This window comes from Carya illinoinensis, chromosome 12, assembly GCF_018687715.1.
Source record: "Carya illinoinensis cultivar Pawnee chromosome 12, C.illinoinensisPawnee_v1, whole genome shotgun sequence".
In the NCBI taxonomy this organism is placed as follows: Eukaryota; Viridiplantae; Streptophyta; class Magnoliopsida; order Fagales; family Juglandaceae; genus Carya; species Carya illinoinensis.
The window spans coordinates 23,043,949-23,188,127 of record NC_056763.1 but is presented as its reverse complement, the minus strand read 5'-3'; the positions used below and the strand labels follow the sequence as shown (position 1 = coordinate 23,188,127).

The 144,179-nt window shown below is 36.8% G+C and overlaps 3 protein-coding genes, 2 long non-coding RNA genes and 1 pseudogene across 8 annotated transcripts; 4 read left to right on the top strand and 2 right to left on the bottom strand.

The window, feature by feature from the left end:
• Window positions 1-16,797: 16,797 nt before the first annotated feature.
• On the top strand, window positions 16,798-18,119 carry LOC122290519 (FCS-Like Zinc finger 2-like). Its single transcript, XM_043098280.1, has 2 exons — window positions 16,798-17,330; window positions 17,647-18,119. The coding sequence occupies exons 1-2, from the start codon at window positions 17,023-17,025 to the stop codon at window positions 17,831-17,833; spliced, it is 495 nt and encodes a 164-aa protein (XP_042954214.1). The 5' UTR covers window positions 16,798-17,022; the 3' UTR covers window positions 17,834-18,119.
• A 2,254-nt stretch (window positions 18,120-20,373) lies between these two features.
• Window positions 20,374-24,529, top strand: LOC122289198 (cation/H(+) antiporter 2-like). 3 transcript variants are annotated; one of them, XM_043096169.1, is made up of 5 exons: window positions 20,374-20,706; window positions 20,877-21,202; window positions 21,349-22,338; window positions 22,619-23,592; window positions 24,127-24,529. In XM_043096169.1, exons 2-5 carry the CDS (start codon window positions 21,050-21,052, stop codon window positions 24,410-24,412), a joined length of 2,403 nt encoding a protein of 800 aa, XP_042952103.1. In that variant the 5' UTR covers window positions 20,374-20,706; window positions 20,877-21,049; the 3' UTR covers window positions 24,413-24,529. The 3 variants fall into 3 exon arrangements, with proteins under 3 accessions (XP_042952103.1, XP_042952104.1, XP_042952102.1); XM_043096170.1 differs by having other exon boundaries at window positions 20,867-21,202; XM_043096168.1 differs by having other exon boundaries at window positions 20,374-21,202.
• An 8,152-nt stretch (window positions 24,530-32,681) lies between these two features.
• Window positions 32,682-130,650, top strand: LOC122290372. Of its 2 annotated transcripts, none has more exons than XM_043098017.1 (64): window positions 32,682-33,010; window positions 35,517-35,620; window positions 45,949-46,083; window positions 46,161-46,211; window positions 47,499-47,593; window positions 47,663-47,780; window positions 48,169-48,270; window positions 48,368-48,556; window positions 48,662-48,822; window positions 51,788-51,958; window positions 54,251-54,343; window positions 54,448-54,772; window positions 55,002-55,106; window positions 55,186-55,281; window positions 55,934-56,001; window positions 56,521-56,641; window positions 56,727-56,933; window positions 57,041-57,244; window positions 57,332-57,441; window positions 58,323-58,419; window positions 58,537-58,635; window positions 62,477-62,641; window positions 62,727-62,801; window positions 62,911-63,396; window positions 63,474-63,818; window positions 63,917-64,048; window positions 79,056-79,169; window positions 79,368-79,552; window positions 79,675-79,783; window positions 80,646-80,789; window positions 80,926-81,216; window positions 87,589-88,227; window positions 88,334-88,522; window positions 89,801-89,904; window positions 91,358-91,647; window positions 91,747-91,831; window positions 92,062-92,394; window positions 92,981-93,343; window positions 93,428-93,917; window positions 95,269-95,432; window positions 105,683-105,845; window positions 105,991-106,260; window positions 106,852-107,049; window positions 107,766-107,808; window positions 112,011-112,135; window positions 112,309-112,821; window positions 113,690-114,463; window positions 114,558-114,631; window positions 114,765-115,113; window positions 115,205-115,303; window positions 115,434-115,589; window positions 120,148-120,329; window positions 120,442-120,924; window positions 121,848-122,025; window positions 122,128-122,264; window positions 123,900-124,026; window positions 125,333-125,554; window positions 125,628-125,987; window positions 126,369-126,527; window positions 126,614-126,889; window positions 126,963-127,178; window positions 127,296-127,348; window positions 128,712-128,820; window positions 129,784-130,650. In XM_043098017.1, exons 1-64 carry the CDS (start codon window positions 32,914-32,916, stop codon window positions 130,129-130,131), a joined length of 13,065 nt encoding a protein of 4,354 aa, XP_042953951.1. In that variant the 5' UTR covers window positions 32,682-32,913; the 3' UTR covers window positions 130,132-130,650. The 2 variants fall into 2 exon arrangements, with proteins under 2 accessions (XP_042953951.1, XP_042953950.1); XM_043098016.1 differs by having other exon boundaries at window positions 47,663-47,852.
• Window positions 75,884-76,551, bottom strand: LOC122290374. Its single transcript, XR_006236366.1, has 2 exons — window positions 76,380-76,551; window positions 75,884-76,104 (listed from the first exon to the last, which is right to left on the bottom strand). It is a non-coding gene; the product is annotated as an uncharacterized LOC122290374 (long non-coding RNA).
• Window positions 130,431-138,919, top strand: LOC122289350 (annotated as a pseudogene).
• Window positions 136,421-138,215, bottom strand: LOC122290019. Its single transcript, XR_006236283.1, has 2 exons — window positions 136,739-138,215; window positions 136,421-136,607 (listed from the first exon to the last, which is right to left on the bottom strand). It is a non-coding gene; the product is annotated as an uncharacterized LOC122290019 (long non-coding RNA).
• Window positions 138,920-144,179: the final 5,260 nt, after the last annotated feature.

Below are 144,179 nucleotides of genomic sequence, written 5' to 3'. Positions count from 1 at the left end.
TCATAAAGAATGCAGTTCCTAATACATAATATAAACAGATCATCAATTGCTGTGTTAATTAACTTAATTTACTGAGCTTTGTTGCTTACAAACTTTATACGCCAACACATCACTTGTTGTCGGACTCATTAAGATTATTAAAAAAATTAAAATACCGATATTTTTTCATCGTTGCCTTCTAAGCTCTATCCACTATTGCCTTCATTCTTCAATGGACATGCTTGGAATCGCACATACCATTTCTAAAACTGTATCATTTTTCAGCCTTTTGGTCTCATTTTTGGGTCTTTAATATTACTTTATGCGTGGAATATACGCAAGTTCCTTGGTTAATACAAATAACTTGACCAAATGGGCTAGACTTACCAATTTAATATGGTAATAATTTGACATAAATAAACAAGAATATAAATGGGCCATTATCTGGCCTTGGATTTTCAAATAAGAGTGATTCTAATTCATTCGTCACACCAAACCTCATCATTCCAAACCCAACCCCCCCTTCTCTGTGTTTTCTTTTTAAATGTTTCTGCTGTGGACTGACTGGCACAAGCAAACGTCCTGAACCTGATGATTATTACTCTTCTGAGCTGCAGCGCCCATTAAAATGAAGAAGGGACCATGGCTAAAACATGAAAAGCATCTCAGTCCTAACAAATCTGGCATCAGAAGTAGCTGTGGGGACCCTACACACTGATGTATAACATATCTACGTTTCCGAATATTGATTATTTTGACCCATCATACTTTTTTTTTGGGAGGATGAAACTGTTCAATGACAGTTATCCTATTAATTCTAGTAGGTAAAGCTTGTGGCGAACAGTACTGTGAAGTGTGTAGGAAGCAGCCCTGCAAATTTCACATGTTTAATAAAGGTCCTTTATTTTTATTTTTTTCTATTCTTTTCCCTTGGGGTGAGGGCCCTCTGCAGTTGGTTTCCTTTTACCAGTTAACAGTAGTTGCTGATCCCATAATTTGGTGAGTGTAAACAATGAAACATCATCAAGGTGTGTAGGGTCACTATTTTATCCTTGTAAGGCCATTTTGATGTGAATACCAATGAACCAATTTTATGGTGCTACTTCATTAAAAAATGCTAACCTTTTTGAGTTTCTCTTTTGGTTTAAATTTCAAGTTTTACACAATACTGTTCGTATAAAATAAAGTTGTAAAAATGGTTGTGTATGTATTATAACTCTTTTGACGTAGTCTTGGGATCGATGTATAAGACTAATGCAACAAGAAGAACTTACTACTTTGGTTATGTTTGCACCAGATTAGGTTATGCTTAGAAGTTATGATGGACAGTTCTTGATGACTGGCCTTGTTTACATCTATATGTTTTGGTTAGTTTGATGGATTGGATTCAGCTCACTGTCTCATGACACCACATACATCTGGTTTCTCTATAATGACAGAATTTGTGTAAATTTCCAAGTGATAGAACTTAATTCATGATGATTTATTTACAAGTGTATATGCAAAAAGTGAAGCTTCTCTTCTTTAGAATCATCATTCTTCTTCTCCTTCTTCTTCATAATCATAATTTTGATGCATACAAAATGGTCCTTGTAATTCAAGGTTGTGGTAAACGGTAAGTCGTGAGATTCCCTTGCTTTGTCCTTCTCCCATGTATTTCCAGCTTCAGCAACCAAGACATATAGCAAGAAGCATTAATGTCTGGAAAGTGAAGTGGAAAAGGAAGTCAACACTGGGGGGAACAACAAGAAATGAGCAAGATTTACTCATGCACAGCCAGATATTCATCAGTAGTAGCTCCCTGTCATTTCAAAGTAAATGAATATGTTCTTCCTTGTTAAGACACAAGGTGATGGAATTGTAGTAACGATCCTAAAACATCTTCAGAGGCCATAAATACACAAGATTTACTATAAATATGATTTTACTTTGCTCGAAATCGGGGTAAAATTGCAGATTTAAAAACCATTTTATAGGGAAATTATTTGTATTCATAGTGTTGCAGAAGTGAATAATGATTTTATGATAGTTATGGCACATTTACAAAAGGCATTGTGCATAAAGAGAAGGGCCCAGTTTTGATACAATGATGTATAAATCCATGGCAGAATGACAACCCAAGATTCGTAAAATCAAACTGGAGCATGGAGGAGAAACTATTCATCACTTTCAAGCTGAACTGTAGTACAGTACAGCGTCTTGTTTCTTCTGCATTATTTCTGTTAGGTGGGGAACTCTGCCCACTTTCTTCTTTTTCTCCATGAACATTGCTAACCAAATTGGGGTATCGAGGTAAAACTTGCATGCATCATAAATTGGCCGGTGGTTCGGGTATTAGATGTACTCTTTATGGGGACACCATCCGAAGAACTCCAAACAAATTTTCATCAAAATGATGACGACTATGATGTATTTGCAGGCAAGAGATGATTTCTCGAGAGTTTTTGGGGGTCTGTTCTTACTCGATTTTCTCGCAGTTTACACGTCTTTTTACTTGTTTATTCTTTTACTGAAGGAAAGAAATAAGTGAGTGTATCAATTATGAAAAAAAGGAGAAACATATACAACACATGGGTACAATAATTCAATTGTGTTCTTGGCGTGTGTATATGTTGTATCTTGCTCAAAAGCTCAGTCCCACCCGACAATCATGCCCTTTCAAATCAAATAACTTCTCGATATAATGAGTAATACTATTCTTAATCTTTAATTAAATTATTTTAACTCGTAATGACTGATATGACATATTTTAAGTAGTTTTATAAGTTAATCAGTTAAAATATGACATATCAACTAACCCAACTGAGGATGATAGAATTCAAATAACTAGGATGACTTAAAGAGATTTTTTCTTCTTTCGCAAAATTTGAAATTAAGAACAACCTTAAACAACCCTTCAAGTTTTCAACATTATATTTCCTTCTCTTTTCCCTTTGTCTTTCTTCTTGTTGGGATTCTAACCAAAGTTTTAAAAATTGTCCGTTCCAGTCAATTTTTTGTTTTGAAATAGTAACCAGTAGGCCTGCACAGAAGCCCGGCCCGCCCATATTTTGGGCCGACCCGAACCGACCCGCATAGAAAGCCCAACAAATGCGGATCGACCCAACCTAAAATTTATGGGTCGAGTCGAACCCGTTATTCACTCCGCTTTCGATACTTCTATTTGCAGAGTTCCAAAACCCAATCTCGTGTCCTTTCCCGCACAACGTCTTCTTCTTCTACCAAAATCCCTTACCCACTTTGTATTATGACCTGGTGGTGATAGGAATCGTGGCTCTGCTTCTAGCCATATACAAAATCCCCATCATCAGATGGTGCACGCACAACTGCAGCCAGAGACGACTGCCAAGATCGAGCCAGCTAACAGAGATCTCTACAATTGAGATCTGCGAAAACCCAACCAGGTACTTGCTGTGCAGAATTCTCCAAAACCCTAAGAATACCCGATCGAAATCATAGCTTCTCCATCTGAAAAATTCAAGCCTTGAACATCCAGAAATACACAAGAGTGGAATTCAAAAGAAATCTCAAATACATGTATAAAAGAAGGAAAATGGAAAAAAAACAGAAAAAATCTTGATCTTGCAGAGAGATTTACGGTGTCTGAGGTGCGTTTGTCTACCCCCTGAAATCTCTCTTCTCAGCCTGGAAATTGCCGCTGCAATTTTCAAAGATGGTATACAAATAATAAGGTTATTTAGGTTTCGGTGCCCGTATCTTTAGGTGTTACTATCTTTTTTGCCATATTGTGCTCTGGTTGCAACATCCGTGCAAGTATCAGTATGTAAATCGTTGTTGCATGCAGATTTCATTATCTTCATTTACCTGTTTGGTTTGGCGGAGAATCGATTAAAATGCCTAAGACGAGAAACCCAGATGGAGGATTAAAATGCACAAAGTGAAAAACGAAACTAGTTCTTCTTAGTAGCTTCACCAGCAATGGCTTGCAAGCTCAGATCTTCAATCAAGCCATTAAAATCAGAGTAAGAGAAGCAGAAGCGAGAAACCAGAGATTTGTCAGATTTTGAGTTAGATTCAAATTTCGTCCAACATTAGTCGGATTGGAGAGTTGTGTGAAACCGACGTGTATCCAACCCGATTTTAACGAGTTCGACCCAACCGGGTTATATGGGTTGTGCGGCCCAGCGGATATTTTGCACAGGCCTAGTAACCAGTCAATGGATGTAGGTATTCCGTACTGGGTCAAATACCTGTCGTTTCAGTGTATTTCAGTCAATTTCGGCCAATTTTCAGTATATCAATATTAAAATATTTTGTTCTACCTTAACCAAAATGGCTACCGAAATGGAATTAAAAACTTTGATTCTGACTTGCTTCATTGGCCAAAAAAACTTGGGCCAAGAATGCTGCGATTGTTTAGGTTTTGAAGCGGAGATGTATGACTGAATCACTGATGGGCTGGCTGGCTTTTTAGAGCCCAAGATGTATAAGCTTATATCAATCTACTCATGTGATGGCCCAATGCTCAAGTTTGGGCACGGAACGTCTGTTGGGAGTATTCAGTAGAAGAGTTTTTGATTTGCAATAGTTCGACCCATAAACTCTTTTGTGCTTAGTTTGCTGATAAGAAAGCCGAAAGGGTACAAGGCCTATTGGAGCTTGTTAAATGGGTCGATTCGAAAGGGTACAAGGCCTATTGGATCTGGTTAAATGGGCCGAGTAAATACCAATGAAATAGTCACGGGCGAAATCCTATTGAGTAGCAATATTCTGGCTAGCTCATTAGTTTAAACTTCCTAATTCCGTACCTTTCTTGATATCACTATGTAATGTTATATGATTTTTTTTCCTTTTAAAAGTCTTTTTATTCATCATCTCTACATTACAAATTAGACATAATTTTTTATTTTATTCTTGTTAAATTAAAAGAATCTTTCTATTCATCATCCATATACCAAAAATTTGATAAGAAAAGAAATAAAAAATTAAAAAAAATTATATAATTTTTCTTTAAAAAAAATACAAATACACAAAAGTAGAAGAGAAAATCTAAAATTTCAGTATTTATTTTTCATATTTGTGAATGTATTTTAATTTTATATTTTATTTTTTTTAATTTTTTAATAAATTACGTGATATGATATGATAATATTACATGAAAAATAGTCAACCTATCTGAGAAGAAATTAATTGATTCAATAATTTTATTCAGCATTTTTATACACTATATATTATATTTTAAATTTTTTTATAATAAATATATGTTGTATAAATGATGAGTTGAACAACTTAATTAATTTAATAATAATAAAAATAAATTAAATTAAGTTAAATTAAAATATATATAAAATAATCGATACACCGGGGAACATGGCTGATGGCACATTGAAAGTGCAACAAGCGTATCATTTGACCGACTCCACGTGTCCACAATATATTATTTGTGTAAGAGAAACTTTGATATAATAACAAGATGAAAGTGCCTCGAGTCCCCAAAAAGGCATCTGTTTAAAAAATTATATGAGCCATAGTGTTTTTTAATAGAAATTCATTTAAAAAAATAGTAAAGATTCCCACGATCACAGTAGGATCGAGAAGGGTTTGCCGGCATGATGGGTGCATTCGAAACACACGTGCGAAGGTTCTGTTGGCTCGCTCATTTACTCATTCCTTTCATATTTTAACTTCTGTTATCTTTAATCCTATATATTTATTATATATATATTTATATATAATTAAATTAATCTGCACGAATGCAGTATACTGTTTGGCCATTTTTAGGTTATATAAATAAAATAAAAGTTGAAAATTAAATAATATCTAATGAATGAAATCACATTATTTTATTTTTATAACCATTTCTTATTTTCTTTTATTCTAATTAATTGCCGAACGCTATCCCTATCACTAGACAGAGGCCAATGTCCAAGACTTACCTAAAAGTATGGTGGCCATCATAGCAATGTAGCATTTATATTGATTTGAGTCTTGGGACTCTTCGTGGAAAAGGGAGGAGAAAAAAAGTAACGAAAACAAATCATATCTAAAATAAAGTAAATTGAAAATGAAAATTTGTGTTGAAAAAGAATCCCTACTGCAAGTTGAGGAGTAGCCCAGCTAATTAAACGACAACGACAATTCCGTGGGCGTTCCACTTTGCACAACATAAGAGTCAAAAAGCCTTTGGTTTTCTCATCTTAGGCCTTTTACCTCGTTAAAATCTAAAGCAATGGGAATCTTTTTTTGTTTGATTTGTGTAGATTTACTTCCCTAAAGGAAGAAATGTTAATGTGTCCTTTAATTCATATCACTTTGTTTTTTTCGTTTTCTTTCTTTTTTTATTGAATATCAAATGGTGTTTGAAAATAAATAAATAAAAGCTAAAAATTAAAATTTTAAATTTTTTTGTACCCTTTTATATTTATAATTTAAATTTTTTTAATAAGCCACATGATTTATGGTACAATATCAAAGAACAAAGTGATTGGTATAAATTAAATGATAAAATAATTGACGCAGACAATTACATTAATAAAATATATAAAAAATACGTAAAAATAATTTTATATAAAATTTTTGAAAATAATATTTTTAAAGAAAAAAACCCACTATAAGGTGTAAAAAGCGGATATATTTTGTTTTTAATTTTTTTAAAAAAAATTATTTAAATAAGTTTCAGGTGAAAAAGAAGAAGAAGCATAACTTATATACAAGAAAAACACCTTTCATAAACTCCAATAATAAAAAATTAAAAAAACTTTTAAATTATTTCTATCAAATACAAAATAGAGGAAAAAAAATGTTTGGTCTATATATATATATATATTTGAAAATGATTGACAAATGAGATCCTGCCAAATCCATTCAAATGTGTTTTTGTTTCAAATTTGTTATTTTCTTAAATGATAATTGATTTTTAAAACTTCATTTTCTTGTTATGATTGAATAATTATAGCATATTTAAAGAAAGAAGAGGAAAAAATGAAAAAAAAAAATATATATATATATATATAGATATAATATATGAAATTAGAATATTTGAAGGAATCAAAGGTAGAATTAGTATTTTCTATCATTTAAGTGAAAGGTATCCATCTTTATCGGTCCTTCGGGTGGGGGATTCGGATTTACTAACTTTTGTTAGCTTTAAAGAGTGATGATAATTACTGTGCCCATGAAACGACAGTCTCATGATTTTAATCAACGCTTTCTAAAGTATTGTCGTTTACTTAATTAGCTTTTTCTCACATGCATGCTTCTAAAGCATACGGTTCTCCGTAATTTGGGGCCACCATAATGGCCTGCCTAATGTTGTGCACTTTGATGCAAATGGTTTTAAACTTTAAATAAAGACAACTCACATGTTACACATTCCAAATTTAGATTCTTTTATGTTTATCATTTATTGATTGAATTGTATGGCTGATAGTTAAATATAGACGTACATATAAAACGACTCTTATAACATTTATTAAACATTTATAAATCAATCATTTATGAAATTTATTATTTTTTTAATTTCTCATAAAAATTTAAATATATCTCAATCTAATTTATATATTCAAACACGTCTCAATGTGATCTACAAAATAATACTATTTATGGATCAACTCAGATCATTTAAAATCATCTCAGCACTAAAACATGATCTAATATTTTCTAATAAATTTTAGAGATTTTTTTTTTTTTTATAAAGTATATAAGATCCTAATTATTATCACTCATGCGAGTAACTATATTATTAAAAGTTAATATATTTTTAAATCAATTTATATTGCACATCCACATTATTTAAATAGTAATATTTAATTTATAATATTTAAATTTTAAAATTGATTTTTAAACCAAATTATATCTAAATAATATATGGTGTAAATATATTAGAATAACAATAAGAATAATACTAATAAATCCCTTCATTTTGACCACTCATGCATTTAATTTTTTTTAATTTACTTATTGATTAAGAAATTGACTATTAATATATTAGTATTCTTTTTATTTATTAAAAATGTTTAAAATTTTTTTTAAAAATGCTTGAAATAAAAAGAAAAAAATATAATTTACACTATAAACATATTAAGTAGACAAATTGAGAGGACATAGTAGCACTACCCTAACAGTAATATGTCAAAGGAGAATATAAAAGGCTGGTGCTACTCCCACAAAGTGAGGCCACGAGAGAGTCAGGAAAAAAAAATCATCTTTTTATTTATTTATTTTTAAAATAATTTTATAAACTCATTAAATATTTTTCTAAAAAAATCACAAATTTATGAAAAATATCTTTAGTTAACTATTAAATAAAAATAAAAATTGTCCCCATGGGCGATCACCATATATGGTAGAAGCATTTCCCAAATATAAATATATACGTATGTCAGTCAGTTATACATTATTTTGGATTGGAATAACATTAGGGATGAGTTATCGCTTCCAGTTTTTTTTTAATATTTAAAAATATTAAAAAATAATATAAAAAACAAAATAAATATTTTCTAAAACTATCCTAGCGGTAGCCGCCGGCGGTTTGGTTAGAGAATAAGCTGTGGGCATTTGTATGATTTTGGTCCGTACGTGTGTCCAAGTTTTGTGGACGTGGTGCTGGGAATCTTGGACATACACGCACAAAGGAAAGGCACATTCTTAAATAATCAGAGAAGGGAAAAGCAGAAGGAATCTAGCACGAGGACCAAAGCGTGTTGTTTCCCGTTCAATGACATTCCCGGTGCTTTGGAAACAAACGTTGCATACTAATCCACGTGGCAGTCTATGCTGTTTGGTCATTCAGTGCCCAGAACATTTGTATGCGTATCAGAAAGCATCCTTTATTTATTTAATCTCGAATTAGGCTGCTCATCATCTCACATTAAATATTATATATATCTTAAATTTTTTATTTTATTTTATTTTATTTCTACGAAATTAATTCAATTATTTTATTTATTATTTAGACACCACAAGTTTATTATAAAAAAATTAAATAAAATAAAATATATGATGTGTTGAAAGCTAAGCAAATTTATTCTTTATTCTCCGACGAAAATACAATCAAATAGATTTACGCTAACAATAATAATCATTATTATTATCACTTTTTAGATTTAAATTATATATATATTGTTAAATATTAGTCTTTTTTGCTTATCACCTTTTTATATTTTAATGCTTATACATATATAGTTTTCTTGTCTTTTTAAGTTTTTTATTTTGTTTTTTTTTTCCAATTTCTAAAACTATTTAAAATGTTTTCTGTTTTTAAATTTTAAATCTTTTATACACATTAGGCAGACGTGGTATGTTTGTAGTTTTTGAGTGTCGGTTGTTGCATACTCAATTTTTTAAAAAAATAGATAAATTTGAAATTTATAGAAAAAATTATTTATTTAATTGGGCTTTCATATTTTTTCAAAAGAAGTACACAAATATTGTACACTTTAAACTGTATATCACATTACTCTTATTACTCTTATTAATTTTTTAATACTCATTGAATTATCATTGTTAACGTGTGTTTCGCATACCTTTAGGTCAGGTTCCAAACAACTTGGGTTTTTGGTTGGGAGCCTACAAATACAAAAAAAAAAAAACATTACAAGTTGGGAGCCGTGGTAATGGCTAATGAGTCTCTGATCCCAAAGTCAGTATCATCTTAATACTTAAATGTAAGAGAATAAGAAGTTGAGAGAACGTTCTTAATACCTGGAGATTTCCCTTTTATATCTGATCTCTGGGGTCAGTTACTCAAGCTCATGCCAGGGAGATATGTCCCATCAACACTTCATTTAGTCCGGCTCCTTTAATGCGACGTGGTCTTTAGGGTGGCGCAATTATTGTGGTGTGACTATCTATCCCATTTATATTGTGAATACACGTCATCAGACTCTTCTTTCTTCATCTGTTAGAGGATCAATGGCTACCTATGATTTACGCCCACCTATCTACTCAGAGTTATATGAGATTAAGCTTCGTAGAAGTGACATGTTCCCCCTTCATTTGCGTTATGGTGGATTTTCCATGCGTTTAACGCTGTAGGTTGACTTCTGCCCCACGGCTAAGCTTAGTCCTTTGAAGGGCCAATGGATTGCTCGGCTGACATGGACCCGCTTTATATTTGGGCCAACGCTTTGGGCCTCTGGCATGTAGGCAGAGAGACCCTTACAATCATTATTATTAATATGAAATTAATAAATGTTTGCTAATGAAACTTTGATTTCGGCTTGGTTTGGTTTCATGAACCTTTTAAATAATTTTATCTTAATATCCAAACATCATTTAAACATATACTTTTTTCAATTTCAAATTTTTAACTTTTTCATTTAATCATTATCAAATCAATACAATTTTCCTAAACTTCTAAACAAAATGTAAAAAATAATTTAACTTTTTCAAATGTCAAAACAAAAATAATATTAAAAAATAATATATAATCATCTTTTAATTTTATAATTTTTATTCAACTTTTTATTTCTTCTTTTTCAAAATATCATAAAAATCTCAACTTAAATAATTTTATTACTATTTACAATTATCTCAATACTATTCACAAAATTTTTATTTGTATAACTAAACGAAACTTAATATTTCCTAAAGTTACAACTATTGGACGGTTAAATTAAAATGTATAAAGAGGGATTTGATCTTTATGTGCAATGTTGCTTATAAGTCAGCGTGAAATATACTGTTTACACTATTAATATAATATGATTTGATTAATAAGAGAAACTTAAAATTAAATCCTCAATCAAATCATGTTATGCCAGTAACATAGAGCGTAAGTCTTCTAAATTGGCTTATAAATATAATTTTAATTTAAACAAATAGAAATTCTTTTTATATTCAACTCTTATTAAAAGAAATAATTTTTTATTATTTAATAATGATAAATATGTTACATCTTATATAATAAAAAGAAAATATGATGATAGTGTAGTGTATATAATTTTTCTTCTATTAAAATTATTGTGAAATTATTTTCATTTTTTTCTGAATTTAAATCTATAAATTTAAATAAAAGTTTTTAAAAATATTAATCATTTTTCTAGAACATTGCATGCATGACTCGAGGAATGGAGAGGCTTCGACTAATTTCTCACCGTTCCTTTTGGACCCTCTCTCGACGAAAGGAGTGGAAATTACTAATGTTTGGTCCTTGGCATTGCTATTATTGACTTCAAAGACTTTAAACTTGTCTTGGGGGTTGATAGTTAATACTCATTTATTATTTCCCTGTTTTGGAATTTGGAGTTTGAGGCGGAAAATCTTAAATTAAAAAAAAAAACAAAAATTTGGGAAAACAAAAAAAATAAATCAACTGGAATTTATAATGGTGAGATTTTCGTTCACGACTAATACTATTTATTATTTTAATTTTTATCCTTTTATAATATGATATTAAATTGTTATAAATTATTTATTATATTTTTCTTATAAATTGATTTATAATCTAATGTCACATTATGAGATGACGAGAAAATAAATGATGAATAATTTTTTTTTTATTTCGTTTACTTGCTGAATTCGTCAATCAAGTAGTTGTACCAAACAATCCATATAATTGCTATTTAAATTTCTTTGAAAATTCTTTGAATTTCCCCTCAGTTTGCCCTGCAAATCAGCTAGATTTGTAATCAATTTACTTGAACTTTAAGAATTGAAAGTGAAAGAACGCGATCTCTTCAAAACAGCTTGGTGTCCATATCGAAGACTTTCATTTTTAACAAAGTAGCGAGAAAAAAAAGGAAGAGAAAGGCCAAAAATTATTTAATTTTATTCCCACAAAGAAGGGGACCATGAAGAATTTGACATCAATGAAAACCGCGTCTCTTGTTGCAAGTTGATTCGTGTCACTCACAAGGAAGTGATAGCAACAACTCTGTTGGCTGAGTCCATTCCACTTGCAAAACCCCGTTAATCAAATAAAATTGATCTTTCAGTCGTTCTCTGATGTGATATAAAATGATTAAAAATTTACTTATTATTTACTTTAATTTTGTGCGTTATACAAAAATAGTCATTGAAATGATGATAAATATATTTTTTTAAATTCTTGTTATTGTCTTTATAATATTTTTTTAAAGATTTCATAAAAATAGTCTTATAGACTAATACGACTTAATATGTTACGCTATATTGTAAAATAAATTTCTCTAACACTTATCTTTTTTATTTATATTGAAAGATTTAGAGGGCCGGAGTTGAAAATAAGCCATTTAGATTGGGAGATTAGCCGATCAATTTAGTTTCACATCTAGAAGTATTTTTTTAATAAATAATATTAAATATAATTATAAATTATCCCGAATTTCACCTCTAGAACCATTGAAACAAAAAGTATTGCTGAGATTTTTATCACTGTTGCTATCAAATTATTTAACTTTGGACCAATTTCCATTATTTTTATCAGAATCCCACGACTTATATACTTTTTTTAATGTAGACTTTCATTAAATGATTAGGGGATTGCGTGTGAATCCCCGCAACAAAAATTATGCAAACAAAAGACAAACTTGCTTAACAAATTAGGATGCATTTTTCAAGCATCGATAATGAATGAAAATCCATTCTTTGATGTGTTCGCTTCAAAATATTATTATTTTTAAATATTTTAATTGAATCTTTGGATTTTTAAAGGGTCAGCAATGCATTTTAGATGGTGAAGATGACACTTCTATATATATATAATTCTTTGTTTTATTATATTAAATATTTTTTATTTTTTATTTATTATAATTATTAAGAGTATCTATGCCTCTTTTATTTATTATAAATTAAAATAAAAAACTTAATGATAGCTTAAAATCTAAACAAAATATCCAGAAAAATATATGGTTTGGAACAAAAGAAAAAAATTATTCATAACTAAAAAAAATTTATGACCATAGTTCAAATAAAAATTGGTTTATTCTTTTACATATAAAGATATCATTCAAAGATATCATTTATTTTAAGATATCATCTTTTACATTATATACTAATATGTTATTTATTATTTTTATTTTTTTATTTAAATATATATTGATAAGTAAATATCTATATTTAAATAAAAAATTATATATTAATATCTAATATAAAGATAAGAAGTAATATTTCTCTTACTTATATTCCCTATCTACGATGGCACTCGACGTTCACGCATCAACAGTATTATATAGAGTGACAACTCTTGCGGTAGAGGACATGGGATGTCGCTATTTTGATTACATCGGGTTATGGTCCAGGACATCACCTCTTTGATTTTTTCAGGTATTGTTTTTCAAAGTATGTATGGGTTGGTGAAAATTTGATTGATTGTTGTTTGGATTCTTATTAAAAAATGAAGCAACCCAAAAAGCCGGGAATCCACGGCCTTGTAGTCTCCTAATCACATCAACAGAATAATGCGGCATCTATTGACAAGGTCAAGCGGTGTTAACATAATTTCATATAATATATTATATTTATTTTAGATAAATAATATCTACAATTTTAAAATATGAAAGTCTCGTATATTTATTTTTTAAAAAATAAATAAATATAAAATCTATAAAAAAAATAGCTTTAGAAAAAAAAAAGGATAAAAAAGAGTGTATTAAATAGGAGGAAATAATTAAGGATTTTGGTGTTAATTACTAAGGTTATTCATACTAATATCCCATGAATTTCACGGTAAAAGTAAAATTAGATGACGACATCAACATGGCCTTGAAAATGACACAACAAAAAAATAAAGAAAGAAGAAAATGTAATGCGAGACAGAGTAGCGAAGAAAAGGAGATGGAATAATGATATCCGTGATGGTATTTTAATGGGTCATAATAAGTAAGGATGGGTAATAAAAAGAGTCAAGAGAAAAAGGTGAGCATTTCAATTACGTTGTGAAATCGGATGGATGGTAGCCTTAAATAAGGTTGGGTCAATTCAAACACACACGTCTATAATTCCAAAGGGCGGTGCTTCAACCTTCTTCAAGTCCATCGCGTCGAAGGCCCCCCCAACTGAATGGGTCAGATTTTATATATATATATATATATATATATGTTACTTTGAGCGGTACACCTGAGAAAGGTAGAAGCATTTTTCTAAATGAAAATAGTAGCAACTATTAACCGGACTAAATATTTAAAACTTATAACTTTTTAGTTAAATAATTTTAATATAATATTTTATATTTTTTAAAAAATAATGATATATATGGTTTTAAAGTATGTCAATTTCATACATTACTATGTCTGATAAAAAAATATAGGATCCACATTAGAATAAATTTTTTATGTGATTGTAAATTGATTTTTTTTTAAGAAGAAGTAAATGAAACTGACCCACTTTAATATCATTTATGTTAATAAAAATAACATTTATAAGTCTTAATCAAATATCATAATATCTTATTCACAACGGACGATGCCATAATATCTCCTTCCCTCTTTTTTTTTTTTCGAAAGCTTCTTCCCTAGTAATTGCGATTCAAATACGTACCATGCCTTCTGAGAAAGGGAAGAGAGCAGTAATACACGGTACGATTAGGCAGTCTTTTAAGTAATTTAGATTATTTATTAATAGTAATGAAAAAGTAGTGAATAAATTATAATAAAATATTAAATAATAATAATAAATAAGTAAATAATAATAAATAAAAGTTTAACTTTTTTATATTAAAATAAGTTTAATTTTTTAAATTAATATATATATGAAGAAAGTTAAGATTAGTATAAAAAAAATTAATTTAAGACAGATGAGTTAAACAAACACAATCTTAAAAGGAAAAAACTTGTGTGCCTCTCAATTCTTAACGCTCAAACGTACTTCTCGATAAATTTTTTTACTTAATAATTAAATAATTGATTTTGAATATATTAATATCATTTTTTATTTTTTAAAATATTAAAAATATATAATAAATAAACGAACCTTAAAATATAACGATCTACTAAGTTGGCCCCATCAAAAAAAAAGTTGGCCCCATTTTAAAAATTAATTTTTAGAAATTTATACATACCGGTTTTTAAAAAGTTGACTGAATCCGAGGGATGTTCCAGAAGAAACGGACGGATAGACGGTTCGCAAATCTCTAGGAGTAATGTAATCCAACCGTCAGAAATGGTCGATGGATTATAAATCAATTTTGGCCACGTGGAGGCCGTGGAATAGGCCTAGCTGGTGCGGTGGTACCTGGAGCTAAAGGACACGTGGAAAGAGCTGTGAGTAATCGCCAATCGGAGATGGAGGAGGGAGGGCAGCTGTACGTGGTTAAAATGGGCAGGTCGGTACAGAAGGGAACAAAAACCTAGGGAAAAGAGTTTTTATTTTTTAATGTTTTAATAAAAAGAAAACAATACCAGTTATGAAGGGGGGACCCACGACATCATAGTAGGGGATGGTGGATGGGACCACTAGGGATGGTCTAGTGGGACCCGAGGGTGGGGTTTTGGCGTGTTTGTGGGGGGAAAACGACAAAAGAATATGGGGTAAAGTTTATGGAGGGAGGGTGAGAGGTAGGGACTGGGAGTGTGGGACAAAAGATGGGGGAAATATAAAGAGCGAAAAGTGGAAACCACGCCTCTGGAGGAGAGAGGGCTGGATGCAACCCCGGGACTTTGGAATTCCACCTTGCATTTATGGCGCGTGCGCTACGATTTTTTTCACTTTATTTATTTATTTATGACTCCAATATATACCTCAAAAATAATTAATTAAAATATTTTTAATTTTTTTTAATTTAATAACTCAACCAATTAAATTAATAAAATATATAAAACTGAACATCAAGTTTTTGTAATTGTTCATAAGTGTTCGGACTTAAATCACGGTTAACGTGTGAATCTTTCATATTAACTGTATTAGAATATTAAGATTTTAATTTATTTTATAACTATTATGATAATTACAAGTCGTGTATTTTCACATCCGTTTATAACTAATGAAACTTATAGAAATATGTTACATATTTATCAAGAAAATGGTACAGTAAAAATAAATATCTTATTTGAAAAAAGATAATTTTTTTTAAATAGATGAGAAATAGATATATTAAAATTTATTTTTTAATGTTTTTTTATCTGTTCGAATTTTTAAATAATCTTAAATACTTGATAAACATTATAAAATTATTATTTTTAATCTATAATGACTTTGAAATAGTTTTGATCTAATCTTAAATTTATATGCTAAATTAGTAAACCCTTTTTTAATGAATAGACCTAAATTTGGGTTTGTTTATTTTCACTATACATCTTATTTCATATAATTATTATAATTTTTTTAAATTTTTATATAAAATTAAATAAATAATTTAAAATTTTCAAATTTTAAAATAATAATATATTAAAAAATATTTTAATAATATTTTATATAATTTTTAATTTTTATTTCTATTCATCTTATTTCATTTATTAGGTAAATACAAACTAATAATATATATACTTTTTAAAAGCAGTCTTTATTTTATTTTTCTATTTTTAATGAAAACTTAACAAGTCTTCGGCTAAAAAAAAAAAGTAACAAGTCTTTGACTTGACGAGCAAGTTGAGGCAGAAACTTAAGACCGTGGGTGGGCAGTGTGAACGTTACGTTAACGCGCACAGTACGAGCGTGTCGTGGTAGGCTTTAATTCCCTTTCCCCACACTGCCCCGACTAAAATCTTGACGTTACAACGTATAGCATCAGGCGAGTGAGATCATGTGAGGTTGGGCTCGCGAGTGGAGACCCGGCTTGCAACATCTTTGGGGCCCTTTCCAGAAGGAAATATCTTTTCTTTCACCCTCTTCTTAAGAAAATCACGGGACTGCCACTCCTTGAACCTTTCGTTACTTCTTATATGCCATTATTGTAAATAATGGAGAAAAATAGTGATAATTTGAGCAAGTTGGTGGGTACTTTGAGATGCAGGTAATTTGAGCCAATGGATTCACTTGCACGGATTCCTGAAACCTGCCGTTGTTTATTGCTCCCTCCCCTTCCGAGTCTTCTCCAACTTCTTTATATCTCGTCACATCCCATTTTCCTCTCCGTATCACTCTCTCTCGTGTCTCTGGTCTCTTTTTCTCTCTCTGCAATTTCTTCAACTCAGATACATTTGAGGACATAATACATTAGCTAGTCTCATGGACTCTGGTAGTTCTACGAGAAGGCCATGTTTCGTCGAGGGAGATGATGGGTTGGCCTCTTTGGCAGACATGGAAGTTGGCTTCTCTGGAACCCAGCACCACAGACAACCTTTCTTGTCTAGGTTGTGTCACAGTGCTCCTTGTAATGGTAATACGAGGAATAGTTTCAGAAGCGCTTCGGTTTTGTCTCCAAGATCTGGGAGGTTCTATGATGCAAGACTCGAAGAGCACCGGCCCCATTTCTTGGAAGCCTGTTTTCTCTGCAAGAAACCACTTGGGAATAACAAAGACATCTTCATGTACAGGTTAGCATCTTTTCTTTTGCACGTTTCTTAAAAAAGAACGTGCGTGCTTTATTGAAAATATTGTCTTAGCAGTCCATATTTGGTGGAAATGAGGCTGCCTCTCGGCAAATGTGAAAATTAAGAACGGAAATTCTCCCAATTTCTTACTCTTAACAGCCATGAAAAGCTGTCAAGTTCATAACTTTTTTAAATATATTCTCGTTTCGATGAGAGTTTGATGTTGTACTCTCTTTTAACCTTTAATGATTTTTTAAGAAATTTATCCCACAAATGATGTTCATCTGAATAATGGGAATTTTGGGTTAACTATATGCAGAGGGGACACACCATTCTGCAGTGAAGACTGCAGACAACAGCAAATAGAAATAGATGAAGCCAATGAGAATAACCAGAATCTCTCCTCTTCTGTGAATGCGTTGAGGAAAAAGCAGCATAGAGAATCCACCTCCCCAAACGAAACCCAGGACTACCCTTTCCGAACAAGCACTATAGCTGCCGCTTGAATATATCTATATATACATAAAAGAAATGAATAGAGAAACTATGTCTAAATGCTTTACAGGGAGAAAAAAAGGGGTTTTTGAGAGACGAAGAAGAAGCATTTTGAGGAATTTTGTTTATGTTGATACTGTGAATGTTACTGAGATGTCTCTTTGGGAGTTGCTATTTTTCTCTTTTGATGTATTTAAATATATCTAGTAAAGCAAAAGCATCAGCATTATGAATGAAGATGTTGTGAGAAAAAATATATACCAAACTTCTCCTCACTTGGTCGGGAGCCTCTCTTCAGTTTCGCTGTTGTTTGATTCTGTCCATTTTTCGGTTTTTGAGTTTGGTAATTTGGGTATGTCATTTGTTGAGGATTTAGATTTGTTGGATCGTTGCTACCCCCCATAACCATGTTTCATATGAGTTATTTACGTCGTATGAATAATTGGGAATTGATTAACAGGAGGTAGAAGATGACGGTCCTCTGTTTTTCTTTTTCTTAACCTCATTTGGTGCTTTTATGGAAAGCTCAGTTCTTATGGTGAAAAAGCGAGTAGGGAGAGTTTCTTGGTAGGTCGGAAAAAGAGGGCTTGGGGAATTTGGGGAAGTACTTTAAGGAAACACCCGTGAAAAAGAAAAGAAAAAGATCGAGGAAGCGTTCGAAAGAAGTGGAGGAAAGTTAAGTTTGACAAAGTATCATCGTCGCCTTCTTGAAACGAGCGATGAAATCATGAAGGAGGCGAGCGAGGGAGCGATGATTGTAATTTGTTTCTGAAATCGAACTAGTAAAATTAGCACAGCAGTTCTTGCGAAATAAAAAAGAATGTGAAAAACAGCTTCACCTCCAACGTGAGCGTGGAGCTTGAAAACCGAACCTGTATGTCATTCATGGTAGTTGCTACATATTTCTAAAGCTATAAATTATCTTATTATTACATTTTTTTAAAATTGTTAAATAAAATATAATAAATAAATTATTTTTTAAAAAAATTTTAAATTAAAAATAATATTAAAAAAATAATAGTTTACTTAAATTTTCATCTCATATCAATATACAATGGTATGTCATTATTTAATTAGATAAAAGTATTATGTCATTTATATTCTTAAAATACCTAATAATTTTTGTTCAGCAAGTCTAGTAACTGATTGCAGCAAAAAATATAATTTATAATTTAAGTAATAAATTTAAATATTAAAATTTATTTACTGTTTAATAATTTTGTTATATTTATTTAGAAATAAATTAAAAAATATTTTTTAAATTTTTTATTTTTTTAAAATAATTAATCATATTCTTTAGAAATTGCATAGATATTTTTGTTTATTGATAATATTTTTTAAAAATTTAAATAAAGGACTAAAAAGATATGTTTTTTTAAATGTATTTATTAATTTATTTAATGTTAAAATATATTTTAATTCGTAGCATTTAAATAATTTAATTTTTTAGTGTAGAACTTTTAAAAATATTTAAGTATTTATAAAACTCTTAGGTAAAAATTTTTATTTTAAACTTAAAATTCTCATATCATCATTATAATTTTTTTAAATTTTTATATAAAATATAATAAATAATTTAATTTTTTTAAATTTTAAAATAATAATAATATTATTTAAAATTTTCATCTCATTTATCAGACTTTGATTAGAGTGCCGGCCTCGTATGATGGTGGCTGCACAACATGGTAGAGATGCAGTGGATTTACCTTTGCTAGAATGTTCATCACACCAATCTCCCCAGAGAAATTGAGTGCCTTGAACAGTGAAAAAATATGTGTATTTCGTGTTTGTCTTTGTTTTCTGGCCCTTTTTGCGCAACTATCAAGTATCTCTCACCCAAAGAGAAGTGCTGCCACGTAGAAATATTTATAAAAATAAATTTATAAATTGGTAAGCTTTTATTAGAAATAATAGATGTATTTTATAATAAAGAAAATTTTATAATTTAACATATTATATAAAAAATTTAAAACACATTAATTTTAAAAATAATAGTGTAGTTTTAGTTTGTAGCTCTTTTCCCAACTCACCTATGGGCGGACGGATAAGGGTAGGGGCTCGTTCGAGTTACACAAAGTCGAAACAAAATATATATTCGACATTATCTAATCTCATTTTATTTTATATAATAATTATATTTTTTTAAAATTTTTATATAAATTATAATAATAAATTTATCTTTTTTAAAATTCAAAACAAAATTAATATTAAAAAATTATATTATAATAATATTTTATTTAATTTTTAACAAAATTTATGATCTAATTTGTACTACATAACCCTACGTAACCAATCGAGACGAAATTAGATTTTCTAAATACAGAATCACAGACTTGCGTTCAAAGTCAAAATAAAATAAGCAAAATCGAAAAGGAAAATGGAGGAACGAGAGAGATTGCCTGACGGAAAAGATGGATGTCGGCGGTTTCGGGTGGAAGAATTGCATCAATCGCAAGGCAAAATCCATACATGCATTGAATGATTTTTTTTTAATAAAAAATATTTTATATAAATAATCTTAAAAACATGACATTTGGAAAAATGAAAAAGAATTCCACTACATCTATTATTGGAAAAGAATTAATATTTTTCACAACTTTTTGTGGCCATTCTCTTGAGGAACACAACTCCACTTTCTGTTCTCTCCTTCAGCTTCATTCTCACAAACAAATAATTCGTTCATACACTCGACGTTCATGCTTTTGATCTCTTTTTCTTCCTCTCGATTGCGAATTAATCTATCAACGCTTAAGACTTGGAAAAGATCACGCACAGAGCAAATATTCATTTTTTTCTTCTTTTCTTTTCTTTCCATGCTTCTTCTCATCCCTTTCTTCCCGTAGCACCATACATCATCATATCAAGGAGCCGATGCGAATCTCAGGTGCCTAAATTCCCTCTGAACATCAGTTCCTTAATCCTCATACATTGATGATCAGTCTTTTCAATCCTACCATTACTGCGATTTGCAGATCTCTTTCTGTCTAGAATTGGTAATTTAGTAATAGGACACCTCAATAAATGTTTGTTGTTTATCATGCGAGGATGCCAAAGTTGATGACCAAGACGAGAAAAGGTGAAAAAAGACGTTGAATTTTTGCGGATCTCATTGATCCTTTAATGAACAGGGGGATCTAAATCATGACAATCCGAAATTGCATGTGAATTTACCCTCTTTCTTGTCTTCCTCGATCGATTCTTCGTTCCCTTCCAGACAGTTTAAGAAAATGGACGCTACCCACCGCATGGTTTGTCAAGAGGATTTCTTCAATCCTCTTACCTCAATGGCCATGCAAGTGTCTGGAATTCTTGTCATCTCCCACTTCTTCCACCTCGTGCTCAAGGCCTTTGGTCAACCTGGACCCATTGCTCAAATCTTTGTAAGCTAGCGTTTCATTATTCAAACACACAGAAACATATTCTAAATTTGCAGCAGTTTCTATTTGATTTGTTTTTTTAGGTTCCAAAACATGCATGTATATATGTCACAACTAACAGTACGTACCTTGGTTGTTTTTCATTGTAGGCTGGATTGGTGCTGGGTCCCTCAGGGCTATCAAATATTCCAAAAGTGAGAGAATTCTTTTTCCAAAGTATTTCTGCTGATTTCTATGAAATTTTTGGTCTATTTTGCCGTATCATATTCATGTTCCTAATCGGGCTAGAGACAGACATTCCTTACATAAGACGCAACTTACGTGCGGTGAGCGCTCTCACATACGGTGGTGTCGCATTCGGCTTCATCTCTGGACTGGGAGGCTCCTTCTTCCTTTCCCGTCAGTTAGAAGAGCGTGACTTCAAGTTCACTTTCGTTTTCATCATCATGTTAATCTTAGCCTACACAGCCTCTCCGGTTGTGATTCGTTTGGCGGCGGAGTTGAAGTTTGATACCTCGGACATTGGTCGGATGGCAATAGCTGGGTCACTCCTGATTGAAATGTCTTGCCTTCTAATTTTCAATTTCATTGTCGCTTTTAATTCAGGGAAAGTCCTGAAATATGGTTCCTATTGCCTTTTCCTCAGTTTCTCAGTCGTGATTATAAACAAGTACTTGGCTAATTGGTTCAACAAACGGAATCAGAACCAAAAGTACTTGAAAAATCCTGAGGTTTTTTTCATCTTTTCACTTCTTGTGGGGAGCTCAATGTTCTTTGAATGGGCTAATTATAATAGCCTAATGAATTGTTTTCTCATCGGCCTGTTGTTCCCCAAGGAAGGTAAAACAGCAAGGACTTTGGTGCACAAGCTTACCTATTCTGTTCACAACTTCATACTTCCTATTTACTTTGGCTACATTGGGTTCCGAGTTAATGCGAGTTTTCTGAATAGCTGGAATAATGTGCTTATTGTTGTTATCATGGTGTCGTTGAGCGTTGTCAGCAAGATTACTGGCACTCTTGCTGCTTGCCAGTACCTACAAATTCCACTGAAAGAGGCGTTTCTCCTTGGTTTTTTGCTGAACCTGAAAGGCCATGCTGATCTGCTGTTCATTGGCTCCTCTTCAAAGACCCTCATTGTAAGTTTTTCTTCATTTTTATACACGCCAGTGTAAAAAATGCACCCTTCTAGAGGTTGACATATCAGGTTGAAATTTTTTTAAAAATTTATGTTGAAAATAAGCTCTGTTTAATATATCTATGTGAAGGGGTGTGCCTGAAAAGCACCCTCTCTTATAAATCAGCTCATGTCATGTCAGATGTAAGGGGTCATGTTATATATACACAGCTTAATCATAATTTTTTAAAGTACCATGACAAGCAAAGTCTAATTTTGATATGATTTTGCTGCCATTTCAGTTGTGGAGTCCAAAAGCTTATAATCTTTTGCTGATATCAATAGTCGTCAACACAATAATCTCAGGCCCGATTGTAGCTTTCCTGCTGAGAAAAGACGAAAGATCGTTTGGAAATAAGCGGACGGCCCTTGAAATAATACAGAGTGCAGATGAAGAGCTTAGTTTGCTCGCATGTGTGTATGGACCTCGTCATATGCCAGCCATTCTTTCGCTCATATCAGCACTAAGCGGCTCTCAGAAAGCACCAACAAACCCTTATTTAATGCACCTAATAGAACTCGTACAAAAACGCAGGATCAATGTATCTTATCATGAACTTGAAGATCATGAACTTAGCGACGAGGAAGGCTATGGCGGAAATGATGTTCTGGGAATCCATGACGCCATGGATGCGTTTACAGCAGAGACAAGAATCTTAATCCACCTAAGTAAAGCCGTGTCATCCTTCACAAGTTTGTACGAGGATGTCTGTAACATCGCAGAGGACTTGCGGGTGTCGATTATTCTTCTCCCTTTCCACAAGCACCAAAGAATTGACGGGAAAATGGACAGTGGGAAAGAGGGTGTTCGGACAACAAACCAGAAGATTCTTCGCCATGCACCATGCTCTGTCGGCGTTATTGTTAGCCGAGGCATTGACGGGGTTCCTGGGTTTTCGCAACTGCTTGGGTCTGAAACTGTGCAGCATGTTGCGACTCTATTCTTTGGCGGTCCGGACGATCGTGAGGCTGTTGCATGGAGTAGACGCATCGCTGCTCATCCTCGGATAAACTTGACTGTCATTAGGTTCCTGCCAGCTTCCTCGTCATCAATATCATCACCAAGCGCATACAATTCCCAGAAGGATAATGCAACGGATGGGTCTAATGCAGCATCAGATGGGGTTGATGGAGTTTTAAGGGCGTTGTCAAGACTAGAGACCGGGAATGGCACTAATGAAGTTGACAATGTCTTCTTGTCCGACTTCTATGATAGGTACCATTGACCATTTAGTGTTACTTTGATCACGTTGTGGGTTTATTTGTGCAAAATGAGAAATGATAGTTGAAGTCATGAGTGTGCAAGTGTCTTATAATCATTTTAAAAAAAAATACATGATCAATATTAAAAAAAATAATTTTTTAATAGTAAATTCTACTTTTTTTTTTTTAAACGACTGTACGACACTTGCTCACTTTATGACTATATATAACATTACTTATTTCTGTATGGCCGCATCATAATACTATTCTTTATGTTGAATTTTTCATCCACGAACAATCGCATCGATTAGTTAATGTCATACATTATAAATAATTTGATAGGCCAATCATCTAGATAACAAATCGTTTAAAAGAGTGTAAGTACTATTTGAAAGTTTTTATGTCACATATTATCCACTATGATTTGATATTTAATATTCAAATGTTAAAATTTATATTCTAACTCAAATCATGCCATGGGATATAAAAATATTTTAATAGAAATATTTTTCCAATTATATGTGACTGATGAGTATATATTGATCAGAGACGTGTCATCGGGCCAAGTTGCATACGTGGAGCAGTATGTGAACAATGCAGCACAAACGGTGGCAGCTCTTAGAGACATTGGGGATTTGTACTCTTTGTTCATAGTAGGGAAAGGCGGGCGAGGACACTCACCACTGACAACCGGTATTTGTGATTGGGAGGAGTGTCCTGAGCTTGGCACTGTAGGAGATCTCTTGGCTTCTTCGGACTTCAACATTAATGGCTCAGTTTTGGTCATTCAACAGCATAGGCATGCACTCAAACAAGGATCTTATAGGTCATGATCATTAATTAGTACTTCTTCTACCTTTTAATTATGTACATTAATAAACAAATTTGTAATTACAATTTGCTCGAAGTACTTGGCTTGTCTATTACTATCACAAAGCATTGTTTTTTCATGTATGTGAGTATTCTCTCTGTCTTTCTCTCTTGCCCATGGCCTCCTCTCCTTCGTTGATGTCCATTTCCCTTAATTTTTTTATTTTTTATTTTTATTTGTGATTGTTCTTTATTGTTAACTCATCTTCTTCCTTTTTCCTTATATTTTGTTAACGTCGTGTTTCGTATACTTTTGGATTGGGTTCAAGCAACTCGGGTTTTCAATCTTCTACCTACACATTTGGAGAAAACACAAAGAGTTGGGGGCCTTGGTAGAGGTCGATGAGTCTCCAATAGTTAAATTAATATTTTCTTAGTAGTTTGTGCTAGCGTGCAAGGGAATCAGAGAGAGTTGTTCGTAACAAGGGATCAACTTTTATACTAGGTTTCTGAGGGCGGACAACCCATACCTTATCTCAGGGAGTATATGTCTTCCCAACTGTTCATTTAGTCAGAATCCTTTAATGCAGCGTGACTCCTGAGGTGACATAATTAATGCAACGTGGGTTCTTGATCTCTTTATCCTGTGAGTGTACATCATCGAGGTCCTCTATGCTCATTATTGGAAAATCAAGGGCTCTCTATACTTCTTGTCCACCTGCTTGTGCAGGCTCTAGAGTGGTGTCAGAAAGGGGTACTAGGACGATGAGTCCTTTCCATCTTTACCCTTAGGTTTTCATGCTTAGTTGTGGTCATGTGTCAGCTTCAACTTTTGAACTGGGCGGTGTTAGCAAATTGAAGGGCCATTTGGCCGGGCTGGGCATCCCTTATATGGGCTCACCCTTTGGGCTTTTAGGAAGGGGAAAATACCCTTACAGTTGTCCTATCAATTTCGTTTGATTAGAATTCTTTCTTGCCTTTATCTTCGTGCTGTCATTTTCCCTCAATCACAACCATTGGGCTCTTCTTTCCTTGAAATGGGCAGCCATTTACTCTCATGGCTCTTCCATGTGTTAGGTTCTGGGTTACCTTTACCTGATCTTTTCATCATTTAATGCGATTGTGCCACGGTTCCTCTCCTGACCTTATTGGCACATTTTCTGATTGTTGGATTTGTACTTGATTGCGTCCATTCTGTCCCTTTAGCGTTGTCAGGCAGCTTCCCCCCAAGTCTCATTGTAAAGTATGTGCAGCGAGATTTGCTTTAGGCCCACTGGTGTTGTGAGGCGCTTGTGTTCCCATGACTCTGAGATGCCAACCGTCGCCTGGGGTCTATTTAAACCCCCCTCAATCGTTGTTGAATGTTGGAGCCCACTTTATCTTCTTTTCATTTCTCAGAATGTTTTGGGTTTCCTTCTTTCCTCCTCAAACATTTCCCCGCGTGTGTTCTGCCTTCCTTTCTTCCATCTTTACATCCTCATGGCTAAAAAAAAAACTCTCTTCTGCCCCTAAGTTAGTCAAGCCCTATGGTCTCCCACGAACCCCTGGGGAGCAGGACGTACCTGAGGCCCGTATTGAAGCTTAGAGGCTCGAGGCTTATCGTGACAGTTGGTGGTGACTCCTAGCGAGTTGGAGTCGCTGAGGATGAAGTTCAAGGTGCCTGGTATTGTTGAGTTGAAGGTGCCGTCACCCATGGCTCTGTACCCCAGCATGTACTCCAGCAGCCTTATGCAGCCTTTCTGTCGTCTAGTCCAAGATGTGCCAGACTTCCTGAGTTTGACACCTACGCAACTCCATCCAAATGCATGGAAGATCCTGGTATCATGTGTGTTAGTTGGCAGAAAGCGTTGGAGGAGGTAGGTTTCGAACACCCCGATCTTAATGCCCGCGAGTTCCTCATGACCCATAACCTTCTGAAGCAAAGTGGGAACACTTCCAGCTTCCGCTCCATCCAGGAGCTAGCTCGTTCAGAGCCACAGTACATCAGGGTGAAAGGATGGAGCTGGCTCTTCTTTTTCATATCCAGTAGAGGGTGGGAGTTACTAGTTGGGCAGGTCAATCGGCTCAACTATTCTGTTCGAGCAATCTTGGGAGTCGTGAGGGACGATAAAAGCTTCAGGCCCACGGCGACTCCTGAGAAAGTCAGTCACATTGAGCTCATCTGGGCCTGGGTGAAGGCCCATCTAGATGACATTCTCTTCGAGGCAGTGCTAGACGACAACAGCCTTCGTCGGTATCTGCCTCCCCAGGCCAACTTGCACTTCGCTGCGATGCTATCCCGAAGCAGGCAACTATCCCTAAGGTCCATACTTGTTGACCTAGTTCGCAGGTTGAGGGAAAGGTGAAGAAGCGTAGGAGGGAGTCTCCGGCCAAAGCCGACTCTGATGAAATGCCCAACCCCCCCTTGGGGCAAACTTCCGTGAGGGTGCTCATTCAGTAGCCAAAGCCATCATCGCTGAAGAAGGCGGTGGTGTCCGTATCGCATCCTCAGGCTGCAACAACTTATTCTTCTCCGTGTTGGGAGGGCGGTGCTAACCCTCTTAGCAGGTTTAGGTTGACCCTCCCATGGTCAGTCTTGCACAGTCCGGGAGGACTGTCCCCATTACTTCGAAAGTTTCTTCTCAACCCTGCCGATTGACATGGGGATTGTGGACGTCTTGCCAGGAGAAGATCTATTCTCCTTAAGCTTTTATGCGGTTCTTTTGGATCACCCCCTCTAGAAGTTGTAGATAGTGCCATTGTCTCCCAAAATTGACCTCGAGAGGGTCCCCTCACCTTTATCTGAGGAGCGTCCTATTGAGGGCGGGGATTACCTTGACCGGGTATCTATCCTAGATTCTCCCATCCCTTATTCTCTTGAAGTTGAGGTTGTTTCGACCAAGCCTAGTTTGGAGGGTGAGGGAGGTGATGATGTTGTGCCCAGAAGGGAGATTGTGAAGGTTGTGTTTTGACGGATACACCCGAGATTGGGGTCACAATAGTGTTGGTGGATGTCAATCAAGCTTTGGCTGCCGCGACCTATGCCAGGGCTCTACTGGCCTTCACTTACACCATTCTGACCTTGGCTTCAATGAAGGCTGGAGCTAGAGTCAAAGTTGGTGAGGGCAGTGAGCCCCTGACCACTTTGGTGAGTACTAGTGCTTCATTTGCCTCTACTGACACCATCTGGACTTTGGTGTTGAAGCAGGGGTGAGAACAATGGGAGAAGCCGAGGCGGGTCTTTGTATGGATGCACCAAAGGCTGGCGTCACGACAGCATTTTTCACGGGCCCCCAAGTTGGAGAGATTCCCCGATTGTGTCATGGAAGGCAAGGGTGAAGGTCGGGGAGATCATTCCCTGGCGGAGCTCGTGATGGGTGCTCAGGCCTCGAGGGGTGATGGCATTGTGCTTGAGAACCCCCTCTCCCTAGAGGAGTGATGCTGCTCGTGGGAGAGGCCTACCCTGACTCTGTCCAAGAAATATCTTGAAAGTCTAGGGAGTTCTTCTGAGAGGTTAGTTATCAATTTGGTTACATTTCCTTTTTAAGTCTTCTTTGCATGTCTTCCTCTCATACCAACTTGAACTTTCATTGCAGAGTATAAAGTGGTTGGGGGCATTCACTAGGGACGACTGGGAGGGGCTAGAAGGCAAGAATCAAGCGCTTCAATCTTTGGCGTGGTTGACCATTCGCTGTGTCAAAAAAGAGAGGGAGAGAAATGAAGAGTTGGAGGAAACCCTTGTCAAAGTGTAGTTCAGTCAATGGTGGAGGTAGAAGAGGATACTCCACCTTCATTGACGCAAGGCCCAACTCAAGTTCGACTAAGCGAGGTCCCAGGAGGAGGCTGGTTCACAGCGAATTGAAGTGGCACTTTCCATTGAGGCGAGCGACAACCTTTAGGAGTTCTTTGACCACCAGCAAGAGGATCTGGAAAAGCTTCAAGTCGATAACTCACGATTGAGTAAATAGCATGACTCTGATGCTCGGTCATACAAGTGGATTGGGAGGAAGTTCGAGGTGGCCTCCAGAAGGATTCTCTCATCTTAAGGAGAAGTCTAAGTGAGTGAAGGCCTCGGAGCTCGAGGACACTCAGGGCGATCAGGTGATAGTTGCTCATGAGACGACCATCTGGGACTTGCGCTCTCGCCTCATCAGTGTCGAAGCCATCCTACCCCAACTGCGCCAGGCGTTGTCTCACGTCCGTCTGGTCTGTGATGATGCATGGAATTATGGCTACTTGGAGGGTTTGGAGAGAATGAGGGATTGCTCATTATCTAGCGACCTTGAAATGAGGTACCTTGATAGAGAAATAGTTGGTCCTGAGTGCATTCTCATACAACCCCGCTGGCTAAATATTTTCCTCCTTATACAAATATATTTTCTTGCTTTCCTTTGCTTGTACGTTGTGATAATACTAATGAAATTCTTCGTGCGTATTCCTCTCCTCATTTTGAGTTCATTTTCTTCTTCACTCTTCAACCTCTTTTTATTTTTTTCGTGCTCCGGGGAGTGTGTCGGGTAAGGGCTGAAGTCATTTGCAATATGAACAATCCGTGAGCAAAATTGACCATTCAACGTAGTCGTATAATCCCAATCTGATGGAGCTCTTAGGGAGTTAAGCCGTGTTGTGGAGAGACTGGGCCCATATTCCCTGGGGAGAGAGGCTCGGATGCATTAGGCTAATCCCTCATCTTTGGCCTTCCCGAGGGGAAACGAGTTGTCACACATCCGAGAAGTTTAACACATCCAAGAAGTTTAAATAAGTTAATACAACTAATCTTTGATCCCCGAGTGTCAAATTTGCAAAGCTGGGTTGCTTTGCTTGAGGTATAAGGCTGGTCCGCACTTCATTGTGATGAGGTGGGGTAAATTGTCGGATAGTCAAAATGTTGGACTCGATTTCCCAAGTGAGGAAGGTTGGGCCGCCTACCCACCTATTAACCCTCATAGGGAGGTAAGTGTCGGGCAATTTGGGATTGGACCCGCTCCTGTCCATTAACATCATAGAAAAGGTAGTTGTTGGGTCAGGCTGGTGCTGATTTCACTCTTCGTCGTGGTGGAGGTTGGGGTAAATTTTCAGATAGTCGAGGGGTTAGATCCACTCTCTGTTGCTGGAGGGAGAAGATGGCCTTAGGGAACATCTCGCCCTTTAGAGCCTTGTGGGGAGGTAATTATTGGGCAGTTTAGGACTGGACTCGCTCTCGTCTGTTGACGCTCATAAGAAAGGTTGTTAGACAGCTGAGGGCTATCCCGTACTCCATCTTAGGAGGAATAAAGCAGCACTTAGGCATCAGTCATCCCTTTGGTACCCCGCGTCTAGGTAAGTTTCGGACAGCTGAGTAGTCGGTCCACACTTCATCGTGATGGGGGCGGGGTAAGTTGTCGGGTAGCCGAAAGACTAGACCCGCTCTCCCATGTGATAAATTTGAGTTGCCTGCCCACTTACCTATTAACCCTCAAGGGGAGGTCAGTTTAAGACAGTTTGAGACTGGACTCACTTCTATTTGTTGACATTACATGGAAGGTAGTTGTTGATGAGACTTCGTCAATGAAGATTACGTCGGTAGAGATTACGTCAATAGAAATGAGGGGTCGAGACAGATATTTTTCCATAAATTAATATTGTCTTATTAGTATGACAAGTGATATTTTCATCCATCTAGATGTCAAGAAACTATCTTTTTGCACATAGAATATATATATATATATATTTATATATTAAAAGACATATTCAGTTCTCAATATCAATCATAGGATTATAACTAGTAAGTAAATATAAGATATATATAAAAAAGTAAGTTAATATGAGATCTACATTAAAAAAATTAATTTTTTAATAATCGACCTTACTCTTTTTTAAAATGAGTGCATGACGCTTGGATAACCCATAATTGCATCCAACATTGCCCAATATTATAACTCATAGTTTCATTACTATTCACAAAAGGGTTATGCTAGTCAGTCACCTAGCTTTTTCTGCTGGGCATGGTTACTAGTTTATTCTTTATTTTTTTAAAAAATATTTTTTAAACATTTTAAAAAAACACAAATTCAATAGTTTTAACTAGGGGTGACAATATATTACACGACTCGTTAACCCAACATGAATACGACACGATAATATCGTGTTAGAGTTTGGCCTTAACGGGTTTGAATCAAAATATGTTGACCCGTTAAGACACAATTGCTTAACGGGTCAACCCGTTTTGACACGTTAAAAAAGTTAAAGTTACAATTATACCCTTATAAATTGTTAGAATTTTAATTTCGATATTTTTATTATTTAGATTGTAATTTTAGAATTGTAATTAGTTTTATAATTTTCACAGATATTGTGATTTTAACATTTATATAAAATTTTACTAAATTTAATCAAATCAAACGGGTTAATTTCGGACATATTCAACCCATTTACATAAACAGTTTGAAACAAGTTATATTGTGTATTGTTAATCTATTTCGTAATATTTACTAATGGGTCAAAACGAGTTGACATGATACGATCCGTTATATTAATAGGTCGTGTTAGGATTTGAGATTTTGACACGATAAGTTTAACGGGTCAGGTTATGGATGATTTATATCGTATAATATATATGATTTGACATGACACTAATATGACCCATTAACACGATTTGAAACCCATAATTTTAACGTTTTTAAACATTAAAAAATAGATGCTAGCAGTAATTCTGAGTGGATTAACTAGCATTTTCTTTTACAAAATTATCAACTCATCTCATTTAATTTGTAATATATAAATTATTTCTTTTTGACTTAGGCCGCTTTTGGATGTTGAGCTGAGATGAAATGAGTTAAGTTCTTTATAAACAGTAGTGAATTGAGATGATGAAATGATTTATGTAGATCCCACATAAAATGAGTTTATATGTGTTTGGATGTTAAGATGAGTTTAAATTTGTTTATGAAAAATTGAAAAAAATTGTAGGTCACATGTATAATGAGGTGTTGAGTTAAAAAATATTGTGGATCTCACATATAAGAAGAATTTGAATTGAGATGATTTTAGTGATTTGAAAATTATGTATTTAAATGTTTGATTCAGTTTAAAATTATATTGAACTGAGTTGATCTCAATGCATTTTAATAATCAAACGAGACCTTAATTATTATTATTTTTTCTGAGAGATTATCTTTTACTTGTTGTTCAAGTTAATTCGATAAACAAATTAGAAAAATTAGTTACAAGCATAACTGCGTATTAATGTGTGTATTAATTTAATGTGATTGGTTAAAAAATATATTTGATTAAAAATAATATTACTTTAAATTTTGAATATAAAAAAATTAATATTAATATATAAATTAGTATATAATTTTATTTATATATATATAGCAAAACTGAAACAAATAATATTCCATTTGAAGATCCAACTCAAAAAGTTAATTTAATGCGGAAATAATTTGGAAAGAAAGAAGCGTAACTTGTGTTTAACGGGAGAACCCCACGTTAGCAGCACCGACTCAAGGAAACGGTACTTCCCCCGAATCTCTGACGGTTACGTTCAGGTCGGGAAATCGTATCTATTTCAAAACGCCTTTTGTCTTTTCTTCTTTGTTGCTACAATGCAAACAGCTCCGCTCCTTCACAAAAACTCGCCACGTAGTAACCGTCAAGGTTGACTGTTCTCTCACGCGCAGGTCATGTGATTTCTACTTGACGTGGCGGAAGTTTATTGCGTAGAGTGGCTACCGGAGAGTGTGCGTGCATACACCTGGCACGTATGCACGCACATACCCTTTAAAAAAGTAAATGAAAAAATTTAGTTACAAGCTACGTAAATTTATTTAGATTCTATTTGACCATTGAAATTTTTCAGATGAAAATTTTAAATTTTAAATTTTAAGATTAAATATTAAAATATTATATTTTAATATTATTATTATTTTAAAATTTAAAAAAAAGAAAAATATTAAATTATTTATTATATTTTATATAAAAATTTAAAAAAATTATAATGATAAGATGAAAATTTTATATTCGAGATAAAAATTCTTTGTGATCAAACAATGCCTTAATGGTCAGAAAAATAAAATTTAAAAATAATAATAATAATATAAATTTTAAATATGAAGCTAACAATATTAATAAATAAATTAATAGGAGTTTTATTACATATAAATATAGTTGCGTATTAATTTACATATCAATATTAATTTTTTCGTACTTAAATTTTAAATTAATATTATTTTTAATAAAATTTATTTTTTAATTAATTATATTAAATTGATAAGTATTAATATTAGATTTTTTTAATTAATAGATAAGTTTGCTTTTACTAGACAAAACTCAATCAATGTGCTTGGAGTGCTCTTTCTCTCACTAACGTGGTGCCGAAGTCTCTTGAGAAGTTGAGAGCTCTCTCTCTCTGCGTCGGTCTCTCTGTGTGACTGTGTGTGTGGTTGATGGAGAAGAATTCTTCGAACTTGCATGCTCTGGATCTCGATAATTGGAGTGATCTTTTAGTTTGTTTGAGCGTAATGAGAAACTGATCCGACGGTGAAAAAAGGTAGAGGAGGTAAAGATGTTGGAGGAACAGGTGGCCAATTTGTTGCAGAGGTACCTTGGGAATTACGTGAAGGGCCTCAACAAGGAGGCCCTCAAGATCAGCGTCTGGCAAGGTTTATTTCCTTCTCTGCCCCCCCTCCGCCCTCTCTCTTCCCTAGCTTTGATTGAGTTCTGTTTGTGGGTTGTTTTTTTAATTAAAGTTTTATGTGACGATTCTTCGGTTCTGTGTTGAAAGTTAGATGCTCAGAGATGGTTCCGATTAGGAATGTGAGGGCGATTCCAACTTTTATAGGGCTCGATATTGTTCTTTAGGTGATTGAACTGTCGAAAAGATTGAGAATTAGACAGAACATTGGTCGGTGGAGATGATGATTTGTGACAGTGCTTGAGCTGTATGGAATTGAATTGGTCATAGGAGTGGGAAGAGGTAATTAGCTAAAAAAGGATGATAATGAAAAAGGATGATAATGAAAAAGGAGCCACAAATAGGAGAGCCATAAACGAAATATGTGAATGTATAGTTGAGAATCTATGTACTTCATAAAAAATAAAGCTAAAATAGTAAGATGTCAGAGTAGAATCATAAGTTTTACAAACTTATTTTTGAAATTAGATTTTGTATTTATTTTGTATTTTTTTTGATAAGTAAGAAGAACTAATTACAAGCTAAGAGCTGTGAAAAACAATGTGAAAGTCATTAAAACCGATCCCATTCAATACAATAGCCGAAGTTCAAAGTAACAATGCATGAAATAAAAAATCTCTAAACCCCATTGAATGTTCCCTATTATCAAAACAACAACTATTCCTCTCATTCCAAGTACACCACATTGACATAAAGGCACCATCTTTTAAACAGCCGCAATTTGATGATTGCCCTGAATTCCTCTCCAACATAACAATAAATTGACCACCCTCCTAGGCACTACCAAGCCCATTAAAAAATTCATCCCATAAAGCCTTAACCACATCACAATGTAGAAGAAGGTGGTTCGCCGATTCTCCATTTCTTTACACATAAAGCACCAATCCATTATTAGAAAGCCACGCTTTCTAAGTTTATCGACAGTCGATATTTTTCCATGGGAAGCCAGCCAACCAAAGAAAGCAATCTTTAGAGGAACATTGTTTCTCCAAATGATCTTCCAAGGGAAAACAATAGAAGAATGGGTCGGCATAAACTTATAAAAGCCAAAAGGATCTGACTGAAAAATTCTTATTCCCCAAATGAATCCAAAGCAACCTATCCTCCCCTCCAGCCTTTAAATTCAATGCATATAACACAATGTAAAATTCAGAAATATCCCCCACCTCCCAATCTTGAACAGCTCTAATAAACCTCATAGACCATTGAGGAAAACTAGTAGAAATGTCCATATAATCAGCCACAGAAGCATTTTTATCCAACGCAATCCTATAAAGAGAAGGGAAAGCATTCTTCAAAGCAACATCACCACACCATATATCGTAACAAAATTTGATTCATGTTCCCCTTTCCACCTCTAATCTGAAATTACTGAAGAAATCTCCCTATCCATTCCGGATAAATTTCCAAACTCCCACACCATATGCCCCTCTTACTTCATTTATGTACCAACCTCCCCAAATACTCCCATATTTAACCTCAATAACATTCCTCCAAGGATCATCTCCTTCCCAATGATATTGCCACAACCATTTCCTTAATGGTGCTTTATTGAAGATTCTCAACTTTCTAACCCCAAAACCTCTACAAGATAAAGGGGTACAGATCTTATCTCACTTAATCAAATGGAATTTTTTCTACCCTTACTCTTTAGATAATTCTTAGTTTTTTCGACAGTTTGATTAGTTTGTTTGTTATGCCATTGCCTAGTGCTGATCGTACCAAAGTTGGAGTGCTTCGCCCTGAAATTTAAACTTTATAATACATATAAGACTAAACTGTCAGGCATAAAAATACAAATTAATTCTTGTAAAGTGTAATGTTAAAAAATGTCAGTAAACATGGAAGCATTGCTTCATTTCTTTCAGTCCTTTTCCTCTGGCACTCATGTATGGTTTGATGTAGGACAGAATTCAATTGCGTGTATACTAAAATCAATTCTTGCTAGGGACGCTTTATGGATACAGGCTTTATCTTTATATCACGGCTCATTTTCTAGATTCCATGGACTCTTGTTCTGGACTTTGCTGGCATCTGCTGTGCATATTTTATTTACTTTATTTATCAGGAAAAGTGATGCTGTGTTTTCTTTTTTAGGCGGAAGTGAGACTTGTTCTATTAAATTTATTTCATGCGAGGCAAAAAGTTTTGAATTTCTTTATTAAACTTTCACTTTCGCTCTCACAATTTACAATTTCTGTTCTTATTTTAAAACAAGGTTTGAGATAATTTTATGATCAACTTAAAATAGTCTAAGAGCGTATAATCATAACACCCCAACTTAAAATAGTCTAAGAGCGTATAATCATAACACCCCCCCGCCCAAACAACAACAATTTTCTAGCCACTTTCTCCTCCCACGCCCACTGATGAGTAGAGGCATTCTATTGTGCTGCTTAAAAGTTGTTTATCATATGTGATATTATTTCATAATGGAGTAATGATTCTTTCTTTGTTGCCTAAATGTAAAACAGGGAATGTGGAGCTAACAAATATGCAGTTGAAGCCTGAAGCACTCAATGAATTAAAGTTGCCTGTGAAGGTCAAGGCGGGATTTCTTGGATCTGTGAAACTTAAGGTTTGCAGGGTTCTAGTCTCAAGAGTTCAATGTATATTATACCTTAAAATATAATTCTGTTTTTTTATGATTGTCTTATCATAAAAATCTAGTTCCCTCATTTATTACGAATATTTTCTAAAATCCTTTGTGGTGGTGGAGTTGTTTTCTCTGAGGGGAACAACCTTGGAATTGGTAATTTTTGAATGACCTTTCCAATCAAGAAGAATAGTTTGCCTTCCCTTGAACTACTTTCAAATGCCTTGAATTCCTAAGTCGGTGGAGAACTCGAGAAGCCGGATGTCCAGATATGATATTAAAAATAAAAAGAAATATGTGTTGCTAGACTTTGAACCGAAGTCAGTTCAAAAGGATATGTTATTCTTTTTCTTTGCTTTTATTTTAGTGATTCCATATCAACTTATGTGATCTTAATTTTAGTCTTAGTCAAAGAACCCCTAGGGGTTGGCTCAAGTGGTAAAGGCCTTGGTCTTGGTGGTATGCTCCCTCCAGGTCTAAGGTTCAATTCCTCTTGGATGCAAACAATTTCTAGGGGCCATCGGACTCGGGTAACTTCCCCTTGAATTACCCGAGGAGCACTTGCGGGAAACTCCTTGTTAAGGGTTTGTGCACCTCTGGGATTAGTCAGGACTTTGTTCTTGGACACTTGATGCCAATAAAAAAAAAAAAAATTTTAGTCAAAGTTCAATCATTGCATTTTTCTTAAGTTGGATGATGCTGTTCACCTATTTGTTTGCCGAGTAATGCAATAGCTTTTTGATTGAATTGACTGCAGGCCTTTCATAAATGCAGTTATGTTCAATTTGGTCCGTTTCTTGCTTAATTAGGCTCTTTCTTCAAATAGTTTTTTCTTTGCCAAATTGCCCAAGGCCTATGCCTTTTTTAAACCAATATTCTCTGTTTATCAAGCTGCTATAAGTATTTGATGAAATCTTAATACCGTCGAAGGGAAATTCATGATTTGTTTTAAAAAAAAATCCCAACAATTGATAAGATCGTATAAATTTTATGGTATAATGCTGATACTTCTTTATGTGTATGAACCACTATATTTAATGGGCTTTTGGAAAACAGCCCCAAAGTTTTTGTGACAAATGCATTTAGTGTTGACCGATGACCAAGTCTCTTCAAAAGAAAGGAATACATTTATCCATGACCATTCTCAAATAGAGTGTTTTCTCCTGTATCATCCTAGATGCTATTGGAGTTAAGGATTTTCAATAAGGGGGTTCTACTGCATTGTAGATTCTTATCTAAGACTTGTATCATTCAACGATGCCATATGAATTGCTAGAAACATGTGAAGTGCATGGCTAACCCAACAGTGAGAGTTTCATAACTTGAGCAGGGTTACTACAGATAAAAAAAACTGCTAATAAACAAATAAGATGAGCAAGTTACCATGAAACAAAACATCTGTCATTTGTTTTCTAAATAGATGCTATTTGAAACTATACTATGGCCCCATTTGGATTGCAAGATGGTTTCATCTCATCTCATCTCAACATCCAAAAACCACAGATACAAACACGTTTTAATTTCAAATCTTTAATCTTTTCATCTAATAATTACTTAATCATTACAATTTTTCCAAACTTCAAAAAAAAAAAACACAAAAAATAATTCAACCTTTTCAAATCTGAAAACAAAAATATTATCAAAAAATTATATACTAGCAATATTTTAACTAACAACCCTCATCTCTCCTGGAAGGATCCAAATTGATCCGTACAACAAAAAACTTCTTTCCCTTTACAACCAAAACTTGGATGATGAAAGTTGCTATCTTTGCTTTCTGGTGATGTTTTGGTGTATGCAGTAGTGTTTTAGTGTTGATTTTAGGGAGTTATGGGTTTATTGAAGCTGGTGGTTATTGAATCCAAGGGGTTTGAGGTAGTGAGGGAGGGTGTCACACATTAAGGAGAAAGGACGGAAGGTGGAAGAAGTGGTTAGTTTGAGCTTAAGCACAACAAGGTGGTTTACCAAAGCCTTGGAGGATTGATTGAAGATTAGGAGGAAGGATTTCTATGCAGCACATAGGGAAGGGGATAGGGGCTATGTTGCATAGAGACGTACTAATTGAAGAGGATGTTTCATGGCGTTGATGGAGCATTTTTTGGTTGGGGGGTGGGTATCGGAACTTACTGTTCATCCCAGAGGATAGGGAAGGAAGGGGTTGGAGGAAGCTGGCTGAGGCCTTAAGGGATGTTGGTAATGTAGGGGGCTTTGTGTTACGGCCACTACGACGCGAAAGCCGTTGCGCGTTAGCAACGCGCATCCGTTTTCTTGCTTGTAGCCAACTATTGATTTCCCTAGAGGAAGAGAGACTCAATCCCAAGTAGCAAACCATTCTAGTGCTACGAGCTCTTTCTGCATAGAGCTGCCTGCAGGGTTGAGATGCGGTCTCTGCAAAGGTATCAGGTTCAAAAAAAATGGATGAAATAGCATACAGAAATGACTCGTGGGAAGCAGACAGAGACTTAGTTGATACAAACCTCTGAGTAGGAAAACGAAGAATGCAATGTAACGTTCAATTCAGGAAAGGATGGGGGGAGTACACCGGAGAACCGAAACTACGGCAAAAGCTCTGGCCAATAGTATTTTGACTCATATGTTTTTTTTTTTTTTATTTTTGAAATGGAAATCGCCTTTTCAGCGGACCATCTCTTCTTTTCTTGCCCCTTTTCTGAGCGCTTGTGGCTTTTGCTATGTGATAAATGCAACCTTCCATGGATTCAGAGAAGCTGGGTTGAGAGCGTGGGCTGGATGATACAGAACTCTAAAGGCAAGTCCCTCAAGAGCTTGATCTAGCAGTGGTGAGTGTCCAACAACAACCGTCATCTCGGTTGTACAGGGAAGTATTATTGCCAGAGGAGGTGACCGGGGACCTCATCACTCTGACATCTTAGCAAGCTCAAGAGGTGGAGTAGGCCTACAAAGTGTTGCTGTCGTTGCTGCAGGAGTCCAGGCACGGGTGGAAGGTGGCAGAGGCGATGTCGGTCCCTATTAGGAAACTGAGCTGTGAGCTTTGCATGAGATAAAGTTGCAAGTGTAGTAGTTGCAAGTTAATATCGATTTGATGATACGCCGTGCAGAGGAGAATAGAGGTGCGGGAGTGGGCTTGGGCATGGGAGCGGGTTGTGGCCCAAGTAGGAAGGCAATTGGCGGGCAACAGGCTAGTGGGCCACAGAAGGGGAAGGGGAAGAACATTTACCATGGGCTGGGCACGGGTAGAAGGCCATGTAAGGCTTGGCTGGAAAAAGGCCAGATCCTTAGGGCCCGAATCCCAGGCACACCTCAAACCTTCGAATCGGCTAAGATGAAGGAGCCCTATACTTCCATTTTGGGCTCGAGTCCTGGGCCGTGTTTGGCACAGATATGGACGATGGCGGCTTGCGGTGTCTCAGGGGGTGGTCCGGCAGTGGTGCTGCTAACGCCAGAGGTGGAGGTGGGGGAACTAGTAGACATAAAGGGCTTGATATCGGCTATGCTGAAGGAGTCTGTTTCTCCCATATTGGGCCTGAGTTTGGCACAAAAAGGGGCGACGGAGGCCTGCAGTGACTTAGGGGGTAGTCCGGCAGTGGTGCTATTAACGCCGGAGGTGGAGGAGGGGGAAATATTAGATGGGGAAGGTTTGGCGTTGTGTTTAGTTGATGGCGAAGGGTCAGGTGTTGCACCAGTAGGGGTGCCACTTTGTGAGCTTCCTCAGAACCCTTCAGCGAGTCCTGGGTCATCTTTGATTGTGTCGTTTGACTGGGCTCGGGCTAAGTTAAGGTTGTGGGGGCAAGTTTTCTCATATGGATTGTCATCTAAGGGAGCCCGTGAAGATTCCTTAGCTATGGTGGTTAATGGGAGTTCACCAGAAAAAGGGAAGTTAGAGGGGGAAGATAGTTTGATGTTGTTTGACCTGTGTAAATGCTCAACAAAGGGGGAGGAGGATGTAGAAGTGATCCAACCCAATCAGTATGGTTCCTCCTAGTGTTTCCTTTGATTGGCAATTGAAAAAGGCAGAGGAACTGCAGAGTGTTATGGGGATTTCATGTGTGGGTTATGAAGAGCAGTTTAAGGCTTTGATTATAGCCATTGAGGTGGGACAACATGGTGCAAGGTCTTAAAGAGATAGGGAACTGAGGAGATTGACATGGTCTATTAACTATGATGGAAAGGAGGGGAGTGCATGCTGTGGAAGAAATAATGGGAGGGTTGGAATAGTTGATAAATGAAGCCCAAAATCTTGAGTTGGAATGTTAGGGGCCTCAACGACATCACTAAACACCTTCGAATAAGAGCTTTATTAAGGCAATGGAAGGTGGACATTATTTGTTTGCAGGAAACAAAGTTGAAGCAGATTGATAGAAGAATTATTTGGAGCATTTGGAGTTGCCAATATGAAGGATGGACTTACTTACCTTCGAAAAGGGCTTCGGGTGGAACATTGGTTATGTGGGATAAGAGGGTGGTGGAGAACATAGATGAGTTTATGGGGGAATACTCGGTGGGGTGTCTTTTTACAAATTCAGATGACGGTTTCCTTTGGGCCTTTGCTGGGGTATATGGTCCTAATTTGGATAGTGAGAGGTGGATGCTTTGGGACGAACTAGCTGGGCTTTGCGCTTGGTGGGAGGTCCCATGGTGCATTGGAGGGAATTTTAATTAGAGGTGAGTGTGGTCCGGTCTGGTCCCTACACCCCGGGGGGAGGGGGTGATGGATTGAAATTTTCGGTCCATCATTTTCCTTGGACCTGACATCCCTAGGGACCAGATTGGACTGGTAACTATCAATCGGTCTGGTCGATTTAGTCCAACTTTTTTTTTTTTAAAAATTGATTAATAAAAAAATTTATTTAAAATACTAAATTAAAATTAAGTGACTTATTAAATGAAAATTATATAATAAATTTTACAATTATTAATATATACTAGTACTATATATTAAAGAATATAATAATACATTGATCTAAATATATATAGTTATAGACTTAGTACCAATAATATAACTAATAACTATACTAGTAATATTACTAATATACTATATGTTAGTGATAAATTATTAATACTATATTAAATAATACTCTATGTAGTTATAGTTATTTGATACTAATATAGTAAGTTAGCTATCCTAATACTATTATAAATTTATACATATACTATAACTCTTATAATATGTTAATATATACTAGTACTATATATTATAGTTATACATTAAAGAATATAATACTTATGTAATATTGGGATATATTAATAATTAATTATATGCAATTATTTATATAAATAATAATATATATATTTTTATTTTCATTCGGTTTGGTCTGGGATGAAAAACACTTGGACCGGGATTGGACCGAATGAATTCAGTCCTATAAAAATTGGACCGGTTTGGTCGGTTTCTCTGGTCCGGACTAGTCGAATCTCACCCCTAATTTTAACGTGACAAGATTTTCTAGCAAAATATCAGGGGGGAGGACAAAATCAAGTTATGGTGGAATTCTTGGATTTCATATTCGAGATGGGTCTTATGGACATACCATTAATGGGAGGGGAGTTTACTTGGTCCAATAATCATGCGTGGTCAAAATTGGACAGATTTCTCATTTCTCCTTAGTGGGAGCTACAATATTCAGACTTAAGCCAGAAAAGACTCCCGAGGTTATGTTCAGATCACTTTTCTGTAATGTTAGATGGTGGTGGTATTCAAGGGGGTAGAAGGCTGTTCTAGTTTGAGAATATGTGGTTAAAAACGGAGGGGTTTGTGGATTTGATTAGGCAATGGTGGAATTCATACTCTTTTGAGGCAACCCGAGCAATTTATTGGCTGGAAAGTTGAAAGCTTTGAAGAAGGATTTGAAGACATGGACTGAATAGGTATTTGGTGATGTAACCTTACAGAAGAAGAGCTTGTTTCAAAAGTTTCAAAGTTTGGAGGGCGTAGGGGATGAGAACAACTGTAAAGATCAAGTAGTTTCTGCATTAGAAAGATTGACTCTAATGGAGGAGATATTGTGGAGGCAAAAGTCAAGGGCTATGTGGCTTAGGGAGGGGGATAAATGCGCAAAGTTTTTCCTCCGTATGGCTAATGCACATGGGAGGTTTAATTCCATTGAGTTCATGAACATTGATGGAGAAACTTCTTTAGATCAGGTTGTGATAGAGGAACATGTGCCTGGCCATTTTCAACATTTGTTGTCGGAACTGTATGCATGGAGGCCTACTGTAGATGGCCTTGCTTTTGAGGCCATTTATCAAAATTGTAGGGCTTGGTTGGAGAGACCATTTGAAGAGGAAGATGTACACCAAGCAATCAGGAAAATGAACAAAGATAAAGCTCCAGGCCCGAATGGATTCATTATGGCTTTTTATCATACTTGTTGGGAGGTAGTGAGAGAGGATGTAATTCTGGTTTTTCAGGAATTTTTCACTCATGGCAATTTGAAAAAAGTCTAAATGCTACTTTTAGTGTTGTAGTCCCTAAAAAGGTTGGGGCAATGGAGGTACCTGATTTTAGACCGATCAGTCTTGTGGGCAGTGTGGATAAGTTGCTTTCAAAAGTTCTTACCAATAGGATAAGCACGGTCATGGAGAAGATCATCTCTAAATCTCAAATTGCCTTTGTGAAGGGGAGACAAATTTTAGACTCGGTTCTTATAGCTAATGAATGCCTAGATAGCATAATTATTTTGGGAGTCCCAGGTACTTTATGCCAACTTTATGTGAAGAAGGTATATGACCATGTGAACTGGGAATTCTTGATATATATGCTGAGTAGATGTGGTTTTAGGGAAAGATAAAGGAAGTAGAGAAGGCATTGTATGTCTACGTTGTGCTTCTTGGTATTGGTAAATGGTGACCCAGTGAGATTCTTTAATAGCTCGTGGGGACTGCGACTAGAAGATCCATCATCACTCCTCTTATTTGTTTTGGTAATGGAGGCCCTAAGTAGAATGGTGTCGGCGGCAGTAGGGGGAGGATTTATTTTAGGCTTCTCTGTGGGTGATACCCATGACTCTACCATTATTTCTCACCTTTTGTTTGCAGATGACACATTGTTATTTTGTGAGGCAGATGCAAGACATATCCAATCTTTGAAAGCTATCTTACTTTGTTTTGAAGTGGTTTCCGGGCTGAAGATTAATCTTGTTAAGACGGAGATGGTTGTGGTTGGTGAAGTAAGCAATATTAGAGGATTGGTTAATACTTTCGGTTGTGTGGTTTCTCTGTTGCCTTTGAAGTATTTTGGTCTTCCATCGGGGAGCTTTTTTCAAAGCTAAGTCAATTTGGGAGGGGGTGCTGGAAAAATTTGAGTGTTGGTTGGTTGGGTGGAAAAGGGTTTATTTATCAAAAGGGGGGCGGATCACATTGATCAAAAGTACTTTATCCAATCTTCCTAAATACTACTTATCCTTATTTTCCCTTCCCGTTAGCATTGTAGTGAGGGTGGAGAAACTCTAGCGAGATTTTTTATGGAGTGGCATAGGAGATGAGTTTATGTCTCATTTGGTGGGGTGGGATAAGGTATGTTCTACTTTGAGAGATGGTGGCTTGGGGGTCCGGAATGTGATTAATAAGGCTTTGTTGGGAAAATGGTTGTGGCATTATAATTATGAGAGGGAAGCCTTATGGAAAGGGGTGGTTGACATGAAGTATGGTAGTGAACAAGGGGTTGGTTTTCTAAAGAGGGTAGGGGGACATGGAGTGGGGCTATGGAAGTATATAAGGAAGGGGTGGGGCTCCTTTTTTAGTTATACTTTGTTGTGTTTGGGGGATGGTAGTAGGATTAGTTTTGGACGGATATGTGGGTGGGAGACACAGCTCTAAAAGATGCTTATTCTACAATTTTTAGTATTGCACAGGAAAAAGATGCTACGGTGGCTGATTTGAGGGTGTTCAATCAAGGCTCATAGGAGTGGAATCTTAGCCTTAATAGGGATGCACATGATTGTGACGTGAATGCTTTGGTGGAATTTTTTAACTCGTTGTATAAATACCTATTGTTGCTACAACTGAAGATACGGTATGGAGTTCTTCTAGAAAAGGGAAATTCTCGGTACGCTCTTTTTATGAAGTTATTACCATGCAACAAAGGCATAATTTCCTTTAAAAGAATGTTTGGAGAAGTGAAGCACCCACAAAGGCTGTATTATTTGTATGGACAACAGCTCTAGTGAAGATTCTGATCATTGATAATTTTAGAAGACGTGGCCTCATTATCTTGGACTGGTGCTGTTTATGCTGAAATAATGGTGAAATGGTGGACTATTTACTTTTACATTGTGAGTTTGCTCGTGAGATATGGAGCTACTTATTCAGCAGAATAAGAATAGCATGGGTGATGCTGGGTAGGGTGGTTGATCTTCTTGCAAGCTGGAGAGGGATCACTGGGTCACCACAGATCGTAGTGGTTTGGAAGATGGCTCCAATATGTATTTTTTGGTGTATTTGGAGTGAAAGAAATGGGAGACTTTTTGAGGACCATGAATGTTCCTTGGAAGAGTTTCGGAGTTTTTTTTGGAAGACCTTGTTCTTGTGGGCCACTGCTTTAGATTTTAATGGTATTAGCTTCCATGATTTCTTTGTATCTATTTCTAGCTCTTAAATAGGTGTATGCACATGTATACTTTCAGTGTACCTAGGCTATGCCCATCTTTATATCAATAAAATAACTTATTACCTGTAAAAAAAAATATTTTAACTTTTTAATATTTTTTGTTCTTTGACTTTTTCTATGTCCTTTTCCAAAATTCCATAAAACATTTTAACTTAAATCATTTCACTACTATTCACAAACTGTTTAACTACTATTCACAAATGTCTCATCTCATCTCAACATCCAAACGAGACCTATATGTCCAGGTCTAATATTGAAATAATTTCAAAGGTTTGCCAATTCTTTTGTGTCAATGCAGAATTTGAAATGCCTTAAGACTCTTTTGTAACTGGTCCCATTGACTTATTTTTTGTAGTTGGAAGATGAATTATACAAAACGGTTTTCTGAATATTTACTATTATGATATTAAAGGACTTCTATGCCTTTAACTCCCTTACAAGCACACAATCTGGAAAGTCTAACACCAGTAAGTTGAATGTGGAAACTTGCATTATGCTTGACAAATAGTGAACCTCTGGCCTCTTTAAACCTTTGGAAAGGGAGCCACCTTTGCTCCTGTTTCAAGTTTGTGGTGTTATGAACTTATTGATAAGCTGATGTTTGTATATATTTTGGTGGTGGTACAAGAAGTAGCTTGGATGTTTATTAACTTGCACAGAAGTTTTATTGCAAAAGCACACTAATATGCTGAATATATGCGTAAGATCAAAAGATATTTTTTCCTGTAGACCTTTGAGGTGTGGTGAAAAGATAGACTAATTGACTCTAAGAGTTGACATTTAGCTTGACTTTTAATGGTCACTGTTAGCTAGCTAAAGGAAAAACTGTAGGCATGGTTGTCTGATTTAATTTGATCCCTTTGGTTCCTAATATGTCATAATGGTTAGATATATGGAGGAGCTGGGTGTTTAGTATCTTTAGCCAACTCTTTACACCATCATTAGTGGTGGAAAGAGTTGGCTCAAGTGGTAAAGACCTTGGGCTTGGGGGTATGCTCCCCCTAGGTCTAAAGTTCAAATCCCCTTGAGTGCAAACAATTTCTATTCGTAGGATTGGGGGATTTTCCCATTGAAATACCCGATGTGCACTTATGGGAAACTCCTTGCCAAAGGCATGTGCACCTCCGGGATTAGTCGGGATGCTGTTCCGGATACCTAGTGCCAATTAAAAAAAAAAAAAAATATTGGGATTAGATATTGCAAGCAAGGAATCTTAGGTGGAGCTCGTAATAGTGATTTTGGGTTCATTTGTCCTTTGTGTTCCATTGCTTCTCTCCAGACAATTGGTTAACTAGGCTGATTGGCTAATTAAAAGGACACCTAGGGTTGTTTAAAAAACATTTTGTTTCTTGGGTGATGTTTTTCATTTGTTGGTGATTATTTGTCTCTCCCCTCTTAATTTCACCCTTGCATCATTAGTTTTGAAAAAACATGCAATTATTTGTCATAGAAGATTATACTTGAGGTGGCTTTTTGAGATCTCGGCCATGTTGAAATGCTCGATGTCATAGAATATTACGCTAGAGGTGGTTTAAGGGATGTTTACAACATAAATGCAATCTTAAAAAGTGATGCTTAGATGCGTATGGCCATTGGTAGGTTTGGAGCTTATGTTGAAGACTTAAGTTTCATGCTCTGTATGTTTTTCTATAGTGTAGCATATTATGTACTATTTATTTGCAGCAAATATATGTCTTTTAAGAGGGTTTTTGATGTTCCAATTAAGGTTCCTTGGAGCAGGCTTGGCCAAGATCCTGTTCTAGTTTACCTCGATCGAATTTTCTTATTAGCCGAACCAGAAACTCAAGTTGAAGGAAGTAGTGAGGATGCAGTCCAGGAAGCTAAGAAAAGACGAGTGCAGGTAGGGTACGGTTATGTGTTTACAGGTAGACACTGTTTTGCCAACAGATGTTTGAGACTAACTAATGCTTTCTCTAGGAAATGGAATTGAAGCTGTTGGAGAGATCACAGCGACTGAAGTCAGAAATGGTATGATTTAAGATGACTCTGTTGGTTATTTATTGGATAATTGCTTTCTAAACTTTTCTGAATGACCTTACGCACTTGCATGTAGTCATAATGCTGAGGTAAACGGTCAACTTGTGTGTCTTTGATTTAGTGAATATGATTTTTTTTTGAATTGAACTGGGTGATCATCTGCAAGATTCAGTATTACTTTAGATTATTTAAGCTAACCTTGATCTGAAAAAAGCAAAGCGTCATATATTTTGCTGTTTTTCTAACCTAGAAAAAATTATAATATATGATATTTATGCCATTTCATGTACCTGAATGCTGTTTCTGTTCTAGTTGAGTGTAGCAAAGAATAATCAATAATTATATTTCCTGGAGTCTATTTTCCCTTTCAAATATCTAAACTAAGCCTTTTTAGGCAATGTTAATAACCTCCTATCAGGATATATTATTGCCAATATTTATTGTTGTGTTTTTCAAGAAGAAACCTTTTTCTTGTTTAATGATTTTGGCACCATCATACAGGCAAAAAGTGTTCTGAAAATTTATGGGGGAAATTTGAGTTGTTTTCTAGAGCAAGATGATCAATCCTCCAATGAAGAATTCTATCCTGTAGTTTGAGCCTCTATTTAGCCCTGGCAGAGCTTAATGGATGGAAGCTAGCTGGTCCTGCTGTTTTTGTATTTCATAATCTATAGTATCCTATAATCTTTGGCTGGAGATTTCTAAACTGCTAAGAATGCATCTTAATTACCTTAATATCAGACAGCTGGACTAACAAGTATGTGTATGTGTACATAATAATTGCCTCGAGTCCAGTGTTTAGACCTCAAGAGATTTGCCCTCCCTGATATTTCTGTATTGCATTTCCTTTGCTTGCAATTTGTTACTAGTTTTTGCATGTGCATGGATGCATGTGTACATGAAGTAATTCATTTGCCTCTTTGAAGTTTTTTGGATTTGTTTCTATCATCAACCAGGATTGTGGTGCTTTGTATGGACACAAGTTATGTTTTTGCCATCAGCCCCAATATGTAGAATTGAATCGTGGATTGCTTTACCCATTCTTAACTCCTCCTTGTTGTCTTCCTGCTTCTTATTTGAGATCTTATCACTGTTGTACTACCATGTAAATGGTATAGTGCTCACCTAACCATGTGAGCTTTTTTTGTTATAACTGTTGTTGTTGTTATTTGCCTGGCACATTCTTCCTGGAACTCCCATGCACGTGCAGTCTGATTTAAACCTTCCTTTACTAAACTGACAAATGGGATATTCTTTTTGGTTTTTTTGTCCTCGAAGAATAAGTCCTGGTTGGGATCCCTGGTCAACACGATAATTGGAAATCTGAAGCTATCAATATCAAATATTCATATCAGATATGAAGATCTTGAGAGGTAAAAATAGACGTCAAATGTTGGTATATTCTATGGTCTTGTGTTGAACCCTATACTTCCAATTTGTAGCAATCCTGGTCACCAATTTGCTGCTGGCATAACCTTGGAGAAGCTCTCTGCGGTGACTGTTGATGATAATGAGGAGGAGACTTTTGTTACTGGGGGCTCACTAGACTGTGTCCAGAAGGTTATTACTTGTTTTTTATGCGTATTTCTGACTCCTTTTGTTACTGGGGGCTCACTAGACCGTGTCCAGAAGGTTATTACTTGTTTTTTATGCGTATTTTTGACTAAAGGGGGCTCACCCATATGTTCATGTACTTTGGGTACAAAGGCTTTGCTATCTTTCCATTGATATAAATGCTCTTCTAGTGTTTCTTAGCTGTAAGAAAGATTTTTATATTACTATGTTGATATAAATTCTTATTATAAGCTTCAGTCCCATGCTTGTCTTTATGTTTCAAGAATCTAAAGAGTTGGGTGATGCATGCATTCATTAATGATGAATCTCTTTTCTCCATACTTCTATTGTCTTTATTGTTGTTCTTACTGTTTCATTCCTTATCATTTTACAGTCTGTTGAACTTGACCAGCTCGCAGTTTATTTGGATTCTGACATTGTTCCATGGCATGTTGAAAAATCTTGGGAGAAATTGCTTCCTTCTGAGTGGCTTAAGGTATTGCTGTTAGTCTTTTTGATATAATATTATGTGTAGAGTTCTCTACTCAGTTTGGCAGCCCAGTCGTTCTTATATGGCTTACTATGAGATTCAGGTATTTAGATTTGGTACCAAGGATGGCAAACCAGCTGATAGTCTTACAAAGAAGCATAATTACATTCTGCAACCTGTTTCTGGGAAGGCAAAGTATACAAAGCTGCGACAAAATGAATTTGCTGATGGCAGTCAACCTCAGCAAAAAGCAGTAGTAAACTTGGATGATGTGACGCTCTGTCTATCGAAGGTTCAAGCTAATTTTTCCACTTCATCATGCTTTGTGGTGCCAGTGCTTGGTGTTAATAGTTATGTTTTTAACACCTTTGGATAAGTATGCTATCATTTTTTGCAGGACGGATACAGGCATATTTTAAAATTAGCTGATAACTTTGCTGCCTTTAATCAACGGTTGCAATATGCCCATTATCGTCCGAACATCAACGTGAAATCTGATCCTAGGTCTTGGTGGAAGTATGCTTACAAAGCTGTTTCTGACCAGATGAAGAAGGCGAGGTATCTAAACTAAGTAATTTGTTGTTTTATTGTTGTTACTTTTCTGTTTGTTTGTATATAGTTAGTCATGCAAGATGTTGCCACTGGATGGATAGAAATGACCCGATCTACTTGATGTGGTGCTGATGGAGGGAAATAAATGAGTGGAAACGTCTAGGGGTTGGCTCAAGTGGTAAAGGCCTTGGGCTTGGGGGTATGCTCTCCCCAAGTCTAAGGTTCAAATCCCCTTGGGTGCAAACAATCTCTAGGGGCCATCGGACTGGGAGATTTTCTTCTTGAATTACCCGAATTGCATTTGCGGGAAACTTTTTGCCAAGGACTTTGCACCCTCGGGATTAGTCGGGATGTTGTTCCTGGACATCCAGTGCCAATCAAAAAAAGAAATGAGTGGAATTTTGAAGACAAATCAAGGACGGTGGAAGAGCCCAAGGCTTTATTTTTTACTATTTACCATTGGATGGCAGCCCACCTTTATGTTCCCAATTTTAGTATTTCGGAGTTTTTTGATCTCTTTCCCCTCCCTCTTTGAGCATACTAGAAGTAAACCCCGTGTAATGTGATATGCCTATGCCTTTTTTTTTATAAATAATATCATCGTACTTATAAAAAAGAGAAATGGAGCTTTAAGTTGGTAATTTGTGCTGCATTAGAAAGTTATGACAGGTGAACCCCTAGGGGTTGGTTCAAGTAGTGAAGGCCTTGGGCTTGGGGGTATGCTCCCCCCAGGTCTAAGGTTCAAATCTCCTTGGGTGCAACTAATCTCTAGAGGCCGTCGGACTGGGGGATTTTCTCCCTGAATTACCGGAGGTGTACTTGTAGGAAACTCCTTGCCGAGGGCCTGTTCACCCTTGGGATTAGTCAGGATGTTGTTCTTAGACACTCGGTGCCAATAAAAAAGAAAAAAAAAAAAGAAAAAGAAAAAGAAAGTTATGATAGGTGGAATGGGTAACATTAAGAGGCTCCACATGTTGCATGTCTGTTCGAGATCAATTTTTAGGAAGCTCAATGACTGTGGTTAGGATTCCATTAATATGGCTTGATTCATAGATTCATGCAATTGTTTGGCTGAAAGCGCTGGGAAATTGCTGTCAATCCTCTGGATATCTCTTAACAAGAAAAGATGAATATAGGATACTGGGGTGATATGCTTATATGTTTAGAGGTTTAAGTTGTGGGTCCAAAGGGCCCTGCCTTGGAGAGGTTCCCCGACATAAAAAAAGCAAAAAAAAAAAAAAAAAAAAAAAAAGGTTTGGAGGTTTAAGTATCTGCCATGGTTGTTTTTTTTGTTTTGTTTTGTGCAGTTGATGTTTTTGTTCTTCTAGACAACCATAAGAAATTGGCACGCAATTCAGTGATTGGCTGAATATATCAGCATGTGGCTTTTCCATCACTTAACAAATATAGATGCCAGATTATTGTACTGTTTCTTAAAATTGTGGAGGTTTTACTTAAGAAAAAAATATCAATGCCTGTACTATTTCCTGAACTGGCATGAACTTATTAATGTGGTATCTGTTGGGGTACGGAATATGTGAAGTACCAGGATATTTGAACTTTAGGGGCTTTCAGACGAAAAGATTAAAATTTCAATCATGCTAAACCATAGGAATCTTCAGAATTCTGTGAATTTTTGTTGTGGGGTAGTTTCTAGCTGAGATGAAAACTTCATTCTTAGCATTTTGCTGTCATATTTGATATCTATATCATAGTGTTTTGAACAGTCTAACCTTAAGCATTAAGGTCTGGTACCTGTTGACATCTTTCTTGAATCAATTTAGCATTTCAGGATCATGTTGTATGTGAAGTTAAAAAGAAAAGAGTGAGGATTGGCTTTTGTTTGGATTTTTCTTTTTTGGGTTCAGGATTGGGTTAGGGGTGAGGATGGAGTGCTAAGGGTACGTTTGGGTAATTTGATGAGATGAGAAATTCTCAAAACTTCTCACTTCCTTCCTTCCCAAAGATCGCTGAAATACAAAACACTTTTGAGTTTCAAATTATCAACATTTTCATCTAATTATTACCTAATTATTACAACTTTTTTAAATTTCAAAACAAAATAGAAAAATCAAGACAACTTTTTCAAAATTCAAAACAAAAATAATGTTTAAAAATTATATTCAAACAATGTTTTGACTTTATAATATTTTTGTTCTACTCCTCTCTTATTTCCCAAAACCCAATAAAACATTTTAATTTAAATCATTTCACTATTATTCACACAATTTTATTACTATTTAGAGAATTCTAAGAGGCTGTTTGGATTGAGAAATACTCTCATATCATCTCATCTCATCATTACAATTTTTTCAAATTTCTACACAAAATATTATAAACAATTCAAGTTTTTCAAATCCCAAAAAAATAATAATATTAAAAAAATAATATTCTAACAAAATTTTATTCAACTTTCAACTTTCATTTAAAACTATTTCATCTCATTTCACCATCCAAACAACCTCTAAGATACTCTTAAGTGTCCAAATGAGCCCAAAAATGGACAGGGCCCAAAAAACTCTGTAGTGATATGAAACGACTTCATGAGCCTGGCTGGCCTGGCATGCTCTTGGAGGAATAAACTATGCTCGAAGCCTTTTCTATATAATATAATATTACACATTTATAGTTTTCTAACCTGTCTTCTTGGATGGTTTGATTAATGTCATTTGATGGAAGGAATGTAATTACATTAGCATGTGCTTCAAGGTCTCCATTACTGTGTTAAGCTTAATGGTGTTAGGCTGTTGAAATTACAGGTTTTAAGTTTGTTATACTAATTTCCATGTAAGTGACATAAGCTTGATCTGTTACTGTTACACAAGATGCGGTGTTGTTGGCTTGTGGGTCGTTTTCTCTTCTCTGTTTTGGGTGTTGGAGTCTAGCAATTTTTAGGTATTAACGTAGACATGTTTGGCTATTGAATATGGCTTTCTTTCAATATTTTCCAAGAAAATTATGTTTGCTGCAGTGGGAAATTGTCGTGGGAGCAGGTTCTGAGGTTGGCAAGCTTACGAAAGAAATATATCTCTTTATATGCTTCACTGCTTAAATCTGACCCCAGTCGGACTGTAGTTGATGACAACAAAGACATTGAGGAATTAGATCGTGGACTTGATATTGAACTCATACTTCAATGGAGGTATACTTTCTCGTCCTAATATATCAATTGTATTTTCTGACAGTTATTTGATATATAAATTGTCTATATATGTTGGAACAAATGTGACTATATAGTTATATTACTTAGTGGATCGTTTAGTATTCATGATAGCTAAGGACGGCACCATCCCCTGAACTTGTGTGTCTCCTAGGTCTTGCTTCTAGAATCTCCAGCATGGGTACTGTGATACTCAGCCATCAAAGCTGGAGACCTTTCTAATTATGAGAGGTCATCATATGTCGATCCCCACTTTTGTGTTCACATGGCAAGATATATGAATCTTCTATTGACAATGATTTTTTGTCTTCATTTCTACTATTGTTGTTATTATTCTTATTATTTTTAATTAACCTGTGGAGCAATATTTTAGATCTCATGACAGGAGTGAAGGAAGTAATAGATAACAAGAATTACACACACTGCATACTTTCTTAGTAATTGTACTTTTTTTTGGATAATTACTGCACAGGACCTTGGTGTTTGCCCTTATTACAAACTGATCCTTGCAATAGAAAATTTTAAAAGTTGATCCATGAGGTAATAATTGTGTATTTTATTACTTCTATGGCAATTCAGTTGCCACCTCAAAATCATTAGCGCCTGGCACGTTTAAAAACTGCAATTCAGCATTTAAAAAATTGTAAAACACCACATAATCACAAAAAAAATTTAAAAAGAAAACCAAATTAAAAACAAAAAATGTAGCAAAATATAACTACATATGGAAAAAGGGGTCACGGGAGGGAGATCCCCACTGTGGGACGCAGCCACCCACGAGGAGGGGCAGGGCCAGCTTGCTGTACCCACCCCGCGGGTGGTCCTCCTCCACAGTGAGGCGGTTGCTTACGGATCTCCGATTCACAGGGCCAGGACTCATCCTGTAGAATTCCATGAGATGGGGAATCCCCCCACGTTTTTCTAGTCATTTAAAACTTTTATTTGAGTTTTTTTCCTAATGTTTTTGTCTTTTTGTTCTTATGTGTTTTGTTTCCTTCTTACTTGACTTTTATATTTTTTTTAATTCTTATATCTTTTTTTTTCTAACTTTTGTTAATTTTTTCCTATTAAATTTCAGGGCAATAAGCTTTTTATTTTTTTTTTAAATTTTTGCAAATTTATATATATTTTTAAAATTTTAGGTTTTTTGTTTATATTTTGTTATTTTTTTTTTCTTTACATTTTGAAAAATATATTTTATGATTATGTGTTTGTGAGTTGTTTTCAGTTTTTCTAATTGTTGACTACGCATTTTGTTTCCTCACACTATTGGTACTAACACGAGAAGTGACTGACACACCGTCATTTAGTGTTGAAATTTAACAGTGTGGATAGGAGGACCAATTTGTTACAAGATTATTGCCCTAGGAATGAAGTTTTATTTTATTTTTTTTTAACTCTAGGGACTAATTTATAATTAGTGTAAGCCCTAGGCGCCTATACAAGACCTATCCAATTTTTGAGAACTAAGATATTTTTCACCAAGGTGCAAAAGGGCGCAACCCAATGTATACAAGAGGTATACTGGAGAAAGCACCTAGCTAGGGAGAAGTAAAATGAAAAAACATAAATTATAGATGACGGGGAAAGTTAGAACTATCATGAGCTAACATCCTGGCATAACTTTTTGGCATCTGAGCATGACATTCCTTCTAAATACACCGCATTCAGCTTAAAGGAACCTGCTACGAAACTTCCATGCTGCACTGACCAACATTCTTACTTCTCCGACAAGGCAAACAACTCTACCATTTGTTGTCGCATAACCCATGCTACCTGAAAAAGATATAAAACCCAGGCCCACATGGATCTAGCCACCTAGTAATGCACCCGAAGATGATCGGTGGTTTCCACATTGTTTTACCTATAAAAAGACAACGCCAATCTAGCACAAATTAAGAATGGGAAAAAAAAACCAACAGCAATCTAGTATCATGACTCCTCTCTGTCTTGAATTATCAATAGTTAATATCTTCTCTAATGCTGTTTAGCACACATGGCAAGCTCCTCTCAAAGAGCTTTCCAAAGAAAGAAGGGCATGCGGGATTTTAAAGGTTCTCCAGATGCATTTCTATCTTTTATTTTAATGACAATGCTAACATGCAATCCAAATATCCCACACTTGCACACACTTTCATATACATGTGCTTGTGAACGTAAAAGCAGGCATGCATACACACATTCTTGCTGAAGTGGCTATGTGCTACAATACTCAGATCTTATTTGCTAACCTCTTTTTTTCCAGTACTTTTACTGACTCCCTTTTCCATATAGGATGTTGGCGCACAAGTTTGTGGAGCAATCAATAGGATCAGAAGATGACTCAAAGAAACAGAAACCAAAGAAGTCTTGGTGGCCATTCGGATGGTGAGAAATTTTAGCTTGAAACTAATTTTCTTCATATGTTCCAAAGTCTTCATATCTGGCGATGTGAGTGTAGGGTGATCACTGAAATTCATGTGCTCTTCCAGGAACAACCAATCTTTGAAAGATGAAGATGAGTCATTTAAATTCAGTGAGGAAGACTGGGAACAGTTAAATAAAATTATAGGGTATAAGGAAGGTGAAGAAGGGCAGTCATTTATCATTAATAACAAGAAGGATGCGGTTCATACCTTCTTAGAGTTTCACATGAAACATAATGCTTCAAGGCTTCTTGATGAGGCCAAGAATTATCTTGCTGAATTATCATGTGAAGGCCTTGATTGCTCCATAAAGCTTTATCCCGAGACAAAAGCCTTTGACATGAAACTAGGATCATATCGATTGTCATCTCCAAATGGTCTTCTTGCTGAGGTTTGATTTTCCTTTCCCCTGTATGTTTCAGATTGCTCTACTTCTGTCACTTGTAAAACTAAAAAAAAAAAAAAAAAAAAAAAAAAAAAAAAAAGAAAAAAAAAAAAAAAAGAAAAAAGAAAAAAGAAGAGAAAACAAAGTAAAAAAGATTGCTCTACTTCTGTCACTTGTAGTTGACTAGTTGCGTCACAGTAGAGGTGTCACCTGACGTTTTCCCACCTGCTTGCAGAGTGCTACTACTTATGATTCATTAGTTGGTGTTTTCTGCTATAAGCCATTTGATAGTAAGGTGGACTGGAGCATGGTTGCTAAAGCTTCTCCCTGTTACATGACTGTATGCTCCCATTCTCATATTCTCTGATTCTTTTTTCATAAGTTTGTGTTCTTTTACTGATTACAATTGTTTTGGCCAGTATCTGAAGGAGTCCATTGATCAAATCATCAATTTTTTTGAAAGCAATACTGCTGTCAGTCAGACAATAGCATTGGAAACTGCAACTGCTGTTCAGGTCTTGTTCTATTCTTGCTGGTCCTTTGAAAGTATAGTTGGAGTTACATTGAAATACTGGCCAAGCTTGCTGGAATTGGCTATATTCATTGAGCAAATGCATGACTCGATCACCGTTGATTGTTTTTTTTTGGAATCAATTGGGAGAGGAACTAAAAGGGTGGGAATTAAGCAGCATTAGTCAATCTGGGAGAATGTAAACAATAGTTATAGAACCCACTACCTGCTTATCCAACCACCGTGGAGTGTTTTCGTTGGAAAGGAGTGCATATTAGAGAATTGGGAAGCTTATAATGTCAGTACTAGTGATTGACAGTGTTCTTGATACCTTGGAATGGTTCTGTTATTATTTTCATTTGGTGTGCTGAATGAATTGAACTAAGTTTCGATACATTATGAAGATGCAGAAATATTTCCATGATGGCCGTTGGATTAAACCAACCTGCCTGTTCCTTGTTTCAAATATTGGTCCAAAAGTGGTATATGCTTTAGGGGTGGTTTGCCATTATATTTTCGGCAGCACCACTTAGAATTGAGTTTGTCTAATCCCAATTACAGTTCAGAGGCTTATACTTATTCTGTTCCAGCAACTATGGTTTGCTTGCTTCAGTTTGACTTTGGTGTACTAAAGGTCTTTTTTCATTCTTTCTTAGATGACAATTGATGGGGTCAAGCGCACTGCTCAGCAGCAAGTAAACAGAGCACTGAAGGATCATGCCAGGTTGGGCACTTTGTTTTAATTTTTGGCATTGAATTTGTGTGAAAGACTTTTGTTATGAAATTCTTATTGGTGGTAGCATCCCCTTGGCACTTTTGGACCTAGATTTTGGAATGTTTTATCTTGTTATGGTCTGTTCTGTAGGAGAGTGTCTTGAGATGATAATCGAAGGCCTTCGTAACTAATTAAGTTATTTTTTCCGGTTGGAGATTTTAAAATTTAAGCGTGCAAGGGTTACACCTCTTACAGCTTTGCAAAGTTATATGTACATGTTGTTGAGTGGCAGTATGTTCCTTTTTCTGTCTCAACCCGCCGCCATCCATCCCCCCCCCCCCCCCCCCCCCCCCCCCCCCCCCCCAAAAAAAAAAAGAGGTGTTGGTTTGTAGTATTGTTGAACATTTATTATACAGACACCCAACTAATTTATAATGCATTTGTATTAAGGTTGGTGCAAACGGTTGGCAACTATTGGTAGATTTTATCTACATAACCCATTTAACATTTTATTTTATATGATTGCAGGTTTTTGTTGAACTTGGATATTGCGGCTCCCAAAATTACTATTCCTACTGATTTTCGTCCTGACAAGTCCCATGCAACAAAACTTCTGCTTGATTTGGGGAATTTGCTTATTCGGACACAGGTAAATGCATGGTATTGATTCCTAATTTTTTCAGTTTGGACTTGTGTAAACTGAAATTCATGTGGAGCTTATAAAATGTAAGCAGGATGAGTATGAAGTTGGATCACCTGAGGAGCTCGATATGTATCTGCAATTTGATTTGGTTTTGAGTGATATTTCTGCTTTCTTGGTTGATGGGGACTACCATTGGAGTGAAAATCCTTCCAACAAGTATGATCCTTCTGCCAGCACTAGTGGTGTTGGTTTCTTGCCCCTTATTGATAAGTGTGGGGTAATTTTGAGGCTTCAACAGGTAATACCCAACATCTTTCTTTAGTTTTGGCCCAGTATGGGTGTTCATTTTTATAATCTTGTCATGACAACTCGCGCTATTGAAACTTACTTTATTTTGATGTAAAGATTCGATTAGAAAACCCATCCTATCCCTCAACAAGACTTGCTGTACGGCTGCCATCATTGGGGTTTCACTTTTCTCCAGCTCGGTATCATCGACTGATGCAAGTGATGAAGATCTTTCAGGGGAGTGATGGTGAGGACTTAGATTTACTACTCCCTTGGAATCAAGCTGACTTTGAAGGGTGGTTGCCCCTTCTCACATGGAAGGTTTCTCTCTCCACCCTTTTGACCCAATACTTCTGTATATATGATGGTGTCTTCTGACATTGTTTCTCTTCTGTTTTGACATTTTAGGGTGTTGGAAACAGGGAAGCTGTATGGCAGCGGCGATACATCTGCTTGGTTGGGCCTTTCCTCTATGTACTTGAGAGCCCTTTCTCTAAATCTTATAAGCAGCGTATCAGGTCAGAAGCCAACTTCTCTGAATTGCATGGATAATTGGCATGACCAGATCTTAACGTTAATTGAGATTTCTGAAATATGGTTTTGAAAAGATGGAAATGTTTCTTCAAACAATGGAAATACTGGAGTGAAAGAAACTTTGTCCAATTAAAAAGCTCGTGACTCTTACAGAACTTTCTTGTAGGCTTAGAAATTTAATTTAACAACCTTGTTGTGACTTGGAGAAACAAGAGCAGGTGAGGCCAGAACAGCAATCAGTTGTATGTGCTTAATATTTTGGCCAGATCTCCAAGTCAAAAGCTTGTTATCCTTGACAGATTATTATATTATATTACAATAATTATTTATTTAAGCTTGGAAACATGAAACAAGGAGAGCTGGTGAAAAGATGAAATTTGTTGATAAAAATCGATAGAGCAGTTTCAGATATATCAGTTTGTTGAGCTAAGTTGGTCACCACGAAACAGACATGCATCACTGTTCTAAGTGCATGACATTTAAAGATAATTTTTATTTTTTGATAAGTATAAAGATAAAAATTGGAATATTATGATACAGTTTTTACACACAGATAGTGAAGTTGCATAGACATTGGCATTTTTGTTTCGGTAATCCTCTTTCTTTCCTACAAGCTGTCTTACTGTGTTTTTTGTTGTAATTCTTTTTGTCTGTCCACTTTTTTACCTGTTAACATTATGGGTACTCATAGGAATCCTAAGTTGCTTCTTTGGGAAGGTTATAGTCTTACAAAACTCATTGTTTCGTATTTCATGTATTTCAATTTGTCATTCGTAGTCAAATTGTATTAAAAATTTTCTGCATCTGCTTCCTTCCCATCTACATTTGTTTTAATAAATATATTGTATTGATATGCTTAATGTAGTTTACGAGGAAAGCAGATATATGAAGTTCCACCCGACTTTGTTGGTGGTGAAGAACATGTTTTGGCTCTTTGTAGTGCTGCACAACCAATTATCAAGGTTGTGTTTATGTCTTTATAAGTTACTACAGAGATAATTTAGCTACACCATACATTTGATTATGATAGAATCTCAAGGGTGGAATATCAGTTCATATCAACTTTCATTTTTATGTAGGTTGTGGAGGATGCAAATGCATTAATATTAAGATGCGATTCAGATGATTCAAGAAAAGTTTGGCACAGCCGTTTGCAGGGGGCTATTTATCGTGCATCGGTAGATCCATTATTTAGTTCAATTTACTTAATTTGATTTTCTATTTTGAATGTCATAATCATAATCGTTGTAGAAAGTTTCATGATATGAGTGGGTATGCTTCTTTTTGTTTAGGCTCGAGTTGTTCCTTAGGGTGGTAGGACTTTCCTTAGTTGCATTTTAATGATTTGAGTCTTTAGTTGATAGAAATTTGTTTTACAATTTGGTTGCTTTGCTTTGTGTAATTCTTGCTGGTGGAAGTTCTTCTTTACTTTGTCTCCTTATGAAAAGAATATATTTTTGATCAGTACTTCAAATCTCATTAAGAGCAAAAAGTAGCAACCCAAGTACTCAAGGTGTATATAATAGAAAGCATCCAATTAGAAAGGAGGAAAACCCACTGCTACTCTGAGCTGACATCCATACACGGCATTTTTAGCACTACGGAATTAAGCTCCTCGACAATCTTCTCACGTCCTTCAATTATTTTATATTTTGTTCCATCTATAAGCGCACCTTATTCAACATGATGGAATGAACCTCCAAGCTTCCAAGCTGCAGTGGCCCACATAATGGCTTCTCCAAATGGGTAGTAACTCCATGACCGTTGGGGCATCACCCAAGCAATGCCGAAATATTGAACGCCGAGGTCCATACTCTTTCCGATTCATGCAGATTCTTCCACTAACTGAAGAAGACATCTGGGCGAAATTGCTACAAATGAAATTGAGCACAATTTGCAAAGTTTGAGAAATGATAGGAAACATGCTCAATTTCATTTGATTGAATAGTTGACCGAACTACTTGTTTGAAGAAATCCTCCACTTCAATTGGTATTTTTTCACTAGAAGCGAATATGAGATAATGAATCTAGTCTTTCACTAAGATTTCGAATGGTTGTCCCAAATTCAAGTTATTTATGTTTTGCCTCTTCCTCAGAGAATGGTGTTCAAATAATTCCCAATCATGGCCTTGCAGATCAGATCATCAATATAATATCCCAAATTGTCCATTGTATGGATCCTCCCCAATGTAGCTATCGATACAAAGAATGCCACCTGCAATGGGGCTTTGTTCCTCCTGATGACTTCAAGGAAAAATAATATCTGCAGGCCATAATGCATGAAAAAATGTCTCGAACCCCCCTTTTAATTGGACAAATCCACCTTATCTTCTCATCCTGGTTGAGTACAATAGATTGAAGCCTTATGAAAAGGACTCACTCCACTTCCTAATCATTTGCAGATTGGATAAAGGTGATATTCCTTTGGCTAGTATCATTAGTGCATTGCCAAGTGTTTGCCACTGTTGTATCCTTATCACAAGAAATTTTTTATGACTTCAGGAGTATGGCCTTCAATGGGCTATTGCTGTACCAAATGTAGTACCAAAATCTGATCCTAGCCTTGTCTCCCACCTTATGTTATTCTATCAGCCAACCCCTTAGGGACCACTGTCTTCATTAGAGCTCCACTCTCCCTAGCAATGCATGACTGAATACCAATAAATCCCGAACACTAATCCCCCATCCAAAAATGAGTACAAGCTTAGATCAGCTGACTAGATGAAACATGAACTCCTCACCAAGTCCCCCAATAAGAAATTGCTCTGAAGCTTCTTAATTGTATGTGCCACACCAATTGGTATTGGATATAAAGATAGATTATAAGAAGGAAAGTTAGATAAAGTATTTTTTATCAGAGATAGCTTGCCTCCTTTTGATTGATAGATTCGATTCCACCCTCCCAAATGTTGCTACATGTTCTCAACAATGGCATCCCCTATGATTTTTGCCTTGATTGGCATCACCAAAGATAGTCCCATGTACCTCATGGGTAAAGTTATCATCCTGTAAAGTTATCATCCTGCATCTCATACTAGCCAATCCACCGATATCTTCAACGGCCATCACAGAAACTAGTTTTTTGGCAAAGTTAATCTTGAATCCCGATGTTGTTTCAAAGCATAATAATAGGCAACATCATTGGTGAAAAGGAGATGCAACGCAAACTGCTCTTCATAAGTTTATAGCTTCCCAAAAACCTGGTTAGAGTCCTCTCTCCACAGCCATGGCCAACATTCTGCTTAATGCATCCATGGAAACTACAAACAATTAGAGTGATAGTGGGCCCCCCTTTTTGGCCTGTAGAGTTGTAAAAGAAACTTTATGGAGAACCATTGATCAGGATAGAAAAGCACCGCATCTTTGGTTTCAGTTGGTGGGAAAAAAAGGAAAAAAGAAAAAAGGATGGAAAAACACTAAATAAATAAAATGTGCGATCCACCCGCACAATTTCTCACCAAAGCCACATCTCTTTAGCAAATACAACCAACAAATTAACATGTCATACACCTTCTCCAGATCTAGCTTACAAAGTACTTCTCAAATCTCTGATTGTAGTCTACTATTGTTGCACTTGTTGGCGATAAGAACCAGGTCTAGAATTTGTCTCCCCCTAATGAAAGCATTTTGAGTTCTAGAAATGACATTTTACAACTCCCTTTCATTTTATTAGCTAGAAATTTATAATTGTTCTTGTATACAACTTCGACTTAGTAGATAGGACGAAAACCCTTAATATCTGAGGCCCCTGATTTTTTAAGGTATAAGAGATATAAATGTGGCATTGAGACTTTTCAAATTTCCAACATGTCTGAAAGAACACCAATGAATACCCATTGAGTTGTTAATAAATAAAATTTAGATGTCTATAGTAGAAATCATACTGTTTTGTTAGGTTGATGGAGATCGTTTTTTTTTTTTTCTTTTGTATTAGTCTAGCATTGTGTTTGGATAAGTGCCAAAATATATGCCTTTACATCATGGTTTCCTTTTAATCGTTTTATACAACTACTAACTAGTATGTGCAGGCTTTATTTTTCATATCACTATATGCCATGGGATTTTCTGTTTATGTGGTATAAATATAATTTTGATCTTGAGAGAGCATCACAACCGAATGAAATTTGAACTTCAACTTACCGAGATCTTTTTTTAGCCTATCTTTGTGGAGGATACCTCTTTCAGTAAATTTTTTCAGATTCAATACAAATTCTATTGCTACGGTATGCCTATAGATTAGCAACATTGTTATGGTAACTATAATAATTTACCGGTACTACCACTAATCTACTATTTGAATTGTTACCAATGGTGTTGTTTGTAACAATAAATACTGACTAGTATTAGTAACTATTTATTTCTTGGCTCTTTGATTCATTTTTATGATCGGTGATCTTGTTCTTTGATTTATAAAATAGCTCAAGGGTTAATTTTCCTATATGACTGAAGAATTGGAGGGAAATTGGGGGAAGAATATAGGAAAGGGCTGTTAAAATTACTTAAATGATACAATTCAGTATCTCTCCAATTCAAGCTTTTGAGACAATTAGTGACTTAATATGTTATTGAAGCAGTAACTGTTAGTTTGAATTCTGACTTCATAGTATCTCAATTAAATGTTTCACATGTTCTGCCCACTTAGACTCGCACACAGGAGGAGTGATAAAATGGTAAATGACTAAATTCACCTATTCCCACTAGTCGAAGCTTTTGGGACATTTGTGCTTTAATAGTGGCATCCCCTTTGCAAAGTTTTAGAATGTGCTAATACCTTTTGGCAATCTTCCTTGCAACTTCTGAAGTGAAGGTCGAAAGAAAAAACCAAAAATGAGGTATCAAGTTTTAAAAAACCAAAAACCAAGGCTAATGCTGGTTGATGTACTTTAAACTCAGCGCTGTAGAACAAGGCAGTCCTGGTGCAAGATAAAGCTTTCTGCTCAAAGCCAGCTCCTGCCTTTGATCAGACATTGCCTTTAGCTGCAAAGAAATTAATATGGATTTTCTCACATTTCTCTGCAGGGTGCTGCTCCTATTACTGGTTTATCAGAAACTTCATCAGAGCCAGAGGATTCTGAAGCTGAACTTGGTGAAAACCGTGATGCGATTGATGTATTGAATACAGAGAGGCTATTTGTTGCAGGTGTTCTTGATGAACTAAAGGTTTCCTTCAGTTATAGTTATCAGGTAAGCCTAGGCTATTTATACTATGTGAAGTTGCCTTATGATGGAAGTTCTCATAGCCCTGAGAGATATGCTGCCTTTTCTTTAGCACGAACACAGCTACATGAATGTCCTCCTTGCTGAAGAGAGTAATCTATTTGAGTTTCGAGCAATTGGTGGTCAGGTAATGTAGAAGATACATAACTGTATATATTTAGTGCGCACACTTATTTTTTTGGATTTAGCGTACTTCTTGTTTTCACTCTTCTGAGGTTCTTCATTGTTACAAACAGGTTGAGCTGTCAATCATAGAGAATGATATGTTCATTGGCACTGTGCTGAAATCTTTGGAGGTTGAAGATTTAATTTGCTGCAACAAAGTGTCTTGTCCTTGTTTTCTGGCAAGGTCATTTATCGGGAGTACAGATGCAAATTCATCCTTCTATGATGTTGGGGATCAAAGTGCCGACAATTGTGTAACTCCAAGTGGAGACGATACATTCTATGAGACAGCGGAGAATTTGGTCGATTCTGTTGACAATCCACCATGGTCACCAAAAAATGAATCTGAGTGTTTAGGTTCCTCAAATTTACCCCGATCTGAGATTTTATCATTGAAGCCCCCTAGCTTTAACCGTATCTCTGGTCTACTGCCCACTGATGCTATTGGAACTAAGAGGCAGGACATCAAATTATCTGATACTTTGGATAGTTTTGTGAAAGCCCAAATAATTATTTATGACCGGAACTCTCCTGGATATAATAATATAGATAATCAGGTTGGGTTTTTGAGTGTGTAAATTTCTGCCTATGGTCCATTATTTGGTTATGAGTAGCTTATAAAATGAATTTTCAGGTCACGGTGACCCTGGCTACCCTGTCTTTTTTCTGTCGTCGGCCAACAGTTGTTGCCATCATGGAGTTTTCTAATGCTATTAACATCAAGGACGAAAGTTGTGAATCTTTCAGTGACAGTTCTTCTGCAGCCACTGGGAAACAGGAAGTCTCCAAAGATGTAATTGATGATAAATATTCAACTACAGTTGGGGACCCAGTAATTAAAGGTTTGCTAGGAAAAGGGAAATCCAGAATCATGTTCAATTTAAAATTACACATGGCACATGCTCAAATTGTGTTGATGAATGAAGATGAAACTAAGCTGTCCTGTCTGTTGCAAGATAATTTGCTGACGGATATTAAGGTTTGGCTGATCCTCCCAGCCTCAAGGCTTCAAAGTTTGTTTATCTTTTCTTAGTTGTGAATATTTCTCATTCTTATAACATATGTTTCTTGTTCTAGGTGTTCCCATCATCTTTGAGTATTAAAGCAGCCCTTGGAAATTTGAGAATAAGTGATGACAGTCTTCCTAGTAGCCATATGTATTTCTGGGTCTGTGACATGAGAAATCCTGGGGGCAGTTCATTTGTTGAGGTTCTCTCTCTCTCTCTCTCTCTCTCTCTCTCTCTCTCTCAACAAGAACAATTGTCTCTGAAAATTTTTGAGTTTATGAACTTATAAGTTAAATTTCTTTAAAAAACTTATCTTTCTTTCTTTTTGTTTTGACATAGGTCTTCACCAGTTTGTTCTTTTCCTGTGTTTCCTTCTCCAAAAGCCTTATGTTTTCTTTTTCTCCATTCTGAAATTTGGAAACTTGCTTTCTACTGATTTTGGTTCTTGAGTTGTTTTGAAGGTGAGTATGTTTGATGGTAGTGGATAGTTCTCATGATTGGTTCCTTTTACTGCCTTTTCAACTGGTGCCTAGTTAAGAGACTGGAGTATTGGAATTCCAAAATTTATCTTTGTTTTCAATAACAATATAGCAGTCCTGTCTGCCTTTATCTATAGGAGATTTGTGGGTTTGAAAGTTATTCTATTCAAGCATGCCTCATTGGGGAAATGGTTATGGCAGTATACAAATGAATGAGAGTTTGTGGCTGGTGGTGGTGGGTGCTAAATATGGTACTTACTGGTGTGGGTGTAGTAATGAAGTGAATGGGCAGCTTTGAGTTGGTATTTGGAAGACTATAAGGACTTTTTGGAAGGAATTTGCCAGCTTTACCAGTTTAAATATGGAAGAGGGTCCTAGGATTTGCTTTTGGCGCGATGTGTGGTGTGGAGATTGGACTATCAATGAAACTTTTCCCAAATAATTTAGCATTAACTGTTCTAAGGAAGCGTTTGTGGTGGATAATTTACATCTTTTTATAGGTTCTCAACAATGAAATGTATTCTTCATTAGGTTGGGGGCAAGACTTAGAAGTGGATCTTTTCAATTTCCTTCTTTGATAAACTATATTCTTTCAGGATGGGGAGAGATGAATAATAGAAGATTCAGTGGACGCTTCCAAAGTGATTGCTTTGAAGTTAGATATTTCTACCATGCTCTATATCCAATAATGTCAAAAAGTCTGAATACCTCTTTCCATTGGTTTCTTTCATTTATATAGAATAGAGTTACAACAGTGAGCTGGCATTTTCAGCATGATTTCAGCAGGTGATTGCTGCTGTTTACATTGTACACATTAAGTCAATGGTACAACCACCTATTTTACATGTTAAGTCAATGGTATAGCCACCTTATGTAACATCCCCCCTCAAATTGATGCTGGTGGATCAATAAGCATCAATTTGTCAACCAAGAACTGATGCCAGTGCCGAGAAAGAGCTTTAATGAATATGTCTGCAGTTTGGCGTTCAGTGGAAATGTGAAGGAGAGTAATTATATGTTTTTCAAAGGATTCACAAATGGAATGACAATCAACTTCGATATGTTTTGTACGCTGAGGGAAGACAGGATTAGCGGCGATGTTAATAGCATTGGTATTATCAGCATAAAGAGGAGTGGGATGCAGCTGAGGAAAACCAAGTTCACCCAATAACCCACGAAACCATGTGATCTCAGAGCATGCAGAAGACATAGCACGATACTCAGACTTGGTAGAGGACTTGGAAACTTTGTCTTGCTTCTTACTCTTCCAAGAAATGAGTGCATTGTCTAAGAACATGTACCAGGCAGTAACAGAGCGGTGAGTATCCGCACATCCGGCCCAATCAGCATCACTATACCCCACCAACTGTAAGGAGGATTCTTTAGGAAGGAACAACCCATGTGTAGTAGTCCCTTTCAGATATTAGATAATGCGACGGACAGCAGCTAAATGAAGATGTCAATGAGCTTGCATAAATTGACTGACTTGTTGCACGGCAAACGAAATGTCAGGATGGGTAATCGTCAAATAGTTCAAACTCCCAACAAGCTGCCGATGCAAAGATGGATTTGATAAAAGTTCCCCTTCTTCCTGACGAAGCTTAAGATTTATCTCCAAGGGAGTAAAAACAGAGTTACCCGATTGGAGACCACCCAATGAAATAACATCCTGCGCGTATTTGTGCTGGTGTAACAATGTACCAGTTGGAGTAAGCTGCACCTCAAGGCCAAGAAAGTACTGCAGGGGACCAAGATCTTTCATGTGAAAATAGGCATTGAGAGGCTGTTGTAATTGCTTAATTAACTCAGTATCGGAGCCAGTAATCACAATGTCATCAACATATACAAGAAGCAATACGATTCCTGCAGAAGTCTTGCGAAGAAAAAGAGAGGAATCAAACTGACTCTTAGTAAAATGAAAAGCAAGTAGGTTAGAGCGAAATTTGTCAAACTATGCACGCGGAGCCTGTTTCAGTCCATATAAGGATCGGCGTAGCCGACAAACCTCTGAGGAAAGTGTAGCAAACATGCCGGGAGGTGGGGACATATAGATTTCTTCCTTCAAATCCCCATGTAGAAAAGCATTCTTCACATCCATTTGCCGGAGAGACCAACCTTGCGATGCAGCAAGTGCCAAGATAGTTCGTACAGTAGTCATTTTGGAAACAGGTGCAAATGTCTCTTCATAATCAATACCATACTCTTGTCGGTTCCCAAGAACTAACAGATGGGCCTTATATCTGTCTAGTGAGCCATCAGCTTGAAACTTGACTGAGTATACCCATTTACAACTAATAGGTTTGACATTAGAGGGACAAATTACAATGTCTCAAGTGTGATTGTCTTGAAGAGCTTGGATTTCCTCTTGCATGGCTTGCTGCCAACATGCTTGGGTGGATGCCTGAGTATAAGAGTGAGGAACAGAAGTGTCGAGAGTGGCAGTAAGCAAGATGTGAGGAAAACCATACCTATTTGGTGAATGTGTTACCTGGGTGGAGTGCCGAGGTATAGGAACCGTAGAATCAGATGACAGATCAGTGTCTGGAATGGGCGTTGAAGAAGGAGAAAGACGATGATGATACACCATACCTAGTTGAAATCGCTTAATAGAGGAAGACACATCATCAAAAGCGAGAAGAAGAGTAACAGGAGGATCAGAAATAACCTGAGATTGAAAGAAATATTGATTTTTGAAGAAAATCACATTCCGTAAGATTCGGAATTTATTTGCATGAGCATCATAACAAACAAATCTTTTTTGAGTAGGACTATATCCCGTAAAGGCACATGTAATAGACTGTGCAGCAAGCTTGTGACGCTCAACAGGTGGCATATGAACAAAACAAACACACTCAAAGGTATGAAAGGATTGATACTTAGGAGATATGCCAAATAATCGAAAATAAGGAGAATCATAATATAGTGTGTCAGTAGGCAAACAATTGATCAAATAGACCTCAGTAGATAAAGCTTCTACCCAGAACTTTGAAGGTTTAGAAGAATCAATCAACAAAGTATGGACTACATCTAAGAGATGACGATTTTTATGCTCAGCGACTCCATTTTGTTGAGGAGTATAAGGACAAGAACGTTGAGAAATGATCCCCTTTTGTTGAAGAAAAGTTTGAAAAGGATGAGACATGTACTCCCCCCTTGTGTCAGAGCGTAAAGTTTTGATACAAGTGTTGAATTGTATCTCAACAAGAGCAACAAATTTTTGAAAGACAGAAAATACGTCAGCTTTAGAACGGAGAAAACATATCCAGGTGAATAGACTATAATCATCGATAAACGTCACAAAATAACGATATTGACCATGAGAAATAATAGGACTTACACCCCAAACGTCAGTATGCACAATCTCAAAACAACTAGAAGCACGACTACCATGCGTAGGAAAAGGTAAGGTTTTACTTTTACCAAGATGACAAGTAGCACAATCAAAAGATATAGGAGAAGAAGAAAATGAATCTTTATTGCCCAAAAAATCATGTTTCATAAAATGAGTCAAGACAATAGAATTAGGATGACCTAATTTCTTATCCAGATTTCATTAGTATTGGCAGTAGCCATACAAGCAAGAGATACAACAATAGGAATAGAAAACTGTAAGGGAATTAAACGTCCTATTTTAGGCCCCTTCACGATCACCGTCCCCGACACCTGATCCTACACAAGACAACCACCACGAGAAAAGTGATATCACAATTATTATCTACCAATTGTCCAACAGAAATCAAATTGGTAGATAATCCAGGAGAGACAAAAACATCGCAAAATGAAGAGCCCAAATTACCAACAACAGTAATAGGAAGAGTACCGCCATCAACGATCTGAATATTTTGCATGCCGCGATACTTACGAACATCATGTAGACCCATCGTATTACTAGTCATAAGATTAGAAGCGCCCGAATAAAAAATCCAAGAAGTTTAGTTAGTACCCGTACCTTGTAGGCCTAAGGCCGTAAAAGTAGACACAATCATCTGTTGGACCATTGCTGGTGTGAGAACAGATGAATTAGAGCTTACAGTAGGTGGCTTAGAAGAAGAAGAAAAGGACTGAACAATCCAAGAAGTTGAGTTAGTACCCGTACCTTGTAGGCCTAAGGCCGTAAAAGTAGGTACAATCATCTGTTGGACCATTGCTAGTGGGAGAATAGATGAATTAGAGCTTACAATAGGTGGCTCAGAAGAAGAAGAAGAGGACTGAACAGCAGCTTGAAAAACTTGGGATTGGCGATTCTGAGGCCGTACTCAATAGTCTTTAATGATATAAACTTTCTTAGGACAGTTACGAGCAATATGACCAAATTCCTTGCAAATGAAACATTGCAACTTGTTCCTCCCTCTTCCTTGTGCTACATAGGCTCCATTCATAGTCTTAGAAAAGACATTCTTAGAAGTTATACTCATCTGAGTGGATAACCGCTGTTCTTCACGTAACAAATCTCCCAAACAAATATCCAAAGAAGGAACCGGATTACAGTTCAATAAACCAGCTCGAACAGGCTCAAATTCAGGTCGAAACTTCATTAAAAACTGATCCCATTGACTCTCAAAATGAACTGCTGGAAGAGCCGCGAGTGCCGTAGGAGGAAACTTAGCATGAATAATGGCAGAATGTTCGCTTCAAAGGTTAATAAAATCAGAATAAAATTGCGCAATAGGTAAATTGCCTTGACTATAATTACTAATTTCTAACTCTAATTGGAACTTCCGAGCACTATGATCTTGGTGGTAAATATGGTGAAGATAATCCCACATAGCCTGAGCCGTAGTGAAACAGTGAAGATTGGTCACAAGGTGAGACTCAATCATCCCCAATAGCCATGAGATCACCTTAGTATCATTGACTTCCCATTGGGCAAAATTGTTTTTCATCAGTGGGAACCGTAGCAAAACTATCAATATGATTTGATAATTCTTTCTCTTTAAAAAATATCTTAAACTGAAATTCCCACGTAGAAAAATTCTTTCCAGTAAAGTGAACAATAGTATTTTCAAAAGACATGATCAAATAAGCAATAAATTCAACCCAAAAGTAAATCCCACTTGAAAACAAATTGCCCACAGCAACCCAAATATAAACCAAAATCAAATGGCCCTTGGCAAAACAAGAAGGATGAAGTCTCACGGCAAAAAAAAAAAACATTGCTTGAGACAACAGAAAATGCTGACACAGCCCGAAACCACAAAGCAAGCACTGGAAATAAACACACTGCCTAGAAACAGAGAGGAACTGAACCAGAGAGAAACTGAACAGCCACACAGAAGTGTTCGATCACCACACAACTACATACATAATCTGCTGACAGCTACCAACAACCACCAAGGTGACAATCCCACAAGTCGGAACCCCACAAGCACCGAGAAAACACTCACCACAACTCAGAAACTCACCAACGTGTGAGAACAGAGAAGAAAAAAAATATTGTCGCAACTCAGAAAATTAAGACCACAGAGACATGATAATCAGAACAGTAGCTCTGATACCATGTCAAAAGGTCTGAATATCTCTTTCCATTGATTTCTTTCATTTATATAGAATAGAGTTACAACAGTGAGCCGGCATTTTCAGCATGATTTCAGTAGTTGATTGCTGCTGTTTACATGGTACACATTAAGTATCTACACATTAAGTCAATGGTACAACTACCTATTTCTCTGCTATTACATCTAGAAATAGAAAGGCCTAAAAGTCCATTTACAGCCACCCACTTTACATGTTTAGTTAATGGTACAGCCACCTATTTTACATGTTAAGTCAATGGTACAACCACCTTATCTCAGCCACCCATTTTACACGTTAAGTCAATGGTACAACCACCTATTTTACATGTTAAGTCAATGCTACAACTACCTCATCTCTGTAACAAATAACGGGTCACTTATTTATAAATATATATATATATATATATATATATATATATATATATATATATATTTGGCCAGCTGCTCTTGGGGGTTCTCACTTTGGACAATTTACAGAAGAGCTATGTCTTGGTAGTTGATTGGTGTAGTATGTGCCGAAGTAGTGGAGAATCTGTTGAGCATCTTTTGCTTCACTATGGGTGGCAAATGCCTCGTGGATTCTACACTGTTTTTTTGAATTGGTTTGGATAATACCTAAGAGTGTAGAGGATCACCTTGTGTGTCAGGAAGAACTATTTGGTCTCCACTGTTGTGAAGATTTGTGGAAAGTGATTGGGCTAATGTGGTGTTTACTGGTGAGAGAATAATGATTGGAGTTTTGACGATTGTAAGGAATCTGCTGATTGTATTAAAGTTTTCCCCGCTTTTATCTTTGGGTGGACCCTCATATTTATGATACCTATAGTCGATAAACAAGAGAGAGAGAGAATACTGTGTTTTGATTTTATTAATGAATATCTAACTATACATATACATAGAGTAGTGACCATTATACCCTCATACCATACATTTAATTACAACTATGTATTCCAACACTCCCCTTCAAGCTGGGGCATATATATCATATAAACCTAGCTTGGAACAAATAAGCTATAGCCGACTATGACAAAGTGGTTTGGTAAACACATCTGCAAGTTGATCAGCAGACTTCACAAACGGTGTAGAGATGTCACCATTGAATATCTTATCTTGAATGAAGTGACAATCAATCTCAATGTGTTTAGTCCTCTCATGGAATACAAGATTAGACGCAATATGTAGTGCAGCTTGATTATCACAAAATAACTGAAGGGGGATAGGAGCTGGAAACCCAATCTCATGAAAAAAGTGTTGCAACCATGTCAGCTCACTAGCAGTGTGAGCCATTGCTTTGTATTCGGCCTCTGCACTAGATCGAGCTACTACTGTTTGCTTCTTACTCTTCCATGTAATCAAATTACCTCCTACAAAGGTACAGTATCCAATAGTTGATCTTCTATATGAAGGAGATCCTATCCAATCAGCATCTGAAAAAGCTTCAATTCTAAGATGCCCATTTGGTCTATACAACAACCCAAGGCTAGGAGCTCGCTTAAGATATCGAAGAATATGGATTATAGCATCCCAATGTGAGACCTTAGGCGTTTGTAGGAATTGGCTCAGTACACTTACTGCATAAGAAATATCAGGTCTAGTGATAGTCAGATAATTTAATTTTCCAACAAGTCTTTGATACCGACCTGGATCTTCAAACAACTCACCTTCCTCTTTCAAGAGTTTATGATTTGGATCCATAGGAGTGTCAATAGGCCGTGCACCCAACATGCCAGTTTCTTCCAAAAAATCAAGCACATTTTCTCTGAGATAGGTTGATACCCTTTTTAGATATATTAACTTCGATTCCAAGAAAGTATCTAAGTTTACCCAAGTCTTTTGTCTGAAACTGATCATGTAAAAATTGTTTCAGCCTGGCGATTCCAGTTGAATCACTCCCAGTAATTATAATATCATCTACATATACAATCAATAAGATATGACCTGCATCACTATGCATATGAAATACCGAGTGGTCTGTTTGGCATCTATGAAGACCAAATGCCAATACACTATCAGAGAATCTCCCAAACCATGCTTGAGGAGATTGTTTCAAACCATATAATGCATTTTTTAACTTGCAAACTGTACCTCGACACTCCCCTTGAGCAACAAAACCAGGTGGTTGCTCCATATACACTTCCTTATTTAAGTCATCATGTAGGAATGCATTATTAACATCCAACTGAAATAAGAGTTAATCCAAATTAGCAGCAAGAGAGATCAATACTCGAACAGATGAAATTGTGGCAACGGGAGAAAAGGTCTCGTCGTAATCAATGCCATAAATTTGAGTGTAGCCCTTAGCTACCAAACGAGCTTTCAGACGTTCCACAGCGCCAGTATGATGGAATTTGACTGTGTATACCCATCTACAGCCAACAGATTGTTTTCCCGGTGGCAGAGGAACAAGATCCCATGTCCCATTATGGTGAAGAGCATCCATTTCATTTTCTATGGCTGTCCTCCATCTCGGATCAGATAAAGCATCCTGAACTGTCTTAGGAACAAAAACTTTTGACAGTTGAGAAGTAAAAGATGAAAAAGATGGAGACAATGCATGACAGGAGACATATTGGCTAATTGGATGTTGAGTAACACAAGAACGAGTACCTTTTCGGAGAGCAATAGGTGGAGATTCTGAAGCATTGAGTAACTTAGGGTCTGAAGCACGGAGATTCTTTAGCATTGTCAGAAGCAAAACTTGAACTCTTTGTCCAAATTGAGTTTTAATTTCTTTTCGAAAGACTTTGAATATGGAAAGGAGTTCAGATCTTGCTTTCATCAGAAATAATCATGTGATACGAGAATAGTCATCAACAAATGTAACAAAATATTGAAACTTATTTGATACAATGTTGAATGGTCTCCATATATCAGAATGAACCAATGCAAAAGAAGAAGATGCTCGATTATCAACTCGATGTACAAAAGACACACGGTGGTGTTTACTTAGTTGACATGCTTCACAAGGAAAGGGAGACACATTTCCAAGATCCCTAACTTGACGTTTCAGAAGAGAAAGGGATGAGTGTCCAAGGCGGCAATGCCATTCAAAAGCGGAGGAGGAAGTGAGGGCTCGAGTGGGTGACTGCTCGACGTCGAGGTAATGCAGACCACCAGTTTCATGCCCCGTATCAATCTTCTTCCCTGTCTTGAGATCCTGAAAGATACATATAGAAGGAAAAAATGTCACAGAATATTGAAGATTTTGAGTAATTTTACTAATGGACAGCAAGCTAAAGGGAAAACTATGAGCATATAGAACAGATGACAGGGATATAGAATCAGTTAGCTTGGTGGATCCAATGCCTGTAACTTTAGCAAGAGAACCATTAGCAAGAGTAACACTCTTGGAAAATGACATAGTACCTAACTCAGATAAGGAATGAGACAAAGCAGTTAGATGTTCATTAGCTCCTGAATCAATGATCCATGGAGAAAAATAAGAGAATATGGATAAAAAACGAACAAATACATTCTGGAAAAATAGAAACCAGCTTAACAACCCAAATCTCGGATCTGTATGGGTCAAAAACAGTCTATACCGGTTAGAACAGCCAATGTTAGGGCCTGAACCGGCCTGTATCGGCCCTGTTTCGGTCTTTTTTGGCCTGTATCGGTCTGAACCGATTCTGTTTGGCCGGAACCGGATTGTATCGGGTCTAAACCGGCCTGTATCGGCCTATATTGGCCGGTACCGGATTCGGGCGTATCGGATTCAAGAATAAATCAAAAAACCCGAATAAGTTATTCCTAACCCGGAATAAGGAAAGCAGGATTACAGTATACCTGATGCCAAACAAGTGCTATTCCAGATAGGAATAGGTTCTTATTCCAGATTGGGGGCATGCACAACCACTAAGAAACATGCACCAGCCTGTAACAGAGCGTCGCATATCAGGACATCCCGCCCAATCAGCATCACTGTAAGCCACAAGATTAAGAGAAGTCTCAGTAGGAAAGAACAGGCCATGGCTAGGAGAGCCGCGAAGATAGTGAATAATACGACGAACAGCAGCAAAATGTAGATGACGGGGAGCCAGCATGAACTGACTAACCTGCTGGACAACAAATGAAATATCAGGCCGAGTAATAGTCAAATAGTTCAGGCTCCCCACTAATTGTCGATACAGAGTAGGATCAGAGAGGAGATCACCCTCGTCCCGACGATATTTTGTGTTTACTTCCAAAGGAGTATCCACAGAAGAAGTATCCTGGAGACTAGCCAAAGTAATCAGATCCTGAGTATATTTATGCTGATTCAAAAAAATGCCAGATAGATCAGTATGAACTTCCAACCCCAAGAAGTATGTAAGAGGACCAAGGTTCTTCATATGAAATGAGGCTTGAAGATGCTGTTGCAGTTGGATGATCAAGACAGAATCCGTCCCAGTAATAACAATATCATCAACATAAACCAGAAGAAGAACAATTCCAATCGATGTTTTGCAGAAAAATAAAGAAGAGTCATATTGACTCTGCTTAAAGGAAAATTGAAGCAAAGTGGAGCGGAATTTATCAAACCATGCACGAGGAGCTTGTTTCAACCCATATAACGAGCGTTTCAACTTACAGACATCTGAGGGAGAAGAAGAGGACAAACCAGGTGGAATGGTCATGTATATCTCTTCTTTAAGATCGCCATGAAGAAAGGCATTTTTGACATTCATTTGATGAAGAGACCAACCTTGAGAGGTAGCAACAGAAAGGACAGTTCGCACTGTAGTCATCTTAGCCACTGGAGCAAAAGTCTCCTTATAGTCCACCCCATACTCTTGCCTATTACCAAGTGCAACCAAACGGGCCTTATATCGATCTAGAGTCCCATCGGAACGTAGCTTGATAGAATAAACCCATTTGTAACCAATAGGTTTCACCTGAGCAGGACAAGGGACAACATCCCATTTATGATTATCTTGAAGAGCTTGAAGTTCATCAGCCATTGTCCCACGCCAACAATCATGTTTAGCGGCTGCAGAATATCCGGATGGAATAGGAATGGAAGACAAAGTAGTATGAAGAGAGGTATGAGAGAAACCATACCGATCAGGCGGACGAGATACTCTGGTCGAACGACGAGGAACTGTGATAGTGTCCGGATCACCCGCAGAAGATGTAGTCGGAGTAGGCTCAGATGGCGGATCAGGCTCAGGAAGGGGCAAAGTAGGATGTCGTCTTTCATAGACAAGGCCAGGTTTGAAGCGAATAGAAGAAGAAGCCAAGTCATCAAAAGTAGGCAAGACATGCATCTCAGGCAAAGACTCAACATCAGAAAAAAAGAATGACTGATTTTCAAAGAAAACAACACGACGAGAAATGCGAAATCGGTTAGAGCATGGATCATAGCAAACATAACCTTTGTGCGAAGTACTATAATCCATAAAAGCGCATTTAACCGATTGAGCAGATAGTTTATTACGCTCATGGGAAGGTAAATGAACAAAACAAATACAGCCAAAAGTATGCATATCAAGGTAGCTAGGATGCCGATGATAAAGACGAAAGTAAGGAGTTTCAAAATTCAGGACACTCGACGGCAATCTATTAATTAAATAAAAAGCCGTAGACAAGGCTTCGACCCAGAATTTAGAAGGAACAGATGATTGAAGCAATAAAGTACGAACAACATCCAACAAATGTCGATTTTTACGTTCAACGACACCATTCTGCTGAGGTGTATAAGGACAAGAACGTTGAGAAACAATGCCACGTTGTTGAAGAAAATCATGAAACTCACGAGACATATATTCACCACCTGAATCAGTCCTTAGAATTTTAATGTGAGAAGAAAATTGAGTCTCAACATAAGTAGCGAATTGTTGGAAAACAGAGAAGACCTCAAATTTAGAACGAAGAAAATAAATCCAGGTATACTTCGTATAATCATCAATGAAAGTAACAAAGTATTTATAATTGGCATGCGAGATAACAGGAGAAATGCCCCACACATCACTATGAATCAAATCGAAACAATGTTCAGTATGACTACCATGAGAAGGAAAAGAAAGAGACTTACTTTTACCTAATTTGCATGTGGAGCAATCAAAAGAAAGATGAGAAGAAAAATTATCTTTATTGCCCAACAAACCAGAATTTATTACATGAGATAAAACAACGGAATTAGGATGACCCAACCGTTTGTGCCATACTTCATACTTATTGTTCACAGTGTGACAAGCAAACGAAATAACAGCAGGAAGAGAAAAATGTAGAGGAAATAAACGTCCAACTTTAGGCCCCTTCGCGAGTATTTGGCCCGACACCTGATCCTGTACAAGACAACCATCACGAGAAAAACGAACATCACAGTTGTTATCAACCAATTGTCCAACAGATATAAGACTAGTAGAGAGCTGAGGTGATACAAAAACATCCTGAACAGTAGAATCAACATCCCCAATAGCATGAATAGATAACTGACTACCATTAGCAATCTGAATGTGTGATGAGCCATTATAAGGCTGAAAATTGCTAAGAGTATCAGAAGAGCTAGTCATGTGATTAGACGCACCCGAATCAACAAGCCATGTAAGGGAATCGTTACCTTGCAGCCCTAAGGCTGAAAATGTTGAAATAATCATTTGCTGAACCATCTCTGTAGTAAGAGTAGAAGAATCGCTCGCAGTAGCAGAAGAAGAGGAACCCACAGTAGCCTGATAAGCATTAGCCTGACGATTCTGGGGACGAGTAGGACAATCTTTAATAATATGGCCCGGCTTCTTGCAGTAGTTGTAAGATTTTTTGGCACAGTGGGCCGCAATATGTCCGTATTCCTTGCAGCTGAAGCATTGAATGTTCCGCATGTCTCGTCCCTTGCCTTTCCTGTGAGCAGCGTAAGCCACAGCATTGGGTATCATTTTGTCATGCTGATAAGTGGCCTGGGTGGCAAGACGCTGCTCCTCACGAAATAACTCCCCAAAACAAACATCCAAAGAGGGCACAGGATCACGGTTCATCAAATTGGAGCGAGTGGCCTCAAATTCAGGTCGTAACTTCATTAAAAACTGATCACGCTTACTTTGTTCATGAATGGCCTGCACAACAGAGAGAGAAGCTTCCGGGACCTTGGCATAAATCATGTCAGTAAACTCTCCCCACAAAGTATTAAAGGCAGAAAAATAATCTTGAATGGTGAGATCGCCCTGAATGTAACTAGCAATCTCGTATTCTAATTGAAAACGCCGGGCAGTATTGTCCTGATTATATACTTTCCGTAAGTATTCTCACATAGATTGAGCACTCTTATAAGGCCTTAGATTGAGAACATAAGGGGATCAACCGAGCCTAAAATCCATGTCATCACCCTAGCATCTTTAATTGTCCATTGAGCCAACTTAATAGACTCAGTAGGAGCAGGATCACTACCATCAATATGACCCCATAAATCTTTCCCCAAAACAAATAAGCGAAATTGAAATTCCCAAGTAGAATAATTTTTACCCGCAAATTTCACAGTAAAAGAATCTGAAGACATGATGCTCATAAAATGGAAACCAGCCAAGAATAATACTGCACGTATCTACTAAGCACCAAAAAAATGAAAATTGCCGAGAACCAAAGAAAAGGAATTGCTGTGAATCAAACAAACCCAAGGTCTCGAGAAACCAAAAAATTAAACTCACAAAAATGCCGAGAAGCCCAACTCCTGCACAGAAACTGCCGAAAGCTACACAGAGACTGCTGAGAAGCCCAAATCTGTCACAGAAACTGCCGACAGCTACAAAACTCCAAGAAATAGCCCAGCCCAGCGACAACGACAGCAAGAAACCAGCACAGACAGTGCCGACGGGATGAAAACTGACACCCACCACCGAGAAAAAAAATAATCGCAGCCCAGCCACAAGCAAACAACTCACAGAAAGTGCCGACAGAGTCAACACTAGCCTCCAACCAGAAAAAAAAATCCCACGAGAATGAACCAGAAATATTTCTTAAGGTCTGGCTCTTGATACCATGTCAAGATGATTCAATACCTCCTTAGTGAGGATTTCCTTTCATTATATAGGCACAAGTGTGCAAGATACAGGGCTGAAATCAAGGCTAAATTACAGGAATGAAATCTATTTACAAGAAAGGAAACTATGACTATGTACAAAATCTGTCTAAGTATGGAACGTCTTCTATCTAAATAAGGAAGTAGATATATACAACTCATAACAGAAAATAAGGCAAGTGGAGACGTATCATGCTGTCAGTGATGCTTAAGTAATTGGTTAAGGCACTGTGGGATGGTGTTTTCAGTAATGTCAGTAATGTTGGGATGGCTTAGGTGATGCCTATGAAGGTAGTGGATCTACTTGCGTGTAGGATTGGACTGGAAAGTTCTCCTCAAGTGGCTGCTGTGTGGAAGATGGTTCCCTTGTGTCTCATGTGGTATATTTGGTGGGAAAGGAACGAGAGATGTTTTAATAATAAGGAGTGCACTATGGAGGAAATCTGGAAATTCTTTGTGTTTTCTTTATTTCAATGGTTTTCAGCTATAGTGCTTAATGGACATTCAGTTCATGATTTTCTGTTTTTGCTTTCTTCTTTATAGAATGTAATCAGGTGTTCTCTTTTGTATACTTCCTGTATGCATGGGCTGTGCCTATTTCAATCGATGAATAAAATTCTTTCTTACTTATAAAAAAAAAGTATTCGGTTATATGTAGGATCGTGAATGATATTTTACAATTAAAAGCCATATTTTCATATTATGTTTACAATATGATGTTTATAGTATTGAGTATTTGGCTCATTTTTGTATGCTTTAATTGTTTTAACCACCCTAGGTGATGATCCATTTGAGAATGAAACTGCAGGACAGGAATTGACTCAAGTTGAAGAGATCGGCCTAACTATTTCTGAGAAATTTTTAGTTTGTCTCAATTATTTTTAAGTGTTTTTCTAAGCACAAGATTTTAAACAATTTTAAGTAGTGCTACCGTTGACTCTCTTTTAAATTTTAATGAAGTAGGTTTTATTTTAAATTATGGAATCTTTTATGCCTGGCTCCTAAATGATTTTTAAGGAAGTTTGTAGCATCTCGTTCCCTCTATTTTCTAAAACTATTATTCTTTACCCCTGAGGGACGGGGTGTTACAACACTCCCTGCATGCTTGGATCTCACCACTTTTTAGCAACTTCCTGCAGTTATTTGTTTCCACTTATTACTTGTATATTTTATTTCGTGAATGGGCTATCATGGTGGTGATACTAACATTTACACTTGATCATGCAGTTGGTTTTTACGTCTTACAGTGCTGACGATGAAGACTATGAAGGTTATGAGTATAGCCTTTTTGGGGAACTTTCTGAAGTACGCATTGTTTTCTTGAATCGGTTTCTCCAGGAGGTAATGTACTTTTAGATTCATATATCAAGTTTTGTTGTAACCTCTAGCTAGGTGTTCCTCATGTATACTTCCTGTGTACCTAGGCTTTGCCCATTTCCATGAATATAACTTCTTGATTATCTATTAAAAAAAAGATTCATATATATGAAGTACATACACATAATCTGAATGCTCGTATACCTGTAAAATAATATGTAGGTGGTCAGTTATTTTATGGGTCTGGTTCCCAACAATTCAAAAGCTGTTGTCAAACTAAAGGATCAAGTTACAAATTCTGAGAAGTGGTTTACAACTAGTGAAATTGAAGGATCACCTGCTGTAAAGTTGGATCTTTCTTTAAGGAAGCCCATTATATTAATGCCTCGGAGGACAGACAGCCTCGAGTATGTTGATCTTGGCTTTATACTTATGTATTTTCCTTTTTGCATAATTAAGTTTCTTGTTTATGTGAACCCCTATGGCAGTGAGATATCTGATCCAAGTATTTGTGTTCTGTATTATACAGTTACTTGAAGCTTGACATTGTTCACATAACCGTCAAGAACACATTTCAATGGTATTGTGGACATAAAAGCGAAATAAATGCTGTGCATTCGGAAATATTAACAATTCAGGTCAGAAAAAGTTGTTACCAATTGCTTGTCCCCATTGATTTCTTGCCTTTTTTTGGTTACAAGATAAAGTTTTATTTACCAAAAAATTGTTCTTCTAGTACACCACGGATGAGAATCATGCAGGAGGTGCAATGATCCTTCACATAAGCATCTTTAAAACTTTTCATGTTGAATAGCTCCAGGATAACACCTTTCAAAGATTGATTTCCACACCACACATCATGCTAAAAATGGACCGTGGACCTATCACTGACCACAAATTTAGTGAAGTGGGAAAAATGCCCTTAATCTCTCTATGGGTCTTCCAAAGACAATGTTGAATGACCCATTGACCTCGTGAGAAGATTAATCTCCTCCTAAGCTCCCTTTTTTTTTGGTGCCAAATCCAATCAGTATCCTCTAAAGACCCTCTCTTTCGGGAACGTAATGTTATAGCTACTCCAAAAGTGATTAGGTAAAAAGAATTAAATGCCTCACACCTAAACCACTCCCTGCACTTGAGAATGCAGCTTTGATGACTTCACAAGATGGAATTTAGACTTTTTCCCCAAACCTCACCAGAAAAAATCCCGCTGTAACCCCAACTGGGAGTAGAAACAAAACACATAAAGGTAAGTTTGATGGCACGCTCCTAATTGTACTTTTACCCTTGTTGGACAAATACAGTCATTTCCAACCAGCCAAGTGTCATTCCATCTTCACAATATTTTCTTAATAATTCCATCTTCTCAATATTATCATCCATAATAGATTTGGCTTTGAAGGGATATCCAATGGGAAGACCAAAGTAAGCCATGGGTAAGGCCAAAATCCATTGCTGCTTCACTTACCTTGTTGCCTGTTGGCCTTCTTTGGTGGATAGGTTGAGGACATCAATTTAAATGTTGGTACCGGAGCCGAACTAGGTGAGAGCATAATTCAAGATGTGAAGGGTGTTTCAGTCATCATTCAAAGGTCACTTCGAGACTTGTTGCATCAAATACCAAGTACCGAGGTTACAGTTAAGGTAATACACTGCATATATTTACTGGCATGTCACATCAAGAGCTTATTGTTGTTTCCCTAGATATTTTTAGATAATTGCAAGTTAAATAAGCACTCATTTTATATGTATTGGCTTTTTTGATCTCGTGCTTCTTCAGATAGAGGAATTGAAAGCAGCTCTTTCGAGTAGGGAGTACCAGATTATCTCTGAATGTGCACTTTCTAATATTTCTGAGACTCCACATGTTGTGCCTCCACTGAAACATGATTCTAGGACATCTTCTGTTGGTGCAATAGAACCCATCATTCCTCAGAATACAGCTGGCGTTGAATCAGAAACTACAAATGGGGAAGCCTGGATTATGATGAAGGTGTCCGTTGTTATTGATCTGGTGGAATTGAGATTACATCCAGGATCAACAAGAGATGCATATCTGGCTACTGTGCAGGTATTTTTTTTTTCATTCTTTCCAAGATTAATTTTATCAACTTCCAAACAAAATGGCTATTGCTTTGATCTGTTGGAGTTTCTCAATGTAAATTCTTTTTAAGGAGGTTTAAATTACTTGTCACAATTGGTTAATAAGCCTAGTGTGAATGCAGCAGATTATGACCTAGCAAGGTAATACCCCCCGTCTAATTTCACAAGTTATTTTTAAGGTTAAAAACACTTCTGACATCTTGTAATGAAACACCAGAACCATTCAAATAGCTCTAATACATGAAAAATAAGCCAAAATATAAGATACCAATTAGCGTGTGAACATAGGGGACTAAATAACAGACATAAGTACCTCGTTGACAGAACAACCATGTAGGAATATAACTCCCTGCCTTTGACCCTTTTGGTAGTTTCTTTAAAAAAAAAAAAAAAAAACGACTCAGAAGAAAAAATCTCAAAAGATGATGAAAAATATACAAGGAGAATGAAGCTCTTATGCTAGTCTAAAGAGTAGGTAGTGCCAAGGATGGTTTATTGCAATGGAAGTGGCCTTTGAGACAAGGTTCCCAAAGAAATGCAAAACCATATAAAGGCTATACTCCAAAATGGCTATTTAAGGTTACAATTGGTTACAATTGGAGCTCCTATAATTGTTTTGATGAGTAATATAATCTCATTAGAAACCATAGAGTGGGGCAAGTGCACAAGAAATTAAAACATACAAGAGAACCGAAAAGAAAAACTCCAATTTGAAAAATCTGAAAAACTGGGAAAAAAAAGGTATCATGAATTGCTATCCAAGTACAAAGGAAGTTTACAGCTATCTTTTTAGCTTTTCCACTGAAGCTTCCTTATCCTCCAAAGACCATGAATTTTGCTCTCACCAAAATGCACCGCATTATGAATAAAGGAGCCAACCTCCATACTACCAAAAAATTACATCAATAAAACAGGCATGTAACTTACATCAATTTCTAGCATGTATTTTGTAATTAAAACCTGAACTTCTAAAATAACCCATATTTACATAAACCTCAAGTCCTCATAACCCTAAAATCACATGATTCCATAATATTGACATCAAATCCGTAAATTTACTGTTCATGTATCCAACTTCAATTTCCAGACATTGTGTCAATTATCCTAAAATAGTCTAACTGTGCCCCGTTTGGATTCAGAAAGTATCTCATCTCATCTCATCATTATAACTTTTCCAAATTTTCACACAAAATATAATAAACAATTTAACATTTTCAAATCCCAATTCAACTTTTTCAAATCCAAAAACAATAATAATATTAAAAAATAATATTCTAACAATATTTTATTAACTTTCATCTTCGATCTAAAACCATCTCATCCCATCTTATCTTAGAATCCAAACCAGCCCTGAACTCTCACAAATCGATGTACCCCAATAAACCTATAACACAAGTCCAAACTCATGGCCTGTTTATAAAAAATCCGTATCACCTATAGAGTCCACCCACGTGCATAACCTTAACCCTTAGATCCAACCCATGAAAACTTGAGCCTTAACCCTTAGATCCAACCCATGAAAACTTGAGAGAGAGAGAGAGAGAGAGAGAGAGAGAGAGAGAGAGAGAGAGAGGGTTCATGGTTGGGCGTTGTGCAATTTTGGAGTAGGGAGGGGCGTTGGACATGAAAGGACTTATGGTGCTGCGTGGAAGTTGGAGGTGGAATAGTGAGGGACTCTGAGTGGCACCCTGGGGACTGGGTGATGCAGAACCGGTGACTGGCAATGGCTGGCCAGCGTCTCTAGAAGCGTCCACAACAATAGAATGTGCATGTGTTTGCTGGTGGTTTAAGCTTGTTCCAACATGGACTTCAAGGCTGGGCTATGGACGTTAGGTGGTTGTTCCTTGGCGAGGAGCAACATGGGCTTATCCAAGTGGTTTATAGTGGGTGGACATTGGTATGGGCATGGGGAGGTTGTTGGCTTTACGGGTGATACCCGCATATTTGGGGGTGGGGTCACCTGTTCCCTACATCCTGTCCCCGCATACGCGGGGGTGGTGTTTTCCACCCTCGGGAGGTGGAGGCGGGGGCGGACATCCCATTTGCCCTGCCCCTCGCCCACTTCAAGGGTATTGATGCCCCCATTGGGCCTAAAAATTATTTTTGGTCCAAAAATATTATTTTTGACCCAAATTATTATATAATTTAAATTGTAAATTAAAATTTATGGATATAACAATAATTTAAAAATTGATAACATAAAAACTATGTTATCAGTTTTTAAATTTGTAATACTTGTTCACAAAAGTGGTAGACTTGTTTACAAGATTGTATTGCATTGGCCTCCTGGCCTAACTTTTATATAGGAGGCCAAGGCAATACAAGAGTCTCACTTGAGCAGTTTGGGACTCAATAGTGAGTTACGCATTGCTCAAGCTTGTTACGCATTGATGATTCTTTGATGGATTCTCTAGTTAGGATGGAATATGCTCTGATACTTGATTTGTCTTTTGTAATGAAAAAAAAGCGAAGAATAAGATGAAAGCAAGACATAAAACAACAATACATCCCATCAAACTTTCACTCCACCACTTATTGTGATGGAGCCTATGTACTGTATTGATGATGAAAAGGAATCCATATTTCTTGCCCAACTCTGTTTGAGACAAGTTTTAGATGGTAAAGGCTCAATGTGTTGAGTTTTAACAAGTGCAGTCAGTCATCATTGCTATGTGTTCAATAACAATAAAAAATTAAAAACATATTAGAAAAGGTAAACTCCCTCCATCCCCACACATTGGAGGAATGAAGGTTGAGATCCCCTTAGACCCCACTGTGCAGTGGAGGTTCCTATCATCATCTATCATGCTGTGGGATGTGAATTCAACCTCCATGTTGTGGGAGAGGGTTTTGGGTTTTTTGTTGGGGGGGTTGAAGGATCCTCCTTTCATACCTCCAATGGGCAGTGGTTGGAGGTTGGGTGGATCCAACCTCTCCATCGTGAGTCTATGGATGGAGGGTCCAACATGGGGGTGGATGGAGGATCCAATTCTCTCTACCTTGCTCTCATTTTTTGGTATTTGTATGTCTATTGGATTGCTTTTGGAGGTATTTAGCATATGAATGGTGTCATGCATAAAGAATGACGTGACACCTTTATCATTAATTTCAGGCAGAAAAGTTGTAGCACCCTAGTCCCACCTTGGGAATTTTAAATATTCCACATTGAGTGATAACTTATAAAGGTAAGTTATGTGTGCAAAGTCCACAATGGACACTTACTAGGTGAAATGAGGGTTGGTAAGTGATTTTATTCTTATAAAAAAATAAAGTGATTTTTATTGAAACTTCAAATTGACTAGTCTTTTTGGGGTTATGATTAGGGGTGACAATTCATGTTCGTGTCGTGTCAAGTCATGAAAATTCAACAATATGGGTCACCCGAGCTCGACCCGTTTAGTTGAATAAGTTAGATCTAAAACTCTAACATGATCCGTATAAATAATGGATGACACAAAATGACCCTCATAACCCGTTTAATTATCAACTCAAGTTGGGTTAATTCAAACACGACTCATTTCAACCCATTTTATACAAATGGGTTGAATGGACTTGTATATTTGTTTTGACCCGATTATCATAATTTCATATACAATACAAAGATAACAATATAAAAGATTCACAACTATAACTAAGTTCATGATAAAATATTTCATAATGAATTTCCAAACTAGTAATACATAAGAAAATTAATTTTAAAATTTTTAGTAGTCACATCATCTCCAAAAAAAAAAAAAAAAGATTACATACCAACAGAAAACATGTTAATATTTTTGAGATATGCAGTGGTGAAATAATAATATCAACGTTAAATCCCAGCAACATGAAGCATAAATCTAATCATTTATAGAATTCAAAGACGGCAATGGAGTACCATCCTTAGGGGATGCTTGGGTAGGGGGGAGTTCAGTCCGCCAACCGGACCTATTTGGTCCAAGGTTTTTCCACCCTGGACCGGACCTATTCGGTCTAAGGTTTTTCCACCCCAGTCCCATTAGAAATGGTCCGGTCGGTCCTTTCGGTCCACCTTATATATATATTTTTAATCTAAGGGCATTTTGTTTAATACTTATGTAATTATATTATGATATATAAAATATATACATATAGTATACTATTATATATATATATATTAGTAATACGCTAATACTATTAGTCTATTAGTATATAGTAAATTAGTAATAGTTATTAACTTATTTACTATAACTAATAATACACTAGTACTAATATTATAACTAATAATACACTAGTACTAATACTATAACTAATAACTATAACTCTTATAAAATATTAATAGATACTACTACTATATATTATAGTTAATACATTAAAGAATATAATAATACATTCATACTAAATATATGTAGTTATATTTCTAGTGATTTAGTTATTTACTTATAATGATTACTATAACTATATAAATTATAGTAGTATTAGACCATTAATATAGTTCTATATTAGTAATATTAGTTATGGTGAATCAGTGCTTTAGTATAACTATATAAGTATTAACTATAGTGATTAGTATAACTATATAAATTATAGTATAGTGATAATGATATTAATTAAATATAAGTATAGTGATAATTAAATTATATTAATTATAGTGATAAGTATAGTATATAGCTATACATATTATTAATTATAGTATTAGTATAACTATATAAATTATATAATAGTATATGAGTATTAATAGTAGACTATTAGTATAGGTCACTATCGCTATTGTTGAAGCATATGGCTTATACAGTGAAAGTAGGCAGATGCCGGAGCGAGCAGGCATAGTATTTTTTTGTAATTTTTGTATAGTACTAGGGTATTTTTGTAATTTTCTTTAAATACGTCCGTACGTTTCACAATATTAGTATTAGTTATAGTGATTTAGTATAACTATATTAGTATAAGTATAACTACATTCTATATTAGACTATTAGTATTTTTTTTATACCATATATAATTATATAATTAATTATATACAACTATTATATAAATAATATATATAAATAATATATTTTTTTAAAATTTCCATTCGGTCCGGTCTGGGGTGAAAAACCCCTGGACCGGGACCGGACTGGACCTGGTCTTGTCTGGTCGAAAAATGGCCAATCTGGTCGGTTTATCCGGCCCGGACCGGCCGATTCTCAGTCTTATGCTTGGGTAATGAGATGAGATGATAAATTTGTGAATAGTAGTAAAATAGTTTATGAATAGTAGTAAAATGTTTCAGCTATGATGTGTTATTTTTTAATATAATTTTTGTAATAAGATTTGAAAGAATTATTTTTCGTTTTTTGTTTAGAAGTTTGGAAAAGTTGTAATCATTAGGTAATGATTAGATGAAAAATATGAAAATATGAAATTGAAAAGTACATATTTGAGTGTTGTTTGGATGTTGAGATGTGATGTGATGAGATGAGATAAAACTATCTCAACAACCAAACAACCCCTTAATCTCGTTGAAGATAAAATTTATTCATGTTATAAGGGTGAACTGCAATTGACATATTTATTAATCGCATCTTATTGGGTAAACCCATTTTGATTTGAATCCACTTACATTAAATCCAAACCCTCTTATTTTATGTCAGGGTCATAGGTCGCATCACATATTGTCACCGCTAGTTATAATGTGTATGTGGCTTGTTCTTTCCTTGGATAATTTCATATGTTATCAAAGCTACCTAATAAGTCCAACCATGTTGTGCTGGAGTACTGCTTGACATGGCCCTGGCAATGAATTTAAGAGGGAGATTTTGTAACAGCCTAGCCTGACATTAGGAATATGAATAACCGACGTGGAATGGTAAGTCTTAAAGGTGGTCACGAGTGTTAATTCTCACATTGGCAACTTGCCATGTGAAACTATGCTTTGTAAGTGATTCTAGGGCATCTTCAAAATTGAGTTGTCTTTTTGGGGTTATTGCATATGTATCTATTGCTTTCTCTGGTTCATTTCAAAAAGGATAGAGGGACCATTTTGGCAAAGGGCCAAATCCAAGGTCTTAATTTGGAAAAAGGAAAAAAAAGAAAGAAAAGAAACTCAGGTCCAGATTCAGCGAAGGGCTAAAACTATAAATCCCACCCAATTAATGGTATGCACAAATTTTCAGCATTCGTTATATAGATTGGATTGATAGCCACTTGAGTATATTTGATGGGAAATCAATAAAGATTCAGATTGTTATTATCCTTTCATAGTAAAATTTATGTTTTTCTATTGAACTTAACATAAGGTGCTCTGTTTTCCCTTTCAAGATTATAGAATGTCTAGTTATATTCATTGCACTGGAAAGTTTCCAGTTTTGGACGTAAAATATTTTCTGGTGTACTTCTGATGCAGATTAGTGATGCTTGGCTACTCTACAAGTCCAGTACCCTTGGAGAAGGTTTTCTCTCAGCAACACTAAAGGGTTTTACTGTGATTGATGATCGTGAGGGGACCGAACAAGAGTTTAAGCTGGCAATAGGAAGGGCTGAGAACAGCTGTCTACACATAGGGACTTGTGATGAAAATGAGCACGTGGTTGTTGCAAATGTTTTTGGGGAGAATGATGTTAAACCAGTTCCTCCAATGCTTATTCTTGATGCGAAGTTTACAAAGCTTACAACATCTGTTTCTTTTTGTGTCCAAAGGCCTCAAATGCTTGTTGCACTTGATTTTTTACTGGCTGTGGTTGAGTTTTTTGTTCCATCTGTGGGAAACATGCTTTCAAATGAGGAAGATACGAAATCTGTAGTCATTGATGCAATCATTCTGGATCAGTCAATTTACCGGCAGCCGTCGGCTGAAGCATCTCTCTCGCCTGAAAGACCTTTAATAGCTGATGATGAAAGATTTGATCTCTTTGTTTATGATGGCAATGGGGGAGTATTGTTTTTGAAAGACAGGCAGGGGTTTAATCTTTCCGCACCTAGTACAGAACCAATAATATATGTTGGGAATGGGAAGAAACTGCATTTCAAAAATGTTGTGATCAAGGTATTATACTTTACATTAATGCTTTCTGGTTCACTCTCATTTTGACGATAAAAATACTATATGTTTGCCCAGAACTTTGACCCTTCCAATGATTTTGATGTTGTAGAATGGGCTGTATTTGGACTCTTCTGTTTTTCTTGGAGCTGATAGCAGTTATTCTGCTTCAAATGATGATCGTGTTTACTTGGAGGGGAATGAGGCTCCTCACTCTAGCACCTCAAGAGAAAGCGATAATGATGTACCATCTCAAGATAACATAGCTGACAGGTCAATGGAGTTTATCATTGAGTTGCAGGTTAAGTATTGCATCATTTCCTCTCTGTCGAGTTTGTTATAATTTCCTAGGGGCCCTAATTTGTATCAGTGATTCAAAAGTCAGTGAGCATTCCTAATTATTAGCTGCATAGTTTATGGAAAAGTGGGTTATTATTATGGGATGGAGAGTAATTTTATTTTCTTCATTAGCAATGAGTATTATTATTGGAAATTAAAAGAGGCTGTCTCTTAGAAAAATAAAGATGGAAATAAGAAAAATAAAAAATCAGCTGCGCGTGACCCCAAAGTTTTGGACATCTGCAGAATTCCTAGAACAAGTTCTAAGAACTGAAAACTGTGTTCTTTAATAAAATCTTCAGTTTCTTATGGAAACTTAAAACTAGGCTGAAGCAAGATTGAGCTTCCAATGGATAACTTAAGTCCAGCTTGAGTAGTGGTAAGGGCGAACTTGTGTGCTTGTACCCCATGTTTCAGGTTTGATTCTCCCGGGATCAAACTACGGTTTAAGTGGAAGGCCATGGTGGTGGGTTGTTGTGTTAGTCTCACCGGGGGTTTAGGTTCCATGGGTGAGTCTGAAGAGCTTTGCCTTGGGGCGATTCCCCTGTCATTTAAAAAAAAAAAAAATTGCATGTTTTTTTGCAAAATTAGAAGTGACATGGGCATTTTGGTCCACATGATTATAAAGTAACGGTTTCCACTGAAGCAGATTTTTAAGGTTAGATGTCATCACAAAAATAGAGGAATTTCTTTTGATCTCTCTTTTGACAACAACTGTATTTTAAGTTCCCTTTTCCACAAGTTATTTTAACCCCAAGGGGTTGGCCCAAGTGGTGAAGGCCTTGGTCATGGGATATCACTCCCTTCAAGGTCCAAGATTCAACACCTCATGGGTGCAAACAATCCTTTGGGGCCACACCCCCTGGTGAAAAGCTAGCGATTTAACCAGTTTTGTGTATGAAAACTTCCGAGGGGGCGGTACACGGACCAGGGTTTATTCTGTAGGGATCAGTCCAAAGGGCCCTACCTTGGAGAGATTCCCCGACATAAAAAAAAAAAAAAAAAAAGAAGTTTCCCCTTTCCACAAAATTTCTACTATTGAGGCCAGTTGTTTGAACATGAATGATACAAGTTCAGTAAGCAAATTTTTTTTTTGGGTTTGAGGTAGGCAGAGAATGTCATAGTGCGATAGATGAACCAAAAAAAAGGAGCTGAGGCTATATTGCTACCAAGCGTCTTAGTGCATTTTACTACACTTTCTCTTACTCTGTTGCCTCTGCAATTATGATATTCCATGCAGGCTATTGGCCCGGAGCTGACCTTTTACAATCCATCAAAAGGTGTTGGGGAATCTTTTCTTCTCTCTAACCAACTTTTGCATGCACAGTTGGATGCATTTTGCAGGTCAGTTCCATTGTGCATTATATATATATATTTTTTTATGTAAAAATTTTTATTGATCGAAAGGAGGCAAATGCCCAAGTATACGGGACATATACGGGACATTGTGCACTATATTGGGGCTAGTTTTTTTTCTGTGTTTAACTTCTATGCTTGATGGGGTCTGGAGTTTGGTGAAGGGAAGAGCCTAGGTACCTTTTTTCGGTGTGGTGCGTGTGAGTGGAGAGGAATAAGCAGGTGCTGAAGGCACAGAGAAGTAGGACAAATTGGGTTCTCTTCAGGCTCGATTTGGATGGGTTTGGGTTTATCTTTTATTTTCAGTTTGATTGGGGCTAGCTTTTTTGGATGTATGGTTCTTTTAGATTGATGTTCTCTGGTTTAGGATTCCCAAGTTTTTTTTTTTCAGTGTTGTTTTTCCTTAGATGTACCATTTATATACCTGCAGTGTGCATGGGTTTCACCCCTCTGATGCTTTTAATTATTTTTTACTACCAACAGGGAGAAAATATAGATATTTTGAATTGTTATATTCCATAACTACATGGTTGGTATATTTATGGACTAAAGCGTATGTATCTATTGGCCTATATTGTATAATTACAATGAGTTAACCTAGTATACCTGCTTGAATCTGATCATTTTACGCTCTCTAGGGTACCAGAATATTTTATTTTTTGATCCCATGGTCACATATTTCACAAAAGAAATCTCTTTTTTTCTTGTAAAAAAAAAAGTCACATAAGAATGTTTGATGGTATGCATTTTCACTTGTCTCCTTCACTATGGAGAATTTATTTACTTTGTTGTATTGTGTCTTAGCAAGTGATTTGGAATTTTGGTCCATGTTGTCTTCTCTTTCACAATTCATGTATGGTTTATATGCTAACATCGTATATGTTAATTCATTTATTAAAAATGTTTCGATATGTTTATCCTGGTTGAAAATCGTCTTCTCTTTCTCTGTGTTTTTCTTAGGTGCATTTTTTTTGTGTTATGCTAATTATACATAACCAGTTGTGAGCCTACCAAAAGTGACAGACTAACAGGAAATTTAATCCCTTGGTTTTATGATGCTCAACCTAGCCATATCCAGAGCCTATATGGGCATATTTATTTTTAATATTTTGAAAATTCTCAATATGATTGGAAGTATTTGTTTCTTACTATGAGATTTCTTTATGCCGAGTCCCTTGACCAGTAAGATAGCTACTAGGTGACCTATCTTACAAACTTTTGACATGTTTTTTTATAATTTCAGAAACTTGTTTTATGAATTAGTTCCATTATTTTCAAAAACGAAACGGACCAATATTCCTTTTTTTTTTTTTTTTCAATCCTTTAAATTCTTGCATGCTGCTTTTAGTTTTCCAAATATTGGATGTTAGGGAAATATTGAACGAGGTAAAGAGAAGATTGGCAGAAAGATGATGTTTGATGTGCTTATTGCTGCTGTCAGGCTTGTTTCAAAGGCTGATAACATTGAGATGAACGCAAATGCAATTGGCTTGACAATGCAGAGTAATGGGATCACGATATTGGAGCCTTTTGACACCTCCATCATTTATTCAAATGCTTCTGGAAAGACCAATATGCATTTATCGGTTTCAGATATACTCATGAATTTTTCATTCAGCATCTTGAGGCTTTTTTTAGCAGTTGAAGAGGACATCCTGGCATTTTTAAGGACGACTTCAAAGAAAATGACGTTTGTCTGCTCCCAGTTTGACAAGGTTGGAACAATAAAAAGTATGTCAACACGCTGTTTCATTATTATTGGTTAGCACTGTCAGATGTTGACATAGAGTTAAATATAGATCACTTACGACTTATTGTTGCACCCTGCAGATCCCTATACTGATCAAATATATGCCTTTTGGAGGCCTCATGCACCACCTGGTTTTGCAGTTCTTGGCGACTGTCTGACACCATTGTCAGTGAAATCTCTTGGCTAACGTTATCTACTCAAGACTATTGATTTTTATTTATTTTTTCTCTATAGAGATTGATGCTTTTTCTTTGACTATCTGACACCATTGTCATTGAAATAGCTTGCTAATGTTATTTTCTTTAGACTATTTATTCTTTTCCATAGAGATTGATGCTTTTTCTTCCTTTGTATAAGTCATTTCTATGTTATCTCATCAGTCTTTCACATGACAGGGACAAGCCACCTACAAAAGGAGTTCTTGCTGTGAATACCAACATTGTTAGAGTTAAAAGACCTATATCTTTCAAATTTATTTGGTCACCTTTATCTTCTGGGGACATTTCTGATCAAGGGGTAAATAATTCTGATTTGGTGCCAAATGGTACGAGTAAAGGAGACAGCAACTTTTCCATCTGGTTACCTGAGGCACCGAAAGGTTATGTTGCATTGGGCTGTGTGGTTTCCCCTGGAAGAACACCACCACCGCTATCTTCTGCTTTTTGTATCTTGGCCTCTTTAGTTTGTCCTTGTTCCCTGAGGGATTGTATTGCAATCAGAACTTCCACGTATGTCAAACTCTCAAAGAGTAAATTTTCTGTTGCAATATTGGTTTTATGTTTAACTTTTACAGAAGCCATGGATTTTGAATGGTAATTTTATATTGCATTCTGAGCTGTCTAGATACATTTCTATCTGATGGGTTTGATTAATCAACATGAGGTCAGTTTGCCATCTGTATGCTTTGGACATAGTAAGGCTGCCTGTTATTGACAGCACACATCCCATCCTAACCACCACCTGCTTTTGCTGGGAGAACCACCAGGTAACTTAGGCTAATAATAGTGGGTGTCCCAACCGTATGTATATGAAAAGCATACTACACACTGTACTTGGGAGGAATCACCACTCCCAAAAAACTTCTCTCATGTGCAGACCTAGCATGCGGGATGGAGTTATAGGAATAGGGTTGCTAGTGTTTGGAACCAATGACCTGGTAGGCAGCAGTGCTCTGATATTGTATCGCAGATCATCTGTCTGAAAATCTTAAGTTGTAAGGAAACCAAATGACAATGTATATCAAGCATATTTCATGTTAACAGCTATAATAAAAATGTGATTTTGACTTGACTTTTTTCCTGGTTCGAGTTGTAGATCTCTCTCAAGTGTGGCATTCTGGCGAGTGGACAATTCTGTTGGCACTTTCTTGCCAGCAGCTCCCACTTCTTATGGCTTAACACCTGGAGCATATGATTTGCGTCATATGATATTTGGGTTATCAGAAGGCTTTGCAAACGCAACCTCAAGTTCAGATGCCCAGGCTTCCCCTTCTAGTCATATGCACTCACAACAATCGCAAAGATCAGCAACTGCAAACTCTGGCCGGCGTTTTGAAGCTGTTGCTAGTTTTAGATTAATATGGTGGAATCAAGGCTCAAACTCAAGGAAGAAACTATCCGTATGGCGCCCAGTTGTCCCTCCAGGGATGATTTATTTTGGCGATATTGCTGTTAAAGGGTGCGTGATACTTTTAATTTTCATAATGATAAATGTCCATGTTTTTATGGAATCTATTACATTTGGACTGTTACTTGGACTTAGGTATGAGCCTCCCAATACTTGCATTGTTCTTCATGATGCCGAAGATGATGAGCTTTTTAAAGCTCCTCTGAGTTTCCAGCCTGTTGGGAAAATCAAGAAACAGAAGGGAATGGATAGCATATCTTTCTGGCTACCTCAGCCTCCCCCAGGTTTTGTTTCCTTAGGTTGCATTGCATCTAAGAGCACCCCAAAGCAGAATGAGTTCAGCACATTAAGATGTATTCGCAGTGATATGGTCACGGGGGATCAGTTTCTGGAGGAAAGTATATGGGATACATCTGATGCCAAATTTACAGCAGAATCATTCAGTATTTGGCTGGTTGATAATGAGTTGGGAACCTTCATTGTACGTAGTGGTTTTAAAAAACCTCCTAGAAGGTTTGCTTTAAGGCTGGCAGATTCAGGTGTACCAAGTGGTTCGGATGATACTGTCATTGATGCAGAAATCCCAACATTTTCTGTGGCACTATTTGATGACTATAGTGGCTTGGTAAGAATTACCATTCCAAGGAGCTTCATTTAATGTAATTAATAAAATGTCAAACCCATCTGCTGTGTTTGGAAATCAGTGCTGGTGAAAAAATGACTGAATATAGTAATTTATTATTTATAGGGGTGTGCAAAAACTCCAAACTTAGACTTACTGGATTTCGGAGTTTGCGTTTTGGTTTCTGTTTTTCTGGATTTTGTATGATCTGTTTCATTTTTGTCTCCATGCCCAATTTCTTCTCTGATCTCTGCCTTTTTTCTTCTATTTGGCGGCTGCAAATTTGGACTCTGACTTCACTTTGACAGGAGCATCCAGAGCCGTAGTTAGCTCCGAGTCGTAGTCCACAAATGACTCTAATTCCAATTGAAGTTCAGATTCCTGGATTCTGACTCCATTGGAGTCGGGGGCAATCCCCTAGTTATATAATAGTGTGTGTAAAGATCTCTTGAATAGGGAGCCTTCTAGTTATAAATATAACGAATACTTACCGTCATATATTCCCGCACAAAGGGTGGGATGAGTTGTATGGGGTGGTTTTTTAACAGCATGCGAAAGCACCGTGTGTGAAATTTTTTGGATATGCACCCAACCTCCTTTATGTCTGGGCCAATGCCTTAAGAGGTGGCAATATGGGACTATTCATTCTAGTGAGGGACAGCTGTGATCCAATCACACCACAATGTCTCCTTGATGCTTTCCTTTTTCTAGGCAAGTGGCTAACTATTTGGAGAAAAAAACATGTGGACCTCATCCTCTTCTTACGAGCTAGTAGTTTGTTTAGTTAAAGTTTACTTGTCTTTTTTTGGACATCTTCGATATTTCCTCCGCGTAACAAGCATTCATACTAATAATTTGAAGTATCTCTTTTGCCTGACAAATAACAATAGTTTTATGACCTTTTTTTTTGTTTTTTTTTGTTGTGTTTGGGGTTGTTCAAATTGATTGCATAAAGATGGCTTCTTTCTGAGGAGTTATAGTAGTTGGTCTAATATTTGAATATATGGCTATCTTGCATTATTTTTGTTTCTTTCTAGATTTCTCAGCAAGCAATGCAAGATCCATTTTATTTAGTACCTATTTTTTTTGGGCTTACATTTAGGCCTCTCCAGAGAATGCAAGGACAATCTAATTTTCGTGAAAATCTAATTTTATTGTTGTTTGTTGTGACATATGAACTCATTTGTTATAGTTGTCTGTCTCTCTTTTTTTTTTTTCGGGAACAGTGTAGAAACTTACGTTTCTTCTTGTTATGCTGTTTAAAAAACTGTTGATTGTTCCTTAATAGATGATCGTAGCATGGCCATCTGGTTGTAATAATTTTCCAATGATTTTGTTTCCTGGAATTTTGCAGATGGTTCCATTGTTCAATGTATCTTTTAGTGGAGTTGGGTTTAATTTACATGGACGAACAGACTACTTGAGTTCCACTGTCAACTTCTCCTTGGTTGCGCGCTCATATAATGATAAGTATGATTCTTGGGAGCCTCTCATTGAGCCGGTGGATGGATTTTTAAGGTAATTTATTGTACTTTAAGCTTCTTATTATATGTAGGATAAACTACAAATTTATTCCTTTGTTCAGTGATCATTACTATTTACTGTCCTATCTTTAGAAACCGTCACCTGACTCACCTAAACTTCCTATGGTTTAGGGTAAAAGTGAAATTTTCATTTAGCAGTTAGTGTACATTGGGCTTAGTGTATTTGCTGAGGATGGCAAGCAACACTATCCTTGGATTTGGAGTTGAACATTTTTATTCTAATGCATTCTCAGGACCAACCACGGGTTAAATTTTTCGTTGTGTGACCTGACGCCACATGAAAATTTATTAACTAGGAGGGAAAGTATAATGATTTTATTTAATTATAAACCACAGAATGGTTTAGTGGCGATCTACAAAAGATGGAGTTGTTTTATAATAATCCCAAAGCAGATTTGTATTTTGCTCTCATTTTATTTTAAACGCTTGTGCAGTGGAAAATACTACGTGGATTAAGCACAAGCTTACTAACATTGAGACTCTACTTTCTTATATCAAATGATGGATTATGTTCTGCTTCTACAGTTTTGTACAGTTGTTGAACTCCTAAAGTCTCTTGCATTATCTCCCTTCCTGTTCTTCAGCTTTGTAGTTTCTTGATTGTATGGATTTTTTTTGTACTCCCCCCTATCCTGAAAAAATAAAAAGAATGAACTCTCAGCATAATAGCGGATGGATCAGTTGGCAACTGCACAAATTTTGAGGAAAAGAAATTAATATTAGAATGCATTGAACATTGAGAAAATCATTAAGGCCCTACTTGAGCACCATGCTCTTTTAGTATGTTCTTTATTTCATCCTTTAATGTGCTTTTTTTAACAATAATTATTACAATATCATTAAAAGGGGAAATTCTTTATTGTGTATTAAATATAGATCCGTTTCTTTCTAGTTTTTAGAACCAAGTTCTAATGTGCCCACTTAGGTGGGGTATCAGAGTTGTAATTCAGGCTTTGCCTTTCTTTGATCAATAAAATTGTTTATTTATCAAAAAAACAAAAAAATTTTTTTATAACCAAGTTCTTATGCGTGAAAAGGTGGTTGAGAGGCTGCAACGGGATGGATAGGCGAAGAATTTTAAAATTTCACCTTGTATATTGAACCAAGGATGCTCATCGATTTCTGGGGGAGGATTGGATATCTGCAATTTGATTGTGTTCAATAGGGCTTTACTTGGAAAATGGTTGTGGGCATATGAACTTGAGAGTGGAATCTTTTTGGTAAGCTGTAGTTGATTCCAAGCATTTTGGTGCTTGGGTTGAGTGGTGCTCCAATGAGGTATACAAACGTCTTGGGTAGGCTTGCGGAAAAATACAGAAGTGGACGGGCAGTCTTCACCAGACACACCAGACTTGAGGTGCGGATGACTCTAGGATCAAATTTTGGCATGATTTATGGTGTGCAGAGAGAGCCCTCTAGGAAGCTTTTCCAGAAGTATATAGGATTGCGAGGGTGCAGAGGCTTCAGTGCCGGATCTTATGATATTCTCCAATGACTCCTCTTTGTGGAATGCCAATTTCTTCAAAATGACCCAAAACTGGAAAGTTGACAGTTTTATTTATTTTATTTATTGTACTCTATGAGAATAAGGGTTGGATATGTAGACAAGCATCTTTGGAATCCATCTTAGGAGTACCCTCATTCTACCCAATTCTAACTATTCAGGTTATGAAATGCTTTCCTTGGAAGAATATACAGAAGACGGCCTAGTTTGTTTTCAGAGATGAGATAAAATCTTTTAAGATACATTGAGATGAGATAAGATGAGATTAGATGAAATATGTGTTTGTTTTAGAGATGAGATGAGATTAGTTTGACTTTGTTATAATTAGTAATATGATGGGACCTACAAGTACTTGTAGTACTTTTTATAATATTTTATTTATTTACCAATGCTGCAATTCTTTTTTTTTTTGCTGCTTCTTTTGTTTATTTATTTACCAATGGTGTATTCCTTTTTTTTTTTAACTGAGAGAAACCATTTGGTCAAATTATTATTATTTATTTATTTATTTTTTGGTTGCTTCCTTTGTTTATTTATTTACCAATGATGCATTTTTTTTTTTTTGGCTGCATCTTTTTTTTTTTTTTAAACCATTTGGTCAAATTTTTTTTTTTTTGTTTTGCTGCTTCCTTTGTTTATTTATTTACCAATGGTGATTTTTTTTTTCTGCTTCTTTATTTTTAACCATTTGGTCTGTTGTTTTTGCTACTTACTTTATTTACTTATTTACCAATGGTGTAATTTTTTTGTAGATGAAAACTTGAGAAGAAACTCGAGATTTTTTGAGATGAAAACTTGCGAAGAAACTTTAGATCTTTTGAGATGAAAACCTGAGAAGAAACTTGAGATCTTTTGAAATGAAAACTGGTAGATCAAAATGTGTGTTTATTTTTGTAAAACTTCTGACAGTACGAAAACTTTGAGAAGTTTTCAAAATTTTGGTTTTTAGTCGCGAAAACAAATGAGACCTAAGGCTCATGTAAAAGCTGTCTTTTTTATTTTTATTTTTCGTTTGGACGGCTTCTTCATGTTTGGAGGGATATTGTAGGATTCGATATGGGGTTTATTTGGGCTAGTGGACAAGAGACTTGGTTTAAATGGCTCATGAACTATTATTTCTTCTATCTGTGCTGCTTAACATTGTTCATCCATAAAACTTCTTGTGTGCCAATGACAATGGAGAAATCCTATGAAATTTTCTAAATAGTTTGAACTGCATTTTCTCTCCGTACAACCCATATTCAGTTGATGAAGATGACTTTTGGTGGTCTGTTACGGAGAGACTAGTATGAATTTAGAGTTGTCAAGTGTGATCACGATGGGGTTTTCAAAACACTTAGTGATAGAATTGAAGGTTTTTTCGTTATCAAAGGAGGGAAGCTTTTTGCTTATTATTGAGAGAAGCTGGAAGGTGATGAACAAGCTGAGATTGGGTTTGTCCACAGTTCAGTGGCTTGCTAAAGCACTGGAGGATTGTATGAAATGAGTAAAAAAGGACTTCTACACCATGGTAAGGGAAGGGAATCGCAGCTTGATAGTGCAATGGTGCTCAAATACTCTAGGGCATTTCATGAAGATAGTGGAATATGGGGGTGGCAGCAGGCGCAATTTTATTTTCATTCCAGAAGATATGAAGGGGAAGAGATGGAGGATGATGATGGAGGTGCTGTGGGAGTTCACAAATGAAGTGAGAGGCAGAAGGCACAACACAGGAGGAGCACCTTTGAAGCCATTGGTGGTGGTGCTTCAATCGCAGAACTGTTCGTATAGGGAGGCTCTAGAGTTGGTGCAAACCCATGAAAATAGGGGTGGAGGCAGAGGTGACGTGAAGGCTTGAGCCTCTACAAGTTAGGGTAACGGGCATGGGTTGGACAGAGCTCCTCGTACTATTGGAATAGTCACTATGTAGTGTAAGGGTGCCGGTGGCAAGTCTGTTGTTGGCCTGGCAGAGGGAGAGAGGGGGCGTACTTAATACGCTGATGGACGTGAAGGCACAACTGGGTGTACTCAATACGTTGATATAGTGTGAGAAGGAAAAAAGAGATATGTACGTGGGCTTGGAGATCAGTGGGCTTGTTACGGGCTTGGGCTTGGAGGAAACTAGAAGTAATGGAGTCTTAGATGGGCATCGCAAAAAGGATGAAATGGGCCTAGGCTCGGATGCTGCAGGACCCAACATGGCAACCCATGTGGAGAGTAGCCTACGTGGACCTATCAGAGCCACAAGAGTAGAACGTGTGGGCTGTTCCCTTAGGGCCTTAGCCCATGGGATAAATAGGAAGAAAGGAAATGCATGGGACCCAACCCGTGTGAAGGATCAGAGAGGGGGGTGACCCATGACCCTCGACCAGGAAGAGTTTGGCTTCCTTGCTGGAAAAGGCTTCGCAAACTGCAGAGGGACACCCGTCAGTGGCCCAGAAGATGGCGACAATGGTGGAGGATCCATCGTAAGCCATTTTTGTTAGGGCTTTGGATTTCTCTTCATCATTAAGCATCGGACCTCCGATGCATCTTGGCTAGAAAATGCCGATGAGCAACAGGGAAGTGGTGCCTTGTCCAAGAAAAATCCTACGAGCAGACGAAAGAAGGTCGTGATGCTTATGCTATCCTTGGAAATGAAGAGGGAGCTGTTGAAGGGGGCCCTCACATATGCTTATCCCAATGCAAGGCCCCTCTGAATGGGAGGGTAGAAAATCTCTGTGGAGGAGGAAATGGGCATATCGATACCCCTAAATTGCATGTTACCAAGTCAGTTTAGTGTTTTTGATTGGGTTCTACATAAGATGAAGGAAATTGAATATTGTGTGGGGATGTAGTGTGAGGGATTTGAGGAACAATTTATGGCTTTGCTTGCTGCCATTGAAGTGGGTCATGCTTAGCTTAAGATATCTGGTTCCAATAAACAAAGGGAGTTAAAGAGAATTAAGTGGTCTCTAAATTAGGAGGGCAGCTCAAGCCAAGAAAGATCTAAAGGGAAGGGGTTAGCCTCCAAAATTGTTTTGTGGAATGTCTGGGGGCTCAACAAGGCCAACAAGTGAACGTTCGGACATGGTATAGATTGGACAGATTTTTAGTTTCATCGGAGTGGGAAATTCACTATCTAGACGTCAAAAGAGGCTGCCTTGTCTTTGTTCGAATCATTTTCCTTTATTGTTGAATTGTGGTGGGATCCAAGAAGGATGTTGATATTTTAAATTAGAAAATATATGGCTGAAATATGAAGGTTTTGTGGACAGGGTTAAGCAATGGTGGTCTTCACATCATTTCATGGTACCCCTAGCTTCATCTTTGTTGGCAATCTGAAAGCTTTAAAAAAAGATCTAAAGCTTTGGAATACTCTATCCTTTGGCGATATGGGTGAATGTAAGAAATCCATGTTGGAGAAGTTACAAGAGTTAAAGAGGATATAGGAGGCTAGGTCCTTATCTTAGAAAAATTATCATGGAAGTCAGAGTTGGTCTCAAAATTAGAGAGGGTTACATTATTGAGGAGATTCATTGGAGCAAAAAATCTAGAGCATTGTGGCTGAAAGAAGGGGATCAAAGTACAAAGTTCTTTCATAGAGTGGCTATCTCTCAGGAGAACCAATAACATTGAGATGCTGAATATAGATTGTGTGGATTGTATCAAGGCCCTTGTGATTCGAGAACATGTTTTTTTTGAACACCTGCTTACCGAGCAAGATAGGTGGTGGCCAAGGCTTGATGGACTAACTTTTGAGTCTATTGAGCCGCATAAGGTCTCTTGGTTGGAGAGGCCTTTTGAGGAGACTTGAGGTTCATGATGTGGTGAGGAGAATCGTAAAAGACAAAGTACCAAGTTCATAAGGATGTTCTATGGGTTTCTTCTAATCATGTTGGGAGGTGATGAAGGAGGATCTTTTTTTTTTTTTTTTTGATAATTAAACCATTGTATTAATAAGAATAGGCATAGTACACTAGATGTATACAAGAGGTAACGAGGGGGAAATGGAAATAAGAAAATCATGAAGATCAAGGCCATTAAAATCAACAACTTTGGCTTGGTTTTATGGAAGACAAGTCGAAAGAAGTCCTCAAATCTATCAACTTCTCAATCTTGGGCAGCCTTAGTAAAGCTCACATTCTATTGGCCTAGGCCCCCAGATATCTCCATGAGTTCTGCCACTGAAGCTTCTTTCTCCCCTGTAATCCTGAAGATCGAAGGGAGTGAGTCCTTGAGGGCATTTTCTTCACACCATAAGTCGTGCCAGAACTTTATTCTTGAGCCATCCCCAACACAAGTCTAGTGTGGCGGGCAAACACCCCCCCATCCTCGTCTAATATGCCTTCACACTCCACTCCATACGCCCTTTGTACCTCCCTAGTGCTCCATCTCGTCCACATACCTTCATATTTACATTCAATCACCGACTTCCATAAAGTTTCCGTTTCTTGATTGTATCGCTACAACCATTTCCCAAGTAGAGTCCGATTGAAGACTCTTAGATTTCTAATGCCCAACCCACTAGAAGAAATTGGGAACATACCTTATCCCACTTAACTAGGTGGAATTTGAATTCATCTCCTAGATCACCCCAAAGGAAATCTCGATGATGTTTCTCAATATGGGCCGCCACACTCACTGGAGTTGGGAATAATGATAAAAAGTAAGTTGGTAAGTTTGATAGAGTGCTCTTTATTAGCACGATCTTGCCACCTTTCGACAAGTACAGTCTCTTCCAACTTGCAAATCTACGTTCAATCTTCTCATGAAGGAGGATCTAATGAAGGTAATTCATGAATTGTTCTCGGCTGGAAAATTTGAGAAAAGTCTCATGAATTGTTCTCGGTGGTTAAGGATTATTGGCCCATTAGTCTTGTGAATGGGGTGTATAAAATCATCTCTAAGGTGCTTGCAAATCACCTAGGGTAGGTAATTGTAAAGATTATTTCAAAATCCCAAAATGCATTTGTAAGGGGTAGGCAAATATTGAACTTAGTTCTCATTGCCAACGAATGCCTAGATGGTAGACTAAAAGTTGGCAATACAAGGATCCTATGTAAGTTGGAATGTTGGATATGGAGAAGGCCTATAATCATGAAAACTGGGATTTCTTACTTTACTTACTTGGGAGTTGTGGATTTGGGGAGAGATGATGTTCGTGGATCAGATGATGTATAGCAAGAACGAATTTTTCTATTTTGGTGAATGACAGTCCAGTTGGTTTCTTTAACAGCTCCCGAGGCCTAAGACAAGGAGATTTGTTGTCTTCACTCCTCTTTGTCATTGTCATGGAAGCGCTTAGCAGAATGATAATGGCTTTGGTTAATAATGGATTTGTGGCTAGATTCTTGGTTGGTGACCCCAATAGAGGTACTCTTTAACGTTTCTCACCTATTATTTGCAGATGATACACTAATATTTTGCGAGGCAGACCAAAACGGTTTGGGCATTGAGAGCACTTCTACTCTGTTTTGAAGCGGCATTAGGTTTGAAAGTCATTTTGACAAATCAGAGTTGGTGTCAGTTGGCAATGTTCGTAACATCCTGTAGTTGGCTAACACTCTTGGATGTAAGGTTTCCTCTCTTCCCATTAATTACCTTGGCCTTCTGGTAGGGGCTGCCTCAAGGGCTAAATCAATTTGGGATACAGTGATTGAGAAGATGGAACGCAGATTGGTGGTTTGAAGAGACTGTACTTGTTGAAAGGTGGCAGGATCACCTTAATCAAGAGTACTTTGTCTAATTTACCAACGTACTTTCTATCTCTATTCCCAATTCTAGCAAATGAGGTGACCCGGATTGAGAAACTTCACCGCGACTTCCTTTGGAGCGGCATGGGGGATGACTTCAAATTTTATCTAGTTAGTTGGGACAATGTATGCTCTCCATTATCCTCTGAAGGGCTGGAAATTAGAAACTTAAGGATTTTCAATTAGGCTTTATTTGTGAAATGGTTGTAGTGATATAATATGAAACTGGAAGCCTTATGGAAATCGGTGATTGATTGTAAATATGGAGGTATGTTTTTTTTTGGGGGTGGGGGGGGGGGGGGGGGGGTGGGTGGTGCACTACAAAGATAAGTGGGGCTGATGGGGTGGGAGTTTGAAAGCACATTAGACGAGGGTGAGGGGTTTTTAATCGTCATACAAGACTTGTGTTGGGAGATGGCTCTAGAATAAAATTCTAGAGCGAATTATGGTGTGGGAATAATGCCCTAAAGGATTCGTTCCCTTCAGTTTTCTAGCTTAGATGAGAGAGAGAAGCTTTAGTTGCTGATTTTATGGCGATATTTGGGAATCAAGTCCAATGGAACATCAACTTCACTAGGGCGGCCCAAGATTGGGAAGTTGGCAGCTTTGAGGACTTTTTTAGTCTCTTATATTCCATGAAACCAAGCACTCAAGGAGCTGACACATTGTGGTGGATACTTGCAGGCAATGGTACGTTCTGGGTTCACTCTTTCTATAAGTCTCTCACACAGCCGAATCGGTTTCCATTGATAAGGATTTGGTGAAATAAGGTACCTCCCAAAGTGGCATTCTTTGCTTGGACAGCTTCTCTAGGTAAGATTTTGACGATGGATAACTTGCGGAAATGCAAGGTGATCATAGTAGATTGGTGCTGCATGTGTTAGAAAAATGGCGAGACTGTGGATCATCTTTTACTACATTGTGAGCTTGCTAGAGTGTTATGGGATGAAGTGTTTTGCAGATTAGGGCAGCTTTGGTGCTGCGTTGTTGGCCAGCTGGGCAAACTTAGGAGGTATTCCACAAATCAAAGTTGTGTGGAAGATGGTTCCTATCTATATTCTGCTTGTGGCAGGAGCGAAATGACTGGACGTTCTAAGACAACGAGTGCATGATAGAGGAACTTAGATCTCTTTTATTAGGACTTTATTTGTATGGGCCATAGCTATAGATTTTAATGGCCTTGATGTTCATGATTTTCTTGTTTCCGTTGCTTCTTCTTAGATAGGTGTTACCTCTTGTATACCATCTTGTGTACTTGAGCTATGCCTATTCTTATTAATACAAGCTTTTACTTATAAAATAAATTTGGAAAAGTATCAGGGGGTTGGGTGTTTATTTAAGCTAGGAATGGTGGGATGGTTTAGTTTTGGCATGTGGTATGGAGAGCTGGTGGTAAAGAATTAGCACCTGATTTCTTTTTAATTACTGTGAATACGAATGCTTTTATTAATTATTAGTTTGAATTCTGCTACTTGTTTGGAATGATTAAAATATTGGAAGATCTGTTCTTAGAATCTTAGGTTTGGTTTGAGCTTCCCAAGTCGGAGAATCAAGACTGTTGAATCTCTAGTGTTTCTATAGTCTAATCTCCTAGTGTAATACCTCTTTCCCATAACAACCCACATCTATTGGGAGGGTGTTGAATGGGGATCTCATATTTTCTGGAGGGAGGTGTTCTTGACCTTTGTACTGATTTCATGAAGTTCCAAATATAACCTTGACTAGTCCTTAAAAACTGATCATACAAAGAAAATATGGTAGAACTAGATTTCTCTTAATCAATAGTCCAGGAATCAATGCATAACTGAAGAATGCATTGTTGTGAGTCAATGAAGCATTTCTATCGTTTCTTTGCTGGTGCTACATTTTTAGAAGTTGAAGAAATGATAGCAAGTGGGGGAATGCTCATCCTTATTTTTGATGCTTGCGCAACTTTCCCTACTCTGAAGCCCCCAACTAGTCTCTTGCGTATGTCTAGACTTGTTAAAATGATTAAAGAAAAAAATAGCCTTTCTTATATAGGATAGTGTCAGTCAACTTTCTTCAATCGCATGTCCTGTAACCCCTTTCCTGCATCACGAGTGTAGTGCCACTCTGATTATACTCATCTTTTGATGTGTCAAAATACTCTTCAAAAAGTTTTGGGTAATGTCTCAAGAAGTGGTTGAGGCTTACTTCAGTTGAAAAGGATTGAAGGCATTGGGGGTAGTGCCATTTGAAAAGCATTCCCCTAATTTGGAGAGAGAAATAATCTCACATTTAATAACATTGGGTTCTCGGTTCTTAAGTTGCAGTCCCCCAACATAGAAGTTGTTGATTCTTTAAATTTGATCCTGTAATTCTTTAGAAGGATTCTCCCAATTCTAGTTTTATATATTGATTCCTTCTTATATTTAAAAAAACACCTCTTCGGTTTTTTTTTTTTTTCATTACCTTGATCTCTTTGTTACCGTCTTTAGAGGTTTGTTAGGAATCTCCATGTTGTAGGAATCCTGAACCATGTTTTCTTTTCTATTAGTACCTTTCTCTGCTTCTTGGTGCTCCCAACACCCCCCCTGGTGCCCGCAAAAAAAAAGAAAAAAGAAAAAAAAAGAAAGAACATTGTCATTGTAATAAACTAAATTCTTCCCTCAAGATGGAAGGAAATAAAAAATTATTTGCACATGCATTTTTGTCGATGATATCCCAATCTCAAGTGTCGACTCTATATGTTTTTTATAACAAAATAAAAAAAAAAAAAAATACTTCATCTCACAACGCACCTTGGATTTATGGATCTCAATCTTGAAGGATTTCAATCTTCACCTCTAGTTTATAGCTTCAGATCATTGGCAAATTTCAAAGTCACTTGAAGCAAGATAGTCTCACCTTTTTATTTGTTCCTGTATTTCTTGATTTTTAAATATTTCTTTAAGGCTTTTGAGAGTTTGTTTATGGTACTTTGTTTAATCTTTACTATAAAATCATTATTTCTGTGCATTTCTTAATTTATAGTTATTCTTGTAGGTACCTCTATGATTTTAATGCCCCAGGTGCAGCTTCTCAGTTACGTGTTACCTCAACCAAGGATCTAAACTTAAATGTTTCAGTCTCTAATGCAAATATGATCATTCAAGCCTATGCAAGCTGGAACAATCTTAGTCATGTCCATGAATCTCAAAGAAAGAGAGTAAATCTCTATCTTCTCTCATTTTTTGTGTTTTTACATGTGCACTGTTTTTTTTTTTTTTTTGCTCCTTATGTCTGCATCTACTAAAATTTCTACTTTTCTGTTCTTTTGCCAATGCCTCTTATATTTACATTGCATCAAATAGGAAGCATTTTCTCCTACTCATGGTGGAAGATCTGTATTTGATATTCATCACTCGAGAGATTATTATATAATCCCTCAAAACAAGCTTGGTCAGGACATCTTCATTAGAGCTACAGATATAAGGGGAATTCCAAATATGATTTGGATGCCATCCGGGGATGTGAAGCCTGTAAAAGTTCCAGTCTCAAAAAACATGTCAGATTCTCACTTGAAAGGAAAAGTTTGCAGAAAAGCTAGAACAATGGTGACAGTCATTATAGTGGATGGACAGGTATGTGAGCTATTTTCATTCATAGATGGAGGAAATTGGATGTAATATGATTAATTTCTTTATGATGTTTTGCAAAATATTACCTATCGATTTTTTTTTTTTTTTTGCAGAATATGGGAAGTTTTTTTCATTCCATTACCCTGGACATAAAGTTAAACTATTACTAATGATTTTATTAACACAGACAGACAACTATACTGCTGTTAAAATATCTATGGCTACAGTGATTGCTATACTTTTTTTAATAGATGTGATTCTTTATATCATGGAATGCCCTGGATAAGTGGCCACTTTCTAGAACTGGAGGCATGGGTTTTTACTTCCCTGTGCTTCCGTTGCCCATTTTAAAAAATAAAGCATCTCACAAGAAGTAATGCTCGTGTTATATAGTGAAGTATATTCCATGAAAATTATAATCCTTTTTCCTTTTCCTTCATACTCGTGGCATTTTTTTTAATTGGTGTACTCATGGCATTTAAAACCAAAGCATATATTTTGAGATGGAGGAATCACGAATTTATGGCATGCCTTTCTCGTTTTGCAATTGATTTTACTTTTTTATTCATATGCATGGATATACCTGTAATGCAGTTCCCAAGAGTTGAAGCCTTAACTTCTCACCAATATTCCGTAGCAATTCGTCTTAGTCCGTTTCAGAACCTCTCTTCTGAGTCACAGCTTCACCAGCAGAGTGCACGCACATGTGGAAGCAGTTCCAATAACTTCTCATCTTCTGAGTTTGAAATGGTCAACTGGAATGAAGTATTTTTCTTCAAAGTTGATTCGCCAGTAAGTGGATAAATCTTTCCTTGTATCATTACATTTTCAAGGAAATATCTTTTACCTGTGTTTCTTTTCATGAGGCTTCACTTCCTGATCTTTGAGCTTACAAAGAATAGAAGATCCTTAAAGCTCTATTATTTACATTCCTGGTGTTTCCAGTGGCATGGAAATTTCGACAGTTTAATTTAAACATCAGCTCTGCATAATTTTGTCTCTTCTCAAATCTACTTTGATAAATCCTCTACAATCATATTTCTTGCTAGCTGAAAAATTGTGATTAAATGTACTTATGAAGGGACTTAATCTGAAAACTTGTGATTACATGTGCTTAGGAACGAACTTTCAGGCTTCTGATCATGAGTACGTAGCATCATAGATTAGCTCCATAACTAATTTGCTTAATCTGATGATCTTGGGATTAATATATTGTAAGCTGGTACTGTATTGTTGAGCTGGTTTACCTGTTTAATCCTTTAGACTTATTTTCAAAATTTTACTTAAAAGTTTTCCTTCAGCAGTCCTTTGGATTCTGCAAAAGAGAATCTGGTTTTAGATAATGGATAAGTTCTCTCCACATATTTTCAATTCATTTCAAGCTGTAATTATAGTAGTTACCTCATTTTGTGATGATATTTTTTCTTTCGCAGTTATGAAGTATTTCAAACTTTTTTCATTTTTTATTTCTATCACCTTATAATTTCTTATTGCCCAAATTTGCACAGGACTACTACTTGGCGGAATTAGTTGTGACGGACATGGCAAAAGGTACTTCTTTGAGCATTTAGATCTATTAGCCAATTGTGTGTTGTTTCCAATTCTCAGATAGTTCAATTAGGACACCATGAAATTATGAAGAGGGATTTAGCATATGGCAGGTAAACACACATTTGAGATCCACAATGCAGCAGCAAGCACATGAGGAGGGAGATCCCCAGTTCAACTCCATGCATTGTTTTTTTTTCCAGGATGACATAATTGGAAATTTTTTGTTTGGCATGTGGAGGAAACATCTTTATTTCTATGGAAAGATAGGGAATGGGATGATCATGAATAATAAAAATGAAAACATGTACTTGAGAAAAAAAATTGATTCTCATGGGAGCTCATCCTTTGGTGCAAAGATCATCTTTTATGTTTGCTGATTAAAGCCTCGTTTGGGGAATAATGAGATGAGATGAGAAATCTATGAATAGTAGTGAAATGCTTTGAGTTAAGGTGTTTTATTGGATTTTGGGAAAGGAGAGAGAAAAAGTTGAATTAAAATATTATAAAGTTAAAATATTGTTAGAATATAATATAAGTTTTTCAAATTATTTTTGTTTTGGAATTTGAAAAAGTTGAATTGTTTTTTGTGTTTTGTTTGGAAGTTTGGGAAAGTTGTAATGATTGACTAATAATCAGATAAAAAAAGAGTTGAAGATTTGAAATTGGAAAGTGTTTGTGTTTTGAGTGATGTTTGGGAAGGAAATTATGAGAGATTTTGAGATGAGATGAGATGTGTTCCCAAACGAGGTCTAAAAGTTCACCATGTATGAATCTGCAGTTCAATTGGGTCCTTGTTGTTTCAAGTAAGATGCTTGGTGAAAAAAGTACTAGTTATATAAACCAAAGAATGATTAGTTTAACTTCAGAACAATCTTGAATCTAAAGGAAAGCATCAGTGTGAATTGAGTGGTTGACTGTCTATTTTCTGGTCACTAAAATGTTGTTCTAACTGATTTTAAACCTTTGGAAGCGTTTGAATCTAATGATAATCCGATTTATCTTAGCCCAAGCTCTTGAGCAGATTTCATTTCCTACTTTTAATTAAAATATATAAAAAGAAAAAAGAAAAAATGAAGAAAAAGAAATCTGAACCACTAAAGTACTGCTCTAGAACAGCACTAAGGGACCTCATGTTACTGTGATTTATGTCATTAGTTCCCCTGAGATATGCACATATAATCAGTATGGGCTTAGGCCCTTGATTTGTAGTTGATACAACGGACAACTCACAATAATGTAATTATCTAGAATCTCTTACCCAGTAACAAATATAAATAAAAATGTTCTGTCTCTCTCTCTCAGGTATCTGATGCTTATGGTGATTCTTGCGTGTGATAACTCTCATTTTTTTTTTTTTTCTTTCTATGTTGGTAGTCTAGTTAGTAGATACTTTGTTGTGGATTAACTTGTGGTTACAATTACTTGTGTGATGGGTTCTTTTTTTTCAAAAAAAAAAAAAAATCAAATGGGTTTTCTGAGGGTCTCTAAGCTTTCACTGAAAACAAGGACTTCTACGTTCATGTTGTGGAGCAGAGCAAAGGGATGGGAGACTGGTTTTATCGGGGTCGGTGTAGGACCGTTGGCAGCTAAAGTTGAAGTGACAGAGCAGTTCTATGTTTACTGAGCATTTCAGTTTGAGGCCTAAGTTGGATGGCGTCCTTTGACTCCTTGGGACTGGAGAGATCATCTAAGGAGGAAGAGGTAATAAAGGCTTTGAATAGAGATAAGGTCCCAAGCTCAGATGCATTTTCCATGGAGTTCTTCCAAGTTTGTTGAGTGGTGATTGAAAATGAATTGATGGAGGATTTTCAGGACTTCCATGGTAAAGGTGACTTTTTAGAGTTATAATGTAACATGCATAGTCATTATTCAAAGAAAGCATGAGCAATAAATGTAGAAGACTTCCAACCAATCAGGCTTGTAGGAGTCTATGAAGTGTTTGCAAAAGTTCTAGTGAGCACACTATAAAAGGGGCTGGGAAAAATCATACCCAAATCCCAAAACGCTTCCATCAGGGCAGGCAAATATTAGACTCTCATGGTCATGGAATGCGTCACTCCCATCGGTTTCTTTCATAGCTCTCAGGGTCTACTTCATGTTGAACACTTAACCCCCCTACCATTTCTTCTTGTGATTGAGGCATTAAGCAGGATGATATCACCATTCGTGAGGGAGGGTCTATCATCAGGCATTCCTTAGGGATTGGGAATGCAGAAGGACTTGGCATCTCGCATCTCTTCCTGTAAATGACGCCCTGGTCTTCAGTGAAACAAACCCTGAGCATACGCGTTCTTTACACTGTTTATTCCTTTGTTTCAAGGCTGTATCTGGGTTGATCACGAACCTGTCAAAATTGGAATTACTTACAATGGAAAATGTGGGTGATGTGGATGACTTGGAGGCATTCTTGATAAGGTTGCTTTATGGCCTATGGCATATCATGGCCTTCCATTAGGAGCTCATTTGAAGACCTAGACCATTTGGGAGGATATCATTGAGAAGATGGAAGATGAGTGGGCTGAAAGAGGTTATACTTTTCAAAGGGAAGAAGAATCAACTGATGAGAAGTACTTTATCAAATTGCCCACTAATGTAATGTCACTTTTTTCTCTTCCACCTGGTGTCACCAATCGAATCGAGACATAGAGAGACCAAAACCGTGGGGGTGAGAGGAAAAGGGGATCACAATATCCTATCAATGAAGTGAGGGCTTTCCGAACCTTCCCCACACCATTTCCATTCTTCCTTCCCCTCTCACTCCCCCTTTTTCAATAAATAAGCCCGCTCCCTAAGGGCCCTTGTCTGATAAGGAAGGAAACAAAATAATCTCAATTTTATGACAAATCCAGTCCGATGGCTGTTCTCCATTAACCCCACCGATATAGGGGGATGGATATAGGGACTCTTTTGGGGAAGTGGTTATATGGTACTCTTTTGGGATAGAAAGCCTTTGGAGAGAGGTAATTGATGCGAAATATGGTGGTATGTGGGGGATTGGTTCTTTGGTGAGGCTATAGGGGTTTATGTGTTGGTCTTTGGAAAATATTCATAGTCGTTGGGGGAGTTCTCTGGAATTATCAGATACAAGGAGGTAAATGGCTTCAGGATCATTTTCCGGCATGATGTATAATGTGGAGATAAACCTCTTGAGGAGGCATCCCCAGTCATGTTCACTATCACATTGGCTAAGGCAAATAATTTGTGGAGCTCAAATGAATCCAATCAATGAGAGAAGGGATTTGTTAGAGCTGTACAAGATTGGGAGAGGCCTTTTCCCTGTTCTATGGCCTTTTGTTTTTTGTTTGATTGAGACAAGAAGGAGAAGATGGGATTAGTGGGCTCTATCAAAGATAGGGATAACTGAAGTCAAATCTTTTTATTGGGTGTTGTCTCCTTAGTTCTCTTTCATTGAAGGATATTTGGGGTAAAGATTTGTGATTGGCTTTCCTAGCTTGGGTGGTGGGATCAGGAAACTCCTTATCCTGGATAATGAAAGGAAGCAATGGATTATTGCGATAAATTGGTATTATATATACAAGAAGAAGAATGAGGAAACTGTGTGATCACTTGTTAGTGCATTGTAATATAGCCAGTGCCTTATGACAAGCTGTTTTCAGCCTTTCTAGGGTGGATTGGCTCATGCATTCTTGGTGGTGGATTGTTTTAAGTGCAGGAAAGGTCAGATTGGTTGCCAAAATAGTGAAGATTTTTTAATATGATCTTGAACTGCCTCTTGTTGTACATTTGGTGGGACTGTAGTGATATAAGCTTCGAGGCTTGTGAGAAGGTTGCGGAGGAGGCTGAGGATTCCTTTTTAAGATCCCTTTCTTTGTCGTTGTTCTTATTAGCACCGGGTGTCCAGGAATAGGGTCCCGACTAATCCCGGGACAGGCCCTCTGCAAAGAGTTTTCAGCAAGTGCGATTCCTTTCTCTTTCGTCCGCAGCATGTTTATGCTTTACCTGTTTCAGTTTTCAGGATTTTTTAGACCTATTTACTCTTCCTAGTTAAGTGTTTCTACTGTATGCTCCTAGTGTACTTGGATAGTGCCTTTGCATCGGTAAACTTATTCTGCTTATCACAAAAAAATATAAATTCTCTTATGTTCTTATTACCTTATAAATCTGAACATAAACTCCTTTAGCCTTGCATGTTGATCACAAACCGCAATGTATGTTTTAATAATGAATATCGTGTATTACAGGTGATCCAATTGGATACTTTTCAGTGCCCCTGAAGCAGATAGCAGGAAACATCCAAGGCAGTTCAGATTCTGATAATTATGTGACCAGATTGACCTGGATAGACTTATCGTCAACAGAATCTGTGGTGAATTTTAATTTTCTTGTTTCATTTTGCTTTCTTCTTGTATATATATTATAAGTTTGATTAGATTTGTGCATCTTGTATATACATTATAAGGTTGATTAGATTACTGCATACTTTCTAGCTGATAATGAAGCACCAATTAGCAACATTCATTCTTCACGACCACTATGCAGAGTATGATTGAGAGTGACAAATGTAAAGGCTTATGTGGGAGAATAAGATGTGCCATACTCCTCTCACCAAGATCTGATGATGAGGACAGCAATCAACCCGTTGTTAGCAATAGAAAATCTGGACATATTCAGATTAGTCCTAGCAGAGAAGGGCCTTGGACTACTGTGAGGCTAAACTATGCTGCACCTGCTGCTTGTTGGCGGTTTGGCAATGACGTTGTCGCCAGTGAAGTAAGTGTCAAGGATGGGGATAGATATGTGAATATTAGGTCGCTGGTTTCAATACGTAACAATACAGATTTTATACTCGAGTTGTGTCTTGCACCCAAAGCTTCCACAGAGAACATGAAACCACAAGATAAAACAACGAATCAGAAAGGTTTACAAATTGATGGTAAAAGCATTCAAACTGATGAATTCATTGAAACTGAAGAATATGACCCAATCATTGGTTGGGTTGGTAGAGTTGTTCTATCAAACCAAGATATCTCAGAAGATGCAAGCTCCCATCAGGTGAGTACTTAAATTGGCTTGGAACAATTGTCATTTAGGATGCATCTTATGCTAAAGGTTTGCTTCTGTTTTTGTATTCTTTAGTTTCCAGGATAAAGCCATAATCCCTTGTTGGCAAATGGGTCATGGCATGCAGTGTTTTGCTAAAAGCATTAGTAGTTCATAATAATAATAATGGTAACTTTTTTCCTACTTTTTGTAAGTGGTTCTCTCTTCTTTTTTTCTTTTTAGTTTATGTTGGAAACTGAATGTTATCAGAAGAAGACATTAACAAATAAAAGTTCGAGAAATCCTTCGAAATGGATTGGAGAAGAGAAATACTGAAAAAATAGCACTAGAAGTGGACATATGTGCAATGACTCAGAAATTTATGGGGGGTTAAAATAGCCTGTAGATTTCTGCGGCATGATGACTGCCTCTTAGCTGCTTTGGAAACTTATCAGAACAGGTGGTCTACCATTATGTTAAAGAACAAAGAGCCACCCAACTCATAATAACAGGAGTCATTCAATATCAAATGAACATCACCAACAAGGCAGACCAGGGTCCTGTGATATGACCTTCATATTGGTATTATGTGGTGCGCGAGCATATGCAAAAGTCATTGCTAATATGCATTGGAAAGACAAATATCATAACATCATGTTTTGTATGATTAAGAAGTTATCAAAATCACCATCATATTCACATTATGGAAAATGTGATTGTACAACTTGTATATAGTAATTCCTGCTCACATTTTTTTTAAATGGACATGGTTTAGATGTTGAAGGGCTCATACAGTTTTTTCAGAACCATGTAATTTTTAGACATGTTCATAATGAATTTGGAGCTGTTAGATTATGTCTGACCACCAACAATTATGCAGGCAATTTCTGAAGTTGAGTTGCCATCAGGCTGGGAATGGATTGATGATTGGCATTTGGACAAGACGTCTAGCAATGATGCTGATGGTTGGGTTTATGCTTCGGATGTTCAAAGTCTAAAATGGCCTGAGTCTTTTGATACTCAGAAGTCTGTGAGCCATGCGAGGCAAAGGAGATGGATCAAAAGTAGGAAACAAATATCATGTGAATTCAACCGGGACATATCTATTGGACAGTTGAATCCTGGAGACACTGTGTCTGTTCCCCTCTCTAGCTTGTCACAATCTGGAATGTATGTCTTGCAAGTAAGGCCTTTTAATCTCACTAATCTTGATGAATATACATGGAGTTCTGTAGTGGACAAACCTGGCAAACCAGAGGATTATGGTAAGCCAAAAGTTTATTCTGGAATATGTGTATCAAGTCTTACCGAGTGTGAGGAACTGTTATACTGCACCCAGATAACGGGGACTTCATCTAGTCGTTCCCATAAATTGTGGTTCTGCTTGAGCATACAAGCAACAGAGATTGCGAAAGACATTCATTCTAATCCTATTCAGGACTGGAGTCTTGTGGTTAAGTCACCACTTTCTGTTACCAATTTTCTTCCTCTTGCAGCTGAGTATTCTGTTCTTGAAATGCAACCAAGTGGTCATTTTGTTGCCTGTTCTAGAGGAGTATTTGGTCTAGGCGAAACTGTAAAGATTTACAGTGCTGACATACGAAATCCTTTGTTCTTTTCATTGCTTCCACAAAGAGGATGGCTTCCAATACATGTAGAACTTATAATCCCTGCTTTATGCTGCAATGCGTTCCTTCTTGGAATCTAACACAGTCCAATTTGACCTTTCCATTTTTTGGTTGTTATAGGAAGCCGTTCCCATGTCTGATCCTAATGGAGTTCCAGCTAAAACAATAAGTTTGAGAAGTTCAATATCTGGAAGGTTCTAATATTTGCTTAATTGCTTCATAGTTTTAAGTTTGTTAAGATTATTTGCATTTGAGCTATGTTAGGCCAATAAATTGAACTATGCTTTTTGTTTTTTCTAATGTGCTTCTGAAATATGGCATATGCAGGATTGTTCAAATCATTCTTGAACAGAATGACAACAAAGAGCAATCGTTGCTGGCAAAGATCATTAGAGTCTATGCTCCTTATTGGTTTGAAGTTACTAGGTGCCCCCCACTTACATTTAGGCTTGTGGATTTGCCAGGAAAGAAACATACATGGAAGATTGCTCTTCCTATTCAGTCTAAGGACAAAAAGGAAGTGTTATATGAGGAAATCACTGAAGACGAATTATTTGGAGGTCACACAATAGCGTCTGCCATGAATTTTAATACGTTGGGACTTTCCGTGTCTATTGCCCAGTCTGGTGACGAACGGTTTGGTCCAGTTAAAGATCTTTCACCCCTAGGTGACATGGTATTTCCACTATCAGCCTTATTTGGTGTCATAATATTTTATCAATCAGAGAGAAATGTTTGTTAAGAGCATAGTTAACTTTTGTCTATAGGACGGATCGTTGGATCTCTATGCCTACGATGCTGATGGCAACTGTATACGGCTTTTGATTACCACAAAACCATGCCTATATCAGTCTGTTCCTACAAAGGTAGTTAAGAACTTAGAAGCTTCTTATACATCATGTTGTGTGGCTGTTGATTCTCTCTTATGTACCATTATAAATACCATCATCATCTTGTTAAGTAAATGTGGTTTTGGAATTATTGCCTTCTTTTTAGGTAATTTCAGTTCGACCATTCATGACATTTACAAACAGACTTGGCCAAGATATATTTATTAAGTTTTGCACTGAAGATGAACCAAAGCGTCTCCATGCTTCTGATTCAAGAATCTTCTTTGTGCATTCAGAAACAAGCAGTTCAGATAACCTCCTGGTTAGTTTACTGCTTATTGTTGCAGTAATGTTAACATTCTGTGCATGTTTCAATACTCGTTCATTTTTTATTTAGCTCAAAATACTACATCTATTTTGGATCCCTAGTGCCTTCTGCCTTGCCTTGGATGACAGTAACTTTCAATTTGATATGATATGTTGTTTTGAATGGTTCCCTATGTCGGTCTTTCCTTTTTGGTAAGCATATCATAGGTTGGTTGTGGAGGCAAGGCTCCATCCAATGGAGCGTATAGTGGCTCTTGCCTCCATTGGTTGGAGTGTATAGTGGCTCTAATTATGTCGAGTGTGGCGTCCAACCTATTTTCTGTCCTTGTTCCCGCTCCTTACAAAGGTAGCCAATCATATTAAGAAGTTACAACAAGATTTCTTATGGAGTGGGATGGGGGATGAGTTCAAATTCTATTTGGTGAATTGGTCAACCATTTGCACACCAATATCCCGGGTGGATTGGGGATCCACAATTTGATGAAATTCAATAAAGCTTTGTTGGGTAAATGATTGTGGCAGTACCAACAAGAGAGGGGGGCCCTATGGATGTCAGTTATAGATTTGAAGTTTGGGGAGTCTTGGGGAGGATGGTGCTCCAATTTGGTACATGGACCATGTGGGGTGGGTTTGTACAAACACATTAGAAAAGGATGGGAGACTTTCCTAGGCCATTCCTGTATTGAAGTAGGTGATGGTTCTCGAGTCAAATTTTGTCACGACAAATGGTGTGGTGAACAAACCGGCAAAGGATGCTATAGTCACTGATCTCTTGGTCTTCTCTCGTGGTTCCCCTCAATGGAATGTAGATTTCATTAGGGCAGCACAAGATTGGGAGTTGGAGGTTATCATCGAGTTCTTTGCCTTACTATATTCCACCAAGGTGACTGAGGGCAACATAGATAAGATCAGGTGAAGCCCCTCCAAGAAAGGTAGATTCACAGTTAGATCGTTCTACCAAGTTCTAACTAGCCAGGGTATGACAACTTTTCCATGGAGGAATATATGGAAGACGAAAGCTTATCTGAAAGCAGTTTTTTTTTTTTTTGTTTTGTTTGGACATCCTCTCTACACAAGATTCTTACTATAAACAATCTGAGGAAACTTCGTGTAATGGTGTTGGACTGGTGTTGCATGTATAAGAAGAATGGGGACTCAGTAGATCACCTGCTTCTACGTTGTGAGGTGAATAGGATTATCATTGGCCATGCCTTGTAGGCTAGTGGATTTTCTAGCAAGCTGGAGAGGGCTCCAAGGCAATCCTCAAGTGGCAGCAATATTGAAGATGGCCCCTAAATGCATGTGTTGGTGCATTAGGCGGGAGCAAAATGATAGAAGCTTCGAGGATTGCGAGAGACAATGGATGAGCTTAAAGTTCTTTTCTTTAAAACTTTGTTCTTATGGGCAAGGTCATTGATTCTAATGGACTAAATGTCCATGATTGTCTACTTTCAGTTGTAAATCTAATTAGGTACTTCTCATATATACCTCTTGTCTACTTCGGCTATGCCTCCTTTTCTTATGAATAAAGTTTTTTACTACCTATTTAAAAAAAGGATTTGCATGGAAAATGTCAAATATTGTTTCAAATGATTATATTCGCCCTTTCTTATCAGCTCATGCTTTTGGGTTAATTGGTGATTTGACATGGTATAATAGGCTGGTCACTTGTTTGGGTATTCTTTTATTCCTTCTTTCTAAAACCCTTCCTTTTAGTGCTAGTATAATATGCTTAGGGTGTAACCTATGCCCAAGGTTGGAAGCAGTGGCACAATGATAGTTAGTTGTCATCATTGTTGCATGTGGTAGATATATTGGACACCAGAACCATGTCATGATTACTATGATAATTTCCCTTCCTCGAGAAATCAATTGACTTGGGGGTGTGGGTGCTAATCTTCATTGTGCTTGTCGAAGTGAAGTTCTAGTCTCCATCAGTCACCATGTGGGTGGTGATTCTTTTTTTGTTTTATATATAAGTAAATGATTTTATTAAAGATGATAAACGTAGCCCAAATACACAAGATAGTATACAAGAGATAAGGCCTATCTAGGTCGCAATAATGGAAACAAGAAAGTCATGAAAGTCTAGGCCATTAAAGTCTACAGTTATGGCCCATAGAAATGAGGTTCTAAAAAAGAAAGATCAAAGTTCCTCTATTGTCTGCTCCTTATCTTCAAATGTTTGATTGTTACACTTCTGCCATATGCACTACATAACACAGATAGCGACCATCGTCCACACGGCTTTGATTTGAGTCACCACGTGATGACTCGATCTCGAACTACCAATGGATGGCTCGGGAGTATGCCAAGAGGGGGTTCTTTCTTCCTTTCTCTTGTAATTTAATATATTTAATTATTTATTTTTATTAAAAAATATTATTATTATATTATTATTATATTGAGTTTTAGTGAGGCCATTTTTCAGACATTTAAATTGAGGGTCAGCTAAACCTAATAGAAACCTAGTTGTTCAATTAGGTTTAACAGTGTGGTGTGCAAATTGTTGGTTTTGGTAGTTTGAGGATTAAAAAGAGATTTCCCCTATATGTTGAAAACATAGTCAAATGACAAAATATCCTTATAACAAATTCCTGTCACTTTTTTTTATTGTTAATTCCTGTCGCTTTCTAATCCTGAATGATAGGATAGGATGCAGCTTATGTTGAGGTTTTACTTTGAGATGTATCCAACACATAAAGAGGGAAGTTTGTGAAGGGTGTATATCTTTTTAGGGTTTTGTTTCTTCTTGCACATATATTTCCGCACTATATTGAACTGATTTATTGTCTCCCTTTGTCAATATTAACCTTGTTTGTTAAGAGATGGATATCCTTGCATTTTGTTTATGATGTCTTTAAAGTTATCCCATTGTTTGTACCCCTGGGATTAGTCGGGACTTTGTTCCCGGATCCCAAAGCCAAAAGAAAGAGTTATCCTATTGTTTGGTGTTTCACTGAGTAGAGAGTGGGGGAGAGGAAGGTTTGTAGAGTTTGCATATCTTTTTAGGATTTTATTTCTTCTTCTTTCTTTCGTTTTTATTGTTTGGGATTTTCTATATATGTCTGCACCATACCGAATTGATTGATCATCTCCATTTGTTGGCCTAAAACTTGTTTGGTAAGACATACATATCCTTGGATTTAGTTTGCGATCTTTTTAAAGTTATGCCATTGTCTACTGTCTCATTGTGTTGAGAGTAGGGCTCATGTTTGTACTTTCTCTCTTTAGCAGAGTTCAGAATTGAAGATCTTTAGCAACCATAGAGTGTTGGAATTTTCCCACCAATCTGATAAAAATAAATACAAATTAATAACAAAAGTAGTGACTTTGGAACAATAGGGTCTTGTCAACAACTATTTTTAATTTTTTTTTCTTTTCTTGATATTGTTGTTGGATTTGTTCTGCACACATGGTAGTGTTTGATAAGTGTTTTCTAAAACTATTTTTAAGTGAGGAACATTTAAAAAAACAGTGGAGTGGAGTATTTGGAGGTCTCGTGTGCCTTCAAAAGTAGCTTTTTTCATATGGACCACCTCTCTTAGGAGTATTTTGACCACGGAAAATTTGAGGAAGTGGGGTCTCATTGTTATGGACTTATTGTTCTGGTTTTCAGCCATTGTGTTTAATGGAACTAGTGTTCATATTTTCTGTTTTTAATTTCTGGTTTCTACAATGTATTTAGGTGGTGTTCTTTTGTATACTTCCTATGTACATAGGCTTCGCCTACTTCATTCATATCAATAAAATTTTCATTTTACTTATAAAAAAAATAAATAGAACAGTGGAGTGGAGGAGATTATCGCAACCACATGCAATGGAGAGGGAATCAACACTTCTTCTCCACGCCATAGATGGAGATCTGTCCCCACTGCTGCTCAGTGAGTAGAGATCCCCTTCCATTATGCCCATCTTCATGTGAAGGGGAGATCTCTCCAATATACAGATTTTTTTTTTTTTTGGGGGGGGGGGGGGGGGTGTTTATCTCCCTTCTCCACCATGCAGTGGGGACATACCCCTTAGTTGTTCAATCAATGGTGACAATTACGAGGCAGCAGATCCAATGGGGAGAAATATCCTCCACGCAGCCAATGGGGGGAGATTCCCCTAAATGGGTATAGCTAGGTGAGATCTTCCTCCCACTGTGTGCATGTAGGTCTAGTATCTTCCCTCTCAGCCGTAGAGGGTCCACATGATATGGGATAGTTATGGAAGGGGCAGATCTGCCTATCGTGCACATGTGGTCGAGGGGGAGATCGTCCTTCCACTCTGCCCTTCCGTTCGGGCAACAAAGGGATATCTCCCCCCACTGTGAGGTATCTCTCCATCCCTTGCGAGGTTGCGTAAGTGGTTCTCTAGGTAAATAGAAAATTTACCTTCTCTTTGAAACTTATTCGATCGGTTTTCCAAGATGTAATTGAATTTTGCATTTGTAGAATCTTGTAATTGTATATTCATAGAAAATGCTATCCATAATTAGGATATATCTCTAATGATAATAGGATGATAATTGAGAACTTACATGGTTCTGTTTTTATAATGTATGCTAGGTCCGGTTAGAGGATACCAATTGGTCATTTCCTATTAAAGTTATAAAAGAAGATACCATTTCCCTGGTTTTGAGGAGGCACAATGGTACTCGGAGATTTTTGAGGACAGAAATCCGGGGCTATGAAGAAGGATCACGTTTTGTTGTTGTATTCCGTCTTGGGTCAACCAATGGTCCTATCAGGTATCTTCCCACTTGTGCTTGCCATATATAGTGCTTCACCCTGTATATTTGAAGTATATTCACACCACACACACATTACTCTGACTAACATATGAAATATTTCCTTGTATAGAATTGAAAATAGAGCACTTCACAAAACAATCAGCATTCGCCAATCAGGAATTAGTGAAGATGCCTGGATTCAGTTGCAACCTCTTTCAACCACAAGTTTCTGCTGGGAGGATCCATATGGCGAAAGATTTATAGATGCTAAGGTAGTTGGTAATGATATCAATTGTGTATGGAAACTTGATCTGGAAAGGATTGGGTTAGTTTCAGCAGAGGAGCAGGAACTACAGTTGAAGTTCCTAGTTTTCGAAATGGGTAATGTCAAGGTTGCTAGGTTCATGGAAGATGGGACACTAACTGGAATCTGGGGAAATTATCACATACAGAGCAAGATGCAGAATGATGCTGCACCCGTAGAGCTTATGATCGAGTTGAGAGTGTTTGGGGTGTCTGTTGTCGACCATATTCCAAAAGAGCTCTCCTACCTATACTTGGAGAGAGTTCTTATATCTTATTCGGCAGGCTATGATGGTGGGAAAACGAGCAGGTAACAGAATTTTATGCGTGCTTTAATCCTCTATCCTTTATTCTAGGCACCTAAAAAAGCCGTGCCTTATACTTCTTGGTCCTCGCAGTAAGCTTGCCGGTATTTTCACTGTGATTGAACTAAAAGAATCTATGGTACTTCTGCAAGATGTAGAACCCTGGGTTACTGATTTTACTACTTTTTTTTCTGCCCTTTTTGTATCTCAGTAGATTCTCTGAACTGGTGCTTTGGATGGTTCTGCAGTGAGGTGGACTGTCTCCCTATTGCAAATCTTCATAGGCTACCTTTCTTTTTGTTGCTTTTCAAATAATTATTATTGTCTATTAGATTATAAAAAAAAAAAAAAAAAGTGCTGATAAGTGAACACTGGTACATGTAGTTGTGAGAGTAGAGGCTAAGCAGCAATTGTTTGGAAGCTGAAAATTTTTCATTTTTGTCCTTCCTTTTTGCTTGACTGTTACTAGTCATTTGTTACTTTTTTTTTGTCGATATCTTCAAGCCACCAGTGCAAGCTTTTTTTGTGTTGGTCCATATTATCAAGAGGGAGCGGGAAGAGTTGAACCAGTGACCACCATTTCTCAGGCCTGGTCCCTGGCTGTGAGCCATCCCTAGGGATTAAGGCATTGCTGTGATTGTGGACTGCCTTTTGGGTTTCTTTCTTTCTTTTCTTTTCTTTTCTTTTTGTCCTAATGGTGAACTCTCTCTTCGATCTCTTTGATGAAAACATGTCTTTAATTAATATATTGCTTAATGAGAATTGGTAGATGAACTTTATAAATAAGTGGCCATGCTGTATATATAGACGCTCAGATAGCAATGAGATTATTACCTTCTAGCAGGTTAAGGGAATCCTTCAATAGTACTGTTTACAGCTCACTTTTCCCTCTTAATTGAAGCAAAAAATCTGTCTTTTGTTATATCAGGTTCAAGCTGATACTGGGTCATCTGCAGCTGGACAACCAACTCCCTCTGACACCAATGCCAGTGCTCTTGGCACCTGAGCAGACCTCTGATGTGAATCATCCAGTATTCAAGATGACTGTTACAAAACGCAATGAGAACACTGATGGCATCCAGGTCTACCCATATGTTTATATTCGGGTAATGCTTCATTAAAAAGATGTTCGGAATTATTTTTGTTCATGGTATAAATGAGAAGGTGCATATGTCCACCATATGACCAATATTATGTTGTCGCTATAGGTGACTGAAAAGTGTTGGAGGCTAAATATTCATGAACCAATTATTTGGGCGGTGGTGGATTTCTACAACAATCTTCAGCTAGATCGTATTCCCCAAAGTTCTAGTGTCACAGAAGTTGATCCTGAGATACGTTTTGAGTAAGAATCTTGTTTTCTTCCCTCCATTATCTACCAAAAGTGAAATTTTAATTGATTACCCAAAAAGATTATTCTGTTATGAAATTAAGTCAAAATTGTTGGCTGAGTGATGCCTAAGAAGCTATGTTGTTTGGTAAAATATCCAGCTCCTGCTTTAGTACTCATGATTTCTGTTTTATTATGTTTCTGTTTCATGTACGATCTCTTCTTCAAATCCCAATTTGTTTCTTTTACTATCTGAGACTTGCATAAGAACTAAAGTTGTCAAAATGAGTTACATGAGTGTGTTTATTATGTAAATGTAATTTTCCCAATTTTGTTATTTGTCATAATCAATGCCTTGATAAAAATTTTACAATTTTCATCTCTCTCTCTCTCTCTCTCTCTCTCTCTCTCTCATGGCATGCACTATATCATTAAGCTTTACCGGACCATGTTCTTTTCACCTGTGGTTATTTGTATGTTCTTTTTTAGCATAAGTTTAATAAAAAGAATTACAACATCTTCAATGCTTAATTAACTATAAGAAACTCATCTCCTTAGCAATGACACATCATTTGGCAGTGTTTTACTAGCATGAACTCATCATGTGAAAGTTGGACCATGCTGTAGGCAAGAGATGCTTCTGTTAACATTTTTGTATCACCAAACGGGTGATAGTAGCTCAAAAAATACGATTGTGTTTCTTAATATAGTATTGAAACGTATGCAACTTATGTTAAGAATACAGTTTTTTTTCTTTGATAAGTAGGATTACTTCTTTTTTTTAATAAGTAATAATCTTTATTGAATATGAAGAAACTAGGTAATGCCCAAGTACATAGGAAGTATACAAAGTGAGACACCTAGTTACATTCTAGTAGGCTATAAAGAAAATAGAAACTCATGAACATTCCCGCCCTTTAGAACAATAGCGGAAAACTATTGAAACAGAGAGAATACAAAAAAGTTCCATATTTCCCCCACTCCACGCTCCTTATCATTAAAGCACCTCTCATTCCTTTCTGACCATAGACACCACATTAAACACAAAGGTATCATCTGCCACACTGCTGCCAGTTGAGCGCTGTTGTGAGATCTATTCCAGCATGCAAGTACGTCCACCACACTCCTGGGCATAACCCATTTTAGCCCGGCTCTACTAAGGATTCCAGCCCATAACTCCCCAGCCACCTCACAATGTAAAAGCAGGTGATCTATCGATTCCCCACTCTTTTTACACATATAGCACCACTCCATGACAACCATACCTCGCTTTCTAAGGTTATCAATTGTTAAAATCTTCCCCTGTGCGGCTGTCCAGATAAAGAAAGCAACTTTAGAAGGTACTAACACCTTCCACATACTCTTCCACGGAAAGAAAGTAGGATTACTGTTTACTAAGTCATACTTCAACTGGTTGACCTATGAAGTCAAAAAGACCCGCATGTTAGAATCAGTGCCATTTTAAGCCATGATGCAAGAATATAGTGCATTCTGTCCCTTGTGCAACATGACAAGTGGTTTTTTAATTTGAAACTTTCTTAAAAAGTTGAGGATTGTTTTGGTTGTTCCAAAGTTTCAAGTCAAACAGTGACAAGATAATATTCTGTGATTAGAGTTGGTGATCTTATACCTTTATTCCTATTTTTTCAGCCTAATTGATGTCTCAGAACTAAGGTTGAAAGTGTCCCTTGAGACAGCACCAGCTCAGAGACCTCATGGGGTTCTTGGTGTGTGGAGTCCCATACTGTCAGCCATTGGAAATGCATTCAAGATACAGGTCAGGTGGCTAACCTATCTGGGGAACCAGATTGCTTCCATATTTCATTGCCAAATCCTACTGTGAAATTTATTAATGGGATGTAATCTGCTGTTCATGAGTATCTAATATGCAGTTAATTTGTTTAGACAAAAAGATATGCATAAGGCTTAGAAGATACCATTACTGTCTGTTGTGCTTTACATGCATTTTGGCCAGGAACTACTCAATCTAAACTATACATTCTGAATAATTGCTATTTAGTGGAAGCACTTTCTTCATTGTACTTCTGGTTGATGCCAGCATTCTTACCTACCATATCTTGTAGTATGACAAACATAAGTATTAAGACAATTTGAAAAGTGGAACTTGAAAGCTCAGACCTTTCAGCTAACCCCAGGCCCATGTAATTCCAATTATCTGAGGGAATTTTCTTTATCAGAAATATGAATCTGCTCTCTGTTACAGGTCTGCAAGAAGAAAAGTAAAAGGAGCCTGTAAATCCCAGTTCTTTTTCTTTATTTATTATGTATCCCTCTGGCCCGATCTATGTCTGTGTTTATTTATTAAAAGGGTTAGGGATATAGGAAAATGCTCAAGTAAGGACCTTCGCTTTCAGAAACTGGATGGATTGAGTATTTTGTTTCCAGGACACTTGGGAAGTGACTTAGATCTCCCTATTGCATCTGGAGTTTCAGCTGTATATACTCAAGACTATGATGGAACCAAGCTATTTTGTCTGCATGGCCTTCTATAGGATTAATGTGAAGATGGATTGAACTGTTTATTCCAACCACTACTGATATAGAAAGGGACAATTGGAGATACCTTATGTTATTGTTGCTGAGACTTCCAACATATAAATTGATACCAAAATCTTTGCTTATTTGATTTTTTATAACCTGGGGGCCTTATTAAAAAGATAAGAAGATGAACTCTTGAGGTGTCACTTATTCATAAAAAAGGAGCAAAACCCTAGTACACAGAAAGTATACAAGAGAAACAAAAAGATTAAAAAAAATAATATCTAGAATCCAAGAAATCCAAAACTCCCCCAACTTTGGAAAGCAAAAAAATCATAGTTGAGGTCCAATCATGGGAGAAACACATGAATAAAAACCTCAACTTCAGCATGGGTAGTTCTGCAATTTTCGCTTTCCTCTCTCCACAAATGCACCACATGATACACAATCCCAGAGAATGTTGCTATATGAACTTTAATATGGTATAGATATAAGTCTATGGCTACTTATAACACTGTAGTCCCTTTATTCCAGGTGTGTCTAAGTTTATAGCTTCTCATAACACTGTAGTCCCTTTACTCCAGGTGCATCTAAGGAGGGTAATGCACAGCGACAGATTCATGCGTAAAAGCTCCATTATCCCTGCAATTGGAAACCGAATCTGGAGAGATCTGATCCATAATCCTTTACATTTGATATTTTCAGTAGATGTGCTTGGTATGACAAGTTCAACATTGGCTTCTCTTGGTAAAGGATTGGCAGAGCTATCAACAGATGGGCAGTTTCTGCAATTACGTTCAAAGCAGGTAAAGTATTCTTATTCTTAGGCAGCAAGCTACAGAGTGTAACATAAACTGAAGGTGATTTGATTTGGATTAGGTATCATCAAGGAGAATCACTGGGGTGGGTGATGGGATTATTCAAGGAACTGAAGCTCTTGCACAAGGTTTTGCTTTTGGGGTGTCAGGAGTAGTGACAAAGCCTGTTGAGAGTGCCCGACAGAATGGTCTCTTAGGACTGGCTCATGGACTTGGACGTGCTTTCCTGGGATTTGTTGTGCAACCAGTGAGTGGGGCATTAGATTTTTTCTCATTGACCGTTGATGGAATTGGTGCAAGTTGGACCAAATGCTTGGAGGCCTTCACTAGTACAACCACCTTCCAAAGAATCAGAAACCCAAGGGCTATCCATTCCGATGGTGTTCTTAGAGAGTATTGTGAGAGAGAGGCCAGTGGACAGGTGCACTTCCGTTGCTTTTCAATTTATCACATTTAACTCATCAGTAGAGTATGAAGAATGCAAACAATTATGTACACTTCACTCCTATAGTTAGGCGATAATGAAATGACCTTTTATATTGTTCTTTAAAGTTGAGAGGTGCAATATATTGCTAATTAATATTCAGTGGCTTTAGAGTTCTGAAATTCTTATATTTGCAGTTCTTTTTTATTGGTAAAGAAAAAAAAAATAATTGCAAATATAAGAAGCATGGTTCGGAGAATGCTTGTCTGTTCATCAATTGTTTCATTTGGAAAATCTGTCAATAGAAGTATTGCGTGTATGTGTGTGTGTGTTCTGCATTTGTTTGTCACATATATTCTTTCATTTTCTGGTATCCAGATGATATTGTACCTTTCAGAAGCAAGTCGGCATTTTGGCTGTACTGAAATATTCAAGGAGCCTTCAAAATTTGCCTTGTCAGACTATTATGAACAACAATTTTATGTGCCTTATAACAGGATTGTTTTAGTGACCAATAGACGAGTCATGCTACTACAGGTTAGTGGAGTCTTGCTTGTTAATACCTTATAGATCGTTTTGAAGTTTTGTCTTTGATATCCATGCACTCTCCTGCTTTCATCTAGCGTCTGGCCCAGGACAAGTTGGATAAAAAACCTTGCAAGATCATTTGGGATGTGCCTTGGGAAGAGCTCATGGCAGTGGAATTGGCAAAAGCAGGAAGTAACCAGCCTTCTCACGTCATTCTCCATCTCAAAAATTTTAGGAAGTCAGAAAATTTTGTCCGAGTCATCAAGTGCAGAGTCGAAGAATCGGAGGGAAGAGAGCCCCAGGCAGTTAGGATCTGTGTGGTAGTGCATAAGATGTGGAAAGCATCTGACAGGAAAGGGGTCAAACTAAAGGTCAGTAGCATGCATAAAGCTTAATTCCTTCTGTGGATGTATATTGATATTTGGATGGATTTTCTACGCTCAGGTTCCTTCACGCGAGAGATACGTGTTTTTTGCTTGGAGCGAAGCAGATGGGAGAGAATTACCTTCTTCAAACAAAGCCATTGTGAAGTTAAGAAGGCTCTCATCAGATGGTTCCCCATCTGACGAGAGAAGATTTGTTAAACATGTTGTTAACTTTGTGAAGATCTGGAGTAGTGAACAAGAATCAAAAGGGCGTTGCACATTGTGCAAAAAACAGGTGTTCTATTGATTACCTTGCTTTCTTATTTCCTTTCAGAAGATGTATTACATTCTAAAAACTCTGCTGAAAAAAAAAAAAAAAAAAGAAAAAAACTGACATCTTTTGTTTTTTTAGGTATCAGAAGATGGTGGAATGTGTAGTATTTGGAGACCTATTTGCCCATATGGGTAATTACTTATGATATTGTGTTTTTTCAACTCGTTTTGGATTATATAGTCATTTTTCTTATTATTTAATAGTGACCATGATTGTTGCAAATTGTTTTTTTATATAAGTACTTTGTTGCAACTTGTTACAAGATTTTTGAGCATCTATATAGTTTGTAGTGCGCATATGATTTTTCGTTGGACACAACTCCTGTTTTAGGTGTTTCACTGAAAATCACCAGTTTAGATTTGCAAAAAAGACTCTTGGTTTTTAGTTCCAAAAGCTTCCTTGACATGCTTGATAAGCTGGAAAGGAACAGAATGTTCACATAATGCAAATGACCTTGAGTAATGCAGCTCAGGTGGTAGAAAGGCGTTGAGACTAGATCTTAGTTTCAAATCTTATTCTCATTTTTTGCCCCACCCCCAGCTCCACTGAATCCCTGACCGCTGAACGGGCAGACGGATTGTACAGCCCACCATCTGGTAATCCGTAACCCAAACCCCAAATCACAGATCCAAACACCAAATCATAGATCTAAATACCATTTCCCGGAACTAAACCTAAACTTCTCGATCAAAAAAAAAAAAAAAAGAAGCCTAGATCAGGAGGAGATAGCCATGCCAAGTCGTGGGTCTCCTCAGCCAAGCCATGCCATGAGTCTCCGTGGAGACCCACAGTCAAGCAGTGGCCATGGGTCTCTACAGAGACCCACAGCCAAGCAGTGACTGTGGATCTCTAAGGAGACCCACATCGAGGCAGTAGGCTTCACATGAAGAAGAGGATGAGAAGAAGAAGAAAAGGTGGAGTAGGAGGAGGGGGAAGGTGAGGGTGAGGGAGATGGAGGGGCAGAGGAAGAGGAAGAGTAGAGGAGAAAGAAGAGGGGAGAAGACGAAGAAATAGTGAGGGGTCTGCTGCTGAATCAAAATTAGGGGATGGAGGTAAAAATTAGGGTTTTTTACATTATATACCATACCGGGCAGGTGGGCTTCTTTATTTTATGTTTATAATCCCACCCACCCACCTACTAATACCAGGCATATTGTCCGCCGGTCTATCCCGGAAAAAGAATGTTTGTAGTTTTAGTTTTATTTTCACCTATAACTTGTGGACTTAACCTAGACAATATTAAAACTGTCAAATTTAAATCTTAACTACCTAACAAAAAAAATATTTAAATCATTTTCACCTATAACTTGTGGACTTAACCTAGACAATATTAAAACTGTCAAATTTAAATCTTAACTACCTAACAGAAAAAAATAATTAAATCTTAACCTTTCAACCATAAAATCTGACTTCATTTATACTTTTAGAACACCTTATGTTGCTAACATATTTGATATCATATGTGAAACTGAAAAATGGCTTGTTTCATTTCAGGTATGTCTCCATTGGGGATATTGCCCATGTTGGTATCCATGCTCCGAATGTTGCTGCTGTTTTTCATAATGTGGACAGATCGTTTGTACTTCCAGTGGGTTATGACCTGGTAAGAAATATGTGATCAATTGCATTGTGATAGATTGACCAACTATAATATGTTTGTCCTCTTAAGTGTCATTGAATGAACTTAAAGTCATATCCATTGCTAGTTTGATAATAATTTGCTGGCGATGACAGAAACGGTATTTTGTGAAAAGGTAAATGAAACAATATTACTTGGCAAAGAGAGTGAGTGCTTTTGTTTAGCCTTCTACACCAAAAAAAAAAAAAAAAAAAAAGAAGAAGAAGAAAAAAAAGTCTGGATTACATCAACATAAAGTGAGGAGCATATAGTAAACGGAACGTATGATGGGAATTTTGTAGCCAACCTTCCTATGCAATATATATGTGACGTTGCGGTTATTGTAGATTGACCTTGCTGCCTTTGCTCATATGGAGCTTCTTTTAACCATTAGTATGTCCTCTCCATATAGCCAGGTGACATGCTATACATGAGACACAATTTGGTTTGTTATGTGATGATCAATTGTCAAATCATATGTACAACCTTTAGGCTAAGCCGAAGTGAAGGTAGTAGATAGACTGAGGTGATCACTATTCGATGTCAGAAGGTTTGGCACATTGGTGGATATTGGACCAGAATTGTGATTGGCATACCAATGGAAGCAGTCATCACTTTTATAAACAATACGGAAAAAACTTCAGTCAATGTGATGGTCCGGGCACAGTACTGTCATCACATCGGGCTGAAGGAAAAGTTGAAAAGATCAAGTTTGTTCCCCGAGAACAAAATGTTAAGTTGAGGAAGAGCGAAGCCTAACTGCACTGAGCGCTAAGCTTTCCTTCACATCATAACTCTCAATAGACCTTTTTTCTTCCCAAGCAACCTCAATAGAGATTCGAGTTTGTTAAACACATGCCAAAATCCTTTTGTGTCTCACGTAGTGCAATTGGCAAGCAAATATTTGCATGATTTGGCAGATGATTTATCACTGGCATGTCTCCTTAGGTATGGAGGAACTGCTTAGATGATTACACAACTCCAGTATCAATTTGGCATCCACGGGCTCCGGAGGGATATGTTTCTCCAGGATGCGTCGCTGTTGCTAGTTTCACAGAGCCAGAGCCTGACTCAGTGTACTGTGTGGCCGAATCACTTGCTGAGGAGACGGTATTCGAGGAGCAGGAGGTTTGGTCTGCTCCAGAGTCTTACCCATGGGCTTGTCATATCTATCAAGTTCAGAGCGATGCACTTCACTTCGTCGCACTCAGACAAAGCAACGAAAATTCTGACTGGAAGCCCACAAGGGTTGTTGACGACCCCAAGCCTCGGTTGCAAACTTCTGATACTCGGTGAATTTTATCTTCCTATTTGTGATCGGCCCCTTTGGCTTTGGTCGTTAAGGGAAGGCCTCTGCCCTATGCATCTACTTTTATTCAGTATGTGCATTAATTGTAGTTTCTTCTGTCAATTTTGTCACAATGTCCGTGTGTTTAGTTTGTCCTGACAAACAAAATAATTCTTCTTCTTAAAGAACTCACCCTACAGAAAAAGTAGAGACAACATTTGTTTGAATAATCAATAATGTACAGCAGAGTGTAACGGTTTCGCCCCCTTTTTTCCAATTGGGGAGGCCGTGTTGGATAGATTGGTGAATGGTGAGCTTCCGAAAGGTGTCATAGGGGAACAGCAGCCATCATGAAAATTTGTACATCACTTTCAGAGACAGTTTTCTTGCTGTAAATGTCTGTCAGAACTTGTGTTTTCATGGTTTTGTATTTTTTTAATAATTTCATGAATGAATCAGTTAAACTGCTAAGCTTTCATGCTGGAGCAATATTTTTCTAATCTTTATCGGAGGACATTCTTGCTGTACTTCGTTTCAGCTCAATTAGCATCATATACCCACCCCTGCTTGCAAATGGGTGGAACCCAAAAACAATTGATACCTGCAGAATTAGTTGTCTGAGACAACACAATGTGTATCATGACTTAACCAGAATACTGCACAAAATTTTATTATTATTATTTTTTGTAAGTAATTTTTTTTATTACTGTGACATTTGGATTATTTTAAAAAAAAATTATATTATTAATAGAAAATTTCTATTTATAAGTCCATATTTTGACCCATTAAGACTCACCAGTGATGTGGAAAATACACAGGATTTAGACACACATTACAGCAAACTAATAGCTAGGGTGATGATGTTTTTACAAGTAATTGAAGTCCTCTTGGGTGATATACTCTACTCTCTTTGTGGAGCCCTTTGTGTACTCTTCCATGAAAACTTTGCTCCTCTTATTCGTTCCTTTATCGTCCTCTTCTCTACACGTTCTTGTTCTGTGTCTCTACCCAATACACATGTTGTCTTCTACTTGGCCCGAAATCAACCTTCTCATCTCTCAACTCTGATCTTCATGCTGCTGTTTATGCGTCCAATTTCCTGCTGGTTGGGAAGTTAGTTTCGGACAAGCCACTCAATTCCTAGGTTACTGAAAGATCTTATCAGCTATCTTTTTATATTTCTGGGCAAGAAAATATTGGGAGGAGGCGACAAGAGAGAGTTTTCCTACAAGAGCGTGATTATAATAACACAATATCCATTGTGAATTAGATAAAGATAGATTATATTTGCAGTATTATACTGTGCAAGCTCACTTCATTTGAAAAAAATTTAGTAAATATGATATCTACATAAATGATATTATTTTTTTAATGATAGATTTTACCCTTTTTTTTAAATAAGTATTCTAAATTTGCATATTTTAAATTTGTGACTAGCACTCCTCTTTCAAGTTTGAGGAAGTTGGTAACGTTGCAAGGATGATGAATCGGGTTTTCGAGTTGTTGTAGGTTGGCCCACATGGGTGGCCTTTTATAAGAGTAATGGCTAATCTTTATGGGCACCGTTCTTGTTACTATATCTATAGCATTGACGGGTCACCTCGCATTTCCACTGCATTTTATTATTTTCTTTCCAAAAACCTACATTATCATTTGATTAAATTAAGTGGTTTAATTTAGAAAATCTCACTGCCCTATATAAGGGTCTGGTTCTCAACTAATCTCTGAGGCAAAAGATGTCTCTGTTAGTAGATTTGTCACCTTCATCGTAGTGTCTTGTTTGCAAGGATTAGAGATCAACTAAGAGCAACCTACTTGTAGGATCTCCTAACAATGCCTTTCTCACTTAGGTTGAGGTCTTTTGGGGAGCCTTTTAACCTCTTGCTCAAGAGGATTAATTTAGAGAGATTAAATGCTGATAATATGGATTATTATCTTAAAAATATTATATTCTTTTATTATTTTTTGTACTTGAAGCAAAATTTTTAGACAATCCAAAAATATGAATAACCGGTAATCTTATTCTATTATAGTATATTATGTTATCAAGATTATTTACATAAACTTTATTTTTTAAGATCACGTTAACTTATAATAGGATTAAATATTTATATTTTAAATTTTATTAATTACTCATATTTGATTTTGATTATTTTCTAAGGGTAAAAAATGATTTTTTTTTTTAAATGAAGAAGAATTACTCTTATTTGATTGTGATTATTTTCCTTCCAAGAGTGGAAAATTTAATTTAATTATGTTTAAAATAAAAAAGGAAAGACACGTCTCGCGTCGGCAAAAGCATGTTATTCCAAAATATATATATATATATTATTTACAATATTGCCATCTCCCGCCATCACGCCCCACCCTCGACTTTATTCAACTACCATCCTCTCTCTCTCTCTCCTTTTCTTCTATTATTCATATAGCTAACGTACTCTCTGTCATACTCATTCTCTCTCTCTCTCTGTCTGTACATAAAATTGAGGGTCTGATCAAAGGCTTGATCTATGCCGCTCTCGGCCACGACAACAAGGATGAGGAGGAGGAGGAGCGGTCTAGATCCACTTGGGCCCAGGTTTTTTTTTTTGCCATCGGTCGTTTTTTTTTTTTTTTTTTTTTTCCACAGTTGGAGACCAGCGATCACTGACCAGCGCTGAAATTCGTAGGTTGTGTCTGGAGAGCCGGATCAGGGTGAAGAGGGCTCTGATCGACTTCATGCTTATACTCAGAACCGGCCGAGCAGACAGGTTTGTTGAATTCGATTTCTGATATTTACGGTGTGGAATTTGAGTGTAAATGGAAATGGAAATGTGGTTTTGCAGGAAAATAGTGAATTTGGGAATGAGGAGTGGGATGTCTCGGGTTCCAGACTGTCGAGGCGGCCTCAAAAGGTGATTTAGTTTTTGTGTGTGTTTTAGTGCTCTCGTTTTGTGGGTCTTAACTGTAGTCTGGGAATTTGCTGCGATTTGTGTTGTAGTATTTTGATTAATTCGAGTGGTGTTAAGTTGTGATATCTTCAGGGTTTAGTCATAATGTGCAAAATAGCCAACAAGTTGGTGTAGTCTCCCTCGACACCGACCCAATTGGACTCGATCCCTTTGTCTCAAAAAGAATGGTCTCGATCTTCTCATTGGGAGATTTTTTCCTGGTGTTGATCTCTGTAAAATCATTTTTTATTCAGAATTTCCTGGTGACAACAGGCAGATAAGGACTCTAGTCTTATTTTAAACACCTATTTGTGCTTCTATGTTTAAATGCGTTTGATCATTAAAAGGACTCTTTGTTCTCCATTCCTGCTATGCTATCATTAAGAATAATGATTTGAAAGGTCAACCTGCCTTTATATTGAGTATTAATTCATGATATAAGTCGTCCTCCTTTTAACTTGTAAACGCTTCTGTGATCTCTTCACAATATGAATGATCGGTACAATATATTAATACAGACTCTGCATGAGGGACAAGAAAAGTTTGAAGATGTTGAGCAACATGGTTGTTAGATTACCATTTATCCAAAAGCTTAATTTGATAGGAATAAGTAAATTTAATCTTTTAACTTATATTCTAACACTCTCCAGTCTCCCCCATGTCTGGGTCAAAATCCCCTCAATAAATGGACCTGATACATGAATTATTTAATTGAAATGGGGTGAAGTGTGAAGCTAAATTGAATAACTGAATTTATATTCTAATAATGGTTATGACCAAAACGTTGAGACAAAGAGGTTGATTTGGTTAATTCTCCTATTATGAAGAAATATGATGGAATTTTCTTTTAAGACTTTGAATTATTTATGGTGGGACTGAACTCTTCTTACAGGAGAATGACGAGGAGAAGAATGGTGGTTGGAAGACTGTCAGTGAAAAGCCTTGAAAGCAGTCACACAAGGTTTTTTTTTTTTCCCCTTGTTCAACTCATCGCCTTTCAAAAACACAGTAAAATTGATCTTGGTCCCAATAGATGATTTTGGGCAGTGTCGTCTATTCTCTGTTCACTTCTTTATGGCACTATTCTTATCTAGTTCCATTGTAGTTAGCATTACAAACCTTTAGGACTGTATGTGTGGATCTAAAAAAAAATGTGTTTTGTTTTATAGAGAGAGAGAGAGAGAGAGAGAGAGAGAGATGAAAATGAATTTTGGGTAGAAAATTGGACATATTACCTACCACTGAACAATTTTGAAATAGTATAAGATATATTTGAGAAACTTGGATTCACTATTCACAATCAATTGTGTAGGATCAATATTCTTCATAACAAGAAAGTCTGAGAAGATTTACTTGTATCATCAATTTCTAACTGATTCACTTGATCAACCTATTGACAGATTCAGATGGATCAGTGGCATGGATACAAACGTGCTCCCACTGAGCAAGAATACTTTGATGAGGTTGAAAATGGTGCTTATTTAGAGCCCACGGAAGAGGAACTTGCTGACCTGTCACATGCTTGCAACAAGCTTTGGGAACTTGATATAAACCGTCTGGTACCTGGTAAGGACTATGAAATTGACTGTGGAGACGGGAAGAAGGTCTTTTTGGGATATGGCACAAGGAAGCCTATTTAGCTGGGTGAATGAAAATATATTCCAGAGACGTACTTTTTCTCGTTTCTGTTCTCTCCTAGACAATTATAACCCAGACGAAGGGTGCAAAGAGGTTGTCTCGTCTGAAGAGAGGCAAGAGCAAGCTTCATTCATAGAAGAAATTAGTAGAACTGCACCAGTCAAATATCTTCACAAGTATCTCTCATCCAAGGGTATATCTGAGAACTATCAAAATTTTGAAAGTATGATGACTAGTCTCTGGTTTGACCTCTATGGACGAGGTGGTACATCTGGTTCCTCTTCCGCATTTGAACACGTATTTGTTGGAGAAATCAAGCAGTGTGGTGAAGAAGAAGTTTCTGGCTTCCACAACTGGCTCCAGGTGTGTGTCTTGCTACTCAGCTTTTCCTATGTCTGGTGTAGTGGGTTGAGGGGAGTTGAATGGTGTAGTAGGTTGGAGCACTGTTGATACAGTTTACATATGAACATAATAAAGGATCAACTCCTATGAAAATATGCCTACAGGCTGTATGAAATCTCCCAGCTAATACTATTGCTTTGTTGTCAATTTCACAAATTCAATCTAAATACGTTGATTATAAAGTAGCTTTTGATCTTCTCTGAAGTTGACTGTAGTTAAGCCCCTTAAAGTTTATGCACTCGTTAAGTTTACTCTAGGAATTAAGGGTGAGTTTTAATCTTCCTAGTTTTTTTATCTCTGTTTTTTCCAGTTTTACCTAGAAGAAGATAAAGGCAGGGTTGATTATCACGGTTACATTTTTCCCCGAAGACGTGGGCAAATTGTAAGTGACATATATATCCTTTCCTTCCATTTTTTTGCTGAGAAAAATTCAAGTTAGTTGAAGATTATAGAAGCTAAGAAAAGAGAGAATATGAAAGGTGGAACCAGGTTATCATAAATAGAATAGACCTAGAACCTGGGTTTCTTCTCTAGCTAATATATTAACATCCAGAATAAGAAGTTAAATAATCGCCCTCATAATATAGAATACTACAAACACAAACGCAACCCTCCAGCATTAGACACAAAGAATCTTGTAAACTACTAATATAGGAGACTCTCAAGGTGACTGCATGATCTGAGTTGCTGTGTTAACTACAAACGCCATGGTTGGACGAGTATGATACAAATAAATTAATCTGCAGAGAGAACTGCTACAGCCACAAAGATTTCTCAAAAGTAAACAAGCAAACTAGCATGATTTCATATGATACGTTAAATCTATTTTTTTTTTTTTATAAGTGATACGTTAGATCTATTTTACAATAAAATTAATTTTACATACCATATAAATTTGTAGATTTTCTTTTGTGAAATTCCTTTATAGATATTAATATCTGCATTTATCCACGGGAGTACTCCATCTTCTCCTAACTTTTCATCTTGCTCTACCTGGTTATTGAGTGCTTTACAACTAAGTAATGGTTATATTTAGGCCTGAACAACAGCCCAACCCAATCAAAATTTGGCCCGACCCGTTGTGGTCCGCAACCTAGGACCAGCACAGAATGACCCGACCCGACCCGCATCATTCGGGTCGGGTTAAATCTACGATTTTTTTTTTTTTTTTTTTGGAACCCCGTTTCCAGCCCCTTTCTCATTAAACATTACATCCCAGGCCATCTTACATTCCATAGCCATCCATAACATAAACAATAAAAAATAAACATGAATATAATGACTATATATATTATGATTCATAGAAAATAATACAGTCCTTTTAAACAAATTCATGAACTAAAAATAAACATGAATATAACATCCAGCCTTTCTCACAAATCCATTCATCTATCCACTACATTACATCCCATAGGCCATCCATAACATAAACAATAAACAATATAGAATGTGTAGACCATAAGCCTTAAGTCACTCATCATCAACATAAATAAAGCTTGATTGGGGATCAAATTCTGAAAAAAAAAAAAAGAAAAAAAGATTATTAAATTATATAAAAATAAACATTATGAAATATAAGCTGTACTGTTTATAACAATGGAAGACAAAAACAACAAAACTAAAAATGGGGTCATGATACTCGAACCTCTATCACAACAGAAACCTGTTATGTTTGATGTGGATTGACCAAAATCAAATCTTGTTATGCTATGAATTCAAATTGATAACCCAAATCTCATAATGATGATTACATTAATTGTATCTTATTAATTTGGTTTTGATACTAATTTAATTAATGAGTACAGAACAGAACATTAAGGTAAAAGCAATTAATAGGAGTAATTAATTATTAAGAATTCCTGTAATGCATTTATTTTGTAATCCTAACTTATACCATTCAGATTCTAAAGATATAACTTATACCATTCCTGAAATGAATCATGCTATCATTTTCATTCTTAAAGACAAAATGGAGAAGTGGGTAGCTCCCTGTTCATGGCAGAAATAAGTACCCTAGGATATTTACTTAAACCCAATCCAATGCATCTGTCCTCCAAAAGGAGTATGATTTCTAGAGTACGAAGTAAGCAGCAAGAACCCTTCAATTCAAGAAATCATTCACCCAAATCTTTGTGCAATTACATCCTATAAGAAAAAAAACCCCCCACATCCATTTAGATCTCTAAATTTAATACTGTAAATTGGCCTTAAATTATTCCCTCTGCCAGGAATATTCCAGCCATTAACCAAAAGAATGTATAAAACAAAGCAATGGGGAAAAATTCAACAACCCTCCAAAAAGGACGATACTTTCCAAAAATAGTTCACATTAATCTTAACCAATAATGGCGAAAATTCAGCAACCATCCAAAAAGAAAAAACCCAACATCCTTTTTAACCAATTCTTATACTAATAATAATATCTCAGGGCATAATAGAAAGGCTGAAGAGAAAAATCGATAAAACTTGGGCCTCCTCAATTACAGATTTTCCATTTTTAGGAAACATTATCAAAGAAAACTAGAAAATGATTAAGATTTTCTTATCACCACCGCAATTACAGCCCAACAAATCCGAATATAAAAATACACACAACAGAAGGTTATTTGCTAGCAAATGAGATTATTAATTTCTGTGTAGGTCTGTATTGGGGTTATGAATCATGATGCACAGGTATGGCCTTGTGAATAAATTATGAGTTGATCTGAAGGGTTTTATGAAAAGGAACATACCTCCGTCTTGGAGAGTCGAGACCCACGCCGAAGCTGATCTTGGAGCTGCGGCCGAAGAGAGAGAGTGAGAGTGAGAGAGAGAGAGACCCACGCCGCCGTCTGTGTGTGTGTGTGTGTGAGAGAGAGAGAGAGAGAGAGAGAGAGAGAGAGAGAGCGAGAGAAATAGAGACCCACGGTGATGAGAGAGGTCGAGAGAGAGAGAGAGGGGGGGCTATGTTGAAGACGGAGGGAGTTGGAACTTGGGACAGATGGGATACGGGTTGGTTCTTTAGCTGCGGTTTCGCCCGTATAATTCTTCAGACGACCCACTTAAATTGTAACCCGGCTTTTATCGGGTGGATCTGATCGGGTCAATCGGGTCAATCGGTTTATAAATATATCTGCACACCCCTAGTTATATTAAGTACATACTTTTATATACAGATAAATTAACCTCGTCTTGATTTGATTAACCAAATCCACTGCAATATATATTCTCAATATTACCAATATGATGAATCAGATCCACTTAAAAATCAACCTCGTGATTCTGACAGTTATGAAAATGAATGTGTTGCCTTACATATACGATGACTGGTAAGTTATCCAGGAAATAGCCAGAAATAGAATAGCTCACACTTACTACGATGGATGGGGAACAGATCTCGATAGAAAAATTGGAGATGATCATGGGGACATAAATTGTTTAACAATTTTTTCTGTTACCTATTCCAACCTGCAGCCAGACTCCGACACCCAGTTGCTTACAATTCAGTTTGAATGGAATGGGATTCTTAAATCCGTATCAAGCACTTTGGTTGGAGTGAGCCCAGAATTTGAAATTGCATTATATACCCTATGTTTCTATATGGGCGGAGAGGACAATCATATTCAGTTGGGTCCATATCCCGTTAATATCAAGTGCTGTCGTCTTGGAGACAAAATAGGGTCTGCATTTCCTGTTGCAGATTGTTGAATATCTGTTGGCAGAATCCAGTTAAATATTTGTCTGCATAGGCATGACTTACATGCAGGAGAATACATGTATCAATAAGAGAGTTTTGGGAGTGTATGAGAAAAGTTTATGATGGAATCCATTAGTTTTATGGATGATTGATTTGTTTGATTTAACTGAAACCTAAAGGAAAGGAATTGATCCATTAATATTGAAAAAAGATGCTGCTGCATTATCTGCTTTTTAATCCCACTAAAAAAGCATTTATATATACAGCACTACGTCCAAGTTAACGTACATGTCTTGGTGCGGCACTTGAATTCATGCTGCTTTCTCATTTTGTATTATCTTATTGGCATTAATTTGTGGCATTTAACAGCTAGGGAAATGGTTTATTCTTTGATGCTTTTGGGATATGTAACGTTCTTGATCACAAGAACACTACTATGCCACCTCCAAGAACACAGAATTCCAAAAACTCAAAAACTGAAGAACAAAACTCAAGCAAGAAAGAGAGACAACTCACAGAATGAACAAAACGCAAGATTCCATTCATGAACCTTGACAGAGAACTTTTGAGAAGTTCTCAACCTCCAATTCACAAACTTCAAAATGATAAAATGATCTTTACAAGAATTGGCTTCTACTTTCATACTTGCATGGCCATGAAATACAATACAATCAATCAAAAATCACCGTTTAACTAAAGTCTTGAAAGGCAGGAACTAAAACTCAAAACGAACTTCATATTCCTCCATTCCACTTAAACGACTTACAACACACTCATTATTAAAGGGACTTCTAACACCAAAGCTGCATGTCGTAACCTTTCAGCCTTCATACTTTTAGAAGCCGTTAAAGTCGTTAGTCCCCTTCAAGAGACTTACTACTTCACTGCATCTATTATCCCAGCCACTCACTGACCAACCACCATCAATCCTATTCCTTTTCAAGCCTTGCCCCCAACACCCATGACAATCCCTTCCTCTTCAAGGCCTTGCCCCGAGGCACCCGTCACATATTACAAAACAATGCCTACCAGATGTGGATACAAAATTTTAACTTGTACAACAATTCCCATGAACTATCTTCCATTTCAGCTCCCACCCATTTAACCAAACCTCTGTAACAGCATGATTCCCAATCTTTTTCATTCTTCTATCAATGAACTCCTTTTACTTAGGTTGAAAACATCCCTCACTGTCAACTGGTGGTAGAGTAGGCAAAGGAGAAATTTGGTCTCCTATTTTTTTCTTCAAGCATGATATAGGAAACACATGATAGATTTTTTATGAGACTGTCAAATCCAACTTGTAAGATACTATGCCAATCTTCTAAATGATCTGGAAAGGACCATAATACCTTGGAGCAAGCTTCATTTTATGTCTCATGGCAACTGATTTCTGTCAATAGGGCTGCAACTTAAGGAAAACCCAATCTCCAACTTGAAAAATTCCCCCAGACCTCTTCCTGTCTGCATAGAGCTTCATTCTATTTTGAGCCTTTTTTTTCAAATTCTCCTTCAAGAAGCACATAATCTGCTCCCTAGTCTTCATATGCTGATCTATAGCAACATTGGCAGTAGTCACAACTACATAAGTCAGTAACCTTGGTGGATGCATGTCATACAAGGCATGAAAATGTGAGAGACCAGTCGAGGAATGCACAGTAGTGTTATAACACCACTCTTCCATAGGCAACCAAGAAGACCAACTTTTAGGTTTCGACCACAACAACCTCGTAAGTATGCCTCAACAGTTTTATTCAAGGCCTCAACTTGACCATCAGACTGAGGATGGCAAGCTGAGCTCATAGCCAAAGTTGTTTCCTGCATCCTGAAAAGTTCTTTCCAAAATGAATTGGTAAACACCACATCACAATCAAATACTATAGTCTTAGGTAAGCCATGAAGCTTGAACACCCCAGAAAAAAAACACCTCTGCCATTTTACATGCTGTATAAGGATAAGCTATTGGGAAACAATGACCAAACTTGGTCAATCTATCAACCATAGTTAAAATAACTGACATACCAAAAGAAGGCAATCATTCAATGAAATCCATGGCTATGTCAAGCCAAGGATTTTGAGGAACAGGCAAGGGTTGAAGTAACCCTGCTAGAAGTACATTCTCACTTTTATTCACTTGGCAAATTTGGCATTCTTTCACTAACTTCTTAACATCTCTCCTCATGTTAGGCCAATAAAAATCTAACTTGGCTTTTTGTAAGGTTTTATGATACCCAAGGTGGTGAATAAACTGCAATTACCTTTTTCTGAAGTGAAGAACCATGAACAATAACAAGTTTTCCTTTCTTGAGCAATAAACCTTGTTGCAAGGTAAATTTTGTAGAAGCTTGTCTACCATGTTGCCAGGCAACCACCAAGTCAGAAATTTCAGTAGAAACTGTATAACTATCCCTCAATTCGGTCAACCAAACAAGAGTGGGAAAAAAAAAAAGGGCTAAAGTAGCTGAGTCCTTCTCCATTTTTCTAGAAAGTGCATTAGCCACCTTGTTATCTCTTCCCTTCTTATATTCTACTTGAAAGTTATAACCCATAAGCTTTCTAATCCATTTCTATTGAGCTTCAGTTGCTATCTTCTGTTCAAGCAAATGTTTTAAAACTTGCTGATTTGTTTTAATCTTTAAAGTCTAACTGAGCAAATGAGGCCTCCATTCCCAAACTGCACATAAAAGTGCCAAAAATTCCTTTTTATATGTGGAAAGCAACAAAGCCTTCCCTTTAAGAGCTTTACTAAAGAAAGCTATAGGCTGGTTATCTTGCATTAACACAACCCCTAACCCTACTCCTGATGCATCACACTTTATAGTGAATTCTTTGATAAAATCTGGCAACTTTAAAACAGTTGGATTAGACATAGCATTCTTCAACAATTTAAAGGCTTCTTCAGCTTCAACTGACCATTAGAAACAATTCCTTTTTAATAATACTGTCAATGGAGTAGCTATCAACTCATAATTCTTTATAAATTTTCTATAATAGGCCCCCCTCAATGCTTTTACCGTTTTAGGAATAGGCCATATTAGTGGATTATATTTATTTAAATTAATTCCAATGTTTATCTAAGTAATTCCTATGTTTATCTATGCATTTTGGGTATAGACAGATTTGTACATTTGTATAGGATTTATAGGATGGGAAACATATCTTATCCAAGATTTGAATCCCTTCAAGATAGGAAGTCAGATCTCGAATTTAGATAAGTATGGGAAACATATCTTATCCAAGATTTGGATCCCTTTAAGATAGGAAGTCAGATTTCAAATTTACTATCTTTGTAATCTATTTTTTGCTATTTATGGATGAGAAGAAAGAGGAGGAGATTCATTCAACAAAAATAAAATTGCTATGGTATCATAGCACTAGGTCCTAGTTTTTTTTTTTTTCCCTAATTCTAAGATTTTTTTTTGGTTAGGGTTTTTCTGTTTCCAGCGTTGTGGCTATTTTTTTCTCTAGTCTCAAGGGTTGCAACTAGGGTTTCTTATATATCATGTCTTCTGAAATTAGATATTCTCTTCTAGTTCGATTCAATCGAAAGAATTATGCTGCGTGGTCTTTTCAGTTTCAATTTTTGGTGAAAGGGAAGGAACTTTGGGGTCATATTAATGGGAGTAGTGTGGCACCAGAGGACAAAGATCAGCAGGCTTCTTGGGAAAGCAAGGATGCCCGACTCATGTCTTGGATTCTTAGATCTGTTGATCCCTATATTATCTTGAATTTACGCTCATTCAAGAATGCTTGTGATATGTGGAATCATCTCAAGCGACTATATACTCAGAATAATGCAGCTAGGAGATTTCAACTTCAACTAGAGATGTCAAATTTCTCTCAAGGAGCTCTCTCTGTGTAGCAGTTTTATTTTGGTTTTTGTAACTTGTGGGCTGAGTATACAAATATTGTATACACATCAATTCCAGTAACAAGTTTGGCCGATATTCAAGCTGTTCATAAAGCAAGTATGCGGCATAGTTTCTTATGAAACTAAGGCCTGAATATGAATTTATTCAAGCTAATCTGATGAACCGAGATCATGTGCCTCCACTTGATATGTGTTTGGGAGAAATATTTCGAGAGGAGCAAAGATTGATGACTCAAACAACAATGGAACAAGCTACTCTAGCTCCTGTGGCATATGCAGCTCAAGGAAAAACCAAAGGGAGGGATTTGAGCACTACTCAATGCTATAGTTGCAAAGGTTATGGGCATATCGCTGCAAATTTCTCTAAGAAAACTTGCAACTATTGTGAGAAGTAAGGACATATCATCAAGGATTGCCTGATACATCCTCCACGTCGCCAAGAAACTGCCTATTCAGTTGTTGCTGAGGCTACTAATGCTGCTAGTTCTACCTTGGCCACTTCCTCTCAGGTTCTAGCTTCCACTTTTCAAAATCCCACCTCTATTACACCAGAAATGGTACAACAAATGATCATCTCAACTCTTTCAGCTTTTGGTATTTCAGATAAAACCAAATTTGCCTCTAAACCTTGGTATTTTGATTCTGCCACCAACAATATGACAAGTGCCTCTCACTCTCTTGTTAATATCTCACCATATGCTGGTCTACTAAAAATTCACATGGCATATGGTAGTTCCCTACCTATCACTGCCGTAGGTGATATTTTTGCTTCCTTGAAAAATATTTTGGTGTCTCCTTCATTAAATACCAATCTGATTTCTATTGGCCAATTAGTTAACAGCAATTGTAGGGTGTCATTCACTTCTTCTGGTTGTCTTGTATAGGATCAGGTGACCGAGAAAATGACCGCGAGGGGTCCTAAAGAGGGTCGATTGTTTCCTTTATGTTTAGATTCAAAATCTGTTGAGTCAAAGTCTTTATCTTTGTTTTCTTGTAATGTTGGTACTTTGAGTGTGAAGGATTGACATAGGCATTTGGGTCATCCCAATTCTCACAACTTCATAAGTTGTTATCTTCAGATTTAATTGGCAATAAAGAGCTCTATTCTCTTGATCAATTAAATTTTGATTGTGATACATGTAAGCTAGCTAAAAGTAAAGTTTTTCCTTTTCCTTAAAAAGGATCTCATGCCACTCGTGCCTTTGATGTTATTTATAATGATGTATGGGGTATTGCCCCGATTGAATCTCATGATCGTTATAAATATTTTGTGACGTTTATTGATGATTATACTCATTTTACATGGATTTATTTTCTTTTTACTAAGAATGAAGTATTTCCAGTATTCAAGCGTTTCTTGGCTTATCTCACTAATCAATTTTCTGCTCTTCTAAGGTTCTTCGCTCCGATTCAGGAGGAGAATATATATCTAATGAGTTTCAAATGTTTCTTCAAGATTAAGGAATTATTTCTCAACGTTCTTGTCTATATACCTCACAACAAAATGGAGTAGCTGAAAGAAAAAATCGTCATCTTCTT

Coding starts and splice junctions, on each gene's coding strand:
- LOC122290519 (XM_043098280.1), top strand. CDS start 17,023: ATGGACTCTGGTAGTTCTACGAGAAGGCCATGTTTCGTCGAGGGAGAT. Junction 17,331..17,646: donor AAAGACATCTTCATGTACAG/GTTAGCATCTTT, acceptor AACTATATGCAG/AGGGGACACACCATTCTGCA.
- LOC122289198 (XM_043096169.1), top strand. CDS start 21,050: ATGGACGCTACCCACCGCATGGTTTGTCAAGAGGATTTCTTCAATCCT. Junction 22,339..22,618: donor CCTCTTCAAAGACCCTCATT/GTAAGTTTTTCT, acceptor CTGCCATTTCAG/TTGTGGAGTCCAAAAGCTTA. Junction 23,593..24,126: donor TTGTCCGACTTCTATGATAG/GTACCATTGACC, acceptor TATATTGATCAG/AGACGTGTCATCGGGCCAAG.
- LOC122290372 (XM_043098016.1), top strand. CDS start 32,914: ATGTTGGAGGAACAGGTGGCCAATTTGTTGCAGAGGTACCTTGGGAAT. Junction 47,594..47,662: donor AGATATGAAGATCTTGAGAG/GTAAAAATAGAC, acceptor TCCAATTTGTAG/CAATCCTGGTCACCAATTTG. Junction 62,642..62,726: donor CCTTCAGTTATAGTTATCAG/GTAAGCCTAGGC, acceptor CCTTTTCTTTAG/CACGAACACAGCTACATGAA.